Source organism: Dipteris shenzhenensis, chromosome 29, assembly GCF_047967505.1.
Source record: "Dipteris shenzhenensis isolate YYH24624 ecotype China chromosome 29, Dip_SZ_1.0, whole genome shotgun sequence".
Taxonomy (NCBI): Eukaryota; Viridiplantae; Streptophyta; class Polypodiopsida; order Gleicheniales; family Dipteridaceae; genus Dipteris; species Dipteris shenzhenensis.
In genome coordinates, this window is record NC_141624.1 from 49191519 (window position 1) to 49335697 (window position 144179).

General features: G+C 42.1%; 3 protein-coding genes and 2 pseudogenes across 4 annotated transcripts; 2 read left to right on the plus strand and 3 right to left on the minus strand.

The window, feature by feature from the left end:
* The first annotated feature begins 7706 nt into the window (after positions 1-7706).
* LOC147882962 (protein IN2-1 homolog B-like) lies at positions 7707-8843 on the plus strand (annotated as a pseudogene).
* Positions 8844-9042: 199 nt separating this feature from the next.
* LOC147882963 (amino-acid permease BAT1-like) lies at positions 9043-79082 on the plus strand. 2 transcript variants are annotated; one of them, XM_087400589.1, is made up of 7 exons: positions 9043-9445; positions 9586-9768; positions 52880-52999; positions 53488-53679; positions 72699-73004; positions 77961-78143; positions 78268-79082. In XM_087400589.1, the coding sequence occupies exons 1-7, from the start codon at positions 9188-9190 to the stop codon at positions 78754-78756; spliced, it is 1731 nt and encodes a 576-aa protein (XP_087256715.1). In that variant the 5' UTR covers positions 9043-9187; the 3' UTR covers positions 78757-79082. The 2 variants fall into 2 exon arrangements, with proteins under 2 accessions (XP_087256715.1, XP_087256716.1); XM_087400590.1 differs by lacking the exon at positions 53488-53679.
* On the minus strand, positions 45707-46936 carry LOC147882964 (uncharacterized). Its single transcript, XM_087400282.1, has one exon. It carries the CDS (start codon positions 46934-46936, stop codon positions 45707-45709), a length of 1230 nt encoding a protein of 409 aa, XP_087256408.1.
* Positions 79083-82392: 3310 nt separating the features above from the next.
* Positions 82393-84393, minus strand: LOC147882965 (uncharacterized). The gene is made up of 2 exons (XM_087401027.1): positions 83312-84393; positions 82393-83227 (listed from the first exon to the last, which is right to left on the minus strand). Exons 1-2 carry the CDS (start codon positions 84261-84263, stop codon positions 82893-82895), a joined length of 1287 nt encoding a protein of 428 aa, XP_087257153.1. The 5' UTR covers positions 84264-84393; the 3' UTR covers positions 82393-82892.
* Positions 84394-99852: 15459 nt separating this feature from the next.
* On the minus strand, positions 99853-101631 carry LOC147882966 (protein ELC-like pseudogene; annotated as a pseudogene).
* Positions 101632-144179: the final 42548 nt, after the last annotated feature.

Below are 144179 nucleotides of genomic sequence, written 5' to 3' on the forward strand. Positions count from 1 at the left end.
TCGAACCTCATTTGCGAGGCCAGAGTGTTGGGTTCTGTATCAAATGTGGCAATCCACCAAAGATTGTCAACTGAGCAGAAACAATGGCTAGACGCCCATAGGAAGAAGGTAGCTACGAAAGTGCATTGGTATAAAAACCCTCTTCCAGTCATCGCATAGGTGATGTGGAAGGTAAGGATCAATAATGAAACACTTTTCCCTTTCCTTCTCTAGTTTTCGTAATATGCTTGATGACAAGGCAACGAATGCATGTGTAGGACACGTATGACAAACACTTGCATCCATTCATGCATAGCCGAAGTGAGTTGTTGGATGTTGACTTTTGAAAGAAATGGAGCGAGGCGTACTACAGTGTGAACGACAAGCTCTTGAAGCGTACATGTTGACTCCTAAAGTTGATTGACCCTGCACTAGGGGCAAGATGGTACAAGTAAGTGAATCGTCAAGATTCGATGTAGAATGACAATGATTAGATGACAAGCTTGTGTACGAAGCGATTGTTTATTGAAACCACTTTCGGTTTGCAAGACTATCACCACTCTGGACTGGGGATGAAGCTTCTGAGGGTGATCAACGAGGAGAGGCTATATAGCCTCGCAACATCGGGGTTGACCAAGGATGATAAAGTAAGGTCTATGGAAGCATTTGCAAGCGACGACAAGGGCATTCTCGAGCGTATGCTTCAACACACCCTAAACCCACGATGAATAGGCTACTTTGCTTTTGAATCATGTTGTCATTGCTCAATTGATGAACAGTTGTTTTGGGTGCTTTTCTACATATGGAAGTGTGGTTTTCAGGACCCGGCTGAGATAGGAGACACTGTGGTCCAAAATGCATGAAGCTGGACTCCACATTTTTACGATGCTGGAGAGATTTCTACTCAATTGAGTGTGATGAAAATAAGTTCTTCAGACACACGTAGGAAACCAAGTGCAAACACAGGGAACACCTCTTCATGCACGTCCACAAAATTTTCAAGCCCGGAACTACCTTAACATCCCAGGAAGGTGCAAAGCTCGCAAGTTGGAGGCATGTGTATCGGTATGCATTCATGACACGTTTTTTTGTGAGATGTATTTGTGTTTCATAGTGGAGAGACTAACCTGGCAGGCTTGGCCTTTTGGATGTGCCAGTTTCATGTTTGCAGAAGTGGCGAACCGGGCTGTGAGCCATTTGTCAGGCGAGTGCGAGGATTGGGCCACAATACTGGTAGGCTTGGCCTTTTGGATGTGCCAATTTCATGTCTGCAGAAGTGGCAAACCGGCGGGCTACGAGCCATTTGTCAGGTGAGTGCGAGGATTGGGCCACGATACATGATCCGGATGCATCAATGTATGAGGAGTTCTAGTTGGATCAAAAGTGGCCGCAGGAAGTGTACAAGAAGTGCCCACTATTCTTGGATTACCCGGAAGAGGAGCATCCATGAGAGGAGACAGAAATGTACATGACGTACAACAAACTGGACTCCGAACTTTGAACTTCAAAGATCTATTTGCCAATAGGTGCGGCAATCAAAGCTTTGGTCTAGACTCTAGAGTCCACTCCAAGCAAATAGACCATACTACCGTAGATGGTAGAACCAAGCAGCAAGCTGCTGCTACTCTTACACATACTAGACTGGCACGAAATAGATCCCAAAATGGCATGAAACCAAACTCCATAGAACTACGGGGATGACAACCAAAAGAGGAGATAGCGCACTTGATCTATGGCTCTGCCTCTGGAGTGCTCTCGAGTCCCTTCAATTTACCTCACCCTTCAAACTAAGCTTTCTACACTGAGCACTCCAAACTAAGCTTTGTCCATGTTAATCTTCCGCAGATTTGGCAGCATCTTCAAGACACACTTATTTGGGTACCCATCAATCGTTGTGGTGTAGTAAGATACTAGGCAAGTTACTTTCGCCAATGCAGGTTGCAGCTTCATTGCAATCACGTCCCTTATCCCCTCCCAAAATTGAGGCGAAAATAATTATAAGCATCATTATACCATGTGTATGTTGTAGATAGAAATATAGTAAGCAAAAAGTGTGGAATAAGCAAAGACACCGTAAAAGGCAGCAACAACAATTACTAGCAAAGAAACAATGCACAAGCTAGCCCATCGACATCTACGACAAGTACACAACAAGCTACTAGCAATAAGCATAGTGAAATGAGACATATGCACAATCGAGACACAGAGAGGATAGATTGTTAGGTGCCAACAAGTAGGTTAAGAGGAGAATTATATATATATATATATATATATATATGCCTTATGGGAAGAGCTAGGGAGTATCTAGAATGTTGATTCTCAAGGGGCAAAGAAAAAGATTCACTAGCACAGTGCATGCACTGATGAAATTATGGGGGGTTTAGTCTCATGGGCTTTAAGTGGCAAGTAAAAGGCTTCATTATAATGAATCACACTTGGCACACAACATCAGCAAAGGCACCACCAAGCTACAGATTACAACTCAACCAATGATAATGGCATAGACTGGGGTAAAGGATGGGACTACATGGAAATCACAAAATAACATGCAATGATTGCAATGAGACATATGCACAACCAAGACACAAAGGAGGATAGATTGTCTGGTGCCAACAAGTAGGTCAAGAGGGAGAATTATATATATATGTATATATATGCCTTATGGGAAGAGCTAGGGAGTAGCTAGAATATTGATTCTCAAGGGGCAAAGAAAAAGATTCACTGGCACAGTGCATGCACTGATGCAAGCATGGGGGGTAGGTCTCATGGGCATTAAAGTGGCAAGTAAAAGGCTGCATTATAATGAATCATAAGGTGTCTGAAACTTTGGTGATGGATCTAATGGATATTATCAAATTTCAAAAAGGGGATAGAGTGCTAGAAGTAATTAAGAAATCCAAGTAGCAAAAACTTTATCTAATTCTCTACAATGGTCTACTCAGATCAAGTATTGCAAAGCCTTCTATTTATCAAAGTCATTGGGCATTGCCTATAAATTTGTTGGTTGACAAGGAAATTCATGCAAGACTATTCAACATGTTGAGCTAAAATGGGATGTTACTAGAGAGATGATGCATGGGTAGATCAATATGTTATTGAGCTAAATAACTAGCCAAGGCAAATGATACATGACCCATTAAATAATTATTTCTATCAAGAGCAAGCCACCACACATTGTTCATCATACCAAGATCCTATTAAATCGCTTTGGAGAGTTGATTCAAGTTGAGATAAGGCTGTCTTGGGTCCAAGAAATTTCATAGGGCCATAGAAATATCCTAGAGCCATTCGGATCCATTAAGCTTGGGTGGGAGGTTGTATAAAAGAGTTTGCATCATACATCATACCTTCTACTAAAACATAGCAAGAATCCACTCACTTAGAGAGAGACAGAGATTCCACACATGTACATGCATTAGGACTCACAATCTATTGTTACCATCGAGTCAATTGCTATGTGTGTGTACATACCTACTACAAACTTTATATAAAAATACCACATAACACACATGTGAATATAACACACACACACAAATCTAGGGGTAAGGGGCATGAACAACCAAATAGGTACAATAGACACACTGCTTGAGGGGGATCCATAAGGAAGGGAAGCACAACGCTAGAAAGAGAAAGGGGGGGGGGGCACACAAACAAATACACATGAAGGGGATTTAGGAGGAAGGGACACATAAGGTTAGGAAGAGAGAGGGGCCCATGCACACACACATACACACAAGGGGGGGGATAGGAGGGAGGGAAGACACACGAAATCTCACTACATATGAGGAAGAGAGCTCGGCAAAAGAGGAGGGGAGGGAGGGACACACATGCACTCACGCTACCCGAGGGGGAAGAGAATTGGGTGGGCAAAAGGGGATATGGATGAGAGAGCTCCAAAAATGACATATGTTTTTCTTTTGTTATTGTTCTATTAGTTAATATTGTGCACACAGACAAAGATACAAAGCCATAAAGTAGGGGGACAAGAGCAAGACACACACATGCACATACAAGTGCACACACTACCCTGGGGGGAAGAGAGGTGTGCTTTGTAGTATAGGGTTTTGGGGGAAATCTAGGAGAGAGAGAAGCATAAGGTCTTTTGTAGGTTAAGGGTTTGGGGGGGGATCTAGGAGAGAGGGAAGCATAAGGTTGGGAAGAGAATGGGGAAGGGGAGGTACATAGAAAACACACACGCGCATGTGCGCACGCACGCACACACAGAGAGTTGCTCGGCCTATAGTACGTATTCTACAAATTTCGCATTTTAGGGCACTTCCGGTTGGTGATCCATTAGTTAGCAAAAGATTGGATGTTATACTGGTTCGTATTCCCTCTCGTGAGCACATTTTATAAGCCAGGTAGCCAACAAGTCATAAACATATTTTGTTATACAATCGATCATATTTCAATATATACGAGTTGCTATCAATTGACTCATTAAATCAATGAAGTTGTGGCCATTGATAACTGAAATTGAATAGAGTTTCTCTATATTTCAACTGGATAATGGAAAGAGATAATCCACACACACACACATTTATGTATGTGTGTGTGTGTGTGTGTGTGTAGAGAGAGAGAGAGAGAGAGAGAGATGCATGCAATCCTATGAAAAAACCTTTTTTACAACTGAAAGCAATGACAAAGCTTAACATAGAACTAGCTTTAAAAATCTCTAGGAAGCATTTAGATATTAAGATCTATAACTTTCATTGGAATGAAAGGGAGCCTATAATCCCAGGCTAGAGACCCGACGGAGCGGGTCTCTAGCCCGTCGTAGACGCGTCATGCTACTCGTTGTTATAATTGTACCATACAAACATGACAGATGATGCCATTGAATATTTTACAATGTGCCTGAAATTCTTGAAGGGAAAAAAATGAAGTTCACATTTTTCCATACAACAAAGATCCTTAAAATTTTAGGACATACTTTCACTTTAAATAATCTCTTATTAAATTATCCTTCAAAATAAGCATTTGTTGATACACATGCACTTCTCAATAGCAAAAAAATCTTGCATAAAAGCAATTGTATATAGTGCCAATTAATAGAAGACTCTTCATATTTATAAAGTTGTGCTATTGAAATACGTAGTAGATAATGCTATTAATTGTATTGCAATATGATTGAAATTTCATAAGGGAAAAATGTTCAAGTTTGAATTTTGGAATAAAATAGAGATTCTAAATAATGACTCTTGATAGTATTAAAAGCTTGCTACTGAGATACATAGTAGATAATGCTATTGACTATATTACAATATGTTTGAAATTCTAGAATGGAAAAATGTTCGAGTTTGAATTTTTTGAATAGATTAAAGACTCTAAATAAACGTTCAATTATGAGCATGAAAATATATAAAATTTCTAGCATACATATTTTCCAAATAAACACTTCTAAATAGTAATAAAATTGCAATCAAATCAAATATGTAAATTGTCACTCAGCAAATAATTCTCCATATTTGTAGATTGTTCAATTCTACACATTTCTCTATCAAATTATGCTTGGAAAAAAACATCTCCTACAGAATACAAGCACATATTTTCTCCAGTAGATATATTTTCTAAGTTAACACGTCTCCATACCAATGAAACTAGCATAAAACCCAATCTATAAATTACCAATCACAACAAATGACTCCACATTTATAGAGATGGTATTGCATAGATTGTTCAATTATAAATATTCCAAGGGAAAAAGTAAAACAAACTATATTTGAGAAGCCATCAATATAATATGACATTTTTCACACTTCAAGATGAAATGAATCTTGAGGCAGCTTCTCAAAGTTCAAAACAAAATAGTAATTCCTAAAATTTAGCACACAATTAGGATGTGAGTTTTTTCTACAAAACTACAATTTAAAATTAAGATTCTTGTTACACATGAAAACATGCAAGTTTCTAGTTTGAGGGTATTCGACAATCTTCCATTGGATAGAAAATACTTCAAAGTCAAAGGTTGAATGTTACAACCCGTTATCCCCCCATTATACATATTACATTTTGTGCATTGGAAAAGTATATTGATGTGCCTATTCTCTCATACCCAATATTCACATTAGTGGAGTTGCATACATACAACCTACCGATATAAAGCAATCTACTTCAAACATCATGCTTTTAAAAATAAAAAAAAAAACTCCCCCAAAAAAAAAACGATCAACATGCTTGAATAACTCCTTATCAATGTATGGCTTAATGGAGTTTTATTTTCTACATTCCAAAAGTAATTCAATCGTATTTTTTTACAATAGAGTCTTGACATTTGTAAAGTGAAAATCCACAGGATGTATCAAATACTCTTCCAGTACCTACAATTTATGGTCTTAGAAATTGTGCGAATGTATCGTTATAACAAAACTATTATACGTGATACTTTAGGTTCAACATCGTACAAAACCATATATATATATATATATATATATATATATATCACGTACATGTTACTTTAAGTTCAACGTGATTGATGTCTAAACATTGTACTTTAGAAGAGGTTAACTGATTATGGCATTTTTGGGATTCTTTTAACTCCTCGCAAAATGTAGATTCTTATGTACTTACAAGTACTGGATGACAGTAGTGGAGAATGCTATTAATTTATTGTATTGCAATATGCTTGAAATTTCATAAGGGAAAAATGTTCAAGTTTGAATTTTGCAATAAAATATAGATTTCGAATAATGACTCTTCGTAGTTATAAAAGCTTGCTACCGAGATACATAGTAGATAATGCTATTGATTGTATTATAATATGTTTGAAATTCTAGAATGGAAAAATGTTTGAGTTTGAATTTTTGAAATAAAATAGAGATTCTTAATAAACATTCGCTTGGGAACATGCAAATATATAAAATTTATAGCCAACACATTTTTGAAATTAACAATTCTAAATAGTAATACAACTACAATCAAAGCAAATCCGTAAATTATCACTCAGCAAATAATTCTCCATATTTGTAAATTGTTCAATTGTAAACAATTCTCTATCAAATTATGCTTGGGAAAAAACATCTCCTACTGAATACAGGCACATATTATCTCTAGCAAATTTATTTTCCAAGTTAACACGTCTCCATACCAATGAAACTAGCATCAAACCAATGTATGTAATTAAGATTCTTTTCCATTGGATAGAAAATACTTCAAAGTCAAAGGTTGAATGTTACAACCCATTACATATACTACATTTCATGCATTGGAAAAATAGATTGATGTGCCTATTCTCTCATATCCAGTATTCACATTAATAGACTTGCATACATACAACCTACCAATATAAAGCAATCTACTTCAAACTTTATGCTTTAAAAATTTTCAATAAAATCTCAAAAAAATACATATGAATCAACATACTTGAATAATTCCTTATCAATGTAATGCTTGATGGAGTTTTATTTGCTACATGCCGATAGGTGCCCACAATGTTGGAAAATAGGTATTAGTATTTGTGGTGGGGTGCGTGAGACATGGTTAAGGTAAGTGAAAGAGCCAAAAATTAACTTAAAGGCTAAAGGCGGTGCAAAATTCGAAAAGCAGGAGTGAATTCTCGAAACCTCCAGAAGGTTCTTTCATTGCCTCTGGCTCCTCCACCTCACTTATATCTGTGCCTCTCTTGTAGCCACTCTCACAGACTCTCTCTCTCTCTCTCTCACACACACACACACACACACACACACACACATTTCTTTTCCAAGGAAACTAATAATTTTTCTGCGGTCTTCTTCATTGTTCTTTTCCATTCCTATATAGCGTTCCTTAGTGATCTTGTTCCTTAGTGGCCTCATGCTCATTTCTTATCCACCTTCTCATAGATCATTCTCCATCGACTCATCAGATCTCCCTCTTTGCCATGGGATCTTGCGTCGTAAAGCCTCAAACCTCTAGTCGAGTTGCATCCTTTGTTGCCCCTTATTCCACTTCTCTACACTCCAAGCGCCCTCGCTTGCCCTTGTATGGAGCCGAATTGTGCCCATTCACTTCTAGGCTCAGGATCGCTCTCTAGTTTAAAGGCTTGCAAGTGAAGAGTGTGTGGGCAATGCGGATGAAGTGAAAGGGAAAAAGTTGCAACTTGTCAAGTTCATGGTATCGGATGGAAAATTTCCTATCTTACAACATGACGATCGCAATGTGTGGCTCATCAAATGAGATTTTAGAGTACATTGAAGCGATGTTTCCTAAGCCGAGTCTGCTTCACGGGGGCTCTTTCATAAAGGATGTGCAAGAATGGGTTGTATACGTCCGAGACACATTCAGCCCGCTCATCGTTCAAGTGTTATAAGACGGAGACTCGTTTTCTCACAAAGAACAAGCAGCTCGGTTGCATGTCGCTTTTGCAGAGGTCGATGGTGCAATTGCTAAGCATAGCGCCAAGGGTCACTTCTTCTTTGGTGATAGATTTAGTCTCATAGATGTGTATCTCATACCCTCCCTTCTGTTGGCTCGCCCCTTGCTTATTTCTACGGTGTTGACATAAATCCTTCAATTTCACACCTACTTAATAACTACATTAGGAAAATGACGACGTTTCCCAGCTATTCACCTGTTAGTATGGATCTCGGCTTGATTCAAATGTCGGCCCTTGCTGAAACTGCATCCCCCCCATTGATAGCACTTACCATGTTACAACATGACAGTATGCTGGCTCACTTGGACAAGCTCGTTCATTCAGTTGACGAGCTGATGGTGGCTACGATGCAGACTGCAAGGTCATTGATCTTGTAAAAGGAAGTCTTATCAAGAAGCTAGAATGTAAGGCATGCCTTGCCATGCATTTTCAGAGTTATTATTTTTTTGTTCGGCACCATCATAAGTGCCAAATTTCCCAAGTTAGGAGGAGCCCAATTGAGTCTAAGTAGACTCGCTAAGCAAAGGGGGAAACAAAGGAACTCATGGATGTCTTCTAGTGCATATTTGGGCTTCTTTATTTGTGGGCCCTACTTTCCTTGTTGAAAGCTTGGGTCTTGTTTGTGTTGCGATATTTAAAGTGGGAAGTGTCATCAAATCAAATTCAAATCTGAGAGAGAGTGTGTGCGCTGTCTCATGATCAAAGGTCGGCACTCGACTCGTCGTCTCGAGTGGTGTGTGTGAATGCTGAGCCTGATTGTCGTTGAGCGGCTGCACGCAATTGGCTTGGTCCTCCGCTTTTCGCGGCTTGCGTTTGCCTTACGCACGTGCCGGAGAGTACAGCACGTCTTTCCGAATGCAACATTGCCAGTCGCCCGACCCCTGCACTCGCACGCCCTTGCTTCCCTCGGGAGCCTCGGCAGATTGCAAGGCGGAAGACACACAGTTCTCCCTCGAAGATCGCCTGTTGTACTTCACCACCAAAGCAGCAATGTCCCCCTCAATGGCTGATCAAGAGCCGTCCATGGGCAACGATGTGCCAGTAAGGGTGCTAGACTCTGGCGAGCAGAGGCTGAATGAACTGGGCTACAAGCAAGAGCTGCGTAGAGAGATGGTAATTCAACTTTACGGGACATTCAATTTCTGTAGCAACTAGTTCCTAAATTTCCTTTTCCGAATCGCCCAATGTTCATCAGGAAGTTAGCAAAGATTTCTGCACTAATTGAAATTGTTTTTTGGTGATCTTGGATGCAGACGCTGTTCAAAACTTTGGCTATTAGTTTCTCTACGATGACCCTGTTTACCGGAATTACTCCCCTTTATGGTTCCAGCTTTGCATATGCAGGTCCTGTGGGCGTTGTTTGGGGCTGGGTTATCGTCACCTTTTTCACTTGGTTTGTAGGCGTTGCTATGGCGGAAATCTGCTCTTCATTTCCGGTAACATGATCAAGTTATGCCGCCAATAAAATAAACGAATGGAATTACGAGTATATGATCATTTGCGATCGCGAGAGAGAGTGAATAGAGCGGAAGCGATCATTGAGAGAAGGTCATAAGAGCTTCATCGTCATTGGCGTATGCAGGTTATAATTATAATGTACGCGACTTCTCAGCTGTCTGAATCTCTGCCTTGCCGATAATTCTTGGGTGGCTCTCTTATAATTATTTCCTTTTCCTTTGAGACTTGGTTGTCCTCTTATTCTTAAACCAGCATTCTTTATTATCATGGCCGGGCTTTAGGTAGATGTTGCAGAATTGTGATCGCTACTTGCTTTCTGTATGCCCAGGCACAGAGCGCCTGTTACCACTCTCAGATGTACCTCGAATACCCAGTTCTTAGAACATCGTTGGCTTTATGGTGGGCGCCTCCTCCTGCATCTTCCATGGAACCCGGGAGAGTGGGAGTGGACTGATGGGACCACTCCCTACAAGACATTCCCTTTCTGCAACTACACAGTTTGGAATGCCAAAGGAGGCTGCTCCACCATGTCATCCACTCGGAGAGCATGCTGGAAGTCAGTTGGTGTCGCTTTGCTTCTAAAGACCCACTTTCGGAGACGACTTTGGATTTTCTACAGAGAGAGGCAGATTTCCATGTTCTTTTGGCTCGGTGCAAACACCTGGAGACAGACTTTTGGAGTATGCTTGAATGCTCGAGATGCCATTCAGCCTTGGAGTCCATTCAGCACTGTATTTGGGGATGTAGAGAGGCCCAGAGGATTTGAAAGGGCATTGCACGCTTAGCATTATGAGAAGAGGCACCCTTTACATCACTTGGGGATCTATGGTGTGGCTCAAACCCTTCGGTCCACAGATCTTCTATGAGGGAACAGACTTGTCTCATGGCCAAGGGGACCTCCTAGTTTATCAGTCTAGAGCCCCTCTCCCCATAGACTCGTCATTTGTGAGTGATCTAGATGCACAGAGGTCTTGCAGGGGACCCGGACCTTTGCCTTCCAGTTTAACATAGTGATGTAGTGGAAAATCATATCCTCATGGCCACTTGGAGTTGAGTTCAGGGCTCCCCACGTGCAGCAGTAGCTGGAGAGTGGCCTTTACCAGAGATTGGGACTATAGTTTATTCTTCACAATCACAACCATAGGGCCTACATGGAAATTCCACGCTCCGGATTGGTTCCGCTAGCCTCACCTCATGTCTACATGATGGGATTGGAGGATTGTCAAAAGATTTTATGTATTTTGGTCCTTCTTAATAGACGTTCATTTTCTTGCCAAACAAAAAAAACAAGCAGAATTTGTTGTAGCTTCTTTGAACTTAGCATTGCTTGACCTTCTTTAGTTTTAGAAGTTGATATCTATGATAACTGCAGCAACCTCTTCATATTATAAGAATGCCTCACCATACATGAATTGGCTAAATATGGAGCATCTGTTTTGTGTTTAGCTTTGTTTCATGCCTCCTTTAAACCCGTTCTCCTCATTGCCTCTTTCTCTCTTGCTGTCCTCCTCTTTCTTATGAAGGTGTGTGTACACACTGTTTTTTTTAGGGGGGTTTCATTTAGAAGTATGTACATTCGTAGCTGTCCCAAAGTGGAACAACTACTACTCAAAAAACTAAAAGCAGCAATAAAACACTTCTAACTGGGCCAAAGGTCGGTCTCCAAGATCCTGGAGAGACTGATGCAAAGAGGAATGGAAGAAATGATAAATACCAACCAAGGAGTGCTCGTATAGTCGAATGTTACAAGCAGGATATAGTGACCATAGAGCCCAATAGCAACACCAGCAAAAGAACTAAGCATAGTTAGGCGCAGAGGCATATCTGCCAAAGAAACAGAATGGCTGGCCAAAAAAAATGAGCATGAAGACTAGTCCTCAGCCTGGGAACATAATCACCAGCAGTAGGACAGGTTGAAAAAAGGTGCAGCACAATCTCCCTTGGACGTGAGCAAGTAGGGCATGCCGAAGAAGTTATACACCTAGAGATCACACTGGTAAAGGCCCTACCAAATAGTGCCACAAGAAAACCTGCTGCTTGAGAGGAAGGTTACTACCCTAGATGCGCCGAAGACAAACCTTCCACCAACTGAGAGACTTGTTTAGATGCCAGAAATGATTGCCATACTCTTGGATCCATGGCTGTGGAACTAATATATGATAGACTTTCTTGGCAGAAAGATTTGCAAATGAAAAAGGGGTGTAACCTGGAAGAGCTCTATCGAACTTCCAATCGGATAAAGGAAGAGTACCAATCAGATAAAGGAAGAGTAGTAAACAGATGGTGTAAAGGCTGAAAAGTTGCAGCATAGTAGAGAGAATGCGCCAAATAGGACTGTTATGGAAACCTAAACAATACTGTCTCCTGGCCCGAGGAAAGAAAGAGTGCAGCCTTGATCCACATCATCCACTGTAGGAACACCCAAGCAATGCAAAAAGTATGCCTTCTAGGCTGAAGATGGGCTAAAGGGGGAGCAAACACGTGGCTCCAATATAGGCTCTGCAAATGGAGGGTGTTGCAGGTTCTGGAGGTCAATCTGACCAATGCAAATAAGCTAGAAGTGGCTGCCAATCATGAATTAGGCGCGTGGAAAAGCGACAGCTAGGAATACGACCATGGAAGTGGCCAAAAGTAACATCAGAGGTAGGTGGAATTCAATGGCCAAAAGCATCTGTACTGAAAGAGGCAATTATACAAGAAAGCATATGAGCCCATGGCTGATGCTGCTCCAAAAAGGGGATCAAGAGTGTGGGCTTGTGAGCTAACATATGAGTGTGAATATTGAGAATGTTTAGACCCCCATGCATCCTTGGCGAACAAACATAATTGCATTTGAGAAGACAGAGCGCCCTACGATCATGTCTGGTGTAGCAAAGGCATTCCATAACCTTAGAGACCAATTTTTTAATGTCCAGAGAAGATTAGGGAACAAGCGGCAAATAAATATGCACATATGCACAATCGGAAGGCGAACATGCAGTGGCCAAGTTCAGCTTTTGACAAGGCTTTTGTAGCACCCTCTCTTGTGGCAAAGAGATATGCCATCCAATAGGTTAACTTAAATGGCCCACGACCTGATTAGGAGGGAGCAAGTTGCCAAGCCACAAAAAGCGATGCCAATCACACCCACATAGAGGTAGAAGTTTTGATTTACTGAAATTCACTTTCAACCCAGCTGTAAGACCAAACAAATCGAGTGCTTGCATAAGAGGCCTAACATTTGCTTCCAAGTTCGTAGAAAGAAAAAAGAATCATCTGCGTAAGCCTGGCTTACAAAAGGTGTGCCTCAAGGAAACTCAGTGCCGAATGCTTTTTCAATGTCCACCGGCATAATCAACACCTCCTGATGGGTGTATTTGGCATATTTAATGCCCACGTAAGCATTTCGCAATATTGTCCATGATCTGCCTACGGGGCACAAAGCCATACTGAGCAGGGTGCAAGCTCATATATAAGAAATGCGATATGCGCAAGACCGACATTTTGGAAATTAGTTTATACACTACAGGCATCAATGTGATTGGCTGCCAATCTGATAAATATTGGCATATGGGCTTATTTGGAACCTAAGCAACAGTCCCTTTTTCTGCGAGGAAGGCATAGTCCCAGACAGCCAAGCAATATTAATCATGTGCAACAGAACAGGGCTCAACTGACCTCAAAATCCAACAAAGAACTCAACTGAGAGGCCACCCAACCCGGGGATTTGGAGCTCCCCAAGTTAGATGATGCGGCATTCAATTGTTAATCAGTAGAAGGTAGCTCCAGCTTATGTACATCTTCCAGAGAGAGAATCGATCGAACATTTCAAAGAAAAACATTCTGGGCATCAACCTCTACAGGTAATGCCTATCAGGAATGCACTAGCTTGCCACAACCTAGCCCTGCAGGAATAGCCTTGATATTGTAAATATGTACATAATGATCGAATGCTTCATGTATATTGTTTAGGGCCTCTATAATCTATATAAATGGAGGTTGCTTTGGGATTACATTACTGCTCACAAGCTATACATTGTATGTTTGTAAGAACATAATCAGGACTCTTTTCCGGGCCGTGAAGGTTTCTTTGCGGGATTTCACATCTATTATGGTCCTTTTCAAGGGTTGCTATGCTGATTCATCATGATTTACAGCCACAAATGGTATATACTGACCGGCATGGTCGTTACCTTATTGTCAGCTGCTTCATATATGGGGATATTTATGAATTTGCTTCAGTTTATGCCTCCTTTACTTCTGCGGCTCGGGCTGAAATGTGAAATCATTTGGCAGATTATCCTTGGAGGGTAATGCTTTCATATGTGGAGATTTTAACAATTTTCCTGCCACCAAAGAATTTTAGTACTTGTTGATCTCACATGACGCGAAGAGAAAGGGATGCCTGGACCCTTATATTTGATACTTTACATAATTGTGATCGCAGCATCTTATGCCTGCTACTATTTGGTACAATTTTCATCAAATGGATGCACTTACTATTGGGCTCGATTGGATCGATGGTACATCCTCCATGCGGCACAATTTGATGACCTTTGGTCTGCCAGTGCTTGACGTCCGGCTGCCTTGCAAAAGATTTTTATTGGTAAATAATTCTTATTTGAAGCACCTTGCCTTTCAGGTTATGGTCAATGCTCTCATTCGTAGACTTGTATTCTTGGGCATGGGATCGTTCCTCTTTGGACATGCAGGATTTGATCAAAGCTTATGGCAAATGCTACCTAGGGGACCTGCGTCAGAAAGTAGTAGATGCAAAGGCCCTGATTTGGCATCTTACTTCCATGGCGCAGCAGCGCCAATTGTCCATGGATGATTAATCTCTCTCTCTCTCACACACACTATTTTTTTTAAATAGTGAAAGCCATGATTGTCTATATTACAAGAAAAACCACCTCAAAGTGAGGAGCTAGAAACTACATCAGCTGAAAACCTCTGTATATACTAAACACTAAACACTCGCGCACACTTTTTTTTTTGTAATATCCAATGCAGTATATTTATATGCTCATAAATTTACATGATGGGAGGTCTCAGAAATGGAGAGTATCCCAAAGATCAGAAACATAAAAAGAAAAGCTCTATGCAAGAAGCATCCATATCACCCTCATAGCAGGCATCATATAAGGATTGCCGCAATGAGGCTCGGAAATATTCATATGACTTGTGAATCTGCCGACCCAAGTATGCCAAATTATGCTCACTCCAGATTGTCCAAAGAGCCCAATATCTCACTTAAGAGAGAAATAGTGAGTATTGAGACAAAGACCTCATAAATCTGCCAAAGAGTTAGAAATGTTTCCCAAATCTGTGACTCGGGAAACGGAGCCGAAGATAATCTGAAATTCTCCTGAGGAGGATCCTAGAACACGGGCAGTGCCAAAGCAAATGAAGAACAGTCTCTGAAGGAGCCTGACATCTTAAACATGTGGATGGTGCAATGCGATGTTTAGCAAGTGTGACCCCCACTGATAATGTGCTTGTCATACATCTCCAAAGAAAAAGTCTTTGTTTCAATGGCATTTTACACTTCCATAACATCCCGAGATTCTTCCGCCACCATGAGAGGGGCTTCCTTATATGCCACAGAGAATTAGCATATTGCTGAATCCATGGAGCAAGCTGAAGAAGCCTGTAGGCTTTGATGGAGGTTAAGGCAGGAAGAGGAATAGGATGAGTGCATGTAGCAGAGGGTTGCAATCGTGCGCGCGTGCGCACACACACACATTTTTTGTGAGAAGAAATATTTTATTGCTGTAAAATAATTACATTCATAGTTACTTCAAAAGCGGAGTAACTACTAGTCTGAAAGCAATCATAAAACGATTGCCGCATAGATCGTTCAAAAAAAACAAAAGATGGAAAAGTAGAATCACCAAAGACTCTATGATTTCTCTCCATCCATAGAGTCCACAGTGCCCAGTAGCGCATCCAAACAAAAAATAAATCAAAACCCTGTCTAGCTAGATGAAAATCAAATAGCCAGAAGAACCTGCCAAAAGTAACAGTAGGAAATCTTGCTCGAAGCCTCTGTTGAATGAGAGCGAGGAAATCACAAGTGTGTGGACAGTGCCAAAAGATGTGAAGCACAGATTCAACAGAATGTAGACATCTGTGGCAAATAGCCGGAGCAATATGTCTATGTGCGAGTAACTGCCCAGATGGAAAAATGCCAAGTAGGACTCGCCAAAGGAAAAGCTGTAGCCGAAGAGGGACTTTATAATGCCAAAGGAGACGCAGCCGCTTTCTCCACCACTTTAGTGGGCGATGCATATGCCAAACAGAATTTGCTCTGTCAGAAATCCAAGGCGGAAGTAATAACACTTTATACAGAGAAGGCACTGTGATATGTGAGAGCTTCAAAGGACGGGCTGAAGAGGAAGAAGAATGTAGAGTCCAATCCTCAAGCCTAGCCTGAAGTTCCAAACGAGGTACCGGCAAGAAAGGTTGAAGCATTTCGGAAATTTTATGCCATAAAGGACGATAATGAGCTCCCAAACCATATTTGCTAGCAGTCATAGAAAAAGATAAAAGAGTGCCATCATCCTGAAGTAAATTCGCCACAGAAGGAATGCCTTTGAAAGATATAAAATAAGAACGCCTGGGTTCTTGTATAGCCAAAGGAGGGTGGAATACTTTGGACCAATAAATATTCTCAGCCCTCAAGGAATTAAGAATCCCTGCCATGCCATTCCAAGTGGGATAAAATATGCTTCCAATCAAGAAGCAAACGAGAGACAAAAGGGCAGCCTCTGATCATGCCTTGAATAGAGCCAAATAGAAAATCCCACTGTGTAGGCTGCCAATGCCCAAAAGCAGAAGTATCAATATGCAACAAAAGAGAGCGGATCATGAAAGCCCAAGGCTGATCCCCTTGCATAAACTGCAACATCATTTTTCCCCTGTGAGCAAGTATATGCATTTGAATATTGAGTATGTTCAGATCCCTGTGCATCTTTGGAGAGCAGAGACGATGCATAGAGAGTAATCTGAGACTTTTCTTGCCATTTTTTGAACACCAGAAAATCTCCATGATAGCAAACATAAAGGAAACCAGATCTGCCTGAGTGAACATGATGAGAGACAGATAGAATTGTATGTATGCTATCAAAATGGATTGCGTTATTCGCAATCGAACATGTAATGGCCAAGTTGCAAGCTTCCAATATTCAATTTTTGCCCTCAACTTTGTGAGCACCCAATCAGTTTGTTGAGAACAAGTGAGCCCCCCCTAACCTGGAGGATAGCCAAGATGTCGAATCAATTGAGAAGCTGGTACAATTTCCCCAGGCCACAAAAGACTATGCCAGTCTTTAGCATGCAACGGCAGTAGCTTTGATTTCTGAAAATTGACATGAAGACCAGTAGCCAAACCATAGATAGAAAGAGCCTACATAATCATGGAGAGATCGCTCTGAGTATTTTTCGGGGTAAAGAAAGAATCATCAGCATATGCTTGAGCGATCATGCTATGGCTGCCAGGAATTTCCAATCCGTGCAACATGCCAGTGTCCAAAAGGTGGTCCATATATTGAAGCATTGGATGAGTGGCTATGGCAAATAGTAAAGCACTGAGGGGACATCCTTGCCGAACAGAACAACCAAGAGTCCAGGTTGTAGAAATATCCCTTGAAAGTATGCATGCAGCTTTACTATCTTGATATAGCCAATTGATAACTTGCTGCATTTTTGTGCCAAATCCCAAGGCCTGCATAGTTGAGGAAATAAAGTCCCACTTAACAGTATCAAAAGCTTTGGCAATATCAACTTGCAATAGCAAAACATCCTGCTGCATATATTTGGCATATTCGATTCCAACACAAGCATTAGTAATGTTATCTGTGATATGCCTACGAGGAACAAAACCATATTGCGCAGGATGCAACCCATCATGTAAATACCCTTTTAGCCAATCAACAATCATTTTGGTAGTAAATTTGTAAATGATTGGCATAAGCGTGATAGGTCTCCAATTAGCCAAAGATTCACAAATTTGCTTTTTTGGAAGGAGTTTAACAAGACCTCTCTTCCATGTGTCTGGCATTTTCTGATTTTGCCAAGCAGAGTTCACCATATGCAGCAATGTATGCTTCAAAAGAGGCCAATATTCTAGAAAAAACTCAACTATAAGACCATCCCATCCTGGAGATTTCCATCTACCATAGGATTTGATTGCATCTAACAATTCTCTCGCAGTAAAAGGTTCCTCCAATTCCAAAGCTTGAGTAGTGGAAATAATAGAAGAAACATGCTGCAAAAGTAAATTTCTTGCAGACAGAACCTGCTGCGAGGGAGGATCTGTAGAACCAAACTGCTGAGAAAAATGATGTACACAAACAGAAGCAAGCTGTGACCGTGATGTAGTCCATGAACCATCAGGTAGAAGTACTCTGCAAATGTTTGTTTTTAATCTCTTCTGATGCAAGCTTTTAAAAAATTGTTTGGAAGAGCAGCCTTTATTTGTAAAAGCATTTTGTCTTGCTCTAGTCTCCCATTTAGCCACTTTCCTGTGATCATTGATTTGAAGACAATTTTTAGCTTGGCATAGTGTTGTTTGCTCATGCAAGGACAAGGGACGAAGATGATTGAGTTCAGTGAGGTCTTGACAAGTCAATTTGGCCTGAGCAACAGTTTCCCTCAGAGTCTTCATGTAAGACTTGCCATAACCTCTAATTACAACTTGCATTTTGGAAACAAAAGAATCCCATGCATTATCAATATCAAAGTGGCTCTGAGAAGACAGAGATTGATATGCTTCAGTAACCATTGCCTTGAAAACAACATGCTGCAAATAGCTATTGTTGACAATCAGATGTCGCCTTTGAGGGAGGTAGTCTATCATCTGGCATATCATAAAAAGATAACCTCAACCATAACGGTGAATGATCTGAATGCACAAAGGCATAGTCAATCCACATTTTGCATGTAAAATCATCATTTTGTTGTGGAGCTACATCATACCAACGATCCAGACGTGCCTGATAAGAAGAAAGGGCATTATGTTGGAAAGTGTATCCTGGTGACAAAGGCTGCAATTCCTTCCAAAGATGAACCAAATCAAGATGCATCAATAATTGAAACCATGCATGCCTTTCAGGGGTTAACATATGAGTATTTCTTGATGTATTGTCACCTTGTTGTGGAGCATTATTGAAATCCCCACATATAAAAGCATGATATCTCCATGGATATCGTTGCATGGCGTCCCAAATTGCACTTCTATCCCGAGAAGATTGAGGTGCATAGACAGAAGCAAATTCAAACACCTCGGCTTGAAAGATGCATTGAAGAATAATCCATTTGCCTTGATTGTCATTTAAAGCAATAATTGGCTGAAGCTCATGCTTAATCAGAAAGACTACACCTGAGAAAGAGTGCTCCCCAGCATAGAAGATATCATAGCCACAGTAATGACGTGTCTTTCCTGCATAGACATGTTGATTGTGTTCTTGTAATGCCACTATATCAGGCTGAAATCTATTGATATACAGTCACACAGATTTCCATTTCCTACTGTCACACATCCCCTGAACATTAAGTGTAAAGCATTTGATATGAGCAGTCATATTTACAGATATTTATAGGAGAGAAACAACTATATACAGCAGCAACCTTCAGGATGTCAACCCTGCATTTCTACCTCAGGGTCAGGGCCTCTTCCTTGAGAAGAAACATCTGCCTGAGGAGTAGACAGCAAAGTAGCAACCTCTTCTTCGGGGAAGAGGGTTCTGCTAGCGGTCACTGCAGCCCATGTGATCCCAATTCCTAAATTGACCTCTGGAGAGTTTCCACTAGAACATGCACCATTCCAAGTGCGAGGGGGTGGAGGTCGTCGAACAGAAAGAACTTTTCTTGGACTTTGCCATCCATCAATTGGAGTTTTTGGTCCTTTTGCTGAGGGTTGAATAGCAGGAAGCGAAGGGGAAGAAGCAGTCTCATTTGAAACCACTGGAGCTTTGCCTTTATCTTAATTCGCAAAAAACTGTCCATTACCTTTATTTTTATTCCCAATAGAGGCAGGAGCATCCTATTGGGCATCTGAAGAGGCAAAGTGGCAGGAGGCATTTTATGCTGACTCATTGGACACTGCGAAGCCAATGTGCCCAAATTTTTTACATTCAAAGCAAGTCCCTGCAAATAATCCCCATTTCAATTTATAAAATGCACTTCCCATGTCAACATTGTTCACCGTGACTGAATAAGACTCTGGTGTGGGATTATTAGTATTCCAGAGAATGCAAAATCGATTAGAGTTGCCGTTAGGCCGCGGTGGGCAAACCACTTTGCCTAAAGTTGCTGCAATTTTAGGCAAGAGTGAAGCCATGCATTGCGGGAAGTCTACAACTTCAGGCCGCGGTGGGCAAACCACTTTGCCTAAAGTTGCTGCAATTTTAGGCAAGAGTGAAGCCATGCATTGCGGGAAGTCTACAACTTCAACCCAGACCGGACATCTGTGTCGGATCAAAGCCTGAAAATCCCTTGTGGGAGACCATGGCAAAACGTGCACCATTTGCTGCCCAAAAAAGAGTGGTGAATGTTCCAAAAGCATTTACGTGTGAATCCCATCTACATAATGACCTCAAAAAAACCTCTGGCTGCATAGTGTACCTTCCGAACAAACGAGCCAGCTAGTGTGTGGGTCAACTAGTTGCCTACCTCTGCAGCAGGTGGCATCCGACCTGGGAAAAATAAAATAACTGCATTTGAGACCAACCGATGGAACCGAGTCTTTCCACTCTTTCCTTGTGTCTGCAAATCCTTCATGCATGACATCATAAACCAGTTGTGCTTTAACAGAATCATGCACTGGGTCATGCTGACCCTCAGCCTGCTTGTGTTTTTTGCATTGAGCCGATCGATCCTTTTGAAAAGTTTTTTCATAAGAGTATTCAGCCATGTCTTCTGAAGAAGATGGAACCCAAAAAGGGGGGTATCTGTAAAGTGATAATAGAGAAAAAACAGTCCTAAAAAAAAGCCCACAAAGAAGAAGAAAATAGTGTATTTGCAAGGAGAAGAAGGGGAAAGAGAGATTTAGGGATTTAGAGAGAAGAAAATACAAGTTCTGTAGAAGAAAAAGAGAAAAAAACCAGTAAAAGTTCCTATATTTCAAAAAAAGAAGGGAGATTCTGGCGATGGAAAGAGTACACAGGGCCCAGAAACCAAATAGGAGAGAAAGGGGAAGAGAGAGCCCTTAGAACCAGCGTATAAATGCAGTCCGTGAGCAAAACCCTGCACAAAAGCGACCCAGGAGCAGGGAATCAACTGGCAGCAGCAGCCCGAGCAGGGCGGGACAGGCCGTACAGGTCCGTACACCTGTATGGAAACTGTACGAAGCTATGGCGGGCTGTATGGCAGGTAATTAATGCCCCAAAACACCGTTTTTTGTACTCTGATATGGCGCAGCAGGTAGCTGAAGCAAACGGGCTGGTCTGAAGACGCTAGGGAGCTGATGGGAAGGCTGGAGCAAGGGCTGCAGGTCCTCTCTCTCTCTCTCTCACACACACACACACACTTTTTTTGGTAAAATCCATTATATTTATATTCTCATAAATTTACAATATGGGAAGTCTCCCACACACTAGCAAAGAACTCCGAAAGAGAGCCCGATAGAAGAACTCAAAAACAAGTAGAGAACACTTCAAGGCTAGTAGCATCCAAATCCCTTGCAGCAAGACTGTCATGTAAGGATTGCTTGAGGGACATTCTGAAGAAAATATATGCCTGAGGAAACTGTTGACCCATCCTAGAATGCAGTCTCTGTGTCCAGATGGTCCATAATACCCAAAAGCGAGTCCAATGAAAGAAAAGGAGTAATGGAGACATCTGAGATGAGAGGCATCCAAACATCCAGAAAAGTTTCCCAAATCTGATAGAAGGGAACCGAAGCCGCAGTAAATGAGAAACATGAGTGATCAATGTGCGAGAGTGCGGGCAAAACCATAATAAGTGAGGAACTGTCTCGCGGGGATGAGAGCAACGGGGGCAGAAAGGAGAAGCAATGCGGCGTGCTGCCAATTTCACCCCAATGGAAAAGGCTCCCACTATACATCTCCAAAGGAAAAGCCTCTGTTTCAATGGCAATTTGGCTTTCCAGATTTTCATGAGTCGGGATTGCCACCAAGATAAAGGCCTATCCAAATTCCAAAGAGTGTTGGCATGCTTGTCAATCCATGGCTGTGGAAGAAGAAATCTGTAAACCTTCGAGGAGGTCAGATTGTGTATTGAGAGCGTATGGGTAGCAGGAGGTATGGAAGTCAAATTCCAGTCCATTAATCTGTCCTGTGCAAACAGTGGAGGAACCGGAACAAATGGCTGCAACATAGTTGAAAGTGTTCTCCAAATGGATCTATGATGCAGACCCAAGGAAAATGTCCTGCAAGCTTGTGGAAATGAAAGTGTATAGCCTTGTTGATCCACAACATCACCAACAAATCTTATGCCCAATTTCATGAGATTATATGCTTTGATAGGTGCCTGTAAAGCGAGAGGCGATGCAAACACCTTGCTCCAATGGATGCTTTCCAATCGAAAAGAATTACCATGATGAGAGGAAGCACCTGTCCATTTTGCATATGAAAGAATTCTCTTCCAATCATGAAGAAAAGCAGTAGAAACAGGGCAACCAGGAATTTTTCCCTGAAAGGAAGATAAAACTGCTTCCCAGTGATCTGTAATCCAATGCCCATATGCATGGGAAGCCATGTTTCCACACATAGCTGCTAACATAATAGCCCATGGTTGTTTTTGCTGAAAAAAATCAGCAATCATAGTGCTCTTTCTTGCCAACATATGAACCTGGAGATTGAGAATATTCAGCCCCCCATGAGTCTTGGGTGAACAAATAGACTGCATAGGTAGTAGTCGCAAAGCTTTTTTATGAGATTTGCTTTTCCAAAATATCTCCATAGCTTGGGACATATAGGAAGCCAAATGCTTGAAAGACCAAGGAAGAAGAGGCAAATAAAATTGCACATATGCCATAATGATGGACTGTACTATCCGGAGTCGAACATGTAGAGGCCAAGTGGACAAATGCCAGTATTCCAGCTTCTTGTTGATCTTTTGAAGCACCCATTTGAGCTGTTGTTGCGGAGTAATATTCCAGCCAATGGGGTATCCGAGATGTCTGACAATAGTAAGGGAAGAGATAATGTGGCCTGGCCAAAAAAGTGCATGCCAATCAGCTTCTTTCAAAGCTAGAAGTTTTGATTTCTGAAAATTGATATGCAGTCCAGCAGCTATGCCAAAATCATTCAGTGTATGCATCAAACGAGAAAGATCACTTTGAGAATTCCTTGGCATGAAGTATGAATCATCAGCATAGGCCTGTGCAAGAAAAGACTGTGCCCCTGGAATTTGCAAGCCATGAAGCTGTCCTGTATCTGCCAGATAGTCCATATGCAAGAGTAACGGATGGGTAGCAATGGCATACAGTAAGGAACTAAGAGGGCAACCCTGTCTCACTGAGCGAGTCATAGTCCAGGTTCTTGACAACCCACCACCAAGCAAGCACTGTGCCGTGGCGTGAGAATAAAGCCAGTAAATGATGTGGACGAGTCGAGGGCCAAATCCCAATTTTTGCATAGTTTGAGAGATGAAATCCCAATGGACAGTATCAAAAGCTTTCGCAATGTCTACTTGCAGAATGAGAACATCTTGTTTAGAATATTTGGCATACTCAATCGCAAGCAAGGCATTGGAGATATTGTCAGTGATCTGCCTTCTGGGGACAAACCCATACTGCCTAGGATGAAGTCCTGCTTGCAAGAGGAAGCGAACCCTGAGGACAATCATTTTAGCAATGAGTTTGTAAATGACAGGCATGAGGGATATAGGCCGCCAATCAGCCATCGTCTCACACAACCTTTTTTTGGGAATCAATTTAACTAGGCCATGTTTCCAGGATGGAGGAAGAGATTGTTCTGCCCAAGCATGATTGATCATTAGAAGGAGAGTGTTCTTGAGATCACCCCAAAATGCACGGAAGAATTCAACAGTCAGTCCATCCCAACCAGGGGAGCTGCTTTTGCGTAGATGACTCAAAGCATCTTCCAGTTCACTAAGCATAAAAGGCTGCTCCAATGCATGGGCCTGTTCCCGAGATACTATGGGCTGAACATGCATAAGGAATTGAGACCTGGCTGCATTTACTTGCATCAAATGATCAGGTTGAGAAGAAAGGAGATGCTGAAAATGACTAGAACATTGCAATTCCAAGTCTGATTTGGAAGTGGTCCAGGTGCCATCAGCTTTCTTGATCCTGCAAATATCCTCCTTTCGCCTATCCGCATGGAGACTTTTAAAAAAGGCTTTGGAGGAGCAGCCCTTATCCAAAAGGGGTTTCATACGAGCTCGGATTTGCCACTTCTTTAATTTGCGAAGATCATTTTGATGGATGATATGGACCGCATAAGCACAAGAATCCTGTTCAGAAGAAGTAAGCTGCCTATGAGAACTGATTGCATCCATTTGCTGCTTGTGGGATTGAGCCCATTTTATCTTGAGCCGAAGGTTTTCCATGTAACTCCGTCCGTAGTCTTGAATAACAGCCTGTAAGCGATGAGCAAGAGTGATCCAAGCAAAATCCATATCCTCCTGAGCATGTAAGAGGAGGGGACGGACAGCCACTCTCACCATGTTCTGAAATTGTTGATGAAGCAAGTAGGCACTATTAACATGGAGCAAGCGATGACCAAAAAAAGGCATATCATCTGTCAGACGTGCTATTGATAATGTCAAGCATACTGGAAAATGATCAGATAGCAGGAGGGAGTGATCAATCCGCAATGTACATGTAAAATCAGCATACTGCTGAGCATGCAGCAAATACCATCTGTCAAGTCGAGCCCAGTAATGAGTAAAAGCATTGTGATGATATGTATAACCCATATCTGTGTCCCTTGTTGAGAGCCATAGATCTTCTGCATGCAGAGATGAGAGCATATCTTCCCAATGTCGGAACTCAGTGGGGATCATGTGAGAGCGATGAGTAGTATTGTCTTGGGAGGCAGGCGAATTGTTAAAGTCTCCACACAAAAAAGCATTGGAAAGCCATGGGTATTGTTTGAGGGAGGCCCACATTTGAGCTCTAGTCGCAGAAGTTTGTGAGGCATAAACAGATGCTATTTCATAGAGAGTATCCTGCCAGGTGCACCTGATCACCATCCATCGACCCTGAGGATCATTGTGGGCCACCGTGGGCTGTATATCATGTTTTACCAGCATGCAAACCCCCGAAAAGTGCATTGTACCAGCATAAAAAATATCATAACCAGCATAGTGGCCTTGCTGGCCAGCCAAGAAGTGTTGGTTGTGTTCTTGTAAGGAGATCACATCGGGATGCATTCTATGTACATAATGCCAGAAAAGTCTCCACTTATTGACATTGCAAAGACCCTGAACATTGTATGTAATGCAAGTAATTGAAGTAGACATAAAAGATATGTACAGTCAAACCAAAAGGCAGAATAGAGTGTAAACTGTCAGGCCTCAGCCATGACATCAACATCCACCTGGGCTCCTGGATCATTAGCTCTATGATCCTCATCATTATCACATACAGGGATGCCTCTTTTTAGCACATCAACCCACAGTTGAGAAGCAAGGCTGTCAGCAGGGGAAGAGGTCTGACCAGGGGTAGAAATTGAAGCATCCCAATGGCGAGATTGTAGTGGACGTGGTTTGAGAGCAAAAACCTTTTTGGGTTGCTGCCAGGCACCCTGGGGAGAGACATGAGATTCTGAAATTTTGCCCTTACCCTTATCTTTTTGCTTAGCTGAAACCTGAAGTACATTTTCTTTGGGAGGGACAGATTTGAGAGCCACATCACCCAGTTTGGTAGGCATTGCCTTAGACCCCGAGGCATAAGTCGGAGGGGGAGTATTTTCTGGAGCAATAGCTGTGGGTGGAAGCTGATGCAGAACTGCAGGACACTGTGAGGCTAAGTGGCCAAACTTATGGCATGTGAAACAAGCACCTGCAAAAACTCCCCATTTCAAGTCAAAATATTTTTCACCAAGGGGAACATCCTCCACTTCTACCGCAATGGAAGGAGGGGTTGGGTGATCTGTATCCCAAAGAATACAAAAGCGATTGCGATTACCCGAAGGGCGGGGTGGGCATACAACTTGCCCCAAAGTGGCTGCCAAACTTGGTAACTCAGCCCTCATATAGTCTGGAAAATCCACTACCTCAACCCATACGGGGCAGTGATGTCGAATGAGGCTGTGGTAATCTTTGTTTGGCGACCATGGCATGACATGCACCATTTGTCTGCCATAGAAAAGGGGCGACATCTCCAAAATCTGCTGGCGATATGAGGCATCCGAAAAGTGCACCTCATAAAAACCCCTAGAAGCAAAATATACCCCTTCAACAAAGCAGCCTCCCAACAATGCCTGAACCCACTGAGCCACATCATTTGCTGAAGGTAACTTTCCTGGAAAGAAGATGATAACTGCTTGCTGAGAGAATTTTCGAAGAGGAGCAACCAATGATGGAAGCTTCAACTTGTATTTGATGGCCGGGGGAGGTTTGGCCCACTCCTTCCGGCTGTACTGAAATTCATCTTTAAGCATATCAAAGACATAGTGAGCGTCGACCGAATCTGTAGTAGAAAAATCAACCTGTTGTCTTTTGGAGTCCCGGGTCGACTCCTTACGAGAGTAGCTTTTGAACTGATCTTCCATGAAGAGAAACAGGGCAGGATTGAAGGAAGGGCGGAACAAAGAAGGGCTGTACGGACGAAGAATAGGCTAGAGATGCGAACTGTACGGAATGAAGGAGGAGGCAGGGAGAGTAAAGACTGTACGGATTTCAGAAGTGGAAAGGGCGGCTGACGCAGCAGGCAAGACTATATGTACGGAAAAGGGCAAGTGGTACGGCGGTGCAACGGGGAAGATGGCGTAGGGCAAGCAGACGCGACGGAGCAACGCAGGGAAAGAGAAGTGTGGCTGTACGGCGTCCGTACAAAAGTACGGCGTCCGTACAGTTGTACGGGCAGAGCAGGAGCGAGCGGAAGAACGCAGGGATGAACAGAAACGCGACGCGGACGTGTACGGAGAGCGCAGGGATGAGCAGAGACCTCGAGTCGTGTTCGTTACTCTCGCACACTTCGTCTCCCTCGCCGTCGTCACTCCTCCTCGACTCGTCGCCTCACCTCCTCTCAGCTATTCACACACACACACCACCACACACACACACACACACACACACACACACACTGTACACACATTTGTTGGGGGTGAAAACACTGAATTTATGATAAAAAAACTTTTTACAATGAGAATAGCCTGGAAAACAGACTATTCTGAAAAATCAAAAGCAGTGGGAAAACACCTCTAAAGTAGATACATCTAAGTCATTCTCATGACAAGCATCATACAGAGATTGCCGTAATAATGTTGTAAAAAACTCATATGGTTGAAGCAATGGATTGCCTAAGAAAACCTGATTCCTCTACTTCCAAGTAGTCCAAAACGCTCAAAATCTGACCCAATGAAAAATGAGAGAATATTGGGCCTGTGCCGGAGTCAATCTGCCAAATAACTAGAAAAACTTCCCAAATCGATGACCTAGGAATCTCAAGCGAAGACGGTGGGAAATGCTGTCCAAGAGTGCTTTAGAGTGAGGACAAAACCAAAGAAGATGTGGAATTGTCTCTGCAGAAGTAGAACACCTCAAACACTGAGGATCTGCAATCCCACAGTTGCCCAAAGTGACTCCCACTGGAAAAACACCCACCAAACATCTCCAAAGAAACAATCTTTGCTTTTTATGGGACAGTGACAAGCCTACACCTTCTTCAATTGCAGATGAGGTGGAGGAGGTTCAGATGGGAGAGAAATATTTTGAGTTGAAGTGGGGGGTCTTTGCAGGAGCTTGCTTTGCATGTCACAAGTTTAGTCACTTGGCATCAGAGTGTCCTCCTGTTCTTCATAGACCTCCTCCAACAGCTATGCCTCAAAATAATGCTCAGCCTTTGCCTCACAATGGAGGGCAGCTTCCCAACATTTCAACCAATACTACTCTGGATAAGGCATCTAAATCAGCAAATGAGCATTGATAAAGGTAAACACTCCTACAAAGGCAAAGGACAAAGGTAAAGAGAAGCTAAAGGATAAGGATACTCCAGAGAATGAAGGCTAGCAGCAACCTAAAAAGGTTATTTCTTTAAGGCAGAGACCTTTGCAATCCAGACACTGGGGTGCCTCTTCTCCCACTCCTGGTCAGGCTTTCAGTTCTCAGGTCTCCCTTGCCACTAGATTATGGACATATGTCCTAAAAAAAGGTATTCCAATCTTTGATTTAGCTGATGCTCCTCCTTATGAGCATGGGTCTCAACAGGAGGCATAGGACATGGCAGTGACTTGATGCTTTCTCACATTTCTTGTACATATGCATACAGCTTTGAAATGTCTTTCTTACAATGTTCAAGGCCTCTGCAATGTAAATAAATGGAGGCTACTTTGGCATTATGTACATACTATGCATCTAGATGTGGTTTGTTTGCAAGAACATAATCAGCATGATATGGCTGGACAGCAAGGACACTTTGCAGGATATGACATTTTTTATGCAGGCACTTTTTGAGTTTTTCAGGAGTATGCATCTTAGTCAAGCATGACTTGCATCCTTTGCTGGCTTTTAATGATCAGCATGGCAGATGGATGGTATTACAATGCATGGTTGAAGAGGATATCTATGAGATTGCTTCTATGTATGCCTCTGCTTTGCGTGGACAGATGTGGGATGCCATCGGTCATTATCCTTGGAAGTCTAATGCCTTCATATGTGGAGATTTCAATAAGTCCCCTCATCCATAGGATAATACTACTCACAAATCTCATATGATACCTTCTAAATTTCAGAAATGGGAGGAGATGCAGAGTGCTGTGCAGAAGATTTGTGAAAAATCTCTCAGCCTCAAACACTGGGATTCACATATCATCAAACTGGGCAAGATTGGACAGATGGAACCTATTGAATGTGCAGCAGTTTAATGCTTTCACATGAAATTTGTGGGTTGACTACTCTCTTCAACTGTCGGACCATGCGCCCTTGTGGTTGGACTTATGTTTTGCTCAAACAGTAAATGATTTACAGCCTTCAAGTGCTAGAATGCTTCATGTGAATAATGCCTACCTTTCACACAAGCAATTGCAGGAAGCCATCTTACTTGCCATCCGGCCTCTTCGGTTGCGTGCTTATGAGGATTTGAATTTTGCTTGGGAGAGTTTTGTATGCTGCATTCAAATGATTATTAAGGATTATGGCAGGTGGCATGTGGCTGATTTACGACATCAGATCCAATGGGCTACACAGCAATGTCAAAGCCTCACTCAAATTAGCCATGAAAGCCAGCTTACTCCTCATGAGATAGATATTCTTTCATCTGCCTGGAATATCTTGTCTCAAAATGATCAAAGAAAGCTTCGTAAATGGCAAGTTAGAGCCAGGGTTAAGCCCTTGTTGGACAAAGGCTGTTCTTCAAAATCCTTTTTGAAGAGTTTGCATGCAGGAAAACAAAGACAATCAATTCAAAGGATCAAAAAACAGGATGGTTGCTGGACACAATCTCAATCCCAACTGGAGGCTGAATGTGTACATCATTTCAAAAACATTTTCTCGGAGCCTTTGCCTTGCTTTGATCAGTTCCAAGCTTAGCGCAGATTTTTGAATCGTGTCAGCCCAATTATTGATTCAAAGGTTGTTGCAGATCTTGAAAAGCATTTCTCAGACACTGAACTTGATGATGGGCTTTTTGGGCTGATCTGAAAGATATCATTCTTAAAATGATTAATTTGGCAAGAAAGGCAGCTGCCTAGTTCTTGGAAGCATGGCATAGGAAAATTGGTTCCTAAAAAACGGTTGTGTGAAACTTTTGCTGACTGGAGGCCAATTACTCTCATGCTTGTCATTTATAAGCTCCTTGCTAAGATGATTGTGCAGAGAGTTGAAGGGATATTGCATCATGGATTGCCTCTGAGGCAATATGGTTTTGTTCCGAGGAGATAGATAAATGACAACATTTCCAATACACTTGTTGCCATTGAATATGCTAAATATACTTCACAGGATGTTTTGATTATGCAAGTCGATATTGCTAAAGCTTTTGATATCGCTCACTGGGATTTTATCTCTAACACCATGTCCAAGATGGGCTTTGGACCTAAATTAATCCATGTGATCTATCTGTTATATTCAGCTTCCACTTCTCAATGCATACCTGTAAAGCACTCGTCCAGGACATGGACTTTGTTCAGATCTGTGCGGCAAGGTTGCCCCTTTAATGCTCTGTTGTATGCAATTGCTACCCATCCGCGTTGTTGTTATATATGGATTATTTGACTAACTTGGGATAGTTGCATGGTCTTCAGTTACCTGGAGCACAATCTTTTTTGGCACATGTGTATGCTGATGATTCTCTTTTCATGCCTCAAATATTCTTGCTGAAATCAGGCTTCTCATGAGCACTCTTTCTGACTTTGGATTGGCAGCTGGTATGAATATCAATTTTGATAAATCTAAGCTTTTACCATTGAAAGCTTGTGATTGGCACTCGCTTATTTGGCCTGGTCAAATTTTCGGATTGTCAGACATCTAGGGTATCTTGTGGGCTGGAATATTACCATCAAACAGGAAATGGCATGGGTTGTTGAGAGATCACGCTCAACATCATGTGATCATATGTGCATAGCACTAACCTAATAGAGTGCTATAAAGAAAAGGGTTAGATGCCCTAACCCTAACCCTAAATGGGTTTGTATATATTCTACATTTTCAACTAAATCTAGTGTATAGTTAGTCATTTGTGGTGTGCTCTCTAGTTATGCCCCTTCTCCTCATCTCCTCTTCTCCTCTCCCCTCTTCATATTTTATCATGGTATCAGGGCTCCCTTGCCTTCCGCTGAGGCATTGAGATCCTTGTGAGAGAGTGCGAGAGAGATTGTGAGATTGAGAGTTCTCTTGAGTGTTCTCCGTAAAAGTCCCCGATGAGAGATCTTTATTCATCCTTTTATAGAAAATTTCCATCCATTTTGAGAGAAACTTTCGTCCATAGGATTTTCGTTCATCTCTTTCGAGGGTTCGTGAGAGATCTATTGTCAGAGAGAGATTTTTGTTCGATCTTTATGAGAGAATCCGCAGCTCCCACAGAATCTCCAAAGATCCCGAAGCATCTTTTAAAGATTCCGGCTTCCCACGAGCTGACACGTGGCATACCCTGGTTACCTTATCCATAGGACCTTCACCCCTCGGTCAAAGACTTGACATGTGGCACCTTATCCTGCCACATCAGCAACCACCATCGACTGACACGTGGCATTTGATCTTCCACGTCACACCCTATTTGCCACCTCATACATGCCACGTCAGCACAAAGGGTCAGCTGCCTGGTCGGATGTCTGACCGTAGTTCCAATATCATAGAGACTTGGTTACACAAATGGAATGAAGCTTTCACCATTTGTGAAATCATGAATGATATGAAGAAAATCTGCGAGGCCATCCATATGTTTAATGAGGCAGCAGATAGGTGGTGGATAAAACGGCAGAAAGATGGAGTGGCATCCACTACTTGGGAGGGATTTAAAAAAGAATTTAGAAAACACTTCTTACCTCCTGACGAAGCATCCCGAGCTTGGGATCAGTATCGAAACCTTCGTCAAAGAAATTTATCAATGGCGGAATACACTGATAAGTTTAGAGAAAGTGTAATGAAAGTTTATGAACCTCTACCTCAATTAATCTAGGTAAAAGATTTTATCTTTGGATTGAATAATCGGATCAAGATGGAAGTTCCGGCTAAGTATGCGAACACGTTAGATGAAGCAATTGCCATAGCCCTGAACTATGAAGATGCCAAAGGGAACAGACCAAGTGGGTTTGTGCAGGTTGGGACTCGGTATGAGTACCGGAAGAAAATTGGGTTTAAGAAGAAGTGGATTAGCAAAGGGAGTGCCTCACAGCCTAGTGGTCAAGCGAAGTAGGCGAAGCCAATCGAGACTCCTAAACCAAGTACCACCATTGGAACGAAAAGAAAAGTAACACCAATGGCAGCCCGGGCTTGGTCGAAGTCTTTTTTGAACCCAGAGCAAAGAGAAAAAGCGAGGAGAGAAGACTTGTGTTTTAGATGCCTTCAACCTCATCAGTGGAAAGATTGTCCACGAAACAAGGATCGTCGGATGGCTAAGATGGTGATCTCAGAATGCGACGTGGAAATGGAGGGAAGTCCCAGAGCAGAACAAATGCAGATTCTGTTGAAAATGGGGAGAGGGTGAGAGACACTCATCACATGATTGGAGACAGGAGTTGAGGCACAATAGCTGATGTTGATAGATGGATAAATTGTAGCGAGTACATGGCCTCATTTATAGGCTGGGCAAGCCTTATCTTCCCACACTGACACCTCATAGATGAGGTCACACACAAGAGAATCTAGATCCTATAATCTAGGGGAGGAATCACACCTACCACATGAGGTGGCACAAGTGGCCTCAAGACTCTTCACTCACACAACTGTAGGACACTCCTAGGACTAGGAGTGTCAAAAACTAGGAGTCCTAGGACCCTTCGGAGCTAGGGTCAAAAACTAGTTTTTGACACTCCTAGGACTCCTAGTTTTTGACCCTTCGGAGCTAGGGTCAAAAACTATAACATCATCCAGACTATGCATCCCAGGCAATAATTCAGAGGTTGAACCAAGCACTCTCATGGCTTAGGTGTCAACGTGATCAGAGACTCAAATCTGAGCATGGATGCATGACCAACTCATAGGTCTAGAGAGTACACCAACATCTTGGAACTCAGCCAGGCCTGATAAAGGAAAGACATAACAACCCCCCTGCCTTCTAACTGGATACATGGAAATAATTGGAGCCTTTTATAGGACAAGGCACACAAAATGACAAATTATTACATCATTTTAGGGGGACTACCCAAGGCAGAGTACCTAACACACACATGACTCTAGAAAGCCCACTCTTCATCTATCACCTCATGGAGGAATAGACCAGAAACAGCAATAGTGCAGGCTTGTTCCTCAGGTCCAGAAGGTGTAGCTTCATCGTCTTCGTCCTCGCTCTGCTCCGCAACCAGATTGGCATGTTCTTTGGCTTGTACCTTTGCCATCTTCTTGAAGCAACGATCCTCTGTATGGCCAAGCTTCTGACAGTAATTACATTTAAGAGGTTTTCCTTTCTTCTTGGGCTTATTCTTGAGAAAGAATGCTTTGTCAGGTTCAAAGGAAGATTCTACTTTCTCTGTAAGCCTACGGTCCTCATCAATGAGATGAGCTACCATATCCTTAAAGCTCATATTGCGGCTGATTCTTAGGACAGCAAGGATCTCACTGTACTTGGAAATGTCTTCAATACTTGAGAGAAGTACAGCAACTTGATCATCATCTTCAACAATGGCTCGGATGGCAAATAATTGTTGGAGAATTGACCCAAGATTGCTCAAGTGTTCATTGAGGGTTTCAGTTTCCTTCATCTTGAGCTTGAAGAGTTTTTGTTTGAGAAAGACTTTGGAATTATTGATCTTATTTCCAAACAAATTCTCTAATTTTTCCCAAACGTCATTTGCACTCTTATCAAAATCCACATGGTGGATATGGTTGTCAGCTAAAGCTAGGCCAATGATAGCCATTGCTTTGTCATTTTGGTTTTCCCACCAACTGATTCTAGCATCATCACTTTGGGGTTTTGGCTCCTTGCCATTGGTGATATTCCATATGCCTTCTCACATAAGAAGAAGCCAGGGTTTCGTCTGCCAAGTTGGGAAATTGCTTCCTGAGAATTTATCGATGAACGAGGAGATTTTTATGCTATCCATTGGTGGGAAGGTCTTAGCTATTATTACAACCAGTGTCTAAATCCCTTATAATGTTTACTAAAAAAAAAATAGGCACAGAGGAGACCTCAGATTATCAAGAAAGAATGCTGATTTCAGCCTTCAGAAGCATAACTTCAGGAATGGATTTGAAAGACATGGAGCTATACTAGATACATGCTTCGTCAGTAGCTAAACAAACAGCACCTTCTTCAGTTCACGGTCAGCACTTCAGTGGTCGATTCAGCAGAAGCGGCATTAAGAGGAGAAGATGCCTGTGTAGGTGATGCTGTAGCTGGGCTAATTGTGGCTGAAAAAATGCAGACTTGGATAGCGTCTTCAGAAAGCATGGCATGGCGTAGGTATATAGCAACGTGAGAGAGTCGCCCGTCGTAAGAGCTTCAGCGTGGCGCAAACATCATAGTAGAGAATCGGGTCAACAAGTAAATTCAGAGGTGGAACCTTGTGAAAGTCAATACCTCGTGCAGGAAATGAGCAGCAACCAATGAAGCGGGGAGCCACAAACTAAATCCACGGGCAGCCATGAATTGAAGCAAGATAATTTGTGAACTGATCAAGAGACCAGCGGCAGATTGCTGGAGCAAATCGTGGGCATGAAGCTGGAGCAGACATTTGAGCATGAACAACTGCAGCAGTAAAACGGCCTGACTTCAGTTCGAGGAGTCAGGGCAGCAAATCGTAGCAAAGAACGGCGCGCTGTTTGCAGGGCATTGGGGCAGAATGCTGCTGCTGGAGATTGCGCAGGAGGAGAGCTGAGAGGCGACAGCAGCAATGGGCAAAACTGAAGCGGCCATCAGGAATCTTGGGATAGAGACTGCGGGCAGAACTGGAACGGCCTGCTTGACAGCAACGTGGAGATGGCGGGCAGAATTCCTGGCTGAGATGGATGCGTGAGCAGATTGCGAGGGAGGCCGACTGCTTCAATGTGGCTTCATCTCCACAAGACGCAGTTGCAGAAGCAGGCGACAAACTGAGCGGGGGAGCGTGTAGAAATGTGCAGGGACTTTCTCCATGGCAAAAGAAGAAATCGTGACAGCGTGTTGCTCTTCCAGAATCGTGGTGCAGGATACTCTCAAGGGCTGAGCGATGGCGGGCAGAAATAGTACGTGGAGCTACCCGAGCTCTGATATCATTTGTTGAAAATGGGGAGAGGGTGAGAGACACTCATCACATGATTGGAGACGAGCTAAGGCACAATAGCTGATGTTGATAGATGGATAAATCGTAGCGAGTACATGGCCTCATTTATAGGCTGGGCAAGCCTTATCTTCCCACACTGACACCTCATAGATGAGGTCACACACAAGAGAATCTAGATCCTATAATCTAGGGAGGAATCACACCTACCACATGAGGTGGCACAAGTGGCCTCAAGACTCTTCACACTCACACAACTGTAGGACACTCCTAGGACTCTAGGACCACACACACTAGGACTCCGATAGTTCCAACAGATTCAGCTAGCGGGATCTTCTCAAAGGTCAGTACCTGTTTTGTTATGTGTGTCTGTTGCTAGCTAGTAACTAGTGCACCTAATAATGTCCTGTTAAAGCCCGTAGCAACGGGGTTTACAGCCTTTAACGATACAGAGTTAATTAAGATGAAAGGGCAAGTAGCCAATCATGATGTCATTGTGTTATTTGACTCAACGTCAAGGCACAATGTAATTAACTCCAAGCTTATAAAGAGGCAGAAATTAAAGACTAGCCCATCTGACTATGCATGTACAATCAGAATGGTAGACGAAAGTTCAACTGAAGGATGGGACCAAAGGGTTACCTAGTTGGAACTTCGAATTCAAGACTATACTGAGAAGCTTGATTTTGAAATGACAAAGCTTGCTCACGCTGACATAGCCCTGGGTAAGGCTTGGCATTCTAGGAAGAATCCAGCCATAGATTGAAAAAAGCACATTTATTAATTCAAGATGAATGATGTGATGTATGTCTTACGAGCTGAAAAAGATATACCTCAAGGACCGTTGGTTTTTGTAATGGAAGTTCTAAAAGCTCAAGAAGAGTTTATGTTTCTTTGTACAGCATCAGTAGAGCCAATTGATGGTCCTTCGGCTAGTACTGATGTTACCCAAAATGGAGAGATGGCCAAGTTGGCTGATCAAATAGTAGAGGAGTTCTCTGATTGTTTTAGGTATCTTATGGGTTACCTCCAGAGTGGAATGTTTAGCATAAGATTGAACTGATCCCGGGGGCAGAACCTGTAAATAGACCTCCCTATAGGTTAAGTTTACCGAAGAAACGGAGGTGCGAAGACAACTGGAAGAATACCTCAAGCTAAGGCAGATTCAACCCAGTTTCTCACCTTTTGCTTCGCAAGTGATTTAAAGAAAAGAAAGACGATACTTTTCGCCTCTGTATAGATTACAGAGCATTGAATAATATCACTATTAAGCACAGGTATCCCAAGGCTCGGATCGAAGATTTGCTAGATGCGTTACATGGGGTCGTAATTTTCAGCAAGATAGATCTTAAATATGGCTACCATCAAATCCGTATTAGAGTCGAGGATGTGCATAAAACCGCTTTTAGAAGCAGGTTTGGACATTATGAGTTATTGGTAATGCCGTTTGGACTTACCAATGCTCCAGCTACATTCATCATGCTTATGAACGATTTACTACGTCCGTATATCGAGAAGTTTGTACTACATTTTATAGATAATATTCTTGTGTTCAGCAAAAGTATTGCTGAGCATCACGAACACTTAAGAATAGTGTTCAATACTTTCAGGAAAGCCAGTCTTTTGTAAATAAAAAGAAAACTGTACTGTGTATGATAAGACTTGAATATTTAGGATTCATTATTACTCCTGAGGGGATAGAAATGGATCCAAAGAAAGTGGCTACGATATTGACTTGGCCTATCCCTCAGAGTTTGACCGCTTTGCGATCATTCTTGGGATTTTTCCAATTTTATCGAAGGCTTATCAAAGGATATTCCGAAATAGTATCGTCATTGACTGATCTGACCTCAGATAAAGTACCTTTTATATGGGGACCGAAACAACAGGAAAGTTTTAACACCATAAAACAAGTTGTGGTCTCAGAACCGGTGTTAAAAATAGTTGATCCCCTGAAACCGTTTTTCCTTGAAACCGATGCAAGTGGCATTGCGGTAGGAGCAGTTCTTCTCCATGAGGAAAGGCCAGTAGCCTTTAAAAGCAAGAAGCTTTCTCCCTCTCAACGAAATTGGCCAACTCTGAAACATTTTTGTAAACAACCTGACTTGAGAGGCCGCCAAGCTAGGTGGGCAGAACTCATTCAAGAGTTTAACTTGACGATTTGGTACCGAAGAGGAAAGGATAATAAAGTAGCTGATGCGTTGTCATGCATTATGCATAATATGAGTTTCACGGTATTAGAAAGTGGTCTAATGACCGAGATTAGAGAAACTCAAAAGATGGACGAGTTCATCCAGAGCTTTTAGCCTAATGCTCATGTATTTAAACCCAGAGCTTTTAGCCTAATGCTCATGTATTTAAACCTGGAGAAAAGGGTGACCTGGCATCCTGAAAAGACCAAACTTATGCAAGATATACCATAAGAGATGGTGTGTTGAAAAGAAATGGCAAGGTAATAGTATCTAATCAGAATGATCTCAAGCAGAGAGTCATTCAACAATGCCATGATAGCCCATGTGCGAGACATCCAGGAGTCGAGAAAATGCATGATCTCGTGAAGCGAGATTTCTTTTGGCCGAAAATAAAAAAACATATTCATGAATATGTGACACGTTGTTTTTCGTGTCAGGTAAGTAAGGCAGAGCGGGTGAAGCCACCTGGACTTTTACAACCTTTGGAAATACCACTAGGTAGGTGGGAGAGCATTTCCATGGACTTTATTGTAGGTCTGCCTATGACACAAGGTGGATATGATTCTATCCTTATGGTACTTGATCGTCTTACCAAGATGGCTCACTTCATTCGAACTAGAGAGTCTGTTAGTACCCCGCAAGTGGTGGATTTATTTATTTAACATATATTTTGTTTGCATGGATTACCCAAATCCATAGTGTCAAACAGGGATGTCAAATTTACCAATCATTTTTGGACTACAGTGTTTGAGACACTAAGAACTAAGTTGGGAATGAGTAGTGGGGATCATCCAGAAACGGATGGTCAGACAGAAAGAATCAACCAAATTTTAGACGATATGCTTAGAGCATATGCGTCATTGAGGCAACATACATGGGACAAGTGGTTGCCATTGCTAGAATTTGCCTACAATGATAGAAAACATTCCTCTACAAGGTTTAGTCCGTTTGAGCTGAACTATGGTTATAGACCAGCGAATCCAACTACAGTTGGAGTACCTCAAAAAGTGCCTAGTGCCGCAAACTTTGTGGTTCAGATGCGGGAGATGCTAGCACTTTTGAGAGCTAACATCCGCCAAGCTATGGATAGAGCTAAGGCGTATGCGGATGAAAATAGATCCGTTAGAGAATTTAAGGAAGGAGAAAAAGTTTTTCTCAGAGTTCCTTCGCACTCTTAAGTTTTTGACTGCAAGAGAGTGTACTAAGTTATCATCTCGATATTGTGGGCCGTGATTAATTCTAAAAAGAATCGGCAAAGTAGCCTATAAATTAGAATTACCACAGGGTTGTAAGGTGCACCCAGTGTTTCATGTTTCTCGCTTAAAGAAATTTTTGCATACATGTGACTCACTAATCGAGGGTGTTGTTTTGTTTCAGGAGATAGAGGATAATGCAGGACACAAACCAACTAGAATCTTGGACCAAGGAACGATGCAAGTACGCAATCAGAAGATACCCACGGTGTTGGTTGCATGGCATGGTTTACCTCTATCAGAAGCTACCTGGGAATCCGTATACCAATTACGGAGAGTGTTCCCAGACTTTATCATGGAGGACGCTGATGCCTGAAGAGGGAAGGAATATTACGCTCAAGTTGAGGCAAAAGGGTTAGTTGACATTTTTCTTTAAAGAATCAATGTTTGTATTATATTTGTTTGGGCTTCACGTAATTGATCAAGAAAGGAATCAAGGTCAAGGTCCTTGGTGAGGGTGACATGGCGCAAGACTAGGTGGATCTAAGGCTAAGGGGTCTAAAATGTGCCAAGGGGCAAATGATTTCATTGTTATGCCAAGAGAGGGGTAAATGATGCATTGAGGATATGCCCTCAAATGTAGACATGTGACATACTAGATCCATCTAGGAAATTGGGGCTTGGTGGAATCTGCATGCTGGAGCCTTCACGTATGTGGGCTATTCTAAGAGTTTGCTACCACCGAGGTTGGGTGGAAGGAAATTTACGTGTGCCTGCCCCGTGATTGACTGTTGAGCTGACAAATTGAAGAGAGTGATCGTCATATTGCGGTTGAGCTAACACATGCTTTTCTGGTACTGTAGCTAGCATTCTGTATAAGCGTCCTTCCATGACACCTTTACCTACTAGCTGAAATCTTCCTGTGTCGGAATTTGTCGTTGGATGGTAATACTCTGGACTAGATTCTCGTATCCCTCAATTAGTCCATTCAAGATGACTTAAACCATTTCTGCGGGGTTCATAGTCTCTCCTGCTGCTGCGAGTTGATTGTTGTAGTCTTTGATCCGGAGTATATAAGCATGACCAGTTTTACTACTCTTGCGAAAACTCTGGTTGATTTGGTTTCTCAGTGTGAGAATCCTAGAAGTGTTCTTGGACTCATAGAGAGCTGCAAACATATCCCATGCTTCTTTGGATGTCTTGATGGTGTTGAGCTATCCTAGTATGACATCTTGCACATTCTGCTTGATCATATGATATGCATACTTATCTTTCTTATCCCATTCTGCCTGCGCTCAAACAATGGCAAGATCTGCTACAGGTACGAAAACTGTTTGTGTAGTTGGAGATCCCGCTGCTGGTGCTGCGACAACAGGTGGAGTAGAGCGACTATTCCTGGATCGTTCAATGATCTAGGTGTAGATCCATCGACATACTCCCATTTGTCCTGAAGTACAAGAATGGTCTCCATTCGGTATTTCCATGTGCCGTGATTGGAGTTATCTAGCTTAGCAGATGCCTCTAGATTGAGGTTGCTAGTCGTAGACATGGTGCAAGAAATGTACTCAAAGTGTCGTGAAAATCACTGTCTGAATCAACTACAAAACACTGACTGTAGCAAGTGAAATTTGAACTGTCGATGAAGGTTGAACTGCAATATATAATTACAAGGCTTGTGGCAAATGATGCTAGAAATAGCCAAGAGGCTTTACAAGGCTAAAATGATGTACACAATGGGGTGAAATAGCCAAATAGGCTTTACAATGATAACATATATGTGTGAAATCAAATCATGTGCTATCTGCCCACTAACCAATCGGCAATGCCTCTGAACACTCTGAAGTCTGCTCAGTGAACCGTGAATGTCAGGTTTCAAGTAATGTGATGATGTGAAACCGTATGTAAGCGTAGGGACTGACTCCGAGTAAGAACTACTCAGGAATTTTAGGCATGGCTTAGATTGGCAACTTGGGAAAATTTAACGCGTCCCCTCTATGGCGATCTAGTCTACTTTGATCTAAATCTATACCAACCGTCGATCGATGAAAGAACAACAAATAATTTATTTTCTTTGGTTCTTTTTACGTGTTGGGTCAGATGCGTCGATGTAGAGGCTAATGTATGTGTAGGAAGTGGATTTGGCGACGAGGCTCAAAAGTGAGTGATACTTGCGCCGAAATGTGCGCATGATGTGACGAGCGCGTAGAGCACGAAAAATTGAACGATTTTCCTTTTTGAAGCGCTCTCAAATTCTTTTTGAATCAAGAGATACTACTTGATCTAGGTGGAGGGGCAAAAGCAGTGCAAATGTGCTCGATGATGATGTGGCAGTCAGGGGGTCACATGTAGTGACTGTGCTTGTGGAGCAGCCCTGTGCTGAGGTGGCAGGAATAGTCACATGCAAAATGCCAAGCAGGAGGTCAGAGTGCCACTGTTGAGGTGGCAAGATGATGTGACAGCTGAAGTTAATACTTTTGTGGCCTATAACTGGCAATATTAGGCACCTTAGTCCTCCTAGGATCGACTGTATGAACACTGGTTTCAGTTTCCATTGAAGATTTACCTTTCTCTTCACGAGATGGTCTAGTAGGCATACTATGAACCATTTTCCTGAGCTCGGATTGCCCTACATTTGCTTGTAACTATTGCGCTAAAATCTATTGCAAGGCATCGTCCAATAATGCAATTCTATCAAATAGTGTATGGCCTGCTGAGTGCGACACCTGCGGGGTCGGTCGGACTCCTGATTCTACGGGATCCACCCTAGAAGCTTCTTCTTCTACTTCCATTTAGGTCGATAGGGTTGTTTTTTAAAAAATAAAAATAAATAAAACACCACCTAAAACTGTATTTACAAATTGCTTTTCAATCTCATAACCACAAAAGGTGTCTAAACGGGCGTAACCATCAACTGAAAATAGCTGAGAACCAAGATGAATATCTTTTCCCTATACTAGGGAAATATTTGCAATCTCAAATAACTCAAACACCGAGGGCAAATAACTAGCATATACCACAACAAAATTTAACAGGTATAGAAAGCTCCTTGGTCATATTTTTGCTGCATGAAGAGATGAACTTGTCCGTGCAAGCCACTCCATCTCTTAGTCGAACTCCTTGAACGAATTCATACATATGAGTAGATCCACGAGACCAGCCTCTTCTCTAGTTTAAATATGTGATGTCGATTTGAATTTTGGCTAGTGCTGACCAGACAGGTCTTCGTGAGCATAGGCGTTTATCTTTTGATATGACTAAATGTAACCAAGCTTCCCCAATAGCGGTTCACAGCAACGTACGTAGCTCTACTAGCTACCGAGCCCACAACTTGCAAAATCAACAGTACTATCGTATCCAACACCCTCTCACATCATACGACGTTGTGGCTCCAACTTTTGTCGTTAACCAAAATACCACTTGATTCATCTCGAGAAGTGAACCTCCTATGCAATAGCTGAACGAAGGTTTTTTTCACACCCAGCTCCTGCGATGCCTAGGAGCCCTGAAGGCAGCAATCCATGTCCCTTCACGTGCGCCACTCAATCCAAACAACAAGCAATCAATTGCGCCGACCTTGTTCGAGACTCTGTGAGCCACCGTAAATCCTATATGGCCTTACTACGACACCTCAGGAATCAGCCCCAAGAATCACGATTCAAGTTCCTTGTATACATGCAGTTCTTCAGCACAACAGACCAAGGAAAGCCCGACACACCCAACGCTGACAAGCAGCGACGATGATGCCAATGAGAACCACTCCCTCGACACCTCCTCCATACGATTCTTGATATCACTAGCGACACTCAGCAGATGGAATGTGTATCAACTCGATGTCAAGAATGCATTTCTCAATGGTTACCTAGATGAGGAAGTCTACATGCAATAACCAGCAGATTATGTTGAACCAGGAAAGGAGAATAAGGTTTGCCATCTCAAAAAGAGTCTCTACGGCTTAAAGAAAGCACCTAGAAGTTGATACAACAGAATCGACAAGTATTTTGCTAATCTAGGATACATGAAATCCAATGCAGATCATACTTTCTACTACAAAGTTCAAGGGGAAGACATTACTATTGCACTTTTATACGTAGATGATCTGATTGTGACCGGAAGCAAGGATAGCTTCATCCAAAAGCTATAACAAGACTTATCTGTAGAGTTTGACATGAAAGATCTTGGACTTATGCACTATTGTCTTGAAATTGAGTTCTGGAGAGATTCAGACAGCACCTTCATGAGTCAGCTCAAATATGTTGATAAGTCTTTTGAAGAAGTTCATATGGCAGATTGCAAGATTGCAGCCACTCCCATGGAACAGAGTTTGAAACTTACTAAAGATTCAAAAAAGCCTACAGTCAATGACAGGTACTACAGGCAGCTCATTGGATCTCTTATATATTTGACTATCACACAGTCAGATATTTGTTATGAAGTAAGTTCACTAGCATAGTTTATGGCAAATCCAAAATAGTCTCATTGGAATGTAGCCAAAAGAGTCTTGATATACATCATAGGTACAAGACAGTTTGGGATAGAATACAGAGAAAGTCATCCAAGGTTGCATGGATACTGTGATAGTGACTATGCCGTAGATCATGAGACCAAGAGATCCACATAGGAATATGCATTTTTTCTTGGTCAAGGTGCTATATCATGGTTTTCGAACAAACAACCAACTGTTTCTTTGTCTTCGACTGAAGTAGAATACAGGGCACTCACTACAAGTGCATGTGAGGCTATATGGCTCAGAAGACTAATGTCAGAAATAGATTACTTTGATGAGTCAAAGCCAACAACAATATACTGTGATAATCAATTGGTTCAAGAATTGGCCAAGAATCCAATATATAACTCCAAGACAAAGCACACTGATGTCAGAGAGCACTTCATCAGAGAAAGAGTATTACTTGGTGACATCACACTGCAACATTGTGATAGCAAACAGAATGTTGCAGACATCTTTACCAAACCACTCGGTAAAGAGCTTTTCGAGAAACACCGACTAGCTCTTGGTTTGACGTAGAGGAAGGACATTCCCATTAAAGGGGTGTGATGCAATGTAATGTTTAGTCCTTCTTCGATTCCCCAGAATCATCATCTTGAGGGAAGGCCTACTTCATGATGTTGATCTTGAGGGAAGGTGTTGAGAGATCATGCTCAACATCATGTGATCATATGTGCATAGCACTAACCCAATAGAGTGCTATAAAGGAAAGGGTTAGATGCCCAAACCTTAACCCTATATGGGTTTGTATATATTCTACATTTTCAACTAAATCTAGTGTACAGTTAGTCATTTGTGGTGTGCTCTCTAGCTGTGCCCTCTCTCCTCATCTCCTCATCTCCTCTTCCCTCTTCATATTTTGTCATGGGTATTTGAGAAGCTTTATCAGAAGTTGGATTATTAGAAATTATCCACATGGCCACTACATGTTCGCCTCAGAATTGTTCAGTCCATTATTATGGCTCATGTTCAGTTTTATTTGCCCCTTTTACACTTGATTACTAAAGATCTCAATACTTTTACGTATCAGGCAATGGAGCTCTTTTGGAAGACAAAAACTCACAGGAAAGGTTTGAGGCTGCTGAAAGTGCACTTTATATGTTCTCCAAAGATGCATGGGGGTCTTAACATTCTCGACATCAGGTATCATATATTAGCGAGAAAGATTACCATGCTTCCTACCTTTTTTCAGCAAAATCAGCCATGGGCTATCATGTTGGCAGCCATGTGTATGAACATGAGGACAAAGGCATATGGGGATTGGATTACTGATCATTGGGAAGTGGTCATTGGCAAATTTCATGGCATTATCCCTGGCTGTCCTTACTCCTCTTCTCTATTACAGGATTGGAAGCGAGTGCTTTCTAAAGTTAAATGGTGTCCTGTCAATTCAGCTCAGGCCAATTCTCTTTGCCATGAAAGTATACATTGGAGCTCAAGTTTTTATCTTCCCCTTGCCTTACAAGAACCGGTTAAGGCATACAATCTCATGAAACTTGGGATTCATTACATTAATGATGTGGTGGATGTTCAGGGGAATATTTTATCATTTCCAGATGCTTATCGTCGATTTTCCCTTGGTATGCATCATAGACCAATATGGAGGAAAATAAGCAGTTTGTTGCAGTACCTACTCCCAATTCCACCTTATGATGGCTCCCTCTGACTTCAAAATTGGTAGCTCATGCCCTGTAATCATGGATTACACCCCATTTCTTTGCAAGCCATTTCTTCTATAAAAACTTATAGGCTGATTTTGCCTCCTCCATGGATTGCGCAGCATGGGAATAGCCTCTGGCATCTGCACAAATCTCTTTCATGGTGGAAGTCAAATCTCAAAGTAGTATGGAGAAGTAAGCTACCAGTGGGTCTAGGAGGACATATCACTTGCCCCAAAGATGTAACCAATCCAGGCAAGTCCTCATGCATATAGTCTATAAAATCAACCAATTCCACCCATACTAGGTAATGGTGCTTGATCCAGTTCTGATAATCTTTATTGGGAGATCAAGGTAAAACATGTACCATTTGTCTGCCATAAAACAAAGGGGAGAATTACAATATCTTTTGCTTGTAAGTGACATGAGAAAGATGTACTTCATAAAAGCCCTGGAGGCAAAATATACTCCCTCAACAAAACATCCACCCAACAAGGCCTTTATCCACTATGCTACATCATTAGCAGCAGTAGGGATTCTTCCTGGAAAAAACAAAATTACAGCAGTCTGTGATAGCTTTTTCAAAGGATTTACCAACGAGGGAAGCTTCAATTTGTACTTGACTTCTGGAACAGGTTTGTTCCATGCCGGTCTACTTTGAAAAAATTCCTCATGAAGCGTGTCAAAGACATAGCGTGCACCCAGATTATCCTCTGCAAGAGCTTCTGTAAGTCTTCGTTTGGGATCAAGAGAGCGATCCCTATGCAAATAATGCTTGAGTTGAGGGTCAGAATCCATCACAGAAGAGGTGAAGGAGGAGAACTGAAGCGTAGAAGAGGATATGGACAGCGTAAGGGATATCCACACACCCATGTAAGCCAGTACTGAAAAAAAACACAACAAAAGTTCGAGTATTAAGAAGGGAAAGGAGAAGAGGGTTAAACAAAGACAAATCTAAGGAACTTTTGGTGGTGATGCAATGATGAACAGCAAAAGACGAGCAAGAAACGGCGAGAAGGCAAGAAGAGCAGTGTGGCAGGCTGATTTCGGGATCTGCGTCAGGGTTTCGGGGCTGCAAGGACAGACGAAAACTGTCCGTACAGTCTGTACGGACAGTACGGATTATGTATAGAGGGCTGAAGATGCTGAAGAAGATCAGCTGGGCTCAAAGCAGGGCTCACTGAATCCAGGTTGACATGGGAGCTCTCTCTCTCTCTCTCTCACACACACACACACACACAATTTTTTTTGGTAAAATCCAGTGCATTGTCACACACACACACACACTTTTTTTTTTTTTGGGCAAAATCCAGTGTAGTGTATTTATATTGTCATAACTTTACAAGAGGGAAAGTCTCCAAAAAATGGAGAGTATCCCACAGATCAGAAGCATAAAAAGAAAAGCTCGATGCAAGATGCATGCAGATTACCCTCATGGCAGGCATCATATAAAGATTGCCGCAATGAGGCTCTAAAATATTCATATGACTTTTGAAACTGGCGGCCCAAGTATGCCAAATTGTGCTCTTCCCAGATTGTCCAAAGCGCCCAATATCTCACCCATGAGAGAAAGAGGGAGTATTGAGATAAAGGCCTTCTAAATCTGCCAAATAGCCAAAAATGTTTCCCAAATATGTGACTCGGGAAACGGAGGCGAAGAAGATCTGAAATTTTCCCAAGGAGATTGCGAGTAGACGAGCAATGCCAAAGCAAATGAGGGACAGTCTCCGAAGGAGCGTGACACCGTAAACAGGTGGGTGGTGCAATGTGACGTTTGGCAAGTGTGATTCCCACTGACAATGTGCCAGTCATGCATCTCCAAAGTAAGAGTCTTTGTTTCAAAGGCATTTTACACCTCCATAATAGTCGGAGATTCTTTCGCCACCATGAAAGGGGCTGCCTGATATGCCATAGAGTATTAGCATATTGATGAATCCAAGGGGCAGGTTGAAGAAGCTTGTAGACTTTGATGGAGGTCAAAACAGGCAGAGGTATAGGACGAGAGCATGTAGCAACGGGGAACAATTGCCAATCCATTAGCCTGTATGTGTCAGCCACAGGGGGAATAGGTAGAAATGGATGCAAGAGATCAGCAATTTTCTTCCATATCAATCCATGATGCATTCCCAAAGCACAAAGGGCAGTGGCCTGAGGAAAAGATAAGACATGGCCGTGATCATCTACCACATCATTGATGTATCTAATTCCCAATTTCATGAGATTATATGCCCGAACCGGTTCCTGTAAAGCAAGTGGAATGTCAAAAATGGCACTCCAATGAATACTTTCTTTCCTCATTGAGTTTGTCCCCAAATGATTATCAGGAGCCCATTTGACTTTAGAAAGCACTTGTTTCCAGTCCAATATGAGAGCAGTAGAAAAAGGGCATCCAGGAATCTTCCCGACAAATCTCCCAATGACAACCTCCCAATGATCAGTAGTCCAATGGCCATAAGCAGTTGTCCTCGTGTTGACACACATGGATGCTATCATACAAGTCCATGGCTGCTTTTGACAGAAAAAGGTATGGAGCATAGTCGCCTTCCTTGCAAGTACATGATATCTGATATTTAATACATTAAGTCCTCCATGCATCCTAGGGGAACATACCATTTCCATCTTCAGCAGTCTCAATGCTTTCACTGCAGTTTTTGTCAAAATGATTGTGTATAGGCTTCATGGGATACTGAATGCGGGCCTTCATCCTCATCAGTATGGGTTTGTGCCGCGAAGACAAATCTATGACAATATCTCCAATGCATTGACTGCAATTGAATATGCCAAGTACTCGAATCAAGATGTACTCATATTGCAGGCAGATATTACTAAGGCATTTGACACTGTACAATGGGATTTTATCTCTCAAACCATGACAAAGCTGGGGTTTGGTCCCAAGATAGCAAATGCAATCTATTGGCTTTATTTTGGATCTACTTCCTAGTGCATTCTCGGAAGTCATCTATCTCGGTCATGGATATTGGGTAGATCAGTCCGACAGGGCTGCCTCCTTAGTGCTCTTTTCTATGCCATTGCGACTCATCCCCTATTGATGTATCTTGATCATCTTACAAACACAGGACAGATGACTGGTCTAAAATCCCTGGGGCTGCATCTTTTTTGGCACAGGCATACGCTGATGATTCCTTCTTTATGCCACAGAATTCTCCTCGGGAAGTCAGCATGCTTATGACCACATTATCTTTGTATGGATTAGCAGCGGGATTGCATGCCAACTTTGACAAATCCAAATTGCTTCCCCTGAAACAATGTGACTGGCATTCTATTCTCTGGCCTGGTCAGATAGTGCATTCCAAAGATGTAGTCAGGCATTTGGGATATCCTATAGGATGGCATATCACCAGAAAACAGCAGCTAAAATGGATATTCCAAAGACTTCAACACAAATTGCAATATTGGAAAATTTCTACTTGGCCACTTCATGTCAGGCTCAGAATCCGTGTCAGTAAAAGGTCTCTCAAATAAAAGAGCATCATCCATTTCCACTATCCCAGAAACATATTGAAGAAATTCAATCCGCGCATCAGTCATTTGATTTGATGGGGGGCCAGGGGCAGAGAACAGTGTGTGGAAGTAATTTTGGCATTCATCTTGGAGATCAGAGAAGGAGTGCGTCCAAGAGCCATCTAGCTTCCTTACCCTTAGACATGAGTTTTTCTTTCGAGAGGCATGCAGTCCCTTGAAAAAGGCTTTGGATGAACAGCCCTTATCCATAAGGGGCTTCATTCTTGCTCTAATCTGCCATTTGTGCAATTTCCGCTGATCATTATCAGTCAGTTTGATCCGGGCTTGTGAGAGGGAATCATTTTCCGATTCAGAAAGAGGCCTTTACTGTGAAAATTCAGTCAACTATTGTGCTGTCCTTTTTGCCCATTTGACCTCGTTCCTCCATGTAGCCATGTGCCAGTTTCCATACTCCCTAATGACATTCTGTATACGAGAGACAAAGCTGTCCCAAGCATAATTCATGTCCTCCTGAGCATGCAAAAGCAAGGGATGAATTGCAAATCTAATCATTTGCTGGAAATGTTGATGTCGAAGGTAAGCCTGATTAACATGCAATAATCTGCTGGAGAAAGTCGGCAAATCATCCAGTGGCATACCAAATTGCAGATTTAACCATAATGGGGCATGATCTGACAAGCCCAAAGAGAAATCAATGTGGAGATGAAGGCTAAAATCTGCATATTGTTGTGGATAGAACAAATACCATCTGTCAAGCCTAGCCCAGTATGTAGTATATGCATTATGATGAAAAGTATATCCAGGCGCTGACCCTTGTAGAAGCAGCCATAGATCTTCAGCCTGCACAGAAAAAAGCATGCTATCCCATTTCTGTCTTTCCGATGAAAGCATATGAGATCTTGAAGTGGTGTTATCTCTCAGCAGAGGAGAATTGTTAAAATCTCCACAGATAAATGCATTGGATCTCCATGGATATTTGCTTAAAGAATCCCATAGAGAAGCCCTCATGGCAGAGGTCTGGGGGGCATAAACTGATGCAAGCTCAAAAATGTCACCATTGACATTACATTGTATGACTATCCATCGGCCACTGCTGTCGTTGAATGCTAGCTGGGGCTCCAGTTCATGTCTGACCATCATGCATACCCCTGAGTAGGTAGTGGTACCAGCATAATATATATCATAGCCGCCAAAGTGATCATTATGACCAGCCTTAGAGTGTTCATTATGCTCTTGCAAACAAATAATATCTGGCTGCATTTTATGTACATAATTCCAGAAAAGCCTCCACTTTGAGACATTGCAGAGGCTCTGTACATTGTATGTAAAGCACTTAAGTGTTTGATGCATGAAAGAGATATATACAGGAGAGTATAAGTATAAAACAAGATATCAGAGAGGCAAAGCCTCTGCCTGCATGGGTTGCAGGCTTTCATGATCCATAAAGGATATGGCATTCTCCCCTTCTTCAGAGTCACATATCGGAATACCCTTCTTCAAAACCCCTACCCAATTTTGAAGGACTGGAGCTGAAGTGGAAGCCTGTCCTGGTAAGGGAGAGGAAGCATCCCATTGCCAAGATTGAAAGGGGCGTCGCTTCAATACAACCACCTTCTTAGGCTGTTGAAAACCATCCCGATCTGTCCCCACAGGTTCCTTCATCTTCTCTTTTTCTTTTTCTTTCCCTTTTCCAACAAGTGATTGCACCTGATTAAGTGGCTTAGCATTCTTTGCCCCATTTCGATTTGCTACCTTGGCTTGCAAATTCTCATTCTTTTCCCTTGTCTGAGGCGGCAAGGCATTAGGAGGGGGTTGATGCAGTACCATTGGGCATTCAGAGGCTAGATGCCCAAACTTGTGGCAGGCAAAGCAAGCGCCTGCAAATACACCCCATTTCAAGTCAAAGAACTTTTTGCCCAATTGCACACCCTCAACTTCCACTGCAATAGAAGGAGGGGTAGGTGTGTCAGTGTCCCAAAGGATGCAAAATCTGTTACGATTTCCCATGGGGCGTGGAGGACAAATGACCTGTCCCAATGAAGCAGCTAGGCCAGGCAATTCTTCATGCATATAGTCTGGGAAGTTAACAACTTCAACCCATACAGGACAATGATGACGTATCAGACTTTGGTAGTCCTTGTTTGGGGACCAAGGCATGGCATGTACCATCTGCTTCCCGTAAAAAAGGGGAGAAAGCTCAAGGAGCCTCTGCTTGCACAAAGCATCTGATAAATGCACCTCATAAAATCCTCTGGAGGCAAAGTAGACACCCTCAACAAAGCATCCTCCAAGGATAGACTTGATCCATTGCGATCACTGGCGGCTGGAATTCTTCCTGGAAAGAAAATAATTACCGCAGTTTGAGATAGCTTTCTGAGAGGATTCACAAGGGAGGGCAATTTCAATTTGTATGTGATCTCCGGAACTGGTTTGCCCCATTCCTGTCGTGACTGCTGAAAGTCATCCTTAAGTGTATCAAACACATATTGAGCCTCCATGGTAAGCTCATCATCCTGTGAAGCAGGCTGAGAAGGACGATGCTTAGCATCTGTAGTTCTTTCTTTTCTAGCATATGTACAGACATCGGGACCTGAAGCCATGATTGAGGTATGGCAAGGCAGGAGAGAAAAAGAGTGAAAGACAAAGCAAACAGAGATAACGAACGGAGAGGCACTGGGAGAGAATGCAGATCAGTACGGCAGAAGCTGAACAGAGGGGCTGTACGGAAGGGATAAGCTGTACGGAAGGACCTGTACGGAAAAGCCTGTACGGAAGGACCTGTACGGATAGCCTGTAGGAAAAAACGGGAGGAAATATACGGAAGTGACTGTACGGACGAAGATTGACTGTACGGGAAAAGCTATACGGAGGAACCTGTACGGAAAGTGGGAAGAGAAATACAGGGATTCTGTACGGACAGTTGGTGCTCACAAAAAAGTACGGAATTGTACGGGAAAGAGTAGGGTGGTACGGGGAGGCTGGGTGTACAGAAGATGGCGACGTCGTACAACAGGGCTGACAAGGACGTACAGAATGTACGAACAGACAACGGGGTGTACGGGCCTGCACGCCAGGGGAGTCCGTACGATCGTCGTACGGACGTACGGACGGAGGGGGAGAATCCTAGCGGGTACCTTCGTCTCACCGTCGCTCACCGTCTCTCTAGACACACACACCACACACACACACACACAGGCACACATCACACACACACACACACACACACACACACACACACACGTGTGTATAAAATGGGGAACTTGCAAGGGAGGGGAGGGCTAGGAGCAAGTGCAAGCTATTTTCTGTTTTATTAATTCTTTTGATAGTGTCCCTCTCCAAGATGCTCTTCCTTAGTTTCTTATGCTCTCTTAATGTAGGTTTCCAAGCCTTCTTTTACTTCTTTAAATATTATAATATTTCTTCATGCACGTACTTTCATAGAGCACATCTTTTTCAACTCTACATTTGTCTTCATGAAGGCACGCTATTACCATGATTATAGTTCCAATGTTCTACATCATAGAGCACGTGCCATTATTGCAATAGATTTAACCTTTTGAAGCAGTCATTGTTGTAGGATTGCGAGTACATTGCTTCAGGCTTCCTTCACCATTGTACCTCAATGGCTCATTTTTTTTCTCTTATGACAAATGGTTTGCCTCCACTCTTCTTGGATTAGGCAATCATATATTTGGAAGCTAAGGTTGATGGCTCTTGCACTAGTCACTTATGAGACCTATTTGGTGACAAAGTATATTTGTGCAATGTTTTGGAACTCCTTATCTCCATATTTAATGAGTGATAGAAAGAAAGTTTATTAAAGTCTTCGGAAGACCGAGGGTCTATGAGACTGTGAAAAACTTGATACAATGAGCTGTGGTAGTGGAGCTACTAAACGAGCATCCACACCACTAGAGTACATTGGTAGACTTATGCCATGGAAAGGTAATTAACATGCATAATTGGGTTTGTGGCTGTTTGCTCTATTGATCTCAGGATCTAGTCTCCTACTGTGTGAAAGCACGATATCAATGTCATGTAAAGCTTTTTCATAGGACCACACATGTAGGATTGACATTACTCACATGATCATCTATTAGGCCAACCCCTATCAGTATAGAGCTAGTGAACTTCTATTAAGCTACAAGAAACTAGATAAGATCCTGTAAGAGCCTTATATAAGATCATGTGTAAAAGAAATGAGGTTGTCATAACCAATCTGAAAGTGGAAGTGCCATGAATTTATTAGGTGTAAAGCGTGGTTCCAGTATCTCATGATGGAATCAGCTCTCATTTTATTGAGAAATTAGATCGAGCGAGGACATGAACTATCATCAATGGAAGCCACAGGGAACTCTCTCTTTGTACAAGTATCTGGCTTGAAATTCAATGGCAACCATGTGTTTGGACACACGCTGGGAGGGATTCTTGAAAGGGCAGAAGGTTCTCTTTACAGAACTTGGAATCTTTTCCTTGCATAGTTCTGCTTGCTTTGCTTGGATGTACAAACAGGTAGACAAAGGAACATAGTTGAAAAGTGAGGGTTTATGAACTTTGCAATAGGATAATTGATGAAAACCACTGTACAAAAGAAATTTACATTTAGGAGGAAACTAAGAGAAGACATGATTTAGAAAACAGAGAATCAGTTTATATGGTTATTTTTGGTTTGCAACCATGGTACGATGGATCATATTTTGGAGCTGCAGCAAGGATTCAATGCTATCATGCTTTGCTTGCCCCAGAACCCATTATGGCTGTGACAAGAATATTAGTGCAGTTTTTGTATGTCATTTTCATTTCTGTACAACTTCAAAAGGAGTTAGGGTAATTGAATTAAAACATTTGAAATGAAATACTTTTCTTGAGTTCTGCAAAAGTAGCTGCAAGGTTGGCACTGAGCTTTACAATTACTGTTGAAAGCTAATTCAGGGTAAAGTGCGAAGTGGCTGCAGCATTCTCATGTCTACAACTTTTTTCTTGAATCCTGAAGATAGAGTGCGAGGGTTTTGCTTGATCTTCAACTAAAATTTGACTTATCAATGAAGTTTAATTCCATCTTTGCTTTTGCAGACTACTGGATCACTTTATTTTTGGGCTGCTCACCTTGCTGGACCAAAGTGGGGACCTTTTGCTTCATGGTGCTGTGCATGGCTTGAAATAATTGGTCTTGTCGCAGGGATTGGAACTCAGGTGTGTGCTTTTCCTCTGGGTTAAGCCTTGAGTGAGTTCCTTGTCTTAGACCTTGGCATTCTCTTTATACACTTATAGAACCGACCTTACAGTCCTTTTCATTTTGCCCCCTTGCAGAACTGTCCATACTGCAGTATAGAGGGCTCACATAGCTTTCCTTTTTCTTCCTTTAATTCTCATCATGAAATTCTGTTCAGTCTGGCCCTTTAGCATAGTGTGAAACGTATGTAGAGAAGGTATTGTCTAGTGATGGCTTCAGGCAAACTGCTACGACTTGCGTATATCAACGAAACAGTGTATGAATGGCTGCTTATGTGCATCATTTGTTTGTATCTCGTTGTTTGGTAGACATTCTGTGGTCTTTTTGCAGTTGAGTTCCAGCTATCACCATTGCTATGTGCTTGTACTCTTATAGTCTAGTTTACTAAGCTCGCACTTGATGTTGATCCAGACCTATATTCCATCTAATCATTTTTGCATTTATGAAGGCTTATGCAGGATCACAAACTCTGCAAAACATAATTCTTCTAAGTACAGGAACTAATAAGAATGGCGGTTACTTTGCACCTCGAGGTGTCTTCTTGGCAATGTACATTGGATTGACATTGTTGTGGGCCACATTAAACACTTTTGCTTTGGATGTCATCGCATACATCGACATTGTTTCCATTTGGTGGCAGGTGCATTTGCATGCCTAGTTTGTAAATATTTGCACCAATGGGCAGTTTCGGAATGTGCTTTTAGGATTTTGTTATGCTTTGATTAGTTTCCCCCCTGAGCGCCAGTCTTCATCATGGCCTGTCTTGCTCTCGTCTCTTGGAATTCTTTAAACAGACCTTTCTTTAAGTTTATGATCAGATGTGTATTGGTATGTGGATGGGTTCATCTGTGATGACAACATACGTGTATAGATTGATCTACACTGACATTTTTGTGCTGCTGAAGTTTGGGGAGATTTTGGAGTAGCTAGTTTTTGCCATGCAGGGTGGACTTGATAGTTGGTAACCTTATGAAATTCAGGACGTTTAAAAGTTCACTTTTGCTTTGCTTTACATGAGAAGTTTGGGCATGTCCTTGTATTCATGCCAATATATATTTATGAATATTCTTGCCATAGCTTTCTGAAAACAGGCTACATGTGTCCTGAATTTGCTATGAGGGATACATTCCTAGTTGCATGACAAGTAACTTGCATAAAGAATCAGACAATGTTTTGTAATCTAGATTTGATCATTGAGGTATGTTCTCACCAATGCACGTGGATTATTCAGTTGTTCTTTGGGGTCATGTCGTGAAAAAGAGGTCACCACGACATTGAAGAGAAGGAGCTCCAAAGGCTTCTTTGGTCCATTTTGTCAAAGAGACCTCGAGGCTGAAGAAAAGGAGCTCTAAAGCTCATTCAAACATAGGAACTCTGTTAGTAGGACTAGGAAAGTGGAAACATAGGAAATCTCCCTCCCTAGCAAAGGTTTGATACCTATGACAGGTGCTCTCCTATCAAATGCCAGAAGCAGTAGTCTCTTAGTCAATTGCACAGGTTTGGGGAAAAAAAGAACCTTTACTGAATAGAAAATGGAGAGACTACAATGCCTACAAAGGCATTGGTGATATTATGACTAGGGACACATAAGAAAAGGGATTACTTAGCTATAAGCGTAAGAAGTTAACATCAATGTAACCAACAGTTGCGAAGCGTTGTCTGAGGGCTGAAAAGAAAAGCATTGATAGAACTATAAAAATCTACCTCCACTCACTTGTACTCATGTAAGATGTCCCTTAATCTACCTTGAGCTTCTCACTTGCTTACCTGCCTCACTAGACTTTTTACTCTCTCTCTCTCTCTCTCTCTCCACCCTCACTTTTTACTTTCTCCTTGTAAGAGAGAGAAAGTTTATTAACTCTACATAAGACCAAAGGGTCTATGAGACTGAAAAGAAACCCCTGTGACGAGAAATAAAAGTAGTACATTGCGCTGTCACCTGCGAGAGAAACGGATAAAGGGGGAGCAAACACTGAGGAGAATACCCTGGTCATCTTTCAATTGGTCACCCGCCCCTAAGTGGTTGGACCTGTGTATGCTGTCTGTGGGACCAACATGACTAGACGACTGAGGAAAGACAAGAAGAGCTCGTCTAATAGTGGCTCAGGATCTAGCGAGGGCTGGCGTCAAGAGCGAAAATCAGTGATAGAATGTTGCTGTTGCTCGGCTTGTCTAGGTAAGGCTGGTGTTAACCAACGCTCCACCAACTAGTCACGACACCATCTAATAGACTATGTGCTTTGTCTGATAGCGGACCACAGCAACGTACGTAGCTCTACTGGCTACCGAATCCACTACTTGCAAAATCCACAATACTACGCTTTTTTTCACACCCAGCTCCTGCTTGCGGCACTACCCAACAAGACACTCATCTTTGAAGTACCAGTATCAATAATGTTAAAGGATCTCCACGTAACGCAGATATCAAAACACAAACTTCTTTTAAGTAGTTTATTGTGGATATCTAGATCAGTTTCCCTGGCCCTAGGCTAGTTGCAGATTGACGAACGGAATCACAATAATTATTAAACTAGCCCGTACTCACAAGCTCCTGCAATCCCGTCTTCCACACCTTCAATCAACGACGAAAGATACCAAAATATTATAGTCAGCTAGTCTTGAAGGTAACCACCCGTAAACCAGCGTGTGCGCCACTCTTTGCCTTTTTCTCTGATCCCGTAAGACAAGATCCCCGCTCCTCTATTGGCTTCCCAGTGGTAGCATGCTAAGGCTTAACGAAGAATCGGATCAACAGCCTGACATTCCGCCACGCTCTGCCTGCTGAATACCAAAGCCCAAGACCTCTCTCGATCCCCCTTTTCCCAATCGCCTGCTGCTCTGATACGAAATATCACGAATAAACATTCAAAGGCCTAACTCTCTTTTCCCAATCACGGGCATAGGCACATATTTTCCTCCCAGCCAACCTCGATGGTACCAAGCTCACATAATCTCTTACGTGAAAGTTCCTACTTGTCAAATTCCAACGAGACCCAATTCCCTAGATGGATCTAGTATGCCACATGTCTATATTTTAGGGTACCTCCTAAATGCATCATTTACCCCTCTCTTGGGATATCATTGAAATCATTTGCCCCTTGGCACATTTAATGCATTTATACCCCTTAGCCTTAGATCCACCTAGTCTAGTGCCATATCACCCTCACCGAGGACCTTGACTTTGATTCCTTTCTGATCCTTTACGTAAAGCTCAAACAAATATAATACAAACATTGATCCTTCAAAAGAAAAGGTCTACTGACCCTTCCGAGGTCATGTCACCTCAACTTGAGCGTAACAATTGGCTTCGGTCACTACAGAAAAAATCCATGATCGTGCTCTAGCTGGGCTCGTCTGATCCCTTGTGTGCTCTCCTTTGTGCATTTATGAGCTGATCTCTGTGTCTCTGGGCCTCAAGAAGGAAAATAGCCACCTTCTATTGATCTGGATGTGCTAGGAACTCTCTGAATGGGCCAAAACCGGTACTGAAAGAGACAGTGGTGCCGTCCACGGATCTCATAGTATATGGGGTATCTGAAAGCATAGTGATCCTCTGTCTTGGTCTCCTGCATATCAGATAAAGTGCAAATCCGTCTCTCGCGTGGGATTCCCTCTGCTCGTCTTGTCTCAACTCATAGCCTGTGTGAAGATACTCCAAAATGACCCATCGAGATCCTCAATGTATGTGGGAGATGATACTGGGTGTACTGCCCAGTCCCCCACGCTGATATCCTGCTGATTTCTTCTGCTACTTGCCATGCAAAAAGCCACGCAGACAGCGTGGCTGTTCCAGCATCAGATCTGCTCACCTGCTCGAACCACGCAGGCAGCGTGGCTGCTCCAGCATCAGATCTGCTCACCTGCTCCAGACAGAAGCTGCCACGTGGACCTGCGGCAGTTCCAGCCTTTGCAAACTTGCTGTCAACTCCACGCAATCCTCATGTCCAGGTATGCTGTCCAGGTATGCATCGTATCTACAGTGCGCTGACTCCTTGTTTTGGGGACTCACAGGTTGGTCAGTGACACTCCGACACAGACAATGGAGCTCGCAGTTGAAGCTCCTTTATATTCTTGCTGTCTTTGGTCTTTTGATTGTGGTACAGGTATGGGGCGGTGGCATATTGAAGAGAAAATCCATGACAGAGTCTAGAATGGAAGAGAGAAATCCATGTGTGATGATTTCAATAGGCCAACTGTCGGAAATCGCTTCTCATAGTACCAAAATCGACCCTTGGGCAAGCAACCATGGTAGAAACACTGATTGTATCCTTCAGGCTGAACATGCCTCGTGCCCTTGGGGCTGCATGTATATGATAGCTTTGAAGCATGTGGACCTCCTTGTCGTGCACTTGCTCTCTACTTAATGTACAAAGGATCTTGCTACCCCAAAGATAGCTCTATTTATTTCCTTAAGCAAGTGAGCAACAAAGCCATTGATACCATTTTTTGATGGTCGTCAAATATTAATTGGATCAAGAGGGAATGGATCCCCTCTTTGTGTTTTAAGAGTATAATACTTAAGAACACATCATGCATGTCAAGCGTGTACTTGAGTTCAGGTTATATCAGGCTTATGCTCCTAACAATCTATGACCAAAGAAGTTGCCTATGACCTTGATAGGGAGGTTTCTATCAAGAAGATCTTTGGAGGGATGTGGTTAGATATTCTAGACCCGAGTCAGCAAAACAAAATATGTAGTAAGTTTTTGCTGGTTATTGTAGGGCCTTGGACACCGTTTATTGTGGCTTTTATCATATGGTTGTCTTTGACAGCATGTAAGTGGTGGCTGTTGGAGGTGAGCATCTCTAGGAGAGGACCAAGTATATGAAGGCTAGTCTATAGGGCTCAGTTAGAATGAAGCAAATAACCAAGCAACATGGCCACCACTCTAGGCATCTCAACATGCATTTATTTGCCAATTCCGATTTGCCATCGTCCTCCTATCCTGATTGGCCCCACCATTACCTCCCTTAGGATATCAACCCCTCCCTAGGTCATCCGCGAGGATCTCTTACAGCTACACACATTTCGGACCTGGTTGAGACCAAGCAAGCTTCCAGTGAAGCTCAGCTTTTATAGGAATCACTGCTTGCATATCACAGAGGAGGGATTCATTGACCCACCAGGATACATGCAGATCCACTTACCCCACTCACTGAGGATCTCTATTGGGCAGTTGCGGGTCTCTTCACATAGACTTCGTATTGAGAGCGGCAGCACAGAGGGCATACTCAAGGAGAGGTGCATATGCACATTGTGTGACGGAGGTTGAGATGGAGGAGCATTTCATCTTTAGGTGTCTTGTTTACTATGAGATCCGATGGTGTTTCTACTGCCTCTTCAGAGATAGCTTTAGGGTTTTGTCCCGGTTCCTCTCCTATCCAGACCAGAGATGCTTGGCGGCTTTCATTCATGAGGCAGTCAGGCACCACGAGAGGCTACTTCCATCATGGAGACAGGAGCAGACTTCCCACTTGGCAGATACCTCTCAAAGTTGCATCATGGAGTTCTTCTTGCCATATCACATGGATCACATGGACCCCCATAGGACTAGACCTAGACATGATCGTGACCCAGAGCCAGTGACTCGACAGCTCAGACAGAGGGTTGATTGCGGATTACACTTGGAGATATCCCCTCCTTGTTCAGAGTCGGAGCCCCACGACAGGGGTTACTGTAGCCCTTGTTAGGCGCAGAGTTATGACCAAGAGACGTCACAGGGTCACAACTGTGAGCAGTCAACAACTCTCTATTGCTGCGTTCATGCTTCCATTCCCTCATCCATCCTGATGCACTGGACGATGTTGGTGATGACGATGATGATGAGATTGATATGTAGTTGACCATTGACATGACTATGTTGTACTTAGTACTACCATTTTGCATTTTTTTGCATTCTGCATTGGTGTGGATGCTCGTTTTAGTAGCTCCACCCTCACACAGTTCATTTGTACTAGGATTTTCACAGTCTCATAGACCCATTGGTATTCCGAAGACTTTAATAAACTTTCTCTCTCTCTCTCTCACACACACACACACACACACACACACACACACACATTTTTTTTTTTTGTGGGTAAATCCATGAGAGGTATATTATCAGCACTAAGACCTTCATATGCAAAATTTCCATGTTGCTTCGCCTTCGTTTCCCTAACTCTCCTTTTGGGAAACATTTTTGGCTTTTTGGCAGAGTTCCTACAACCTTGGTCCATTACTCTTTATTTTTGTACTGGGTCAGATATTGGGCTTTTTGGACCATATGGCAGGATCACAACATGAGATATTTTGGGAATCCGTTCTTGCAATCTTATGAATATTTCAAACTCTCCCTATGGCAATCTATCTATGATGCTTGCCATCAAGGAGATCTTCCTCAGTCATGCCTGGAAATAGTTTCTCTTTGCTTTTGATTTCCTGTTGAGGCTCTTTGTTTTTTGACACACACACACACACACACACACACACACGCCTACAGACATTGGGATTTGATCAGGAGATTGTCTGGGCAGTCATGGCACTGTATGAGAGAGTCTCAGGCTGAGTTCGGACAGGTGCAGGTTGGACAGATGAGATCCTGAGTACCATAGGGGTCAAACAGGGTTGTCCCTTATCACCGACCCTGTTTGGCCTCTACATCGATGAGCTTGAGACTTTCATGGGGGCGTTCGGTGGGACCGGTTGCTCACTTGCCAGGATCATCATCAGGATTCTTCTTTACGCATATGAGGTGGCACTCTTGTCGTCCACACTCAAGGGGCTCCAGCGACACCTGGATGCACTGCAGGATTTTTGTTTATCCCATGATTTGGAGGTCAACCTTGGCAAGACCAAGGTCATGATCTTAAACACCTCTTGAGTAAACATGCAACGGAAGCAGGTTACTTTTACTTTCGATGGGTCACCAGTTAAGATCGTATCCTCATACACTTACATAGGGGTCATCTTCTCCGGTCCGATCTTCACGATGAGACCAGCGATGCAAGCCAGGCTGAGCATGGGATACGCCTCACTGGCTCGGCTAGAGAGACAATGCTTTCACTCCCACTTCCAGGACCCTCGAACCAAGGCTCTTCTCTTCGACTCCTTGGTCTGACCAGCCGGTATGTATGGCAGCCCTTGTTGGGGGCCTGACATGTTAGGGATAGAGTGGACACGGGTGGAGTGCTTGCAGATCCTCATGCTCGCACGGATGATCCGGGGGAAACCGTCTGTACCACATCACATCATTCAGGCCGAGTTTGGTGCTTCTCCACTCTAGCTAGATGCAGCCTTTCAGACCATCACATATCTACACCGAGTTAGATCATATGGGGACTACACATCAGGGAGACAGAGGTTGTCATGGTTGGCTCTCGATTCCTCCATGAGGTTGGCAGCAGAGGGAGATGAGCGACGTTGGTATGCACAGACTCACAGATGGTTTGTGAGACTAGGGTTCCACATCGATGCTAGTCTCTAGCCGCAGACGTGACAGAGACCCCGACTCAACGACCGTAGCACAACACACGAGACATCGAGGGGAGACACAGATCACTCCGGGGGACCTCCCGTCACATTGTTTAGACTCGGGATACGTCCCATGGGAGTCATGGTGGCTCTGGTCTTCTGTCGAGCCTCGTCTAGGAGACCGAGATGCACGGCACTCCTTGACAGACGCCAGCGTCCCATCATCAACTATGCACCAGCCAAGGCGACATGACATACGGAGGATTCCGCTCCGCTTCAGTCCTTTTCTTTTCTTTTCATTGTTACATTCAGATGCATTTGATTATGTACGATCAGACTTAGGGTTCAACACGGGTGATGATGCTCGTTTCAGTAGCTCCACCCTTACTGTGATTTGTATCAGGTTTTCTTTCAGTCTCATAGACCCATCGGTCTTCCGAAGACTCTAATAAAATTTCTTTTCTTTCTTTTCTTCTTTCTCACACACTTTTTTTTAGTAAAATTCAGTGCAGTATATTTATATTCTCATAAATTTACAAGATGAGAAGTCTCCAAAATGGAGAGTATCCCAAAGATCATAAACATAAAAAGAAAAGCTCTATGCAAGAAGCATGTATATCCCCCTCATGGCAGGCATCATATAAGGATTGCCGCAATTAGGCTCGGAAAGATTCATATGACTTGTGAATCTGCCGACCCAAGTATGCCAAATTATGTTCACTCTAGATTGTCCAAAGAGCCCAATATCTCACCCATGAAAAAACTAGTGAGTATAGAGACAGAGACCTCATAAATCTGCCAAATAATAAAAAATGTTTCCCAAATATGTGACTCGGGAAACGGAGCCGAAGATGATCTGAAATTCTCCCGAGGAGGTTCGTAGAACACGGGCAGTGCCAAAGCAAATGAGGGACAGTCTCTGAAGGAGCCTGACATTGTAAACATGTGGATGGTGCAATGCGACGTTTGGCAAGTGTTATTCCCACTGACAATGTGCCTGTCATGCATCTCCAAAGAAAAAGTCTTTGTTTCAAAGGCATCTTACACTTTCATAATATCTTGAGATTCTTCCGCCACCATGAGAGGGGCTTCCTGATATGCCACAGAGTATTAGCATATTGCTGAATCCATGGGGCAGGCTGAAGAAGCCTGTAGGCTTTGATGGAGGTCAAGGCAGGCAGAGGAACAGGATGAGAGCATGTAGCAGAGGGTTGCAATTGCCAATCCATAAGCCTGTCTGTTTCAGCCACAGGAGGAACAGGTAGAAAAGGATGTAACAAATCAGCAATTTTCTTCCATATCAACCTATGATGCATTCCCAATGCATAGGAAGCAGTGGCCTGAGGAAAAGATAAGACAGAGCCCTGATCATCTACCACATCATTTATGTATCTAATTTCCAATTTCATGAGATTGTATGCCCGAACAGGTTCTTGTAAGGCAAGTGGAATGTCAAAGATGGCACTCCAATGAATACTTTCTTTCCTCATTGAGTTTGTCCCCGAGCAATTATCGGGAGCCCATTTGACCTTAGAAAGTACTTGTTTCTAGTCAAGTATCAGAGCAGTAGAGAAAGAACAGCCAGGTATCTTTCCTACAAATCTCCCAATGACAACCTCCCAATGATCAGTAGTCCAATGACCATAAGCAGATGTCCTCATGTTGACACACATGGATGCTATCATACAAGTCCATGGTTGTTGTTGACGGAAAAAAGTATGGAGCATAGTCGCCTTCCTTGCAAGTACATGATATCTTATATTGAGGACATTAAGTCCACCATGCATCCTAGGAGAGCACACCATTTCCATCTTCATCAGTCTCAATGCTTTCACAACAGTTTTTGTCCTCCATAACAGCTCCATAGCTTGAGACATAAAGGCTGAAATATCTCTGGAAGACCAATGTAGCAAAGGCAAAAAGAACTGGACATAGGACATTACAATAGACTGTACTATTCTGAGCCTGACATGAAGTGGCCAAGTAGAAATTTTCCAATATTCCAGTTTATGTTGAAGTCTTTGGAAGATCCATTTTAACTTCTTGGTGATATGCCATCCTATAGGATATCCCAAATGCCTGACTACATCTTTGGAATGCACCACCTGACCTGGCCAAAGAATAGAATGCGAGTCACATTGTTTGAGGGGAAGCAAGGTAGATTTATCAAAATTGACATGCAATCCCGCTGCCAATCCATACAATGATAGTGTGGTCATAAGCATGTGAACTTCCCGAGGAGAATTCTGTGGCATAAAGAAGGAATCATCAACATATGCTTGTGCCAAAAAAGATGCAGCCCCAGGGATTTTAAGACCAGTCATCTGTCCTGTGTTTGTAAGATGATCAAGATACATTAGGAGGGGATGGGTCGCAATGGCATAGAAGAGAGCACTAAGAGGGCAGCTTTGTCTAAGTGATCTACCCAATGTCCATGACCGAGATAGATGACCCCCAAGAATGCACTGAGAAGTAGAGCCAGAATAAAGCCAATAAACTGCATTTGCTATCTTGGGACCAAAGCCCAGCTTTGTCATGATTTGAGAGAGAAAATCCCATTGAACAGTGTCAAATGCCTTAGCAATATCTACCTGTAATATGAGCACATCTTGATGAGAGTACTTAGTATATTCAATTGTAGTCAATGCATTGGAGATAATATCATGGATTTGTCTTCACGGCACAAACCCATACTGATGAGGATGAAGGCCCGCATTCAGTATCCCATGAAGCCTATACTCAATCATTTTGGCAATGAGTTTGTAAACTACAAGCATCAAAGTAATAGGCCTCCAATCTGACATATGGTCACACAGATGTTTTTTGGGCACAAGTTTGACTATGCCATGCTTCCAAGGGTGCGGCAATTGCCAGGCAACATTGATCATTTGCAAAAGGACATCTTTCAAATCATCCCAAAAAGAAATATAAAATTCCATTGTAAGGCCATTCCAGGCAGGGGACTTGTGTTTGCTGAGATGGGACAATGCATTATCAAGTTCTGTGTCAGTAAAAGGTCTCTCCTATGTAAGAGCATCATCCATTTCTACTATCTCAGTCATTGCATCAGTCCTTTGATTTGATGGGGAACCAGGAGCAGAGAACAATTTCTGGAAATAATTTTGGCATTTAAGCCCTCAAAGAGTTTTCCGACAGATAATCCCTGCCATGCCATTCCAAGTAAGATAAGATATGTTTCCAATCAAGAAGCAGACGAGAGACAAAAGGGCAACCTCTGATCTTGCCTTGGATAGAGCCAAATAAAAAATCCCACTGAGTAGGCTGCCAATGCCCAAAGGCAGAGGTATGAATATGTAATAAGAGAGAGTGGATCATGAAAGCCCAAGGCTGATCTCCTTGCATAAACTGTATCATCATTTTCCCTCTGTGAGCAAGTAAATGCATTTGAATATTGAGATTGTTCAGACTCCCGTGCATCTTTGGAGAACATAAACGATGCATAGAGAGTAATCTCAGACTTTTCTTGCCATTTTTTGAACACCAAAAAATTTCCATGATAGCTGACATAAAGGAAACTAGATCTGCCTTAGTGAACATAGTGAGAGGTAAATAAAATTGTAGGTATGCTATCAAAATGGATTGTGTAATTCGCAAGCGAACATGTAATGGACAAGTTGCAAGCTTCCAATATTCAAGTTTTGCCCTTAACTTTGTTAGCACCCAATCAGTTTGTTGGGAACGGGTGAGTCCTCAACCTAGAGGCTAACCGAGATGCCAAATGAATTGAGAAGCGGGGACAATTTCCCTAGGTCACAGAAGGTTGTGCCATTCCTGTGTATGCAACGGCAACAATTTTGATTTCTGAAAATTTACCCAAAGACCAGCAGCCAATCCATATGTAGAAAGAGCTTGCATAATCATGGACAGATCAGCCCGAGTATTTTTTGGAGTAAAGAATGAATCATCAGCATATGCCTGAGCAATCATGCTATGACTGCCAAGAATCTCCAAACCGTGCAACTGGTCAGTGTCCAAGAGGTGGTCTAGATATTGAAGCAGTGGATGAGTGGCTATGGCAAAAAGTAAAGCACTTAGGGGACATCCTTGCCTGACAGAACAACCAAGAGTCCAGTATGGAGAAATATCCCCTGAAAGTATGCAGGCAGCTTTGCTATCTTGATATAGCCAAGTGATGAGTTGCTGCATTTTTGTGCCAAATCCCAATGCCTGCATAGTCGATGAAATAAAATCCCACTGAACAGTATCAAAGGCTTTGGCAATATCAACTTGCAATAACAAAACATCCTGCTGCGTGTATTTGGCATATTCAATTCCAACTTAGGCATTAGCAATGTTATATGTGATATGCCCACGCAGGACAAAGCCATATTGAGCAGGATGCAACACATCATGTAAAAACCCTTTTAGCCGATCAACAATCATTTTGGTAGTAACTTTGTAAATGACGGGCATAAGAGTGATAGGTCTCCAGTTTGCAAAAGACTCACAAATTTGTTTTTTTGGAAGGAGTTTAACAAGACCTCTCTTCCATGTGTCCGGCATTTTCTGATTTTGCCATGCAGCATTCACCATATATAGCAATGTATGCTTCAAAATAGGCCAATATTCTAGAAAAAACTCGACTGTTAAACCATCCCATCCTGGAGATTTCCATCTGCCACATGATTTGATTGCATTTGACAGTTCCCTCTCAGTAAAGGGTTCCTCCAATTCCAAAGCTTGAGTAGGCAAAATGATAGGAGAAACATGTTGCAACAGTAAATTTCGTGCAAGCAAAACCTGTTGTGAGGGAGGAACTACAGAGCCAAATTGCTGAGAGAAATGATGCACACAAACAGAAGCAAGCTGTGACCGTGAAGTGGTCCATGATCCATCAGGCATAAGCACTCTGCAAATTTCTGTTTTGAGTCTCCTCTGATGTAAACTTTTGAAAATTTATTTGGAAGAGCAACCTTTATCTGTAAAAGCTCTTTGTCTTGCTCTAGTCTCCCATTTGGCCAGTTTCCTGTGATCATTTAGTTTAAGACAATGTCTGGCCTGGCATAGTGTTGTTTGCTCATGCATGGACAACGAACGATGATGGCTGAGTTCAGTGAGGTATTGACAAGTGGATTTGGCCTGAGCAATGGTTTCCCTCAGAGTCTTCATGTAAGACTTGCCATAAGCTCTAATCACAGCTTGCATTTTGGAAATAAAAGAATCCCAGGCATCATCAATATGAATATGACTGCTAGTGGACAGACAATGAGATGCTTCAGTAACCATTGCCTTGAAATCAGCATGTTGCAAATAGCTATTGTTTATGATTAGATGTCTCCTTTGTGGCAATCTATCATCTGGCATATCATGAAAGGATAACCGCAACCATAGAGGTTCATGGTTTGAATGCACAAAGGCATAGTCAATCCACATTTTGCATGTAAAATCCCCAATTTGTTGTGGAGCTACACTATACCATCGATCTAGACGTGCCTGATAAGAGAAAAAAGCATTATGTTGAAATGTGTAGCCCGGTGACAAAGGCTGCAATTCCTTCCAAAGGTCAACCAAATCCAAATGCAATAGTAATTGAGACCATGCATGCCTTTTAGGAGTTAACATATGGTCATGTCTGGAGGTGTTGTCACCCTGTTGTGGAGCATTATTGAAATCCCCACATATGTAGGCATGATATCTCCACGGATATTGTTGCATGTCATCCCAAATTGCAGTTCTTTCTCTAGAGGACTGAGGTGCATAAACAGAAGCAAATTCAAACACCTCTCCTCGAATAATGCATTGGAGAACAAGCCATTTGCCTTTGTTGTCATTTAGAGCAATAACTGGTTGAAGCTCATGTTTGATCGGAAGGACTACCTCTGAGAAAGAGTGCTCCCAGCATAGAAAATATCATATCCACAGTAGTGTCCTGTCTTTCCTGCATAGACATGTTGGTTGTGTTCTTGTAATGCCACTATGTCAGGCTGAAATCTATTGATGTACAGCCACACAGATTTCCATTTCCTACTGTCACACATCCCCTGGACATTGAGTGTAAAACATTTGATATGAGCAATCATATTTATAGATATTTATAGTAATATAACAACCATAGTTACCAGCCGAAACGGAAACGGAAGAAACGGAGTTTCCGGGCCCCGCCGAAACGGAAACGGAAGAAACGGCAATATGATACAATTTATGTATAGAATTTTATTTTTTATACATAATATAATTATCAATAGAGTGCAATTTGCAAATCATACATAATACAATTATCTAGACTTGAAGCTTCAGTCTTCAAGCATCAATGCATCATTCATACTTCTTGGAGCCAGTGCCTCCTTTATAACTATCTAGGAGGGAGACATGGACCCAATAAGCATCTCTCGGCATTGAGGAGGATGGAGAGGTGAGAAGGAGGATGGAGAGGTCACAAGTGAGAAAGGATGGAGAGGTAGAAGGAGGATGGAGAGCTCAGAGGTAAAAGAGGATGGAGAGGTGGAAGGAGCCTGGAGGATCAGAGCCTAGAGGTAGAAGTGAAGGAGGATGGAGAGGTTACAGGTAAGATTAAAGAGAGGATGGAGAGAAGAAGGATGGAGGGATGGAGAGCAGGCTGCCAAGCTGCAGCTTTTGCAGGATGGAGAAGATGGAGCAAAGGATGAAGAGGATGGAGAGAGAAGGATGGAGGTCCGAGGAAAACGGGATGGAGAGTCCAAGAGCAAAGGATGGAGGGATGGAGAGAGCTTAGAGAAGGTGGAGAGAGCAGCAAGGATGCACAGGAGGAGTGCGATCGGCGGGAGGCGGCGAAAAATGGAGCCAGGCGGCGAAATCACGACTTTTGGGATTTAGGGCAAAAACAGGTTTTACGAAACGGCGTTTCTTCAAGAAACGCCGTTTCCGTTTCGCCGTTTCCGTTTCCAGCCAAGAAACGGCCGTTTCGTGCAACTATGATAACAACTATGTACAGTAGCAAAAATTATGAGGTCAGCCTTGCATTTCTATCTCAGGGTCAGGCCTCACCCCTGAGAAGAAGTAGCCACCTGAGAAGTAGACAGCAAAGCAGCAACCTCTTCTTCGGGGAAGAGTGTTCTGCTGGCTGTTACTGCAGCCCATGTAATCCCAATTCCTGCATTTATCTCTGGGGTATTTCCACTAGAAGATGCACCATTCCAAGTTGGTGGGTGGAATTCTTCGAGCAGAAATAACCTTTCTTGGACTTTGCCATCCATCAGTTGGAGGTTTCTGTCCTTGGTCAAAGATTGAATAGCAGGGGGTGAATGTGAAGAGATATTCCCATTGGGAGCCACTAGAGCTTTGCCTTGATCCTGACTTCCAGAAGGCTGTCTACTGCCTTTGTTTTTATTTGCAACTGGAGTAGAAGCATCCTTGGTAGGCATTTGAACCGGCAAAGTGGTATGAGGTATTTTATGCTGATTCATTGGACATTGTGAAGCCATGTGCCCTGCAAATAATCCCCATTTGAGTTTATAAAAAGCACTTCCCATGTTCACATTATTCACCGTGACTGAATAAGAGTCTGATGTGGGATTATTAGTATCCCAGAGAATGCAAAATCTGTTCGAGTTGCCATTTGGCCGTGGTGGGCAGACCACTTTACCTAAAGATGCTGCAATTTCAGGCAAGAGTGAGGCCATACATTGTGGGAAATCGACAACTTCAATCCAAACCGGGCATCTGTGTCGGATTAAAGCCTGAAAATCCCTTGTGGGAGACCATGGCAATACATGCACCATTTGCTGCCCAAAAAGGAGAGGCGAATGTTCCAAAAGCATTTGTCTGTGTATCTCATCCACCATGATAACCTCAAAAAAACCCCTGGCTGCATAGTGTACTTTACGAACAAACGAGCCAGCCAGTGTGCGTGTCAACCAGTTGCCTATCTTTGCAGTAGGTGGCATCTGGCCTGGAAAAAATAATATGAGTGCATTCTTAGCATATTCTCTGACTGGATCCACAATTTCATCTATTTCAACCATGAGGCCAATTGAAGGAACCGAGTCTTTCCACTCTTTCCTCGTATTTGCAAATTCTTCATGCATGACATCATATACCAGTTGAGCCTCAAGAGTATCATGTATCGGGTCATGCTGACCCTCAACCTGCTTTTGCTTCTTGCAGGGAACTGAACGCTCCTTTTGAAATGTTTTTTCATATGAATATTCTGCCATAGCTTTGTAAGAAAGGGAACTCAGGAATGAAGTACCTGTAAAAGGGTAGTGGAAGCAAAAAAACCCAGTCCCAAAGAAATATCCACAGGAAGCCCACAGAGAGGAGAAAAAGGGTATATTCGGTAAGGAGATATCAGAGGGAAAGGTAAGATTTTGGCGGAAACACAGGACTGTACGGGAAAGCACCAGAGCAAGAACTCGGGACTTGTACGGTAAGAAGTACGGGACTGTACAGACAACGCTAAACTGTACTGATTGTACGGAAAGAAGTCTGACTACACGGTGGTACGGACAAGGCACAGGAAGACCGGTTTGTACGGAAAGACAGACAGATGTGCGGACGTACGGAAAGACCTGCAGGAAAAGGTAGGACAACGCAAAAGGTACGGGGCTATATACGGAGCTTTGCAGAGGAGAACCAGGGCGAACGCAGATTTTCGTACTGACGTACAGAATCGTACTGACGTACGGACGTCGTACGGCGACCATACAGATGTACGGACGGGGCTGCGCAGAGTTCTTGGCGAGGGCGAACAGCAGAGCGGCATACTTCCTCACCTCTCACACACACACTTTTTTTGTGAAACCAGTAACTATATTATTAACATGAGATCAATGTACATGAGATTAGACTTCAAAAAAGAGCCTAATGGAAGAACTCAAAAACAGTCAGAAAACACTTCAAGGCTAGTAGCATCCAGGTCCTTCGCAGCATAATTATCATATAGAGATTGGTTGAGGGACATTCTGAAGAAAGCATATGCCTGAGGAAACTGTTGTCCCATCCTAGAATGCAATCTCTGTGTCCAAATAGTCCATAGTACCTCTCACACACACACACCTCTACACACACACACACACACACTCACACACTCCACACTGTGTGGCACACACACACACAGAGGCATGCATGCAAAGATTCACACACACACACACACACACACACACATACAAGCACACGCACAGCTCCTCCGATCTGCTTAGCTCCTCTCTCCTGCCTGGCTCCCCTTTCCCACCTAGCTCCTCTCGCCTAGCTCCTCCCTTCTTCCGGCTAGCTCCTCCTGCCTTTGCCTAGCCCCTTCTGCCTCAACCTAGCCCCTGCCACCAGCAGCAGCGGGGAGCAACAGTACTACCACCTCTCAAAAAATCGACCAATAACCTAGTTTTTCTACCATGATACTTGCAAGTTTCATTGATTTGTCAGATTTTGCAAATGCATCCATATGCAAAAGTGAGTGCTAGATGGTGGTTGCGATGTTTGGCTTCCATCCAAGCCTAGGAGCCAAGTTGTGATCCGAAAACATTATCAATAGAGTCGCCATCGTGAGGTCACTTGTCTTGGATTGCTCAAGAAAACTCACTAAAATCGTGATTGACTTCACTAAACAGAGACCAGGAACCTAACTACATGAATCACCACTTGGAACTCACCACCCACCCATAGAGGGCTTCCAGCTCACTATAGATCACATAGAGGGCATGGATAAGGTCTAGGATCTAATCCTAATCAAATAGAGATTCCGCGTCCAATACCACAAAAATCCCCTCCACAAGGGAGGCATCGAACTAGCTTGCCATGCCTATGGCCAAGATCCACATTCCATATTGATTAGTGACTACTCCATGGCGTAAGCCCACATGCCAATATACAGCATGGGCCCATGGCTTAATATATCATGAATGCTTTTCACCTCATAGGCCTCTAATTCATCAATAGATACCTTTCCACACTTCCATCACTCTTCATTCTACTCTGGTAGTCCCATCTGTTACCGATGGGAGTCTTTCTTGGTTATAAATCTTCTAACTCCCTAAGTTTTTTCTTGTATGATACCATCATAGTCCTCTTTCATGGCTTTCTGCCACTTGGGATTGTCCTTGGCATCCTAATATCTCTCAGGTTTGGCTATATCTTTCATAGTCGTCATTAATGCATGACTTAAATTGAGCCTATCAGGTATGTTCTTTGATGGTTTCATAAAATCATCTCTGGTACATTCCTCGACTCAGATTCAATATCACCATATCTGATGAAGGGTTGTCCAGCAACATTAGGTGATTCAATCTCTCTTTCTATCACGTGCTCATTGATAGGATAGAGAGGTATCTTGTTGTGAAGTATAAACAGCTCCTCCTTCATCAAAGATTACATCCTTGGTAGTGATGATATTACATGGTTTAGGATTGTAAGTCCTTTAGTCGTCGTGATCATCACTATAGCCAACAAATATACCTTTAATTGATTTATTATCCAATTTTCTTGTGTTGGCATCAAGGATACGAGCATAAGCTATGCGACCAAATATCCTTAGGTGATCTATTCTAGGCCTTACACTTGTAAAGGCCTCTTGAGAGTTTTGTTTAGTACGGCTTTTGTAGCACTCTGGTAATGAAAATACTAGCTATTACTTCAGCCCACAAGTAATTTGGTTTATGGGCTTTCTTCATGCTCTTGGTTTTCTCTCCTAGAGTACAGTTCATGTGCTCAGCAACGCCATTTTGTTGGGGAGTATCAGAAGTAGAGTGCTGTCTTTCAATGCCTTTCTCTTTACAGAATTGAATGAATTCAACACCATTTTGTTGGGGAGTATGAGAAATAGAGTGTTGTCTTTCAATGCCTTTCTCTTTACAGAATTGTTGATTTTCTCACCTAGAGTACAGTTCATGCACTCAACAACACCATTTTGTTGGAATATGAGAAGTAGAGTGCCGCCTTTCAATGCCCTTCTCTTTACAGAATTCAAGAAATTCTGTTGACTTATATTCTATCCCTTATATCTGATCCAAGAGCCTTAAAGTGCTTGCTAGCTTGGTTTTCAACCATGGCAACGTATTTCTTTAAGTACTTAAGGGTCTTAGACTTGTCCTTGAAGAGGTTAATTGTCTCGCACTAATCCAACATTGGTTTCACTTTATAATAAGTGGGAAAATGAAATTTGTATGACGATAGTGATGTGGTAATATAATTGTAGAAAAGTGTTCCATTCAGCTAGGCAGAGTTGTGGCTTATCTTCATAGCTTCTGAATAGACAGCTCTTTATTCACTAGTCTTGCTGTCCCATTGAGACATGGTTGATGAGTTTGTATCCCACCATAGGATGTAAAGCCTTGTAGCAACAGAAATGTGTTTTGCTCTCTTGCCCATGAAATAAGAACACGCAAGAGATACATTTCTTGAGGGCTTGACATCTAGTCTTGTCGTTTTTTGGTTGGGCTTAACTGTCGCACTATATGATTGTATGTAAGAGGAATCGCTTCCAAATTTGAGCTCTTGCTGTAGTCCCATGGCTTTGTTGCATAGTCATGGAGTTTTCGAAGGTTTTGGAGGTGTGTCAAATGTTCCTGGGTCTCTGCAGCTCTCTCGCAGTCCCTAAGATGCATGTTTCTGAATTTCCTTGGAAATGAGTGATAAATCTTAGCACTGAAATTAAACCCCGTCTGTTATATCTCTTTTCCCTATGGTGTAAGGTGCACAACTACAGGCTTGCATGAGCACGGTGCATGTGTACCATTTTGGACATACTTTTGCTGATGTGGCATTCCCACACTCTATTGTGCCAGCTTAGATTTCAACCAGTCAAACGAGTTTCCATTTTTCAAGGCCTTGTACCCTCACTCTTCATCCTTGCACTTTTCTCTGCTATAAGGGGACCAACTGTTCACACACTAATGTCGACAGAAGCTACAGATGGGTTATTAGCAACTGTCTCGGCATACTCTGTAACTATTTATAGAGGTTCATGGTTTGCATCAACTTGCTCTGCTGCAGAGCAAGCTTGTCACCGTGCTGTGCATGCACAGTAACAACGTTTGATGTACCAATGCAAGGATGGAAGAAGCTACCTAGTACAGTCCATTAGGGTAGAATCTTCAAAGAAAACATATGTCTCTGTTTTCCTTAGTCTGTTTTGTTTTACTATCAAGGCATCATACAGGGTATTATAGAATACAAGAAGAAACAGGCACAAAATGGTTCAATATTAACTTCTGATTTTTCTATAATGCTGAAACAAAAAAAAGGGTCACATCTGATGTACGGAATTTCTTTTTTTGCAGGTGATAGGAGGGGCAGTCATTGTTATTTTACTTCCATTGGTTGCACCTACGACGCAACCAGCATCATATGTCTTTTCAAAATTTCAGTTATCACCTAGTACAACAGGGATACATAGCAAGCCATATGCAGTGGTTCTTTCTTTCCTTGTCAGTCAATACTCACTTTACGGGTATGATGCTGCTGCACATTTAACGGAAGAAACTAAAGGAGCAGATAAGAATGGCCCTATTGCAATTCTTTCCAGCATTGGCATAATTTCTGTCTTCGGATGGGCTTACATTTTGGCTCTCACTTTCAGCATTCAGGTGAATCTGTCAGGTTTACAATACAAGGGAATAGTTGTGCTTCAATGTGTCTTTTATTATTGTGCTTGTTATATATTTAGAAGTTCTGCGTAGTAAGTTAAAGTGATGGATCTTATTTTAAATCACTTTTTTGGATGTTGAGAGTTTAAGCTTTCAATAGGTGTAACGGGCAAGAGGCCTGGCAATCCTGTTGAACGATGCAGCAAGTTCGAAGCATCTCATAGTACACAGGGCATCTGAAAGCAAAAGGGCCGAGAAAGTGGTCCCGTCCTATCCGTCCTGGAAAAGGCAGCGATATTGTCCACGAATCTCATAGTAACCCGGCATGTACATACAAAGTGTTCCTCTATCTTCACCTCCTACAGTGTGCATAGCCTATAGTTCTAGGTCAGTCTATGGCTCTCACTGTCTCAATCCTCAGTTAGTGGGACGAGACCTGCAGCTGTCCAATGGCAATCCTCAAGAGTCAATGCATGTGAGATAGAGAGAAAAAACGAAAATTGTTCATTAAATTCTTCGAAAGACTGAAGTGTCTATGAGACTAAAAAACCCAGATACAATGAATTGAATGGGTGGGGCCTCTAAGTGAGCATTTGCACCCAATACAAATTCAACATAAACATAAACACTAGCACAAAGTATCTGAGCCCATGGACAAGATGGGAATGGCTATGTGGCATCGTTCTGGTGGGCCTTTGATGCTGTCTGAGGAACCATGTCCACATGGTGGCTAAGAATGGATAAGAGCGTCTTGGTAGAGAGAGGCCGCGGTAATGTATGGGGGCTGTGGCTGCATAAAACACATGATAGAGAGTCGACATCGATCGGTATGGGTGAGTTTGTTGTGGTTTCCTAGCCATGGCCCTATGTCGGACAAGTGCCAGTGTCACACCTATTGGCCGTTCCTCTGGTCTGGTCAGCATCGAGGGAAGATCCTTAGATGTGATCTGTGCATCAACACGCTAAGGGGTCTGTCATATCTCTCACTCTGAGCCTTCGCTATGCCATCTCCCTTGGGCTTGCTGATCCGTGCAATCCAATTGGGAGAACTTAGTGATCATACTCTGGGTGGGATTCAACTGAGCAACTTGATCTCGTCTATGTGCCTTGAGCAGTTGGTCTTTGTGTCGTATGGCCTCTGAATGAAAACCGCCAAATGTCTCTAGTCTAGGTGACACGAGGTTGCAGAGGGGTCTGAATCCATCCTTTAAAAAAAAAATATATATATATATATATATTCCGAATCCATCCTTGAAAAGACAATTGTGACGACCTCAGAACTCATAACATATAGGGCATCTGAAAGCAAAAGTGTGCCTCTGACTCAATCTCCACAAATGTGGCCCTCTCTAGGTATGCCCTCAAGCTATCCAGTCTCATTGCATAGTAGGTGTTAGGGAAACACATAACTACTCAATCGAAGAATGTTGCATCAAGCTATAGTGGGGTACCCTCAAACTCATGAAAACTGATCTAGTGTGGGATTCATGGCTTATTGCGGATCATGCATGACAATAAGAGAACTTCGAGTCTTTCCACTCGAGCCTACCTCAGATGGATGAGGCTTCCAGCAAGAACTTCCGTAGATGCCTGTTGGGCGGACCAATGAGAAGAGATATTGGTTCGGGGAACCTGGAAATGAGAGTGAATGCATTGTTGCCTAAGCCTAGCAAGTGCAGTGTGTGCCTTGCTCAGTCAAGCCTGCATCGCTGGTCGCATCGTGAAAATCGAGCTTGAGAAAAGAACTCCCAAATGTGTATAGGATGTGATGACTCCATTGGGTAATCTGTCCAAGGTAAACTATTTTTGTTCATGGCTGCCCGAGATGTGTTGAATATCATCACCTTGGTTTTACTGAGGTTGACCTTTAGATCACGTATCTTGCAGAAGGTATCGAGAAGGCACTCAACTTCTAAAGAGAAGAGTAAGACCACATCATCTACATAGAGGAGAATCTAGATAAAGGAGCCTGTGAGAAAGGAGCTTGCTCCTCCTAGTGTCTTGATGAAGGCCCCAAGCTTATCGATGTAGAGGCCAAATAGAGTTGGTGATAGTGGATGACCCTGTTTGACCCCCTTGTGCTATTGATCTTCTCTGTCCACCCTGTAGCCATCCAAACTCTGCTTGAGACCCTCTTATAGAGTGCAGTCATTGCCCAAATGATCTTCTGATTGTACAGTAGAACGTGCAAGTGTCTAATGAGGCAAGCTCTTGGTACTGTATCACAGCCTTACGGAAATCCACAAAGCAGCAATAAACCCTTTGTCTCCATGCTCTAGCCTCCTCAATGACACCTCAAAGTGTGAGGATGTGATCTAGAGTCGCATGATCAAGACGGAAGCTTGCATGTCCGTTAGCGGAGTCCTTGGAGCTTTGCTAGTTTATTGACCTATGTGTCGAGCACTGATGCATAGAACTTGGACATGACATGCTCAATCATAATGATCATGTGGTTTCCAAGGCTTGTGGGACCCCCTGCCTTTTGAATGGGAGTGATAGTGTCTAGGTGTGGGCAAAACCAGTGCAAACTGCTTCAAAAACTTTGCCAAGATCAAGGCCATAGAACTCAATCCATATGTGATGTATTAAGTACGTAGTCCGAAGCTGCCCATCTCAAACCATTGTCCACTTCCCTTGCGGGCAACATCTAGGTACTTTAGGAGGGTGTGCCTCTCCTCTACTTGTAAAGGTGTGAGGTCCTCATCCAAATGGATCTAGGGGTGGTTCCGAAGAACTATCTACATGCATAGTGCTACAAGGGTAGCTTGAGTGTCTTGTGCCCTCATCCCATGCTTCGAGACTCAAAGGGTGGAAGCCATGAAGGTGGTCACATTATCGATGGCAATGATGGGGCTACGGGGGATCCCCCAGATTATAATGTTAAGAGCACTACTTAAAGGCCAAAAAAGATAGCACAATGTATACGTAGTTTGAATCTTTGAGCATTGTGTCAAATATTTGTGAATTTATATGAAATTACAATGAAGGTTTAAAACTATTGTATCTTCTCCTTCTAGTTGAGAATGGGAGAGAGATTGATGCGGGGTTGGGAGGAGGAGGGAGAATCCTATGGCATGGAGGTAGATTGGAAGGGGGGGAGGGAAGGGGGCGAGGTTACCATAAAGAGTTCATGCTTGCTAACTCGAGGTCAAAGAAGGAGCTTGGGTTGGCTCAAGGAGAGGAATTTGATTCTATTTTATTTCTAGTAGAAGCACGTTGCATATTAAATTTACAATGTCACTAAATCATGAGGAGGGAGTAGGGACTTAGAAATGGGGAGTCACATTACTTGACATAGGTTTTACCTTGTATGAACCATGTGCTCTTGGCCTCCAGCGAAGCCATCGATTCACATGCGCATAATAACCAGTCTCTTGAGTGATATAGTTGAAAGTCTATTTTGTTTCTTGGAGTGAATCATGGAGGGCACACTTCATTTTTGCTCATCTTGCGAGAGGATTCTCATAGCAACCGTGCTCAAAGTAGGTGCTCCTATCCCATACTTTTCCAATCAAGCCACGGGCTTCAATTATGCCTCTCTTAGGGTTGCTTGTGGTGTGCTAAACTCTCCAATGGACTCTAGAAGTATGAGAAAATCATCCTCAAAGTTGGGGTCCTTGTGAGCCAGCTCAAGATATGCAGTCCACCTGGCATCAAACTCAACATCATCTCTCTAATCCTTGCTCCTCTAAAGTGGGTGGAGGTTATGCAATTGAAACCATGTCCATCCCCTACCAAATTGCTAAAATCATGAGTCCATACATGTAGCTATTCCACCATTCCAGTGTGCCCAGTTGATATGTGTCTAAGCTTGAGACCCTATTGATCCTAGGCCTCTAGGTACCTAATAAGAGACTAATGCTCTGTCTCCTCTTGTACCGAGTGCTGGTGCAAATGAGCCCATTGACAAGGGTTGCCAAACCCTTATCAGACTCCTCATCAAGGAAGAACTCCTACCAAGTAATGGAACATCGGTGAAAATCCAGCTTTGTGATGGCTGCCAATGTCCTCTTGTCTATGGGGTCTTTCTGAGAAACCCTTGTTGAAACAAGAACTTTCAGGGCTCTAAGCTTGGCATGAGACCTTGAACAATCAGGGTCTCTCAATGCTAGTGGTGTAACATAAGTAGAGCATCCGCCTTGTCTGTTCTAATTGCCATACCTAGGATGACTAAAATCACTCTCATGGATCCTACTACAACTATCTGAAGGGGCAGCCTCCTAGAGCCCCTACTAGTGTACTCCTTCCTCACTGGTTAGGGTCGCCTCTCTCTTCTCTAGCCATTTCACAACTATAATCCTTTTCCACTTAAGGCGCCACAGAAGTCACACTCTCTAGGACCAGGGCCATTTGTTTCTCTACTCAAATATCAATGCCAACCTGGCTCCCAAGGTATCTCCTGGTTTCACCCTTTGGTATTTAAAGGAAGCCAGGGATCCCAACAGAGACCCTTAAAAGTAACATATGCATGTTTGAAGATAGTCTCTATATGCTGATGCTTGTTTGATTAAGGAATAATTCATGATTTTTCAGGAATTTAGGGTTGCAGGATTGTTCTAGGTCAGATATTTTACCCTTTTTTCTAGGGATAAACAAGCACCAATCTTAGTGCCCCTCATTTTCTAGTGAGCATGATTGCAAATTATATTCTTTCCAGAAATATCGACATAAAGCAAGTGCTGGTTAGTGTAGAAAACCCTGTTGAACAATTATATGATAAAATTCTCTTCAAATATAGTTGTTCTGAAGTCTTATGTATCAAACCTGTTAGTAGAGAAAGTTCTGAAGTCTTTCAATGTATCATACCTGTTAAAACCATTAGAGGTTTGATATGGCACCAACTGTCTAGCCCAGCTTGATAACTTGGCTTCTTATGTTTATGGTTTACCCTGCTTTTGCCCAGAATAATATTGGAGGAAGAACTGATGTGAAGCTTGGTTGTTCTACGTCATTCAGGATCCATCTTATCTATACGATACAAGCAATGAGACTGCTGGAAACTTTGTACCGGCTCAAATCCTTTATGATGCATTTAATGGACGCTACCATAGTTCCACAGGCGCAATCATTCTACTTTTTGTCATTTGGGGATCGTTTTTCTTTGGTGGTCTCTCCATCATGACAAGTGCTGCACGTGTTGTAAGTCTCAAAGTTCTTTCGTTAAACAATTATGTTCAGTACAAAGTTTGGAAGACTTATGTTATGCTCAAATGTTCCTTTCCCTTTTCTTTAATAAGGCTAAGTCTGCGCATGGATTTTGCAGGTTTATGCTCTGTCCCGTGATGGCGGGATCCCAGGCTCAAGGTTTTGGAGAAAGATACATCCTAAACGTAAGATACCTGCAAATGCGGTGTGGCTCTGTGCAGTCATTTGTTGTCTTTTAGGCCTTCCTATCCTTGGAGTGAATGTGGTGTTCACTGCGATCACCTCCATTTGCACCATAGGGTGGGTGGGTGGATATGCTGTACCTATCTTTGCACGCATGGTCATGCCACAGAGAAAATTTAAACCAGGTCCTTTTTACCTTGGCAGTTACAGCCGTTTTATCTGCCTGGTTGCATTTCTGTGGATTTGTTATACCTGTGTAGTATTCCTTCTTCCTACACAGTATCCACTTCAGATGAATACTTTCAACTATGCACCTATTGCATTGGGGTTGGTCCTCTCACTGATTATGCTATGGTGGGTTATTGATGCTAGAAACTGGTTCAAGGGACCCGTGAGAAACATTGATAGCCCATCTAAATTGTAATTTCCATTGCCTTTGTTACTCCAAGGCTTTCTGAATAATTATATTTGTGAACATCTGTTGTTTGTCCAATGATTGCTGCTGATTTGGGCACGCACCTGCCAAATTGAGGGCAATCACTTCCTTTCTTTACAGTCATGACCATACTGGTCTGCCTGGTTTCACTGATTTCACATTCCTGTACTCGTGTGCACTATCCTTTTCACCTGGATACAAGTATCAAACAGAAAGATGCAAACCCTGCAATTTCGGATTGGTGTCTGGAAAATGCATTTCCAAGCTTGCCTAGAGGGACACTTCAGAAAAAGAAAGGTCCATGTTATGTATCGTCACACACATTCTTTGTCATTCTAATTTCAAGTGATGCGAATCTTCCTTGAAGCCTGGCATGCACTGTTGTGTGCTTATAAGCTATAATAATTAATGCTTGCTCTCCAAAATCCTACAATATATGCTATTTTTATTTTTAAAATGCTACAGAATGCAAAGTAGATTTCAAGATTGCTACAGTGTAATTTCAAATAGAGAAATCATTCATTATTTTTTTTAACAAAAAAGAAAACAATGGCACGGCTTAAGATACTCTATTCGTTCAAGATGAAATACTGAAATATGGCATTTCTTTTAAAGAGAACATAGGCAACATACATACGATAATCATATCATTGTATGTGTCCTTTATTGATCTTGAAGGGGTAATTTTCACTGCTTTTCATATTACTGATAATGTACTTTATATTCGTACTTTTCCTACCATAAGTATGCTGAATGTAGATTGTGTAGTGACCTAGCTTTGAATGCTAGGCATATGAGGCATGAGGACCAAATTTTTTCCCCATATCATATGAACCCAAATGGTAGGCTAATCTTATCATCATTATTCATGCAATCTTATACTCATAAATAATGAAAAAAAATGTTTCTTTGTATAAACGGCAGCCTTTATTTAGTCTCCATACAACTCCTAAGCAAGTTGAATCTTACATTCATAGCTCTCTTGAAGTCAAATGACTCTAGGTGCAATCTTGTCCTTGTTACCATTCTCCCCTCCTTCCCATGTTCTTTCTTACCATTTTTCGTTCTGTGTGTGTTCCTCATCCTCTGTTCCCTTGTTCGCTTATTTGCATCATTTTTCTTTGGCCTAAAGGCTTGAGAACTAGAATGCTTGCCTCATTGAGATGTGATAGAAACCCATATTATGTGAACAAAGCTAAAACTTGGGCTATCTCTCTTAAAATTTGTAATGCTTCTTAGCCACACATATTGTGTTACATGTAGCATGATGCGGCATTCACATATTATTTGGAAACCTTGTGCCTAATAGCAACATCTATCATCTCCCCTCCTTCCCATGTTCTTTCTTACCATTGTTCGTTTTGTGTGTGTTCCCCATCCTCTGTTCCCTTATTTGCATCATTTTTCTTTGGCCTAAAGGCGCGAGAACTAGAATGCCTTGCCTCATTGAGATGTGATAGAAACCCAATTATGTGAACAAAGCTAAAACTTGGGCTATGTCTCTTAAAATTTGTAATGCTTCTTAGCCACACTTATTGTGTTACATGTCAGCATTCACATATTATTTGGAAACCTTGTGCCTAATAGCAACATCTATAAAAAGTTTTTTGCTTTGATCAAATTATAAGGACCAAAATAAGGAAGCCTCCTCCAGGGAAATGGACAGGAAGAATCCACCATCAAAGCTCTATGCCATGTTCTCACAAAGGTAGTGGAACCCAAAATGCTTCACATGCATATTATAATAGTTCTATATTCTTCTTTTGCAATAAACACTCTATAGGCATACCTAAGGAGTTGCTTCGTGTCTTTAAGGAAAAATACATGCCTTTTTTTTTGTGGAGAAAGAGTATATTACCTAAAAGCAAAAGGAAATATAAGACTGCCTCACTTTTGAGTGAGGCATTACAACAAATTTTGATAGCTCTCCAATTTCAGACACTTGCCCATAACAATTGTTTTTTCCACTCAAACTTTGAAAGACCAATCTTATTGAGCCTTCAAGATCCCTATACCAAAACCATACTCTGCTATTCTTCTTTTAGATCAAACTCTCAACACTTGTTGAACTCTTACGTATTTTTGTTCAATCATTCTATTTGTGTTATTTACCACCACTTCAATGTGTGATTGCTTCGGTTTTAACATGTATTGGATCCCTAAACTAACATCATATAACATAGTTTTCTTAAAAGACTTTAGATATGCTAATCATTTGAATTTAACTTTTATAATGCTGTCAATGGTAGGTGGCTTGTCTCCCTTTGCCAAATTCAGATTCTCAAGCACTTGATTTGTTAGCTCATAATCTTATGCGTGGATATCCACATATTTGTGGACTTATGATTGTGCTTTGCATCTCCCTAGAATGCTATGTATGTCCCTAATGCAAACACATCTTTTTTGTGATGCTATCATATAAAATTGATAGTAAAGTGGATTTCATTGAAAAAATATCTTCTTTTTTGCCAATTCCAACTTCTATCTACTTTAAACCATGCAAGCTTTTATGTAATCCTATTAACTTTATTCTCTTTACTTTTCACAATATATTATTTTCTTATCAAACCATGTAAGCTTTTATGTAATCCTATTAACTTTATTCTCTTTACTTTTCACAATATATTATTTTCTTATAGTTGTTTCCTTTTGGATGATGCATATAACCCCAATGGAGAAATTTTGTTATTGAGAATCACACAACACTTCAATAAGCAACGCTCAAGAATATGGCCATTTGTTCATCTAACTAGCTCATTAGAATACTAGCTCTTGGGACATACTAGCTCAAAAGTCTCACCTTCAAATGGACATTTAAGTTTACTAGTATCATTTCTTGAGGTCTCACCTTCACATGGACATTCAAGTATTCAGAAGAATACTACTCGCGTAGAAGCCGGGTGGACATTCAAATTTACTAGTATCATTTCTTGAACTGTTGTTTACTCGACAAATGCTATAATCCAATCCACAAACTTAGCTGATCTGCAATAATCGATTGCAGTTAAGGGCCTTTGGGATAGATGGATGCAAAATATAGATAGACAAACTAATGGAAGTACTAGATGAGAGCCATTACAAAGAGTCTGACTTCGATAACGTTGTATACCATAGAACTCGAAACTAGATACACTACAGTTACAGCAAAATGGTAGAAGGGTGACTTAGCAAAGAGAGTCCAACAACATCAAAAACGCAAACCATGAAAAAATCTAAAGCTTAGTACTTGGGTCTTCTTTTGTCCTCCCTGTCGATCTGCTTTCATGCTCTAACAAGCACACAGCTCAGAGGAGCAGCATTCTAAGGCCATGGTCAACAAAATTCTGCACGTTACGTTACAACGCTTAAAAAGAATCGTACTAACTTCGTATCCACAGAAACAAAGGAATCACATAGCGGCCTGTACCTTCCCTTCAGACAATTTTAAGGTATACAATGAGAAAACTCAAAAAACTTGTAACCTGTACCTTCCTTTCAGACAATTTTAATGTATACAATGAGAAAGCTTTTCGGTGGAGTGCTTCCATGCTTTGACGAGACTAGCAAGCCTTAAAGTAATTATCCTTGCTAAATGTAATTTCAAGGCGTGGATTGCATAGGTTCTAAAAGTTTTCATTCCTCTTTACATACAATTCTGACCAGGAAGGCTGGAGCATAGTACAACTAATAAACTGTCCTAATAGACATTCCGGTCAGTTTCTTTGGTCCAACCAAGGATGCACTCCTTCACGCGTCCTTCGACCTTAGAGAATTGAAAACACCTTACATGAGAAGATGTGACAAACAAAATTCGAAGGTCCAGGCAGACCCCAGACCACATCGCATGCAGAAATACACAACACTTTGCTGCTCCGTATATTTCAGGGGGCGATCATGTTACAAATAATGGAGCCGTAGAAAGCGTGAGAATAAAGCATCGGCACCAGCCTCCGTTGCTGATAAATTTCTTGAGCATACGAATTAGAAGTCTCGATTTCCAGCTAGAAAACAATATCTACGCTCGAATTTGAAAGCATCCGAGCTGCAAGCAACAGCCTACAGGGGCTGTTTACAAGGCATGAAACCGAGAGTTGAGGCGAGGTGGAGGAACAAGTAACAGCAGGCAAAACCATCCACGTTTGAGCTCAGATCCTACAAATCTCTGGAGCATTTATCCATGTCAAAGCCTCTGAGTCCAACTCGAAATTAATGTCAGGAAAGGTATCATCTTCGAGCAGGTCAAAAGAGTCCCAAGAGAAAGCTCTTGTAATCTCACAGCTTTCAGGATCTAGGAGCTGTCCGAACTCCGAGGAAAACAGAGGAAAATCGTCTGTAACAGTCGTAGAGCCCCCTCCACAGCAATTACTAGCTGTTTGGAAGGATCCCTGAAGAGCAGAAGAAGTGGAGGCCGTGACTTCCCCATCCGCATCCACATTTTGCAATGCCTGAGAGAAGTTTGAAGTGCTCTCGTCGCAGTTGACTGCAAGGGCGCTTACAAATTTAGCAACGCCTTGCTTATGTTATAAAGGATTAGCATTTATTCTGGACTGAATGTGGAGATTACCTGATGTGGGCAGAATGGGAGAATCGCAAGAGTCCGGTAGACCGATCTCCAGAACCGAGGAAGGAGAATCAACATCGAAGCATGAAAAGAATGACCAATTTCGGAGTCCATTCACAATCGAGTCCTCATTAGCTGAACCGACTTCTTCGTCAGTCTCACGGTGAGCACACTTAGCATCGAGGCTGCAAACTTCAGACAAGCCCGACGACTCCCGAACGGGCTTGCTATCCCCTTCTCCAGCTGCTGATGATGACCGATGAAACGTCGAGGGCTTCGTTTCGCCACTTTCAAATCGGGTGCTGCAAGAATTCTTATGTGCGCGTCGTCGAGCCCTGTGATTCTGCTTGTGTGTGTCCTTGCTAAGCCAAACTGTCCTGCCATTGATTGAATCACAAATCTCTGCCGCCCATTCATTACTTCGTCGCTCGCGAACACCGCTGCAGTGACGAGACATGCTTTTCGTCATACGGGACTTCTTGCAGAGGTTCGAACTCGTCTTGCAACCGAGTCCCCGATCCATAACCCACCTGTCAGCAGGAGCGAGCTGTGGGCTCTTCTTCCTTCCTGTGATTCTCCTAAGACGACTTGAGACAGGACTCAGAATGGTTGACACCGAGGGAACTACTTGTCCGAGAATTGTGGTCGGGATAGCACCGAGATAACTGGGATCTTCCCTACTCTCTTCGCTTTCAGACCCCCCACATGATGATTCTGCAGTAGGCAGACATATCTCATGCACAAGTCTTTTCCGAGCAAGTCTTTCCTCATCGTCACTGGAAGACTCAGTTGCATCAGGATCGGTGCAAATCACGCGCACTTTTCTGTGGAAGACCTCTGGAGGCTTGACGTACTGAGATACGGGAAGAGGAGCTAGACATATGGACTTCTTAAGTTTCCTGGAAACCTTGAGGAGCATTTTGGAAGGTGCAAGGATAGTTCGAGGGCCTGGCATTCTTCAAATGAAGGAAAGCCGGCTAAACGCGTGAGGAATGGACAGAGGGGAAGGCAAGGAGAAAAGAGGAGCGAAGAAACGGCGAAGGCAATGCGATTGAGCTGGAACAAAACTCAGAAGTTGAGAGATGAGAAGAAGCACAAAAAGAAGAAGAAGAAGAAGAAACAGAGAGAGTGTGTGTGTCTCTGTATTTCTTTTACGCGCCAAAATAGTTCCCGCCAAAAACTCTCAATCCCATGGGGCCTGTTTCCGCACAGCCCAGATTGCGCGCATTGGTGCCTCAAGAGCCCAGCCCAGCCCACATGCGCGCCTCGGTGCCTGACCCAGTTGCCCGCATCGGTGCCTGACCGAGATGAGTCCATGCGCCCGCATCATCGGTGCCTCACAGAGATGAGTCCATGTAGCCCAGATGCCCTCTCCATGCAGCCCACATGCCCACATCAGTGCCTTTCAATCCATATCCGTTTGGCCACCAGGGTGCTCCATGCACTCATCCTCCCTCCCTCCCTCCTTGCATGTGGGTCGTATGGGCGATCACCATCAAGCCACTGTTTGAGGGGGTGGGAGGACCCATTCGAGCCACACACAAGCTAAGTGCCCCATCCATCTACACATGAGGCACTCCTTTGGGAAACCTTCCTCTATCTAAACTCACCACTGCCCAAGGTCTCTAGAACCACCACCTGAGAAGACCACCTCCTTCGTATCAGCATACCGCATGGCCAGTGTGCCCCTCATAGTTGGTCCTGAGTGTGTGGAGAAAGAAAAGAGTTACATATGAATCAATACCTATTTGCATAGTCTGCATTAACACCTAAAGTCAATAAGAAATGCAACTCTTGATTGCAAGAAACCTACAGACTCCATTGTGCTTCTTTCAAACATTCAAGGCAAGTTCCAAGTTCCAAGACTCAAATTAGTTGCGGTATTTGCATAGTCTACATTAACACCTAAACTCAATAAGAAATGCAAATCTTGATTGCAAGAAACCTACAGACTCCATTGTGCTTCTTTCAAACATTAAAGGCAAGTTCTAAGTTCCAAGACTCAAATTAGTTGCGGCAATTTTAGTGTTATTGAATGTGTTCATCTTCTAGAAGCAATTGAAGTATGTTTACAACCATGACACACCACTATGAAAAGTTGAAAATGAGGATGGTTAATAGGGACATGTGAGATGATTGCCTACTTGTGAAACCATGGGCAATTCCATAACTATCTACACAAATAACACATGCACACCTCTTTGAATCAAATGATTGTGGGGCAATATCCATACACACTATCCTCACCACTAACATGTAGGACATTGAGCAGATACTGCCATGTCACTGTCCAAACTAGAAGGAGACTCTACATCCACAAAAATACCATGCTTGAAGAACCATCATGGTTTGTGTTCTCAAAATCTTTGCTGTCATCAACACTAATCTCTTCTTAGTAATTGGTCCCTGCTACTATCATCAATAGTCCCCACAACAACATAGTTCTCTATAAATGCCACAACAAAGGTTCATGTGTCCAAGTGGATGCCTTCTTGATGCACCCTTGCATATACTTTCAAAGCTAGGGTGGCCTTTTCTTCTTGGTTGAACCCAAAATCATAATGTTCCATGACACTTCATTGTGGTATGTTGTCAAATACATTGCAAACATCTGCCATGCTTCTGCTCTTGACATGCATATGCAACAAATTGTTTGTCCTGAACAATAGAAGATCCTTCATCTCACCCAACCAAGAAGATATTTTGTGGACTATATTTCTAGCTCTTCCTACATTGAAGGAATGAATGTAGCTAGGTAGCTTATGCTCTTATCTCCACAATGTCTATTGGAGAGAAAACAATGCAAATGCTATTTTGATGGGAGAAATGGATCTTGGAGGAGAGTGAGTATGCTTCCTAGTTAAGGATGATGGTGGGCTACAATGACAACTTTTAGCTGTAAGTTAAGATGCCCAAATGGAATTGGTTGAGATCTACGAAAAATGATAATAATATTGGTTCAGCTAGCTCAAGAGAATACTAAAGTGTTAGTTTTATGGAATACATCATTGATGAGTGGCCACTGCAAGAGCTTTAGCTAGGACAAAAACCAAGTTTCAATATTGCTCAAGAGCTTAAAACTTTGAGCAGTGGGAACATTCCCGTATAGTTTTCAGAATCCACAAACATTGGTTCTCATCTTGTGAAATCATAGTCATGACAGATTTAGAATAGGCTACCACTAGAGTATTAGAGGAGTTGCAGAAGAAGAATAACAAAGTAGATGAAGACTCGCCTCCTATTCAAGAAAAGGGCTTATTCCTTATGACTTAAGTCGATCATTGTTTTTAGTTTTTGGGATTTCATAAAATGTTAGAATAATGGAGGCTAGCTTCTTACAACCTATCCCCTATAGCAGAATGTTTCTAGAATTATACAACATTCAAGATCTCATTATGACACATGTGCTCACAAGTATTCCATTGGTCTTTAGAGAATGTAGCATGTAGATAGATAGCAACAATTCATACATATTTGATGCTCAAACATGGATAATTATCAGTAAAGAAAGTATCCTACATTTACCTCACACTTGTAGCCAAATGTTGCATAAGGGTACCAAAAGAAATCACATGTTGCCCTATATTTGCTACTAAGTCATCCTGCTATGTGCCTCTCTACTAGATTCTTTGCTAGTTTTAGCAACTAATTGTAGTCCTTCAATCATTACCAACTATAAGGCTAGGGCCCCTTATAGAGGAGCAGTCTGCTGTCACCCCCTTGTAACAGCTGACTGTGCCCCAAACAAGGGTTGACCTATTGGTTGGGGATTATACCACATTGTGTGCCTACCTATAGACTTTTGAGTACCATTATAGGCCCCTTAATCGACTCTTCTATAGGCATACATGGCCTTAACGTGATTTGATCCGAGCTAGCTACCTTCCATCCCCTAGTTGGCCTAATCTACACCCCCTTATAGGACCTATAGGACCCCACAACCCTACCTTAGCCCTTTATGATGGATCAGAGAGAAGCCACATTGCCGTATCAAAAAGTAAAGGAAGTCTTCCATGTATACAACATGCTTAGGTGCTACAATAGGACCTATAAACGATAACTAATTAGTATCGAACCTGTATGGTTACAAGGTATATAGTATTGGTCCAATCAAAGGTTTGTACCTCACAAAACAACATGGAAAGGTGGCTAGAATTGATATAGAGTTGTAGGAAGGGCAGTAGATAGATGGAGAAGGTGGGCCAATGGGGATTGCCACATGGCCAAATGAGTCTATAAAATAAGTTTAGGTTCCACTCAAACCACATAGTAATAATCAATTTGTACAACATGATGTCGTTGTAAGTGCATAATATTGTAGATGGTCATGTACAAGTCAAACAATTGGCAAATGGCCGCCGCGAGCAGGTCCTAGCAATAGGCTTCCAAACAAAGTCCATATATAGGCATCTATGCAAGTTGATTAACCATAGCATGATTGGAATAGGTAGACCTAATCATAGGTTGGCTAACAGATTGGTTAGCTAGTCTATGGCCTGTCAGCCAGCTCAAAGGGCTCCAAGCTTTATAAATAGGACCTTTTATGGGGTAGTAGACTATTCACTGTATGCCTCACAACAATCAATTGCAAATTTGATCAATAGGTAGGCTAGGGATCAAGGTTCGTAGTACTTGACATTGGTCACAGATAGGAGCAACAAGGAGGTCTAGGATTGATACAAGAATAGTACCCCACCATTGGCTACAATACAAAGTAATAAGGAGATCTAATGAAGTTGTATATGAGAATCCAATTGAAGCCCATAAGAACACATAGGCTGATAGATTTTTGGATATGCCAAGAGGAGGTAGAATATAGTTTTGAGGTGCCAAGGGTGTAAATCTAGGCAGTATCCTATCTGCTGCTAAATGGTGGCACACTAACCACACCTTTTGTGTGAGGTTTTTTCCATTTTTGGAGGAATATGCTATACTATTCTACTCTACTATGCATTTTTCAATATCTATTTCTATGCTATCTCTATGTGCACAAAGAAAAGAAGTGGGACTTGAACTTAGCAATAGCAATTTCTTGAGCTACATTTATATTGCCATTCAATGTAGCAATTAGCTCCCAAGTCTTGACCATCTCAAGAAACCTGGTCCAAGAAGTACATTGCTTCCACAATTGCATTCCCATTGCATTTTGCATTATGGACTAGGAGGCTGCATCAAAAATTACAAGCCCTCTACAATGTTAATACTAACATTGATATTCTATTTCTAGGAAAAACTCAAGCAAACCCAAGGAGGAATATCTTATGAAAGAATGTCACTGTCTTATGGTGATACCATCATCTTGGAGACTTTGTAGTAGTCTTGTATCTCTAAACTTTTCTTGAATACATGTAGTGATGGCACATGTGAATAGTTGTGGCACAATAACTTTTCTTAGCTTGCCCCTTCCAATATGAATTTAATGTATGTTCTAGCATCTTGACTTGGTAGAGGGAGCTTGGTTGACAACCTTTAGGGAATTTGCTTGGGTTTGGTGGAGGCTTCACATTGGGCCTCTCTTACTTTTGTTCAAAGTGCATCGACTATAAATATTATTCAAATGCCTTGTGCTAGAAACTTGTAGGCTAATTTCTTGAATACCAAAGTAGTATAGGATTGAATCCTATTCTAACCAAGTCCTCTTTCAACTCACATTGCTCTTATTTCTATCCGAGAGTTTGCAATCCAAATCTATTTTACTAAATGTTTACATAATAGTAATCATGCATCTCTTCCCAATTTCTCTTATGTCAATTCAATCATATCCAACCATCTATATTCACCATCCAATTTAAGAGAGAGAGAGAGAGAGAGAGAGAGAGGGAGAGGAAAGAAAGAAAGAAAAATTAACGTCCACCGGAGGCCTTGCGATCCTATGGGACAAAGTGCGGAACCAAAAGGGAAAGAATCATACAAGCCACAAAGGGCTAGAGCAAAGGGCACGCTAAGGCCCTTGCTGCATACTATACTGAAATAAAGGGCTCAATAGCTAAAGCAAAATCAAGTACAAAACATGTCATATCTTATCATGTACTATCGGAAGTAGGGTGAGAGATGGAACTGTAAATGGTACTCAGAATCCGAAACCCAGCATTGTTGTGGCTCGTCTATGAGCGACAAAAATGTGTCGGATCTACATCCTGTCTAGCTATCTCATGCTGTGGTGGTGGAGGGGAACCTGGTCTCCTTGATGAGGAACACGACGAGCTATGTTCAGAGTGACCCCTCATCTTGGGTGATCTCCTCTGAGGAAAGATGTGACAGGTTGAACCTCAAGTGTGATGTGGTCTCTCTCCATGTCACCGGTGGCCTCTATAATCCTCTCTCGACAATCCATACTGCCCGCACATCAGCTAGCTCCTCCTCCTCCACCCCATTATGTTCTAGAGCTAACTCAAATGCATAGAAATCTATGACATGCCGTTGTGTCTGGTCAGCCTTTGTGTCCTGAGGTCTAGTCACCTCCTACTGCTCTCTGATCTATCATAGCAGGGTCTCCCTATGTCGATGCTTCTCAAGAAGATAGAGCCCAATGCAGACTTGGTCATCATGGAAGCGAATCAATCGTGACAATGGGCCGAACCCACTCCCATCTTGATAGAGACAATGGTATCGTCCTCGGATCTCGTAGTAGGCTGGGCAGGTGGAGAGAAAGTGCTCCTCTATCTCAATCACTCCCAGTGTGCATAGTCCTTGTCTCAATCCTTAGCTGATGGGATGAAACCCGCATGCCCAAATGCGATCCTCAGTGCATGTGAGAATCGTCTTCATGTGTGTGTGTGTGTGTGTGTGTGCGTGCATGCATGTGAGAGAGAGAGAGAGAGAGAGAGAGAGAGAGAGAGAGAGAGAGAGAGAGAGAGAGGCCACATTCAAACATATCAAAATTTCATATTCAAATAGCCTAGTAAGTTATGGACATAGGTTGACAAATATAGTGTTTCAACAAATAGGGACCACTCCTTCACTTAGTTCTGGCCCCTTATACCCTTGTTCTTTCCCCTTCTCATGGGGGTGAGAAGCTCCTTTGTTTAAGCATCTACCAATGCCCTCTCCCTCTCTCAATCCGATGTAGATTCTTCCTCCTTTATTTAAGCATCTACCAATGACCTCTCAATCCCATGCACAGTCTTCCTACTTATTGCCCTTGTGTTCTTTTCCCCTCCCTCCTTAGCATTATGAACCTCTTGCAGAGCAAGTTTAGGCAAGCTTGGAAGATTGTAGCTCATCTATGGGAGATTTGGTTGTGATTGAAGGGTTTAAATGTATTTCCTATTCTATCTAATGGGTCTACTAATCTTCAAAATTCATGATCTACTCATTGAAGCATCAGATTTTGATGGGATTTGTTCCAAAGGGTTTGTAAATTTGTATTTCAATTGTCTATGCATTCAGACATTGCATTGCATCTACAAAACTTCTTGCATTTGCAAAATTCACTTTAAAAAATAACAGCTAATCTAATTAACACTTTAGCCTAAGTTTAATGCCCTAATCTAATTAATGTAATCTAACCTAATTTGATTAATTTAACTAACCTAACTAACCTTCCCTCCCCCTCCACCTATGCGCCCTCTGTTCACCCTCGCCACCCTGCTTCCTTCTCCTTGCCGCCTTCCACTCAGCCCCTACCCTACCCCCTTGTGCATTGTTGTCATTGCGTCTCCCCACATCCCCGTGCCTCTCTCCCTCTCGTGCATGTTCTGCACTCTCCACACCTCTCAGCCTCTCTCGCTTCTTCTCGCGCTCCTCTCCCTCCACTCAACTTTTTCACACCTCTCCTACCGCTCAGCGCCCCCCCCCCCCCAACCTCCCCTTCCTCCCTCCGTTGCTAATCCCTCCCCTTCTCTTGCCTCCCTTCAGCCATCCGTTGCTCTCCTCCCTTCAACCCTTCGTTCTCTCGCCTAACCCCTCCTCTCATCTCGCCCTCCCCTTATGCAGATGCAACAAAGCTTTTGCAGGAATTGCAACCAAAATTCACAGCAGAGTACCACTCCATGCCTTCTATTGAGCATATCCCTCTCCATGCTGTTTGCACAACCCAAAAGCCTCTCCCCCTCAGTCGCTACCTTTCAGAAACTTTGAGATCTGTGGTTGGGTCTGGGAGGTGGAGCGCAGGGCACGGATGGTGGAGGAGAAGCATAAACTAAAGCAAAGTTGGCACACCATCTCTTCATATCGATTGAACAGAGCGGTGTAGAGGATTACCAGAGAATTCCAAAAGTAGCCGAAGGAGGGACACATGGCAAATCATGCCTCCCCCTAATTTATCCCTCCCCTCCCCTCCTATCTGCCCCCAAGGGCTAATTGATTTTTTTCTCTCATAGCCCCCCTATTGATTTGAATTGATTTAATACATAAAGATTTAGGATCTAGTCTAGGGAGTGGTTCTTGGTCTTTGTCTTTACAATGCAAGCAGCTAAGAAGCACCACAACGTAGGATTCATGTATTTTAAATCTCTTTAAATATGACCTATGCATCGTTTATTCGGACATGCATGGTGTGATTCAATACATTTTTTAAACATACCCATTAATGTCTTGTGTGAGGCTAGTGTGCTCTTTTTGTGCATGTCTTGTATCATGATTACACATGCACTCTTTTTTTGAATGAAATGACTAATTTAATCAATGGAATGTATAGCTACTACCACCTAAAAGGGGTAGTTGAAAATAGTGGAAAAAGACTTCTAAGGGATGTAGAGAAATCTCACCTACATCATAGGCATCAAATAGGGATGTATGCAAGGAATGCTTGAAAAATGCATCTGTATCTTAGGGGGAAGGGGAGGAGATATGATGGTGTTTGTCATGTCAAATGGCCCAAAATGTAGTAAATCAAACCCACGAAACCAAGTGGGCATAGTCAACAAGAGAGGAGAGAGATATCCCAAATTGCTAGAAATGCTTGGAAAAATGATGCAAAGGGAAACAAATCTAGACACCAATGGCGGACAATGCATCAAGGAGATGCCGAGTAGGCAAGTAGTGCTATAAGAGATGGCTAATAGTATTTCTAGGACAAGAACAATGCAAACAATGAGCAAGTGCAAATCGCTTGGCCAATATTGTCCTCATTGGACACCTAGTAGCCACATGGAAACCTTTGCTTCAAAGGAAGACCATTCTTGTATATGTGACGTAGGCATTGAGTCCACCATCAAAGTGGTTTATCTAACCTTCACAGCTGATTGGTATGAAGTTGTACCCATGACGAGGGAATCAATATTCAATAAGCATTGGTGCCTATTAGTTTCATAATTAGAATCGCTTGGGAACCAATATTTAGTATGGAAAGTTTCCAATTCTCCAAGCAATTTTTGTATCTCAAGATGAGGGATGGGAAGGAAGGGTTGAATTAAATCACATAGCATATTCCAAATGGGCAAGAGTGCATACCCAAAGCATAATGTTGATGGTTATTGAAAAGGACACAAGAGTACATCTTCATCTTGCACATATTTGACTCCTTTGCAAGTGAGAAAGTATGCCTTTTGGGGTTCTACTCTAGCAAGGGGTGAGGGAAAGAGCTTGCTGCAGTGTGTACTTTTCAAAGCCATGTTGTTACTCACATCACATGTACATCCAACCAGCATAAATATCACAAAAGCACAAACAGCAACAATCAATCACTTAGAGAAAGGGTGCCATGAATGCTTCCTTGGAAATAACTTATGATAAAGTCCCACATAGTGGTCTCCCAATTCCCAAATGCATGTGTATCCCACCAACATTTGCATCCATGGTTCCTTTTGGGCTACAAAAGTAAGAAGCATGGTAGCTTTCTTGGCAATGAATATTGAGGCCTCCATGCATTTTTGGAGAACAAACATGCTCAAATTTTAAGCAGAGGAGAGATTTTTTATCTTTACGTGTTTTCCAAAGGCATTCCATTGCTTATGACATGAAGGCATCCAAGGTCTTTTTAGCCCATCCTAAAAGTGGCAAGTAGAACTGTATGTATGCCGTGATGATTGCTTATACAATTCCTAGACATACATGTAATGGTAGTGTAGGGAGCTTCTAGTAATCCAAATTTTGTTGTATGCATTGCACCATCCAATAGGTTTCCTCTAAGTAAATAGACCAACCAATAGGATATCCCAAGTGCCATATTATTTATGTTGGTTGCAAAACATGACCTTGCCACAAAAGCTTATGCCAATATTTAGCACTTAATGGCAAAAGATTAGACTTGTGAAAATTAATAAGTAGCCTAATAGCTAAGCCCTACAACTCTAATGCATCCATGATAGAGTGCATATTCTATTGAGTGTTCCATAATGGGAAGAAAAAGAGTCAGCTGCATAAGCTTGAGCCACAAAATTCTTATCATTGGTAATTGCAATCCATGCAAACTAAACTCATTCGTAAGTTTATCTATATACATTGACAATGGATGGGTGGCAATGGCATGAAATAAACCATTGAGGGGGCATCCTTGCCACACTAATCTACGAAGTGTCTAGGAGTGAGAGAGGTCACCTCCATTCGTAAGTTTATCTATATACATTGACAATGGATGGGTGGCAATGGCATGAAATAAACCATTGAGGGGGCATCCTTGCCACACTAATCTACGAAGTGTCTAGGAGCGAGTTGTATTGATTTAATATAGCCAAATTTTCCATACCCTAGGTTTTGCCATCACCTGAGCAATGTAATCCCAAAGCATTGTATCAAAAGCTTTAGAAACATCAACCTACATGAGGAGCACGTCTTGCTTTGTGTGCTTAGCATATTCAATGCCTATATGCTCATTGGCAATATAGTCATGCATCCTTAGGTAGCACTATAGGCATTACTCCATCTAAAAAACATTTTTTTCTAGAATCTCCCGTGATGTAGATGGCAAAGGCGCTACAACCAAATGGAAAAAATGAGATAGACACTCACTTTTAAGTTCAAATGTATCTATAGCCTAGGGTCCCATGTAAACTTTTAACTTGAGCAACCCTTATCTCAAAAGATTTTTGTCGTGCATGGATTTGTCATTTTGGAAGCGTTTGCCACTCATTTTGTTTTATGCAAGCCTGGCTATGATAAAATCAAGCAAAGCATTATGTAGCTGTTTGAGCTAATTTTATTGTGATAATCTTGTAGTTTTTGTTTTGCAATTGCCACATTGTATCCTTGTTGCCCTAAATAATGTCGGCCATACTATTTAATGACGTGCTAAATTCTTATGGAAAGTGAGTACCAAGACACATCATCTCCTCACTATCTTGAAGGAGCAAAGGATTGAGTGCATACTTGAGCATACTTGACTATTTTAGTGAATTGATGATGTTCCAAATACCTTTTATTAACAATAATAAATTTTTGCATAGGTAGCCTAGAAGCATCTATACTCTTGCCAAAAAGGAGTCCCATCAAAGGGGTGGATGATCAAAAAGTACAAGAGAATGGCCAACCTGCATATGACATGTGAAATCAACATGCAAGTTAGCACGTATGAAGTACCACCTAACCCCACTACTAAGATATGCATTGTGATAAAATGCATAGTCTTTGTCAGGAATTTTTAGTAGGACCCAAGCTCAAAAGCATGAATGTTAGGAAGCATATTAGCCCACGAGGTGCATTCCATAGATGGCACGCTAGAACAATGTGTTGTTTTGTTATAGTATTATTGAAATCTCCACAAAGGCAGGCATTGTTGAGCCATGGTTATGCTGCAATTTTTGACCACAAGCCTGCTCAATGAGCTAAGTCTTGTGAGGCATTAATTGATGCAAACTTATATATTTCTCCACACACCATGCATTGTATTACCATCCATCGACCACTCCCTTGGCATGATTTAAAGTAAGATAGGCATTGAGATCATGTTTACACATCAATAAAAGATGAGAATACATCGTATCTAGCATGAGTCTGCGAATGTTTGTGCTATCCAACAAGCATGTGTTGATTATGTTCTTGTATACACACCGTATGCATCTATTTTTTATATACATAATGCCAAAAAAGCCTCTATTTTTCGTGGTCACAAAGGCCCTTTGCACATTATAAGAAAAGAGGTGTACATGAAAAAAATGACTGAAGGCAAAAAATGCAATTAGCAAGTATTATGTGCCCCTATGTGCCATGACATCGATACTATCTACCATCATATCATTTACAAGCTAACTAGTGGAAGCCATACTTGTTTCCCTTTGACAAAGTCATTCCAAGGGGCACCAACTGTAGTGACATCATAGAGTGTAGTAGATTTTCACACTCATCCCATGCTCTTGATAAGAAAGACCTCATAGTGGCCGAGGCAGTATTTTGAGGTTGTGCCACCCATCTTGATGCATTTTTTATTTTCCCTCTGCTTTGCTGCTGTTTTTGACATTATTTGCTGGGGCTATGGCCAAGGGAAGATGCATTACACTACTTTTCCTTTGCCCTTCCCAACAGACACCTCAGAAGTCACTTATTTGGACATATGCAAATTAAGCTACAATAGTGCCACCACTAGGGGAGGTTGTTTCCACAAAAGAAGGAAATTTATAGAGACATGGCCAAACTTGTGACATCTCTAACATGCTCCTACAATTACACCCTATTTGAGTTCAAAGTATTTAACACCCATGTTTATATTGTCAACTTATATAGTAATATAAGGGATAGTAGGCTTATTTATGTCCCATAAAATGCAAATGTGTTTTGAATCCTTATCAAACGAGGAGGGAAAACCATTTTACCAAGAGAGTTATTAATGAAAGGAATATTTTTCCATATATATTTAGGGAGTTTAACCACCTCTACCCACATCGGACAACTATGTTATATATGACCCTAATAATACTTGGTAGGAGACCATGTAACACATGAGCTGTCTGCATGCCAAACATGAATGGTGATGTCTCAAGTAATACATTTTTGTTTAGGCTCAATAAGGAGCATTCATAAAGCCCCAGTGCAACAAAATATATGCCATCAACCATATGTCCCTGCAAGAGAGCTTTTATCCATCTTGCAACATTATCTGGCTGAAGGCATCTTCCTTGAGAAAAGTATGATAATTGCATTCTCTAAGTGCTTTGAACACATGCATGCTGCATTGACACATAAACAAATGCATGCATGTGCACACATGCACGTACAGGTGCATGCGCACGCATGCACACACACACACAATTGTGTTTTTATATAAAGCTAAATTTTTTTGGCATCTCAAATTTATGTACAATTTGTTAGACAAAGTTCAAGGAGCTAATTTTTGGAATGGTTCTTGTCCTTGTGCTCACAATGCAAGGGGGTAAGGAGCATCATGAATTAGGAATCATGCATCTCAAATCTCTCTAATGTGATCTATGCATTCTTATTTTTTGACATGCATGATGTGATACAATCTTTCTTTTTGAATGCAAGCACTCATGTTTTATGCAAAGCAATTGTATCTTTTGGTCAATGTCCTATATCGTGATTACAAACACACATACACACACAATTGTGTTTTGTTATTGTGTTTCTATTATGTATTTCAATATTTGAATTTTTTAACACAAAGTTTAAGGGCTTTGCCACCTAGGGAGTGGCCCTTGCTCCCTGTACTCACATGCAAGGGACATGTGCATGAGAATCAAACTATCTAGCTATACTCTTTTCCATTGTTTGAGCCTCAGGAAGACTCCAATCCTTGGACATCGTCTGCTATTCCCTTGATAAAATGCTCTTGAGAAGCATCTAATTGTAGTTTCAAGAGTACTTCAGTGCTTGGACTTGGTATGCAATTTCCTTGGTAAAATCTTCATGAGAAGCTTGGTATGCAATTTCCTTGGGAGAATGTTCATGAGAAGCAAATCGTTCAATTATTATCTCTTCAATCATTCTAGCCTCAAGAGCACTCTAGTCTTTTGGCATGGTCTACAATCCCCATGATAGAATGTGCATGAGAACCAAACTATCTAATTGTACTCTCTGGGAGTTTGTAGATCAAGCGTAATTGTGTTGGGATTAATTGGCGTGATGATTCACCAATCTAACACAATTGGCAAATGATGAGTTTGGAGGGGGCGGATCCCCAATGCTACATCGCTTCATTTCTCTTTTGAGTTTTCTTCCTTTCCGTCATTCATTATTTCCTGTTCAGAATTAAGATGGTGTTAAATTTTGTTTTGGCTTCAAACTCTAACCTCGTAATTAACAAAGTGGGTGCGTATATGGTTAGCGAGCTTAGATTGGCAGAAGGCATTCCCCACAGGATACGTGAAGTGGCAGCCACAATCTCACATGGTACAGCCTAATACCAAAGGCTCCCCTAATCATCATCAGATGGAAAAAGCTCCAAAATACAGGTCCTCCAGTGTAACATTACCATGATTGAGAAGCTGCATTTTTGTTTATCCCTGCTACTTCTGCTGATACAGCCGTTATAATTGGCAAGACTAGTGATTCTTTCAACAGCACCATAAAGCCACTTTCAGCCCAACTTGCCAAGTTCGCCTTAGGAGATGCATACACCTTGGTAAATTGCTATTCCATGGTGTGTGCAAAAAATTGATTGACTAAAGATCATAGACCTAGCTGGTATTGGTGAATTGCTGTAAGTATTTAATGCACATTTAAAACCAAAATTGAATAAAGGGAAGGTCCCTCTTGGAAGTAATACAATAAGTCAGCTTCGGGTTCAGAGGGGATCTACTTGGCCATCCTAGATTCTTTTAGGTAGCCATTAGCTTTCCATTTTATGGCTTATTTTCTAGATTTCAAGCATGGAGAATCAGCTTTCTTTTGAGTAGTTGAATCTTAGTTCATGCGTACCAAGCTCCCCATTTGATTGATAACTTTGTGAGCCTCACAATCATTCACAACTGCATGCATTTTGCACCTTGGCACTTGACAAGCCTTCCTCCCTGGACAATCTTTATCAGCAGCTGAAATTGATTGAGAGGTACTCAGCATAAGTCCCGGAGTACAGATGGGGATTACTTAAGGCCACAAACTTAAAAAGGCTAGTTTGAACAGATGTACCATGTATGTCTTTCCGTTTTATATAACAGCAAGTGATGTGACTAATTAGGGCGGAAGCAAGTGATTGTAAGTATGCTATTGGCTCTGGTTGTCCCATACATACATACATACATATATATGTGCTAAATACTCAGGATTGGTGAACTAAAGATGGATGGTACACTGAAGTAATAACACAAGAGACAATTTCAACACTCAATAAAAAGAGTGCATGACATTGAGATGTAAGAGATCAAGTACCAAAAAGAAAAATCCAAAAGAATTACAGATGGACGTTACAATGGAGAATGTAATATGACAGGAGAGACATTCAACTTCTGAGAAAGTAATATGACAGGAGATTTCAGGTAAAAACAACCGGACACTTGAGTGGGATTTTGACGATGTATATAGCACTGCACACCAGAAGGGATCTATCACATGCATAGTTCTATTTCAGAAGCAAGGCAGCTAAGATAGAGATACTGAGACAAACTCACAAACTCAAGGGTGAACCAACGGAAACAAAAAGATATGGTACGTACAAGATAGGAAGGAGGGCAAACGGCCAGTCTATAGAGAAGGGAGAGTACCTTATCTGAGCAAGAGTGTGCTTGTACATCTGTTAACTGAATTTGTACTTGGTTCTTCATATCAGTATATATTCTCTTGATTGGTAGAGCTTATCAGGGACTTCAACCCTAACCCTACAAGCTCTCTGTCTCAAACTGATGCAGCAAAGTTTTAATTTATGTTGTTTAGGCAACACTATGCCAGCAGCAGCACATTTTTAATGACTTTGGGGACTCCTCTCTTGAGGATTTGATGTATTGACTGTCTTGCTTTGGTCTCCTGAAAACATCCATACGACTCTCTCTCTCTCTCTCTCTCTCTCTCTCTGCTCTGTGGTAATGAATTAAAAAAAACGCTCCTCTAGCTACGCCAAAATATTAGATAGAACCAGTAAGACAGATTATCCCCGACACTTAAACCAAGTTCTCTGTCAGGCGCATCCTTGAGACTGAACCCATATATTGCAAACCCTCAATAGCACATCAAATAAGAGTGATGTGGCTATGAACGTGTAAATGGGCAAACTTCATTTTGTGAGCAGGTTGGGTACGTGCATGATTCATAGAAGTTTAAGTTGAGACCCCAGCCTATTTTTGCAAGTAAACTCGCACAGTTTGCAGGAAATTTATATACCTAGATGAATCCAGGAACATTCCCAAACTCATCCTCTAAAAACACAACATAGTGCAGTTTCAATCTCATGATAGTCACTCACAAGGTTGAAAACCATAAACTCCATCATGCATAGCAGGGACTAGCTACTATGACATCCCCACTGACGTCATCAGCACCCAACAGTGGAAATTTACTTGCAAAATGTCAATACCCTGGAATTTGCTATATATATCTAGATGAATCCACGAACATGCCTAGCTACTGAGACATCCCCATCGATGGCAGCCCAGCTAGAAAACATATGCTCTCACATATACAACTCACACACCCTGGAAATTGATATATCCAAAAAGGTTTATCATGGATTTGCCACCGTGAAAAAGAATGAAGATCATTAACAAACGCATGCTTTTGTCCCACTACCACAAAATAACCAGTACCAAAAGAAGTCACTACAAAAACCATACAATCTGGCGGTTTGATTTGCAAGCTTCGGATCTATGAAAAAGGATTGTGTGTCTGCTACATCCACAACAATAAGATATTACAAGATGCCAACTTCACCACGTAATAACCTTCAGCGTGAGAGTAACAATAACCCTTACTTTTATGACAGCAAAACTTTGCTGATCTTAATATGAGAAGGAAGTATTGCCTGCCACATACTTCCATGCTGAAACATTGTGATGAGAAAGTAGCCAACACCAGATATTAGGACGTGTAAGGACCGGCCCTGGCAGCCATATTGGCAATTTGGGATTGCACTTGAGCTGCCCTTACCTTCACAGTAATCGCTCTATAAAAAAATTGTTCTCTGGAAAGACTACGAACGTGTTTCAAATAGGCATCCACGGGTATGGCCCCTTCTTGCACAGATTTATCCAATGAGTACAATACATCCTCAATGGCAAGGTCGGCCGATGTACTTTCAAGCATTTGCTTCGAAAGAGCATCGCACGGCTCAAACACATCGTCAATGTCAAACTCTTTGTTACCCTTCATGTTGCTCTTCAACCATGTCTCTAAGACATCTGTGTTAGTGAGAATCGACTGAAGCTGCTGCTCGAGGGCTTCCTTCTCCTGTTGTATTTCTTGGAGTCCCTGCTCAAGCTGTTCTTGTCTTTGCCTGAGCAGTCCCTGGGTGTTCACAAGTCTGTCCGTGTCCGTCTCTCTGGCCTTTCGAACCTCAGCTATAGAATGTTGAAGTCGTTCTAACAGGGTATTAATAACATTCCTTCTGAACGCATCGGACGCAGAATCTGTCCAAGCTGTCGACTGAGGGGATGCCTGCAGATGCGAGTAGGGTGGGTAAGGGCGGGAGGACGGAGGTTGTGATAGGGCAGATGATGGCCTGAGTGGAGACGACGACGGTGGGTGAGCAACCATAACTGCTCCGGCATGCACTGGATGCATTCCTGGTATTGAACTGGAAGAAGGGGGTGAGCGAATAGGAGGTGGCTTTGAATATAGAGGCGGATCTTGTCCAAAAGCAAGACTGAGGTTTCGGACAAGCTCTACGAGATTGGAACGGGGAAATACCCAACTCTGCAAATAGGAGACACACACTAATCCAGATGCATCGACGTTCCTGTGAGGCCGCTTGATGATCATGTCCCGTGTGGGAGTGACGAAAACGCGAGGAGCAATCTTCGGATAGCTCTCTAAAAGCCATATCGTGACAGGAATATTATACATGACATCCTGATAGTACATGGGAATCGTTCCATCTGCTTGCAGAAGATTAACTGTCTTGCCATCATTGTGGGTGAAAACGGCAGTCTTGGGCTGCAGGCTGGGGAATTCCTCGAGCAAATTGACGAGATGCAAACGGATGGTGAGCTTGAGGCCTTCGTCGTAGGGGAGAGCATTAGGTCCTCTCTGAGAAAGCACAGTATTGAGGAAGTGCACAGAGGCATGAGAAGCATGGGTGCCCAGATTGGACGGCATTCGGAAGCGATCGATGATTCACCCAAACAACACAAACACAACAACAAAAGGAGATCGATCGGCCGAGCAAACACCCCTATTCCAAGTTCCCACCTCACCCTGATCTATCACACAACTACCTTTACATACCTACTACTACTACTACCACCACCACCACCACGATCACAACCACGACCACGACCGACGACCTTGCCTCATGCTCGTTTTCGCTCCTGCCTTCCACGCTCAACGAAGCCTGCCGCGCTTGCGTAATCAACCCGACTCCAATTTCTTCTTCTACAGCGAGTCCTTTAGGTTTTAGTGTATGTAATTCACCTTAATTGATTTTCCAATAAAATCTCCACCAAGCTTACAAAAGCGAATTTAGTTTCTTCTATTTTTTGGCGACGCGGCAAGCTGATTTTCCACGTGTCTCGCCATCCATCCACCCCATTGATGTCGTGGCCGCTCTCCGTTGCCCGACCCGTTGCACACTCGGCATGGTCCCATTGGTCCCTCTACGGTGGGTTGCGCCATCTACGCAGCCATGTTGCGTGTTGTCCTCCTGCATCCGGCTCGGGGGGCGAGCAACGGAGATTCAGCGGAGAAGGCAAGCAAGGCGAAGCCATGGGCTTTCCAGGCACTATCCAAATGCGATTGCGAGAGCATGCAGGGGGATGGGCGCACCAGGTAGTATCCAAATCGGTTGGGGTTCATTCGTTCTACAAAACCTGTTCTGCATCGATACTGGCTCTCCGGTTCTTTGGATGCAATCTTTGGTGCGTCTCCCTTCTGAACAACTTTTGCTTTCGTCAGAAGCTTTTGTTGAAGATGTCTGGACCGCATATTAACGTAGTATCTGAAGATGAGTCCGAAGTGTGCGCGGACTCCATGGACACTAGCAGCGGCGAGTTTGAGAAAGGTGTGGAGTATTTCGCGATTCATTTCAACATTTCATTTTGCAATTTCATTCCTACTCTTTGTTTTCACATGTTGTTCGCGTTTGAAGGCATGATGAGTTTAGTCGAATCCAAGAAACCGTGTACAGACGATGCTCAATCAAATCTTCGAGTGAGTCAAAGCTTTCTCTGGCTTTATGATCAATTCAAGCTTTCTTTGGTAAAGGTGACGACCTGCCGTGCTGAGTCCCGTGCATGCTTCACTCCATAGCTCTCCTAGCGTAACTCCTCCTTCAGGTATCAAGGAAGAGTTACCTCCTTTGGTGACTTTATACCACAATCTAGAACTTGTTGTTTCACTACCAGAAACCAATTCTCCTTCATGAATGGGTTCTACTTCTGCTGTACCATATCTTACAACTCTCGAAATGGCGGTTTGAGTATACGGAACTCCGAATTTCTGTAAGATAATTTCCTATACCGACCCTCCTGTTCCACTGCTAGAGGAACCACCTCTGTTCCCCCACCTTGACCCATCTCAGGATTGGAAGGAGTCGAAACGAGCTCCAGTCCTCACTTCCGTGCATGATTCACTCCATACCTGCCCTCCTGTGTTTCCTCTCGTTTCCGCTTCGCTCTTGCGTAACTCCTCCTTCCCGGTCATTTTCGGCTCTCCATTCGCCTTCTCTGCTGGCCTTCTTTTGCTATCCTTCCACTGCTGCGGAGGAGGATTCGGAAATGCGCCATTCATGTATTCTAAAAAGGCAAAATAGAGTGGCCGTATTTCATCGTGTCTGTTAGAAATATCCAAAGCACCTCTTTCATCGTCCACTTTGTATTTTGTGTACTGCACAGAAGTAGTGGAAGAATAAAAGTGTAAGAGTCCTACAATCGAGATACGTAAACAAAGTTCCCATGTACCAGAACTTCCGAAATCTGTTCAGGGAGGGACGGGTACGCATTGTTCATGTTGGACTTTGAGTTTTTGGCCTTGCATCGTTATGTTTGATCCATAAGCAGTGATTTCTTGTTTTTGGACCGATGTAGTAAACCCTCTGACTCCTTTTGCCATTTGAGTATCACGTCAGATTTGAATATCCACACTGGTAGTTCTGTCAGTTTTCGTGGAACTCCGAAAGAAATAAGTGAACCCTTCAATCCTATGCAGACAACAATTGCTGCTCCCCGTTGGGGATGGGCAAGAACTGAGTTTTTTGAGCGAGTTTTTTTTGGCAACCACCACATTTTGTTCCACCTATTCCACTTGTGAGACCTCTGCGCGCGCATAACCCCCTTGTGTGTGTGCATGTGTGTGTGCGCGTGCGCCTAACCCCTCTCTCTCTCTGTGCATAACACCTCTCTCTCTCTCTCTCAACATAACCCCTCTCTCTATGACGTCTCTCTCTCTATAAAGTCCATAGAAATCTGCTCCCATGGGCCATCAGGAATTGGTAAAGGCATAAGTAAACCTTGATATTTGCCCTTGTAGCTCTTGACTTTTTGACAAATAAGACATTGTGCAACAAAAGTTGCAACATCAACTTTAAGCTTAGGCCAGAAAAAATCTTGAATTACAGTCTGATACGTAGCAACGACGCCTCTATGTCCCATGCAGGGTGGCTGATGTACCTCTTCTAGTACCAAGCGTCGAAATGGTGCAGTGACACACAAGCGCTTTTCGTAGAATAGATAGTCATTATGAATGGAATACGAGGCCATAGGGGTGCTATTAGCTTGCTTAATCTTATGCCAAATTTCTGAAAAGTCTCGATCAGTAGGATAGTCCGCCTTCATAGGCTCGAAAGGGTCTCCCTCGATGACTGAGATATTATTTATGCTAGGTCGATGGCTCAGTGCATTGGCAACTACATTGTCTTTGCCTGCTTGATATTGGATCATTGGTTTAAAGCTGTCAATAATGGCAGCCCATTTAATGTGCCGATCCGAGATCATCGGCTGAGTAAGGATATGTCTAAGACTTTGGTGATCAGTCTTAATGAGTAACTCGGAACCCATAAGATAGTGTTTCCAGAGTTTAAGGGCATGCACCACAGCGGCTAATTCTTTATCATACGTGGAATAATTTAGAAAGTTCCATTTTTCTTCTTCACAAGAAGAACGGGTGCCCTAAATGGTGAGCTACTAGGTCGAATTAGGCCTTTAGCCAAAAGATCTTCTATTTGGGATTGAATCTCTTGCTGCTCAGTAGGATTGTGCCTATATGGTGATTTACATGGTGGTGTGCTACCTGGAATAAGGTCAATCTTATGATCCTTAGGTCTAGATTGAGGTAGGCCAGGGGGTAATTCTTCCATAAAGTAGTCATTATAAGTAGCTAGAAAAGGATCCAAAGGCTCTTGCTTAGTTTTCTTAGTCTCACGACTAGCCTCAATCTTATTGACCATAACCAGGTATGTCTTCTCACGTTTGCGCAAAGCTCTTTTAGCTTAGGTATGTGACAATATAGGCCAAGAGGGAAGATTCTTATCGCATTCTGGAGTCATGGTCTCAGTGCCTTAGCCCACAATAATGGTGCATTCAAGATAATCAGGTTTGGCATTATGATCGACGTGCCAGGGCATCCCTAGAATGAGATCTTGCTCACACAAAGGAGCGACTAAGAAATCACTGCTCTCAACTAGAAGGTTGGGGAAATCAACTCGCATAGGGCACTCCTTGTACAAGAATTTGTCAATGCTAAACTGCAGACTCCACGGGATGACCAACATTGTGGCTCCAAAAAAAATGAATGATCGACCAACCAATTCATTATTGAGTTCTTATGAGGCTAAATATAGAAGGAAAAAACCTTTGCCCAAGAACCTAGTTGTAAACCCCAAAGATGGGATATCACATCTCTTGTCACTGAGGATGATGCTATGGGAGTGCTTTTAAAGAGTACGCCTCAAGATTTTGACTATGTGGTTACTACTTTGAAGAATCTTCTGCAACCACATTAGAGGGCATCATCAGTGCCTTACAAGAAGAGGAAAGAAAGAACACTTCAAGAATGGGAAAAATGCACACAGAAGCACTTGCAGTGAAGTTTTCAAAGAGCAGGTACAAGGCATGCAAACACTGTGGGAAAAACATTCATATTGAGAAGGCTTGTTATAAAATCAACCCTTGCTCTTATTGTGCCAAGAATAATCACTTTGAGAAGTTTTGCAATGAGAAAAAGAGGACTATGACAAATCTGGTTGAAGAGAGAACTCCATCAACAAATGAAGCATCAAACTTTGTGGTAGAAAACAAGGACTTTGCCTTTTGAGCAATTTGTCTTTGAATTTTTATTTTTCATCACTTGGTCAAATTTTGAGGTTCTCTGCCTGGAGTAGTAATCCAAAAAGAATGCTATGTGTTTTTGTCTTTTGTAAATCACCTCTGGTCACCATATGATGTGGGCCATGTGATATGTGTGTTTGATCTATCCCATTTTTTTAAACCTTGACCCTTGGGCACCTTTGCTAGCATGAGATCCTAGCCATAAATTTATCCTTGACCACCATGAGATGGCCATGTGTGACCACCATGAGATGGCATGAGAAACTATGAGACTAGATATGTCCTTGACATTGCAAGAGGCAAACCCTTGAGGGGAGGTATGTTGGGATAAGTATGGTCAAGGTCTTGCTCTAAGGTGCATGCATGCATCTAGGGGAGTCACATGTGTGTGTGTTGTAGAAGCACACCTAGTGCTATGAGGTGTCTAGTATGTGACCTAAGTGATGATGTAAGCACAAAGGTCCCCACATGGGAGGTTCCTTTGATTTAGGCCAGTCCCACTGATGTAGGGGCTGATTGCCACTGATATAGGGGAGGTGCCTACACCATCCTCAGTCTATATAATGGAGGACATTCCTTCATTCTAATACAATGGATTTTGGCTCAATTGAGCTCTCTCTCTTTGTGCCTTAATGCATCTATTCTATCCCACATTCTTCTACAGGAATGCTTGTAGCTATCTTTCATTTGATTGTTGAAATCAATGTTAATATGGAATTAGTTTAACTAAAATAAATAATTTGAATCAATTGAGATTCAACCCTTGTGGATCACAAAGGCAGAAGACCACAACTCGAAATGATAGCTCCTTCAAAATTCAGAGCTTGCCAAAAGTTTGATCACCGGAGTTGCTTCCTTATTAGCTTGCTCTCAACCAAGTATTGAGAAGAGGTCTCCTAATCATAGGTCATTTGTAAAAGTATGCCTTGATTATGCAAACTTCAATACTAATAAGAAGGCGAAAGTAGTGATCCCAAAGGAAGAAATCTCTCCAACTTCTTCACCTTTAAGTTAATAAAAAAGGGTGAGGGAAACCAGGTCCCTCTATCTACACTAGTAGCTACCATTATAAAGTTGGTAAGCTCATTCAAACAAAGGGACGAACATATTTTTAGGGATGGTGAAGTAACCAACAACTTAATAACACGAAGGCTCAACCCTTGAATTTCTTAATAACAAGAAGGCTCAATCCTTGAATTTCTTAATAATCGGAAGGCTCAACCCTTGAATTTCTTATTTCATAAATCCATGTTTGCAAAAAACTTAACATCATGACAAATATTGCAGCTCACCTTCTTAAGGAACCATCAATCTAGTTATGTGAAGGTTTATGAAACATTCAAGTTTGATGGTTACTCCCACTTCATTCTAACAAATGTTGGTGGGAAAAAGAAAACAACCACCCCTTGTCTCAAGCAGGCTTAACCTGACCAATCTCATGCTAGTGAAAGTATGATCAACATCTTCGCACTTGTCTAGAGTGTTCCAAACATAGACTCAACAAAGAGGTTGTAGGAATGAAGTAAACTTTCTCCTTCTTATGAGTCTTTACTTCCTTATGGACAAAACTATCTTGAGGTATTGATAGATCGTCTTTATTTTTGGTAGATAAACAATGTGTTGACCATTATATGGATTATATGGATTCATTAAACATTGTATGGAGTTGTATGTTCCCTTTGCAAGGAGAATTAAATATCAATGCATGCTGACATGTTTCATTGTTTGGTTTGTGGAAAAAGCACCACATTGGATAATCCAAAAGTTGCAAGCACATATAATAACATTAGATGGTGCAAGTGTTTTAAAGATCCTTGGGTGGACAAAATACTAGAAATGCCCTATGGTTTTATTGGCAACACACATCTCTTGAAGTCACAACTCTTTCACTAGAAAATTGAAGGAAGGTTCTTGAACAATATGCAAGGAGTGATAGTAGGCAACATTCTTATTAACAATTAAGTTGTTTGAATACATATTGTATTTATTGCAAAGTGTAAATTCAATAAAAAAATGAAGATGTTTGAATATCCTTCATTCTTCTTTTGATTACAAAGTGAAAAATCTAAGGTGCTTGCACTTGTGGCTCATTGTTAGAGGCTTGTTATTACAAATCTGATATCTTAGTCCAAATTTTGTAAAGTCTCTCTCTCTCTCTCTCCCTCTCTCCCTCTCTCCCTCTCTCTCTCTCTCTCTCCCTCTCTCTCTCCCTCTCTCCCTCTCTCTCTCTCTCTCTCTCTCTCTCCCTCTCTCCCTCTCTCTCTCTCTCTCTCTCTCTCTCTCTCTCTGTGTGTGTGTCTCTCTCTCTCTCTCTCTCTCACACACACACACACACACACACACAGAGTCCTACCCTTTGGTAAGAGGAATAATAGACGAGAAGAAAAAGTTTAATTCTTGATCCATAAATGATATTGTATTATTTTATGGAAATCTATAATATATGAATCACAAAATCAATTAAAAGCAATATTGTGGTATTTTATATAAGTAAAACATATCACATGAGTCCACATAAAAAAGAAAACAACATCTCCACATCTGTTTAGATAAGGAAGCAAACATTGTGAACATTTAGAGTCTTAATGTTTGAAGAGAGGGATCATAGATAGGATATATTCCCCATAATTCAATCTCCAGAGAATTCTAAATGCTAACGATGATGATAGCATTGGATGAGACATAGTGCACTAAGATGGGAACGTTGTTACGTACTTAGACAAATCAAATGTAATAAGCCCCTACACTATCCATTGGATAACCATAGGCATAGAATTATATCTGCAGTTATTTGGAGGTCCCTTGGAACAAAAAGAGAAGGCAGAGCAAGAACTGAAAGCTCCACTATTCTGACTGGAAGATATAGTAAGGGATAGAGATGGTGTATTAAGTGGTAAGGAAGAACCCACTAAGGGTAACACACTCAGCCCGCAGATGTATTGATCATGGCAGTGGAGCAACGGCTCTCTTTAACTGGATGGTAATGACTGGCACATGTTTGGGAGGTACCAGACCTCCTCGAGACCCATGACTGGGTATCCAAAGGAGTCTCACTATAGTGAGAACCCAAAAACATCGACACTTTGCCCGAGGCCTTGAAGGAAAAGAGGAAGCATGAAAAACACACAACAGCTCCCGCATAGACCCAGTGAATAGAGCTAACACAATTGAACTCACACAATGAGGCACAATACAGCGAAGTACTCCAGATGGTGAATAGGCCATGGACCTCCCACAGGTCAGTGAATACGTGAAAATAAGTGGGAGGAAGATAAGTAGTACACCGTGGTTTTTCCTGCATATGAACAATACTTCGTTATATATAGCTCACAAAGGAATCGAGAAGCCTTTTTTAGATGCAAGGGCCTTCTTCTATTGTATATACTATTACGATAATAGCAACGAACTTAGCTTGTACGAATAGAGCAACGTTATTTTTTGTCGACATTGAGAGTTCTCGACGGTGGATTAATATTCGCCGATGAACATGATAAGCATGACCATATTATATTTTCATGTTAGTATCGTAGTAATAGCACTCGATGGCACGTTGGTGTATTACGAGTTTAGAACATCACTACTGAAGTGACTATTCATGAGAACTCTGAGACGGGATTTTGTCCAGGTAGACGGATCAGTTGGTAGTAATGACCAATAATGCTAAGATGTGATACTCTCAGTGATAATAGAGAGAAACAACAAAGCTACCGATTATAATGTAATCAACAGAACAAGGAGAGACAGAATCGTATCATCCCATGTTCCTTAAGTATATGTTAGATGTGACCGAAAATACACTACAGTTGGCTCACCTGTGGAAGTCTCAGTGATGGTCGAGGGTGACACTAGCCTGAGGATGACCTAGAGTAGAAAAGATTATTTTGGAGCCAGGTGTTCACGGTTATTAGAGAATGTTATTGAAGACGCCGATTAGAAGTGAAAGCATCTTCAACTGCAGACTAGAATAAACTAGCTGATGTAGCCCCATGCCCCCTACATTTCACGTAGACTATAGTGATTTCCCGGTCGTCTGTTCTACTCGCATGAACAAAAAGAGGTCACCGAGGAAGTACACTAACAACCCTTATCCTTTTAAGCCCCTGACGATCGACTTGAGACGAGATATGGGAATCCATAGAATAAGGAAGAAACAGTGTTAGGATACAAGTCCCCTCCGCCGTCAGAGCTATAATAGGGAATTGCCGAGTGGACCTGTTGTAATACAATCAAGCGCTTTATGAAGATTTTCCTCTCTAGTTCGTATGTAGAGTAAGAAAATGAAACATAAGTAGTTGATTTTGTACTACCATGAAGAAGTGGATTGACCATGTATAAGGATTATGACAACCTAAAATAGAGATGTCCTCTAATCGAATATACAGTTTAAAAGAGGCTTGATTTGTATTAGTTAAAAAATTGACCATCGATTGTTGGATTTGGTGCATAATACCACACAGTAACCACATGCACTTCTGGTTTGGTAAATAGAGAGATTTCTTAACACTTGATTAGGATGATGGATACCAGTTATTGATTATCATAATAAAAATAGACAGAGAGCAGTATGACCTTTTATTAGGAATATATATTGCTATTTGCATAAAATTGTTACTGTCATTTACAATACATTTTCACTACTAGCTAGGAATTGTGGAAAACTCTTTTTTGAGTTTATGTGCCTTGATGATAATTAATGCAAGTCAAGTTGGGTGACATGGATAACAATTGCGTGTCAGCATTGAGGCCTGCAGTCCCACGTAAAAAGGTCCTAGTCCTAACTTGCCCTTTTTGTGGATGGATGTAGGTGAGTTGATACGCTTCTCAACCAGATTTGCAGCTGAATGATTTTGATTAACACATTGGCACACTATTTCCCACTGGAAGATTGGAGGACCATCTTTAGACTCTACTAGAAACTTAGTGGTTTTCCTTTTTTTGACATAACTGTTGGATATAGCATTGAAAGTTTGATTATCAAACAATATTATGTGAGGATATTCCATACTCATTTCAATGTTGATGTAAATGCAGCTGATTTTAAGCAAAATGGTTAGAAGATAGGTTTATCCTTTGACCCAATTATCTAATCCAAGAACTAGTGACTTGAAAATTTTGATTATGAGAGATAGAACTCGCAAGATTGGGACAACATATATTCCAATATAAACTGATATATGGATACTTATTCTACTAATTTTTTGAATTTCACAGTGATATGATTGCCATGATTGGGATAGATACATCTAGAATGATCATTGTTGGGATGACTATGGAAAATGGAAGATGAAACTCAGAAAGGAATGACAAGAATTATAAGAGTAATTATTGGATATATAATGGGTGGATAAAAACGGATGAAATAACTTTGCATGAAATTATTTGAGGGCATTTAGAGATATATAGATAAGGGATTCTGAATTGTATAAAAGGATAAGTCTATAGTAATGATTAGAAGAGTAGTTGCAATATAGGTTGAACACATACTAGCCCAACCATTGTGAGATAAGAAAAATCTCATGACTAATGGTTATGCTTGATGTTGATTAACAAGCCTCTTTGTGGCACATAGATCTGATGACCCTCAAGTATATGGATCCACTGCCTGCTCCATCACTTGGATGCCAGGCCATAATGACAATGCTAAATAAGAGAGTCCATGATAGAATCATCGCCCTAGACATGCACGAAATTAAGGAACACCCTAAATCCAACAAGTTACTGGTTATGCAACTGTCCATCAATGATTGGTGTAGAATTCTAGTAATTGGCAAGGGAAATACAGAAAAAATTATGGAAGTTATCAATCAATTGCCTTTGTCTTTGGATCAGTTAATGGAGAAGGATAATGTGGCTCTAGTGGAATTTGCTGAGAAATCTCCTGATACTATGAGGAACCTCTTTATATATTCGAACCTCCCCCCATCGGCAGGACCATTGTCCCCAGGAAACGTGGGGTTAAAATGCTTCTCCCTACTGGAAGGATATTCCTCTAATACTGCTCACCATAGTTTCTGTGACCTCGAAGGGCTTTCAAAAGATGTCCAAGAAACAATCTTCTCAGATCAACCTATGTCAACAACAGTGACTCTAAAGAAGAGTTCTACACACATGTACACCAATCCCATTTTCCCACCACGAGTGTTGGAAGCAGAATTATTAGCATATGACAATAAGGTTTGGAAGCTCCATGATATGAATTTACTGGCATCTTTTGCACCAGATATGTGGCTGTTTTTAGCAGACTTAGTTGATTCATCGAAATCACTGAAAATAGAAGCAAAAAGGCAAGCACATTAATATTAGCATCACACATAACCACCCCCTCTCTAACTTTTGCCAAATGTCAGCCTTTGTGACAGGCAGATGCCCTTCCCTAGTGGGAGTATTTGGGAGATGTAAGAGCCGGATTTCAAAAATAGAAAAAAGGACTCCCAAGTACTTGAATGACATGTTCAATGTGGGCAGACCATATATAAAGTGCAGATGCTTAGAAGAAAAGATTGATTGCAGAGCACAGCCACTGTGGTTTGATCATGGCATTTGGTATATGCTACATGATCTACCGGCGTTCTTCCCCAACCAACCATTGAAAGTTGCTTTCAATTCCTTCCTGTTATTTCATGAAGGCAAGTTTTATTGAGAGTAAATTATATTTTCTTCTAATATTTTATTATGCTTAAGATAAGATCATCATGAGGATTGAAGAGACTAATGGATTTGACCTTTGTATGTATGAAGGCTAGTGACATGGCATATTTTGCAAGGCTTCCCTCACTTTTCATTATATGAGGGAATTGGTCCTATCTGCAGTCAAGATTTTGGAGAAAAATCCTCTTACTCCATTACTCCCCCAACCATCACCTAGAATAATGTCATATGGAGAACTCATGCTACGATCCCCCGAAATGTTACCTTCTAGGGCATTTGGATCTAGACCGAGAAGGAGAGCAGTGGGATGCATTGGATATACATGAGGACGAGGATGCACGTCCTACTATTCACCAAGAAACCATTATCCAAGTAAGATGATCGAATGGCAGCCACCTTCAGAGAGCTCAGTACACGTGGATTAGTCTAGAATTCTAGGTACGACCATCAAAAATCTTGAGAGGTGGAAAGACCATGTCATATACTAATCAAAAGGGCAAGAACCTACCAGTTCAACATCTTCTTTACGATGACAAAGATTGATTGATGATAGGTATGTAATGCCCACCTGAGAAAGATTACAATGTTATGACATAATAGAAAAACCTTGATACCCAAAAAGAAAAATATGAATCTCTTCATTCATGCACTCTTTGATAACCCATTACTTGAGATATTTTCAATTAAAAAATTATTCATGGACTTTCTTTGCAAATATGAAATGTTTGATTTGATTGATATTATTAAAGAGGTCAACATCGCATAGAAATTCTCTGAAAATCTAGCATCTACACTTTGTAAACCCGGCATGTTGTTCAGGGATGGATCAGGAATCGTATGTCAATGCAAAATGGATAATTTTAAAGAGTTTATAAAAGAGGATTGGGGACATGTATGCACTATTGATAATGATATTGTGATGGAGGATACACTAAAAGATTGTATGAAGAAAGGGTTAGGACACATACCTAGGAAGCACTTGAGCATTGAGGGAACCCTGAGAACTTTACGTAAACTATGGAGTGAATTACTGACATTAAGCCCCTTATTGTCAGAAAGACTTAACCCAGTGGAGAGAAGTTTTAAATCATATTGCAATGATCACCTGATTGATTTGATTAAAAAGAAGAAACTATGTGTGAAAGAAAAAGTAGAAACCATGAGAAGTCCACTTGTATTAAATGAGGTTAAGAGACTGACGTCAGCCCACCTTATTACTTCTATGAATAAGTCAACCTCGACACCAGCATATATTTGTAAGCAGTTCATTTTTGAACAAGCCATATAGAGGTTGTCCAACAAGGACTTCAAAAGGGTGGATAGCCCATACATTCTAAACAGACTGGTCGAAGATATATTGAACTTCAACTTAAAGATGACTTTGGACTCTATTTCATTACCATATCTCATGGCTACCTTCAAGCTCCACAAGAATACTTTCAAATGGATTACCAATGCACATTTGTGTGTGTTTTTAGAATTGGCTTCACTAATCACCTTTGCTCTACAAGCATGCTTAGACCCCATCATGGAGATATCCACCAGGGATCTACAAGACCTAATAAATTTAGAAGCCAACATTAAAATAAGTGCATTTTGGTTAATCAACTCCATTTACGAAGTGAAGTTAAATCTACCGACCAAAATCTATTCAGTTTTCACTGCAAATATTGGGAAATGTTATGAAAATATCCCTTTGGAAGGAGAATATGGCTTGAAAAAGATTATATCAAAAATCATAAACATGGCTTATAGACAAAAGAAGAAATGATTCCTGAATTTGAATGGGAATAAGAGAAAAGCCTCATGGAGTAATCAAAGAAGTAAAACATCATGGTCAGAACAGGAATGCATTATGATCAATATGTGGCTCCTCGAAAACATGCACTTGAGATTAGGAGACCAAATATTTAGACAAACGTCAGGGATACCTATGGGGTTCTCTTGCTCACCATTATGGTGCAACTTATACTTACATTGGTTTGAACTTAATTTTATTAAGAAACTATGGAATAATAAGGATTGGAGGAGATTACAAAAGTTTGAGCACCCCTTTAGATACATGGATGATATACTATTGATCAATGTGGACTCACCATACGAGTTCTTCCAAGTTTAAAGAAAGTGAAATAAACCCACTTTGGATCTACCCCCTCCAATTTTTAGAAATAAAGGATACGAAAGTGGATAGCTAGATTGGAGAGGATGGCCATAACATTGGTGTGAGAGCCAACTTCTTAAACATGTCCATTACTATTACCAATAAAGGTAATGGAATTGCAGTAACAAACAAATTTGATAAAATAGATTCCCTGGACTACATCTGGGTTTGTAGTAATAGACCTCTATCATTTTCAAAAAAAGTAATCCTTTCCCAAGTAATGCCCATACTATACACTGATGCAGAGAATTTCAATACCTTATCAAAATCAAAAAATTGATCAATAACTTTGAGAAAAAGGGGTTCAAAGGAGGAAAAAGTAGAAAGATGATAAGAAAATTTCTACACCAAGAATTCCCCGGATGTGACTTGGACCTACAAAAGATAAGAAAATGGTTAGGTAAACACTTATCCTATCACCAAAATTGTCATACTTTTATATGTGTGTTTTTATTGGGCAGTAGTTCGTAGTCCGACCCAATCCATAGTAATGGGTGGTCTATTGCTCCCACTTGGATTGTGTGTCGGACCTGCGGGAATGAGGTAGGTGGGTCACACACACACATGCGCACACACACACACACACACACACACACACACACACACACACACACAGAGTCCTACCCTCTGGTAAGAGAAATAATAGACGAGAAGAAAAAGTTTAATTCTTGATCCATAAGTGATATTGTATTATTTTATGGAAATCTACAATGTATGGATCACAAAATCAATTAAAAGAAATATTGTGGTATTTTATATAAGTAAAACATATCACGTGAGTCCACATAAAAAAGAAAACAGCATCTCCATATCTGTTTAGATAAGGAAGCGAACATTGTGAACATTTAGATTCTTAATATTTTAAGAGAGGGATCATAGGTAGGATATATTCCCCATAATTCAATCTCCAGAGAATTCTAAATGCTAAGGATGATGATAGCATTGGACGAGAGATAGTGCACTAAGATGGGAACGTTGTTACGTACTTAGACAAATCAAATGTAATAAGCCCCTACACTATCCATTGGATAACCGTAGACGTAGAAGTATATCCGCAGTTATTTAGAGGTCCCTTGGAACAAAAAGAGAAGGCAGAGCAAGAACTGAAAGCTCCACTATTTTGACTGGAAGATATAGTAAGGAATAGAGGTGGCGTATTAGGTGGTAAGGAAGAACCCACTAAGGGTAACGCACTCAGCCCGCAGATGTACTGATCATGGCAGCAGAGCAACGGCTCTCTTTAACTAGATGGTAATGATTGGCATGTGTTTGGGAGGTACCAGACCTCCTGGAGACCCATGACTGGGGTATCCAAAGGAGTCTCACTATAGTGAGAACCCAAAAACATAGACACTCTGCTCGAGGCCTTGAAGGAAAAGAGGAAGCATGAAAAAGCACACAACAGCTCCTGAGGAGACCCAATGAATAGAGCTGACACAATTGAACTCGCACAATGAGGCACAATACAGCGAAGTACTCTAGATGGTGAATAGGCCATGGACCTCCCACAGGTTAGTGAATACATGAAAATAAGCTGGAGGAAGATAAGTAGTACACCATGGTTTTACCTGCATAGGAGCAATACTTCATTATATATAGCTCACAAAGGAATCGAGAAGCATTCTTTAGATGCAAGGGCCTTCTTCTATTGCATATACTATTATGATAATAGTGACGAACTTAGCTCCTATGAATAGAGCAATGTTATTTTCTGTCGACGTTGAGAGTTCTCGACGACAGATCAATATTCGTCGATGAACACGATAAGCCCGACAATATTATACTTTCATGTTAGAATCGTAGTAATAGCACTCGATGGCATGTTGGTATATTACGAGTTTAGAACATCACTACTGAAGCGACTATTCATGAGAACTCTGAGATGGGATTCTGTCCAAATAGACAAATTAGTTGGCAGTAATGACCGATAACGCTAAGATGTGATACTCTCATTGATAATAGAGAGAAACAACAGAGCTACCGATTATAATGTAATCGACAGAACAAGGAGAGATGGAATAGTATTTATCTGCCATTCCTTAAGTATATGTTAGACGTCAATGAAAATACACTACAGTTGGCTCATCTGTGGAAGACTTAGTGATGGTTGAGGGTGACACTAGCCTGAGGATGACGGGAGGATGACCTAGAGTAGAAAAGATTACTTGGAGCCAAGTATTCATGGTTATTAGAGAATGTTAGTGAAGATGCATATTAGAAGGGAAAGCATCTTCGAATGCAGACTAAAATAAACTAGTCGATGTAGACCCTGTGCCTCCTACATTTCACGTAGACTATTTCACGTAGACTATAGTGATTTTGGTCATTTGTTCTACTCGCATGAACAGAAAGAGGTCACTGAGGAAGTACATTGACAACCCATATCCTTTTAAGACCTCGACGATCGACTTGAGACGAGATATGGGAAACCATACAATAAGGAAGAAACAGTGTTAGGATATGAGTCCCCTCCGTCGTCAGCTACAACAGGGAACCGCCGAGTGGACCTGTCATAATACAATCAAGCGCTTTATGAAGATTTTCCTCTCTATTTCGTATGTAGAGTAAGAATATGAAACATAAGTAGTTGATTTTGTACTACCATGAAGAAGTGGATTGACCATGTATAAGGATTGTGAGCACCTAAAATAAAGTGTCCTCCAATCGAATATACAGTTTTAAAAGAGGCTTGATTTGTATTAGTTAAAAAACTGACCATCGATTGTTGGATTTGGTGCATAATACCACATAGTAACCACATGCACTTCTGGTTTGGTAAATAGAGAGATTTCTTAACACTTGATTAGGATGACGCGGATACCAGTTATTGATTATCATAATAAAAATGGATAGAGAGCAGTATGACCTTTTACTAGGAATATATATTGCTATTTGCAGAAAATTGTTATTGTCATTTACAATACATTTTCACTACTAGTTAGGAATTGTGGAAAACTCTTTTTTGAGTTTATGTGCCTTGATGATAATTAATGCAAGTCAAGTTGGGTGACATGGATAACAATTGCGTGTCAGCATTGAGGCCTGCAGTCCCATGTAAAAAGGTCCTAGTCCTAACTTGCCCTTTTTGTGGATGGATGCAGGTGAGCTGATACGCTTCTCAACCAGATTTGCACCTGAATGATTTTGATTAACACATTGGCACACTATTTCCCACTGGAAGATTGGAGGACCATCTTTAGACTCTAGTGAAACTTGGTAGTTTTCTCGTAGTTTTCCTTTTTTTGACATAAGTGTTGGATATGGCATTGAAAGCTTGATTATCAAACAATATTATGTGAGGATATTCCATAGTTATTTCAATGTTGATGTAAATGTAGCTGATTTTAAGCAGAATGGTTAGAAGATAGGTATAACCTTTGACCCAATTATCTAATCCAAGAACTAGTGACTTGGAAATTTTGATTATGAGAGATAGAACTTGCAAGATTGGGACATCATATATTCCAATATAAACTGATGTATGGATACTTATTCTACTAATTTTTTGAATTTCACAGTGATATGATTGCCATGATTGGGATAGATACATTTAGAATGATCATTGTTGGGATGACTATGGAAAATGGAAGATGAAACTCAGAAAGGAATGACAAGAATTATAAGAGTAATTACTGGATATATAATGGGTGGATAAAAACTGATGAAATAACTTTGCATGAAATTATTTAAGGGCATTTAGAGATGAATAGATAAGGGATTCTGAATTGTATAAAAGGATAAGTCTATAGGAATGATTAGAAGAGGAGTTACTACAAATTGAGAGTTGCTAGGATAATTCGTCAGTTTGGATGATGCAATTGCAAGATGGAAGGCAAAAAATCCACACCATTTGAAGGGTTCATTTGTAGGTATGATGCCCAAGATAGTAGATCCCCTAAAAGGTGGTCATTTGGCCACTTATTTGAAAAGGATTAGTGAGAGTGGCCAAATGATCACTTTTTGGGGGTCTTGGATTGGGCATCTTACTTGCAAATATGCCTAACTTTAATGTAATTTTTGGAATCTCAACTGCCTATTTTCCCTATAAACTCTCAAATTTGTAGGAACTATCCAATTGATGACATGTCCCTAGAAACCCTCAATGTCCCTTAGATGAGACACACACAACCCTTATCAAATTCTACACTTATGTTCCCCTATGACTCATCATCTCCCATCACTACCTTTTTTTACAAACCCTCTCTCTCTTTTTAATGGTCCTTTTACATATATCAAGACTTGAGCTTATTCTTCAAACCTATACATCAATATGGACTTAATTATTTATTTAGAGGTCATAAGTTGATAATCAAATGGAATTTCTAGCTTTGTAGATCTTCCCATGCCTCCAAGGACCCTTTTTAGTAATGCCTATAGTACTCTTCCTCTCATTGAAGCAGGGCCATAATTGGTTTGCCACCTTATTGTATGCAGTGACTTTTGCATATCCTAGCTTTCTTAGGTTTCTTTTGTCTTTATTTTTGACTTTGAATCAATAAGATTAAGGGAAATTGATCTGGCTTATCGATTAGTTTTGGCTATTGTATAGGTCAATTTGTTTCTTTTTTCCTTTTGGATATTGAGGGGTACATAATGCTCATGCATTTGGTAGGGCCAATGGACTATAGGGTTTGAATGTGGCTTGGGTAAATGTGCCTTGGGAAATTTTAGTGTGGTAACCAAGTTGGAAGCTCTAGTGATATGTAGGATCCTTGTTTAGATTTCTAGTGCTCTGAGTTAGGCTATAGGATAGTGTGCTTTTTGGGCAATGTGCCCTCCCTTTGTGTTCTATGCTTTTGTATATTTGGTGTCTTTTAGCCAAGATTGACCACCCTCTAATACAAGCCAACATGTTTTCTTTATTAAAAAAAGGTTAATCTTCTTAGACTAGGGGATAGTCTTTTTGCCTTTTGATTTTGGTATTTTTAAAATTTGTTTTCCCAAAAAGGATAATATATTAAAGAGGAAAAATTTCCAAATTATATCTCATATCAAGGCATTAGTGTGACTCAAAAGTTGCAAGGATATAGTGAATCTCCAAGAGAACCTTCTTAGGATAACATGGAAAATATCAATGTATTTGATTTTCATGCATCCATTCAAGTCTCTAAAGTACTTAGCTACAAATGAAATGAATCATGGAACCTCCTAAGTAAGGCTAGATGATTTCTATATTAGATGATAATAAAATGTAGATGAGATGCCAGATTGATTGGCAAATCAAAGCATCTACTTTATTCTAGATAGGTCTCACTCCTGGGCATCCGAAAAAGGAAAACATAGTCCCTTCTTGAGGAGCAAAATGAGCGTCTACCTATCAATATTATCCTTCTATGTGACTAGCTTACTTATAACCATGATCCACTACCTCTCCACTATTGCATGACATGCTAGTTCGTGACATTGATCTTGACACAACAAGTCCCTTTCCCTACTCTTACCAGCCTTCTTTTCAAAGTTGTTGATAGTTGTGCAAAGGCCAAACAAATAATCCTACAAATTAAATCATCTTTACTTATCAAAAGCTAGTAAATGATAGTTGAGTTACTTTTGCAAAGACACCTTTCATGCAAAAGTTCTCAACATTTAGGCTATTGCTTTAAGTTGCCACTTTGGTTGGTAGGTTAACTTTTCCTTACCACCTCTAGCACTTTCTCTAAAGTGTGGCATCTTGTGGCCTTAGTTGAAATTTTCCAGCCATTTTTTAGATGGACAACCAACCATTTAAGCTATCCTTTTAAGAAGAAAGTCCCACCTTGTGCATGTTGCATGTTCTATGCAAGTGGTACATCTGAACGTTTTTACATCCCTAGCTAACTCAAGTCATGATTTGTCACTATATATTGACAAAAGGGCTGAGTGTTGGGGAGACCCATCAGGAACTAAACTATGATTCCTACTAGAGGCATGGCTATATTTCTATGATGAACTAGGTTGATACACCCCTAGTAGATGGTTTTAAAAACAGAGGCTAACTAGGCTTAAAATGAAACCAAAGGGAAACAACCTAGCTAGAGTGTGAAACAGTCGAATGGAGCCCCAAAATGAAGGACAATGAGAGTGAAAACTGAAGGACTCAACAAATAAAAAGTGGCTTAAGAGTAGTACAAAGATTGAATTGATCAAAGTTAAGCTACTTGATAGTGGAAGTGAGAGAGGGAGAGAGAGAGAGGAGTGCACACGATATAGCTACCTGTACACTAAGTGTATTGACAATGAACATGAAGATATACATGTGAACCCCTTAGGGTTAGGGTTAGGGTTAGGGTTCACCTCTATGCCCTATGTGGATACTGCAATTTACACTATCTTTAACACCCCCTCTTAAATTGCACTGGGTAAGTAGAGGGTGCATGTACAAGACCTTTTTGTGGATTTCATTTGGTGCATATGGTAGCATCCAAAATTGAAAAGAAAACTGAAAAGAAATCAAAGTAGTATGTGCGTATGTGAGCACATTGACTATGTAGCGGAGGCATGTAGAATGAGTACAACTTATGATCTTGTACATAAATGTGTGTTTCCTCCTCTTAAGTTGTGGGCCATCCTTCGCCTTTGGGACTAAAACCCAGAAGATAGGCTGAAAGGAAGAGGAAGGAAATATACAAAAAGTCAAGTCCACTTGGTTCGAAGACAAGTCGATCAAATGCTGACTACGTGAAGCTCGCATGAAGAACGATATGTATGGCTACATGCTGAACATGTCATAAGTCACCATGGACTATGCAACTACTCTGAAGAAGAGGCATTCGGATGTGAGGCTAGTCAATGGAGCGATGTAGATGTGATCTGGTAGGTTGTGACATACGAGGGTGTTGCCAACCCAAAAGAACTGGCAGCAATGGTAGAGGTACGCTACAGTAGAATAATCTCTATCGAATGATGTGGGGTCGAAGAAGACTGCATAGTCAATGTGGATAGAGTGATCTAGGGGCTAAAAATCTAGGGCCAAAGGTGCAAGTATGATACACTGCTCTACTGATGAAGAGGCCCATACAAATGACGAGGTATGGCAACCTGTCAAACCTATATGCTCAACTATCATGAGTTGGTCATTTGATTGTGCATAGCTAAACACCCATTGGCATGGGATGTAGCATCTGTCATAGGCTCATTGAGAAGAAGTTGATAGTATAAAAAGAAGCTTGGAATACAATTGAGAATGCATAAGATGTCCCTGAGGCATATGAGGTGCTGAATGCTGATGAAGGTACTGATCTATATTTGTGGATCCAACCGCTGATGTGCATCAAGTATGGACTATATACTACAGCCATAAGTGCATGCTGAAACACTGAGTCTCCCCATGTTGTGCCATGGCTGAACTGATAATGTCCACTGCACTGAGGTAGGACTGTAGTGATGCATAGGTATCCTCGTGCTGAGGAATGATCTGCTGATTGAAAGAGGTGGTGGTGGATCCAAGGGTGAAATGCGGCATGAGTGGGCCGATGTTGAAATGTCCTGAAGACTGATCTGCTGATTTGAAGTGCTAAAGGGAACTAAGCCCATGGTATGCTCTATGTCAAAGGTGAAGGCATTAGTGATGGATGCTGGAATGGAATCACCTGAAGAGCTGGATGCACTGGGGCATATATCTCTCCATGTGGCAGAAGATGTGAGTGCCTCGTACTGAGGACTTACCTGCTATAAATCTGCATGATCACTGAACTCCTACTGAGTATCTGCAATTGTGGTAAAGGATGGAGTCAGATCCATGCATGAATGTGACGGTTATACATCACTAGAATTAGTCAGTGTTGATGTAGATGGAACTGCCTCGTACTGAGGACTTATCATCAAATATGCCTCGTGTTGAGGGCTTACTGCCGAATGTGCCTCGTGCTGAGGGCTTACCGAGAAGTATGCCTCATGCTGAGGACTTACTGAGGAATGTGCATGATCAAAAACTACGGGATCCATGCTAACATGTGAAGCATCTGCATCTAATCTGTTAAGGCCAATGAGGCTTGAGTCTGCATCATACACTAGAACATACCCTGTGGCAATAATTGGTCAAAGTAGATTCTCTTTCCACTCACGGATCTCGTCTGGAGTCATGACTGGTGTATCATCAATTGTGTGATGCGGTGAATAACTCCATGCTAGAGGTGGTCTAGTGCTCTGTGCAAAAGGCTTACTCTGTACCGGTGAGAGTGTCTACCCATGAGAACACTATGCAAGAGCTGCCATTTGGGGGTTTATGCTAAATTGTAAGGAACCAAGTCTTGTGAGAACGTGTATGCCAAAGATCAAGCCTATAGTAGAATGATGACAATTGCATGTCGGGCATAGCCAAGAGGCTAGGGATGATGTATGTGTGCGGAAACCAATGCTGAAAATAGTCAACAAATGTGACTATACGTGGGTGGCATGTGCATGTAAGAAGAATGCAGCACTCTAGAATCTGAGGAGAAAGATCACTCTGCCAAGTGTCACATTGAGGTGTTAAAGTGCCAAATGCCAAAAGACTAAGCTGGTAAGATGTATGAGTGTGTACATCGATGATAGATCCATTGGGACTGACGCCGGTGGGAACTAATCACATAATGTGGCAATGGATTACTTGGCTTGGTGGAGTTGGATCTCCTCTATGGCAGTGCTAGTCTACAACTAGACTACATATTGAATCGCAAAATGTAGCAAATGAATTTTATCTTGATTCATTTTAAGTGCTGGGTGCTGCAAAGGATCTAGAGGTGGTTCCGATGATGAGGAATCAATGATGCTAACCTGTGTAATTGTCAAATGGAAGATATGAGGTGCTCAACACATAGAGCACAATGTGGCAAGCAATTTTTATTTTTGGATCACCTCCAAATTCCCCCTGGATAAAAAGTTATGGCTCCTGGAAGGATGGCCAAATTTTGATCCAAGGAGGGGGTCCAAAAGGATGAGGTGTCTGGAGGGTGATGTGGCAGAGTGGTGGTCATGTGCTACTTCCAATTGTGCCTATGTGGAGGCAAGTGTGCCTAGGTGGTACTGTGAGTCATATGCTCTTACAAAAAGGTGCTTATGAGGCACTATGTGCTAAGGAGGCACATGATGACATGGCACTGTGCTGCCACACGACATGGCCATTGTGACATGTCAAACCTATTGACGTGGTGGTGCCATGTGTCTTGCTGACATGGAAAGATCACTGCAAGGAGATGATGTGGTTGGGTGCTGTGCCTTGCTAATGTCGCAATGGCCCATGTTTGCTGACATGTCACTAGGGCTTACATGGCCTATGAGATGATGATGTGACAAGTTCCACTAGGTGTGGTGTGCCACTGATGTGGCAACATGCCATGTGTCATTTGGCTGACCACACCTCAGTGTGTGGTGAGGTTGAGGATAAGGGATATCCTCCCTCTCTGCCATATGGTGCTAGGAGGCAGACTAGAAGGTTTGAGAGATCTTGATAGAATCTGTTGATTCCCTCGATGGACTTGAATTCTGTCGCCTTGTCCCTATGCGCTAATCATGGAGCTCGTCCAAGGCTATGGGAGAGGAGTGACTTGTTGTAGCCATTTGGTTTGATGGTCGTTTCGTGGAGTTCTAGCGTCGTTTGCCATGGATGCATACGCACATGGAGGTCGCTCAGTCCGTTGTTGGGTCGCAGCTTGGCTTTGGAGAAGCTCGTTGGTGGTTGTAGTTGGAAAGAGTGGTGGTTGTGAAGCCGTCTGTGGAGGCTAGATATAGCCGTCACGCTATTGGAGGCCCGTAGGATGGCGAAACTATGTCTTGGCACCTAGGGTAGGCCGTTGAGAGTGGATTGAGACCAGCTTGCAGTGCAACCCATTTGGGCTTATACTGTCAAGTTTGATTGGGCCATCCCTCAATCGTCCATGAGCTATTGGAATGATATCCAAGAGTGCCCCTCCATGAGCTATTGGAGTCTTGGCTACCGGGTCGTCCCTCCTCAATTGATGATAGATGAAGGTTGGAGCTTGTTGAGATAGGAGCTCGTTGCAGGAGGCCGGATAGTTGAAAGTCTAGATCGTTAGGTGGAAGCTGAAGGAAGAGCATTTCTTCATCATATGGAGTCCTTAGTTTGTTTTGGTGGTGGAGGAGCTGAGAGGCTAGAGGCGCCTCTACTGATTGCATTGTTTGCAGGTTTGTCTTCATAGAATGGACTCCTTGATGGAGGAGACTATTGCAATAGGTCCTTCAATGGTACAGTCTATAAATCTATCTCTCAAGGAAATGAAACCTTACTGAGTCTCTTAGGCTCATAAATGAACCTTTCTCTCTCATAAAACCTTACAAGATCTCTCAAAGAAATCTACGGAGCTTTGGAACAGCACAACTTAGTCTCCATGAAGCAGAATGGAGAGATTTTTGATTCGAAATGGAGAGGAGAAGGGGCTCTACGATGAGAGCTAGTTGAGAGATGAAGATCCCTCATGAAAGAGGGCTTGTTGCCTCGACGAGCAAGGGATTGCATGCCTTAATGGAATAAGGGCTTACACTCTCTCTGACGGAAATCTCTCTCAATGGAAGATGCCTCATGCAAGGAGGGCTTGACATTCATGAAGAGAGTGGGAGCACCATTGCCTCTGATACCATGGTAGCAGAAGTGAGAGAGGGAGAGAGAGAGGAGTGCACACGATATAGCTACCTATACACTAAGTGTATTGACAATGAACATGAAGATATACATATGAACCCCTTAGGTTTAGGGTTAGGGGTTGCTTCTATGCCCTATGTGGATAGTGCAATTTACACTATCTTTAACACTACTCACACTATGCAATAAGAACAATAGCACTAGATGACAAAACCAATTAGGAGCATGTGGACAGCTCCAACACCAAAGCAAGCACATAATGCTAATAGTCCCTCATGTTAAACAAACTAGACAAAGGATGCCATCATGAAGGATTTGTTTGGCAAAACTTGTCAGAGAGTGATACAAAGTTAAGGCACTTGCTTGCCTGATGCAAGTGAGATGAGCCTCATAAATGCAATAAGTAGTACATGCGTGAATGTATGTAGCAAGCCTAGTATAAAAATATATATAGTCCTAGGTGCTAGGGTCTGTGAGTTGTGTGTGGATTACAGCTAGAATATTGTTGTGTTCTAGCTGTGAGGCTCAAGCATTAACAATACAACTAGAGAGGGATCCTACTCTTAAAAAATGATAGCTATCATTTCCAAGGTGAGTTTTGTGAAGCATTTTGCATTCCTCCCTTTCTCTTCCTCTCCTCCTCCATCTCTCCCTTTGCTCCTCTCCTTCTCTCACATTCTTGATCTCCCTCTCTTTGTCTTGCATGCATGGAAGTAGATATGTAGTGGGAATGAGTAGATGATGCCGAATTTAAGGGAAAGAATGTACCTCCTGCTTGTTCTTGGTTTAGTTTGTCTTGTTGTTCTTTTTTTCACTCTTTCCTTGGCTTTTCCTACAGTTTTCTTCAAGATGATGTGTTTTTTCTTTTGTGAACATTCAAAGCATCCACCTTGATACCTGGTCCCACCTAGAGACCTTAATCAAGTAAATATTCATCTCATCTCTCTTGAGGTTTGTTTTTTTTTTCAATGTCTGTTAGTTAATTGTTTATTAGTTTGTTACTTTATTGATTTCCCCTCTTTCTCTCTCATATCTACCATATTTCTTTTGCCCTTTTCCAAATTTCTCTTCTTTCTTTCTCCCCTTTCTAAAATTTCCATTTCCTCCTCTTTCTCCCCTCCTTTCCTCCCTGTTGCTCCTTCCTTCTTTCTCAGACCTTTCTCCCCTCCTCCTTTTGCCACCTTCTAGATTTCCCATGTTCCCCCATCCCCCTTTTATTCCTATTTTCTCCCATCCCTCTTCTAAATTTCCCAATTTTCCCATCCCCCTTCTTTCTTTCTCCCCCATTTCCCTCTCTTCCCTAACCCTTCCATTTCCCCTCTTTCTCTCCTTCTTCTTTATTGCCTTGCTCCCTTTTCTCCCATTGCTTATTTCTCCCCTCCTTTCTCATCCCTTTCTCAATCATTTTTTTCCTATTCTACCCTTATTTTTTGCCACTTTTCAACCATTTCTCCATGCCTCTCTCCCCCCCTCCATTTCATAAACTCATTATTCCATCCTTCAGCCTAAACACATCTCATATTTGGCCCCTCTCTCATTTATCTATCATTTATCTCCTCTCATGCATCCATCCTATCCAGCCTCTCTCCTTTATCTATCATTCTTATCCTTAATCATCTCCTTTCTCTATCATTTATCTCCTCACATGCATCCATCCTATCCATCTCTTGTCCTATTCCCCTTATACACCCAGCCCATCCTTCATACATAGCCCCTCCCATGCATCCATATCCCCTTTCCATATTTAGCCCCTCCCATGCATCCATATTCAACCTTTCCATATTTAGCCTCTCCCATAAACTCTACCCATACATCATATTTAGCCGCTCTCTTCGTTATTCAATGTTCATCTCCTCTCCTATATCCATCCTATCCATCTCATGTCTTATTCCCAACACTAGTGATGCCCATCCTTCATTTTCATCCCTTTCCATGCATCCATATCCCTGTCTCCATATTCAACCACTCTAATAAGCTCATCCCATCCTTCATATCTAGCCATAAACTCAACCCATCCTTCATATCTACCCCCTCTCGTCTTTCTCCCATGATTCATGTCCTCTCATGCATCCATCCTATCCATCTCATGCACCTCATTAGTGCATGCACATCCTTCATATTCAACCTCTCCCAATGCATCCATATCCCTTTCTTTCTTTGTTCCTTTTTTTCCCATTTCTCCCCTGGTTATTTCAAATTTTAGAGGTTTTAACTATTGGCAAATACATTTATTTTCCCATAATTGGTCTATCTTATGCTTTAGATTGATGGAGTGTCCAAACCTTGCTATTCTTCCTTGAAATTAGAGCCTATTTCCAATCTTTTGATAATATAGGACATGGATTCCTTACTATCTCATGTCCAAGAGAAACTCAAACATGAAAAACTTTGGATAGATACCAATGTGGCCATTGGGGGACATACCTAGACCCCACATAGAATATGATTTGAGAGAAACACTTGGCAAGGGGGAAAATATAACTTAAAGGACTACAACAGCCTCTGGAGAACATGAGAAAGCCATGATATGAACAAGTCAACCCTCATAGATTTTTTTTTTGGGAGAAAAAAGTGTTTATATTATATGATGTTCAGAAGATATACAATCATGTCCAAAAATACAGTCATAAAAGTAGTATTGCGGTCTGACATCATCAAGGTAAGTAGTAATAAGAAAAGAGATCATTCTGAGTCTGTCTTAAACTTCTAGTAGATGGTTCCTTGAAATGGCATTCTTCATTAAACGACTTGAGGTGCTCATGTTCATGATCGTGAATCTCTGAAAAGATCTGTTCCAGGTCATTGTCATAGATCTAGGAGGCCTACTATCCATTCAACAAAAAAATGTTCTGCATTAGTAACATTCACGTTAAATTAATAATCATTTCTCAAAATTCAAATGAACCACAAGGCATGTGCCCGAACAACTGCCCAAAGGAATGTTTGACTTTTGCTGCATCCCCAAAAAGTATGGCTTTCCAATTCACTGTCTCTCCTAGCTGCATCTACACCATTTTCCAGACTTTTCTGGCAAATGGGCATGCCACAAATAGATGGAAGACATCTTCTTGGGACCCTAGATAGCGTCGACATCCAATCCTCAGCCCCCTTACATTGATCCACACTACTTTCCGCATGATAAGCCAGAGCAGTGTTGACATCTTCTCGGGGATAGATTTTGACCAAATCTACAAAAATCTCTGCTTCCAACACTTTAGAGGTGTTCCATCTAGTGTTTAGGATTGGGATGATGTCTCCTATATCCTCAAACAGAGTGGACATAGGAAGCAAGTGATGGGAAAGGATCCAACTAAACTCGAAGGTGTAGTTAAGAACCACTCCACCCTTCCACTATATGTCTCCTTCCCAAAGAGCTAAGCTATTAGTTACAAACAATGCATCGTGATTCGTACATCTGAATTCCCTTTTGATTTCAAGCATAGCTTTCCATCTGAAGTTATCACTGTGCCACAGCTGTCCCCAAGATTGTAGACCCTTATTGGATAGTAAACAAGCTCTAAGGAAGTCTTTGTTGCTTAGGATAGTGCTTCTTGAATTGAAGAGGTCAAAATGGAGTCAAGGCGCATAAATGAGCCTTTCTAAAAAAACTTGAGCTATGGTTTGATTGACTCGAGAGCGGCGGTCCATAGAGATTTCCACAAGGAGCTTCCCTTTATAGAATAGGATTCCGTACAAAAAAATGCAGATAGGATTGGGTATCTTTTCCACCCCTTGTCTCTAGAGTCTGGGTCTGACGTATTTGAAGTTCCTTGGCTAGCACCATCACCTAATCAAGACCAAAACTTAGGAGAACTTTGATTATCCACATTGCAGCAAGCTTCGCCCCACCACCGTTGCTTGCTTGATGCCCACTATTCCTAGGCCTCCTTCACTCTTAGGTCTGGAATGGAAGCTCGATCTGACCTTTGCGATCCTGTTTGTGCCACCCCAAAGAAAGGATCTACACTTGGAGCGAGTCCTACTTGATGGGTGCCAATAAGATAATAAAAAATTAATAGGGTACAGGCAATGAACCATTCATCTCCCAACAAAGTTGGCCTAAAATCCTCTTCATTTCTCTAGTTTGGAGCAGAATCTATTTAACACCCAATCCTACCGCTCCTTTATGGACACATCGAAGCCCATGGGAATGCCTAACAATCTAAAAATAGTGCCTTTAGGAATCACCACCTAACATCTCAAGCATTCTAGGTCCTCTTAGCCTTCCACTAAGTGTGTAGCATTCGGTTTTGCTATGGTTGATAAGAGATATTTTGAATTTCGATGTATTTGTGCTCACATACACATCTACACATGATGTCTTCCTTGAAATGCCCTCCTGTGATTCCATAGTGGGCTTCTTTGAGCACCTCGATCTATTCGTGCTCACATACGCATCTACGCATGATGTCTTCCTTGACTGTGCAGTATAGTTGGCCTGCAATTAGCTAATATGGCAGTGCATCCTTGATGAGTTTGCGGGCTCTATCTTTCTTGAGAGATTGGTCCAAGGTTAAGCCATTGGCCACGTAGTGACCGATCTCAGAGGCCTATTCAGGGATGATGTCGATGAGGAAAAGGGAAGCATCAGGTCATCTTCGGTTGGAGCTTTGCCATTTGGTATCCTTGAGAGGTGGTCAGCTAGGACATGGGTCTTCCCTTTACACATAACGATTGTGAAGTCAACTCCAAGAGGATTAGCATCCACCTGGTGATGTGTCCCGTCATGCATGGCTTGTTGTGATTAATGATAGTAGTGCTTGGTGGTCCACAAAGAAGACGAACTTGTTGGCCAACAAGTAATGCATGAACTTCTTGACTACATAGACCATGGCCATACCTTCCCTCTCTATTGTTGTGTACTTCATTCAGTTGTCGACTCACAAAGTACACCGAGTAGTCCAGGTTATGCTCCCCTAGTTGGGCTAACACACACCCGATAGAAAAATTGGAGGCATCTATGTGGACGTCGAATATTATATTTCAATCTAGGGCTCTGAATTCCAGTGCGGTGACCAAGGCTATTTTGAGAGTTTTGAAGGATTTCTGGCATTCATCGATTCACTCAAAGAATACTAATAGTTTGTATAATGGGCAAGTTATGTTCACGTAGAACAAGATGAACCTCCTATAGTAGCCCATGTGGCCAATAAATCTCTGTACTCCCTTGGCATTGGTGGTGGTAATTCCAAGATGAGTTTCATTTTGTTGTGGTCCATGGAGATAACATTCCGGGACACTATGTGGTCGAGAATGATGCCATGTTTAACACAGAGTTGGCACTCAAGGGGGTTTAAGGATATATGGTACAACCAACACTTTTCCAAGAGTAGTCTCAAATATTTTAGGTGATCATCCCATGTTGAGCTCATGCATATTTCATCCAAGAAGACTTCCACGAAGTCCCTCAAGTACTCCTTGAAGTTAGTGGATCATCAACCGTTGGAAGTTGGTAGGCACATTGGTCAACCCAAATATCATTACTCTAGTCGCATATACACCCCACTCGATTGCGAAGGCTATTTTGTGTTGATGCCGTGGAGCGATAGACACTTGGTTGTATCCAGAGAATCCATTTGGGAAGCTATAGGCTTCCTTCCAGCTACCCTTTCCATGACATTTTTCATGAATGGCAAGGGGTAGTGGTTGCGCTTGGTGGTGGTGTTAACCTTTTTCAAGTCCATGCATACTTGAATCTTTGTGTTCTTCTTTAGGACTATCATGATGGGCGATACCCAGTCGGTATGCTTGATCTCATAGATGAATCCCCCATCTATGATTTTTTGGATTTCCTCATTCACTATGAGCATGTATTTGGGGTTCATAGGGTAGGGGTTGATGTACCGGCCTAGCATCATCAAGCATGGATATCGTGTACTGCACAACTTCTGTAGGCACCCCTTTCATACCTATGTATTCTAGGCCATATAGTCCTTGTATTCTCAGAGGAGAGATATTAGAGCTTTCTCCTCATTGGGGGAGAGATCATAGCTTGGGGGTCCTAACCTTCTGGAGCTAGGTTTACCTCCTTAAACGGGGCTGGGCCATCATATCCTTGGGAGCACCTGTTTTCTCGAGATCTCTTGGCCTGTTGGTATAAGATCTTATGATCCTCAATCATGTAGGCCTTGTAGTGGGCTGTTACCTGTCGTAGATCGTCCTTCTCTCCACTTTCCTCTTCTATTTCCTCAGGGGGAGTGGTCCTCTTGGCCTTAGCTGAGCATTTGGATAACGGGAGTTTTGGACCTGAAGGGGGCTCTTTCATGGCACTTATAGAGCCAACTGGGAGGTCACCTTGCTCACCCTCACTCCCCAATTAGAAGAGAACTCATGGTGGGTAGTAGTGGTGTCAACGTATGCTAGCTAGTGGAGGTTGTCTAAGTGTAGCTTGAAGCACTGTCCCAGGCATGGGCTCCTTGGACAAAATTCTTCTAGATTGCAAGTGCATGTATAAGAGCTCTAAAAGGGCACACTCTGGCTAAAACTTTAGTTCTGTATTTTAAACTACCCTAAAGGTATCCCGACGGGCATGGGGATAGGCCTATGGCAACGGTCGTAGGGATAGGCTTAACACACCAATCGACGGGATACGAGTATGATGACGAGCATGAGGATAGGCTAAGGTACTGGTCGATGGGATGGATAGTGCCACGTTTCAATGGGATAGGACACAAGTGGTATCCCCATGGTTGTGGGGATGAGCTAAGACTATGGTTGAATGTCTTCAGCATTCATGAACTTTTGCAAAAATCACGGCATATGAAGACAATTCACATGTGCAGATACTCCTCAGCAAAATGCAAGAGCTGAAAGGAAGAATGGGACTTTAGCAGATAGTGCTAGAGCAATGCTTAGTGAAAAGCATCTTCCTAATTAGTATTGGGCAGAAGCAATAGTTATAGCTAACTATTTGCTTAATCGGCTTCCTACCGAACCGATACAAGGTATGACTCCTTATGAAGCATTCATTGGACACAAGCCACACATTGGGCATCTCCGCATATTTGGTTGCATAGCATATGCCCACATACATGATGATCATCGCAGGAAATTGGATGCGAAGTCATGCAAATGCATCATGGTTGGCTACAGTGAAGAAAGCAAAGCATACAAATTATATGATCTCATCAACCGCAAAGTCATTATCTCCAGAGATGTAATCTTTGATGAGGAATCAGAATGGAAAATCTCACCTACATAGGAGATAGAAGCATCGACTTCACAGTCATCCACAGGACAGGTTGATGAAGAAGAGCAAGAATTGCCAGCAACACCCCAAGCAGAGCCACATCAGCTCAGATGGTCTACTAGGGAAAGCAGACCACCAGCCAGATTGACATATGCTCAAAAAGGCAAAGCAATTCAGGTGAAACCACCAACTATGCTCTTATGACTACCATCATGGCTAAAGAAGAGCCAGTGTACTTCGAAGACGCAGTAAACAAGCCAGAATGGCAAACTGCTATGAATGGAGAAATGGATGCTTTGTATAAAAATAACACTTGGGAATTATGCGACCTTCCACCAGGACCTCCTCCTCCCTCGTCGTCGTCGTCGTCCTCCTCCCTCCTCCCTCCTCCTCCTCCTTCCTCCTCCTTCCTCCTCCCTTCTTCTCTCTCTCCTTTCCCCCCATGCTTCCTCTCCCACTCCTATGCTCCCCCTCAACCCTTAATAGTTCCTCAACCCTTAACCTCCATGATCTATGAGGGAGATGAATTCTCCACCATGTACTCTACCCTGAACCATGGATCCTCCTAACCCTTGAACCTCTTCTAAACTCTGGAACCTCTCTCTGAACCTTGGAACCTCCTTCTAAACCTTGAACCTCTCTCTAACCCTTAAACTCATCCTAAACCCTATTATTTTGGTAGTACATTAGACTTGTGTCATCCATCACATTGAAAGATACCTATTTAAACACATAGGATTGCACGAATGCTACCCCCCAAGTGATAGTATTCTACACTTGTAACTGTGATTCACCATCCATTACACTTCGGATAATTCCTTCACTTGTCAACTTAATAATCTTGATCATGCAAAGTATATTGTGAGCATAGCCCATAAATGTGCCAAGGTTGACGGGATAATGGTATGGCCACGGGCAAGGAGATAGCAATATGGTGATAGCACTAAGGCCACGAGTCAACAACTGTTAGTCTGCTGGGATAATGATTTTGACACGCATTAATTAGGGCGATAGGTTAGACCGTGGTCAGAAGTTAGGTCGTGGGGATAAGCCCTAAGGCCATGGGTAAACAAAGTTTGACCGGTGGGATAGTACTATGGTGATGGCTGGTGGGATAGCGCTAAGACACCGATCCGTGGAGATAGGAATGCGCTATGTCACCGATTGATTTTTGGTGATTCTTGACAGATTTAGACTTCTTGTTCAAGGTTTTTTGTAATGGGGGGACGGTAAGCTATCTAGTCTACCTACTCAATGCAAAAAAAAAGAAAGAAAAACAACATTTGAGTGCAAAATGAGAGATTTCTTGAGGGGTTGACTGTCAATACACTTTGATTTTGAGCTTGATTCTTCATTCTTGGTTGTTTTTTGTGAGATTTGACGTCATATATGTGGGGGTTAAAGGTCACTGTGCCTTTACCCTAGTTATGTACAATACTCAAACACATATATAAATGAATGAAAAAGAAGATTAGGGTTGTTCTGCACCCACCAAAACTTGTGTGGCTCTCTGTTTCTCTCTATCCCTCTTCTGTTCTTGCTTCCATTGAGAGCACTCTCAACTAGTATCAGAGCCCGAGTGATCTAGCTGAGCGTGCATGAATGCCTAGAAGCTCAACAGCTCTATGGGAGGAAGGAGAAGCTCTGTGGGAAGCTTTGTGGGTGACTTTACTTGCATCCGAGTGTGCAGAGACCTTGGAGGAACCTTTGGAAAAGTCACTTTGATTTTGCAAAATGGTTTTGAGAGCCTATTAAGTGTTTTCAAAGAAAAAATCGTTTTTTGGGCTTTTCCCTGTTTCGTTCGATGTATTGACTTGTAGAGGCAACTATTGCTTGCTTCTGGTGTCCACTTCACTTCGGGAGCTTGGAAACACCTTCATTCTTGAATTTGGGATCATTTCATTGGATTTCTGACTCACTGTGTCAGTTTCTGCGTTTTTCTGCCTAGGTGTTGGAACTCAAGTTTGGAGCAACCATTTGCAAATCTGTCAGTTTCGATGGACTCAGGAGGTCCTAAAACTTCTATGTTGCTCATCGTTCGCACTCCGGTGGAGTTTACAAATAGCTCTGTTTCCAAAAACGTTTTTCAGTCTATGTGTTGGACCTAGTGATTGAGACCATGGTTTCCAAAACTGTTTGTCCCATTGCATTTCGGACGGCCAAAAATCTTTACCTGTCAGTTCTTGCATGATTCGATGGAGGATTTTCAGAGATATAGATCTCTATGTATTCGATTTCATCTCTCTGTTATGCATTTTTCATTCTAAGGTTTTGAAACCTTAGATTTATGCCACATGGCAGTGGATAAGTGTTGACTTCCATTTCTCACTCATCGGTTGGGATTTTGGAGTTCTAGTAGAAGAGAGATATTTGCATATTTTCTTATTGAGTCCGATTATGCAATGGCACCCATGTTTTGAGGCATCTCAGGTTCTATTTTCAGTAGCGGTCATTACCATGGGACCATGATTTCTTGAGCATACCTTATGCAGATCACTCTGGTTGCAGTGCGCTCATTCGTGGTGTGCATTGGGTTGCAGTGGATGATTTATAGGCCATTTGGATGCATTGCGGTCCTTATTGGATGTGCTGATAGGCCCAAATTGATTTGTGGGCTGCTATTTTTATGGACGCTTTGCACATGGATGCTATTTTATGCTGAGGGATAGCTTTGACACATTGCAGGTGATGCACTGGTAGTACTATGCTCTCTTGGATGAGATATTATCAATGCATATGCCAGTGGCTGGTGTTTATGCTTGAGTCATTTGGCACTTATTGGCATTTTGGATTGCCATTGCAGTTGGCATTTTCTTTTGGGTCAGATTTGCTCATATGGATGCATAGTATATGCACATGAGTCAGATGCTTTGAGACATGAGTTTTGGTGATATTTCACTCTTTTGTGGCATACACATTTGGGTGCACCTGGTATTTGGTGTGATTCTCTCTTGTAGGCACTAGCATTTGGGATTTTTGCTTCATTTATATCATGGCATCCTCTTCCATGTCTGAAAAGGAGTTTCTTAGCATTAAAAAGTTTGATGGAACAAACTTTTCTTTGTGGAAAGGACAAATAAGGGATGTGCTTATTCAAAAGAAGCAGATTAGACCCTTGGCAGGGATTGAAGCTAAGCCTGCAAATATGTCTGAGGATGATTGGAATGAGTTGGATGCATTAGCAAAATCTACTATTAGACTTCATCTTGCGGAGTCAGTTTATTTCACAATAGTAAATGAGCAGACTACGGAAGATTTGTGGAAGAAACTCTGTGCCACTTATGAAAAGGAAACTGCCTCTAATAAAGTTTACCTCATGAAGAGGTTGTTTGAGCTGCAGATGAAGGAAGGGGTCTCCATTGCTTCTTACTTGAATGAATTCAATATTATCTTCAGCCAGCTTCAGGTTCAGAAGATGAATTTTGATGCGGACACTAAGGCAATATTTCTCTTATGTTCATTGCCATCCTCATGGGATACCTTCCGTACAGCTGTCAGTAACTCTGCACCTGGTGGAGTACTGAAATTTGATGATGTTGTGGGTAGAATGTTGGCCGAGGAGATTAGACGAAAGTCTATGGATAGCAACAAGTAGGATGCAGCCTTAAATGTACAAAGGGGCAGATCACAATTCAGGGGAAGTCCCAAGAAAAAGGGAAGTCTCATAGCAAATCCAGGGCAAGGAACATTGAGTGTTACCACTGTGGTAAGAAGGGCCATATGAAAAAGGATTGCTACAAGCTGAAAAGAGAGCAAAAGGATAAGAAAAAGAATGCAAATTGGGGTGCAAATCAAAAGGAAGAGAGTCCAAGGGAGGACAAAGGAAAAGTGAAGATCGAGGAGATCAATGCAGTCACACATGATAGTGACAATGACATTATCTTCATGTCTAGTTTATCTGTAGAGTTGCTTACCACTTCAAATGATGCATATTCCCAAGATTGGATTTTGGATTCTGGTGCTTCATTCCATGTTACTCCCCATAGGGAATGGTTCTCCACTTATGACAGTGGAAAGACAGGTTGTGTGCATCTTAGAAATGACTATGCATGTGACATAGTGGGTGTAGGTGACATAAAGTTTTCTTTTGCAAATGGGTCTGCATTTATTTTGAAACATGTGAGACATGTGCCTAAGTTGACCAAGAGTCATATTTCAGTGGGTTAGCTAGATGATGCTGGTTTTCACACCACTTTTGGCTTTCAGAGTTGGAAAATTCAGAAGGGCTCTATGCTTTTGGCTAGGGGTGCCAAGTGTGGGACTTTGTATCCCTTACATGTATCAGGGGTATTTGATCATGTTGTTGCAATAACCGAGCAGCCAAGCACTTCTTTGTGGCATTGCTGGTTGGGGCACATGAGCCAAAATGGAATGAAACTCTTATGCCATTTGGGTTATGTACCGTATTTGAGTTTCTTTGATTTTGAATTTTGTGAGCACTGTCTCTATGGGAAGCAGACTAAATCAGCCCATAAAAGAAGGGGAAAGAAAGAGTTTGAAAAGCTTAATTTGGTGCATTCAGACGTATGTGGTCCCATGCCTACATGGTCATTAGGCGGGGCTGAATACTATGTGACATTCATTGATGATGCAACTAGGAAAGTGTGGGCTTATGCTATAGCTCGAAAGAGTGATGTATTCTAGGTATTTCAGAAATGGCTAGCCTTGGTTGAGAATCAGTCAGGTAGAATGCTTAAATGCCTACGGACTGACAATGGTGGAGAGTATCTCTCTCATGACTTTCAGCATTTCTGTGATACACGTGGGATTAAGAGGGAGCTCACATCCCCTCGTACTCCAAAGCAAAATCCAGTTGCAGAAAAGATGAACCGTACCATTCAAGAAAGGTTGCAATGCATGCTTTCCAATGCATGTCTTTCTGGTGGTTTTTGGGCTGAGGCAATGAAGACTGCAGTGCATGTGATTAATAGATCACCTAGCAAGAGTTTGGATGGTGGTATTCCTGAAGAGGCATGGAGTGGCAAGAAGCCCTCTTACTCTCATTTGTGTATATTTGGGTGTGAGGCATATGCACATGTGCCAAAAGAGCTTCGAAAGAAGCTAGATCCTAAGTCTAGGAAATGCATCTTTCTGGGATATGGTGAAAGTGGAGAGATGGGCTATCGTCTCTGGGATCCAAGAGCAAAGAAGATCATATGCAGCCATGATGTAGTCTTCAATGAGAAGAAGATACATAAGGCACCCATGAGGGATGTGGAAATGAGGAGAATCACTTTCTAGGATGTGAATCCACCTACATATGTTGATAGATAGCAAGTTGTCCATGCACCAAATGTGCAAGAAATGGTACCACCAAGTACTCCCACAGGTATACAATCAAGGGTAGATGATGGATCATCTATTGGTGGAAATGATGAACCAAATGTGGCTGATATGCAGGTGGGACAGCAAGCTGAAATGCCCTTGAGAAGATCATCTAGAGTGTCTAGACTACCTGATAGGTTTGTTCTAGGGGTAGACTATGTGATGCTTACTGATTGCGGCGAGCCTTCTTGCTACAGAGAGGCTATGATGCGTGAGGATCAACGCAAGTGGGAGTATGCTATGCAATCAGAGATGAGTTCACTTATGAAGAATAAGACTTGGGACTTGGTTTCTTTGCCACATGGAAAGAAAGCATTGCCATGTAAATGGGTCTATAAGATGAAGGTCACAGGTGATGATGTGCCAGGTACAAGTCTCGTTTGGTTGCTAAAGGGTTCAAGCAAGAGAAGGGTGTGCACTTTGATGAGATATTCTCTCCGAGAAATGCATCTAGTCATAGACTATATGAGAAAGTGAAGTGCCAGCTCCACATGAAGGGTCACGGTTGTAAGGGAGTAGCCTAGATTGAACGTAGAGGTGGGAAGGGGGGCATCTAGCTTAAAAAGTATTTAGGAGAGGGAGAGGAAGTTGTTTGGGCTGCGGATGGTGGTGGTGCTACTATTTAATCTAGAAAGGTAGTGGAGGGGATGATGTTGGAAGCAGTCTAGATTGAATGTAGAGGTGGGGAGGGGGACGTTTAGCTCAAGTGAATTATTTAGGAGAGGGAGAGAAAGTTGTTCGGCGAGCTGCAGATGGTGAGAAGTTGCTGTTTAAGCTGAGAAGGCAATGGAGGGGATGATGTTGGGAGCATCAGTAGAGCCACTACTAAGGGAAGAGGGGTTGAGGAGAGCAGCATTTGGATGGTGTTAAGGGATGATGTTGAGGAACACCACGAGCGTGAAGAGGGTGTTGCTACTTGCCTCATTTGTGGGCTCACTAATGGAGGCAACCCTGCTTGATCCCAATGTCACTAGAGAAGGTAAGCTTCCGCGAAGGCCTTGAGAGCGAGCTCTTTTGAGCTGCTTTCTTCATTGTGTCTTTGTGTTTACCATCGCTTTCTCCATGCTCTTGAAGAGATGCCACATCCATTGCACCACCGCTTGGTGCTTGTGCTTAAGCAGACAACTTGGTGCTGGGCTCATTGGAGATGATGGAGTCAGTGTTGAACAAAGGGGGATTGGAGATCAGATGAGCTCTAGCAATGGCCTCGGGGGGGTCACTATACATAAACCCTCTATATCACGTGCGTCCAAGGCCTATTTCTAAAATCCCTTATCCGTAAATTTTTCATTAATAAAATGTACCCCTTTTCTTTTACAACATTGCAACACCACATCGGGGGCCCAAGAGCATCCTGGATTGAAGAAAGAGGTGTTAACTGACAACATTGCATGTGACGTTGACCTAGAGATCTCCTTATTGAGTTTAGCTTGAGCAAAGACAAGGCTTGAAATCCAAAGTAGTGTTTAACAAGAGGGCACAATTTGTATGCACGACAGCACTGCCCCATTATCTATGATCTAAAATGAATGGTGGTGTAGGAAATTAAGCGATAGGATTTCACTAGATGTGGGCATGCCCAGGAGCAGAGAGCTTCTGTAGTTGATGTAATTGCTTGGCAAAGTCTTCCCCTTCGCAAGCCTGGCATCAAAGGAGTCCCCAGAGTCGCCTGCATGCAATTCATTTATGCCAAAATAATATGCATACCAGAGATTGACATGTTCGCTGCTTTTTGCACGACAATCTCCTCCTTCCTACATTGAGTTGCCTCAGCTGCCTCAAACTCGAGGTCTCAAATCTCACCCAGATTTCCCCAATGTACATCTCACTAACCAACATCATCATTTAATGCCCGCCACTGACTTTTAAGACATCTTAGAAAAGAAACCCAATGATTTGCTTGCCTGCGAGGACTAGGTATCTCTCCTCAACTTGCTAATCAAGGCCGTGCTAGATCCTATGGGCTGGCATCCATACTTTTCAAACCACCCTGTTCTGTAAAGTTGGAAACATGGATATAAGTATAAGATTGAGTGAGTTGATACTTCAAACACATACGTGAAATTTTTTTTCATGGGAAGTTTTTCCCACACAATTGACTTGAGGTCTCTTGTTAAGACAAGGCTCTCGTGCTCTCCTGCAATTTCATCCATCAAAGATGTCACCCATGTTCAATACAGTATAGCACAGTATTCAATACAAAGTGCATGAAACATATATCTATTAAGACTATTATTTGCTCCACTTGAGCATATATAACAACCTACTTACATTCGGAACTACAAATCAAAATTATCTTGAAAGACTCGAGTATCTAGCCTACAAGTCGTACATTAGATAATTCTAAGTCAATGAGGTGGCTGAAATTTCCCCACAGGTTGGGAATCTCACAATGGAAGGAATTATACCTTAACAGAAGAATTCACAACTTGCCCAAGTCGCCAAGAGAAGCCACAAACAACCCAAGAAGTTATTGCTACTAAAGTCTAGAAATGGCATTGCATGAAGCTCTGCATTAGCTGATAGTATGCAAGCCTTGTGCGAGATTGTAATTAGTGCAAATATAGATGTGCTCTTCAAACTTTGTATAAAGACGATTGCAGAGAGAAATGGTCGTAGCCCACGATCACAAAATAGCATCAACGTTATCAAATTAAGGGCCTTCTTGTAGTTTGTACATTAAGAAAGAAATCGTAACCCATGTTTCATAGTTGCATGCAGTGCATGCAGGACCGTGAATATATCAGCAGAGAAGGTAATCAACACGATGAAACAAGATGTTGCATCAACGTCAACCACAGATGCACCAAAAGAAGAAACATATTATTGTGGCACCAAGCAAAGAGGATGAAGGCACTGAGATGCAAAGATCGACGGAAGCGGAAGAGAGATAGGGAGGCTGGTGTCGCTGAAAGCTTGATTTTGAATGAGGTACCAAGGAAGACGAGGAACTTAGGAAGGTGCATGAGGAAAGGTTTCATGACATGATTTCCAATAAATTGGAGACTCATTGGCTGCCAAGTGTCACCTAACCCAAATTCAAAGGGAATTTGAAACGATGCTATAGCTTGTCCCTTTTAGGGGCAGTGCTAACAAATGTAATTACAACTCTTTATGTCATGGGATCATGTCATTACGGTGGGTTAGGTTGCTATTAAACACAATGTTGTATACGGGATAAATCCCAATGTGCCACATGAAAATGAATCCCAATGTGGCACCAAGGAAGGCGAGGATTCAGGAACTTAGAAGTTAGGAAGGTGCATGAGGAAGATTTCATGACACGACTTCCAATAAATTGGAGACTCGTCAGATACATGGCTGCCAAGTGTCACCCAACCCGAATTCAAAGGGAGTTTGAAACGATGCTATAGCCTGCCCTTTGAGGGCAGTGCTAACAAATGTAACTGCAACTCTCTATGTGGGATCATGTCATTACGATGGGTCAGGTTGCTATTAAACACAATGTTGTATATGGGATGAATCCCAATGTGCCACATGCCATACCCCTCGAGCTCGAAGCTCACTCATCAAGCCTGTCTAAAGGAATCAGACCATTCCAACTACAAGGTGGGCGCGCTGGAAAAATTTAGGAGGAATGCGCTGGAACCTGGATGGCGATCAGATCGAGATTTTACGGACAATTTTATATGTGAACACTGAACAGGTATGAGGCCATGAGCTACCCTGTAACTTGAAAGATCTGCCTTTTTGGAACGCATAAGCATGTACGTCCCGGTCCCCCGGATGACGCCCTTTGTAATTTATGTTGAGAAAAGCTTACCTTCTAGCAACTAATTCTACTAGCCTTTGTCACATAGAAGCTGAGATTATAGTCTACAGACTACGACTGTCCAACGCGCCTCCAGGCTCCGTCTACCGTGAGGTGAAATAGTGTGCTGAAGCGGCGGAGACGCAGGGGTGAAACAGACAAACGGATTGTCATTGAAGAAGCTGTCAGACAGAAGGATTACACCTCGCTAGGCGACACTTAGTGACCCCTAATACGCGGTGACCGCGTTATTCTGTGTTGAAATAATCGCTTTACGAACGGCAACATGTTGGTTTGATCGGGACTCGAGAGAGCAATAGCCATGCAAACGAAAACATGTTGGCTTGATCGAGCCTCGAGAGAGGAGTAGCCATTTAAAACCTCGAGAGAGGAGTAGCCATTTAAAAGTAGTCACTACTCACGAAGCTTCATACAATTGCCATAGATAGTCACTACTCACGAAGCTTCTAGAGATGGGGTATCAGCAAATTCCCCGTAGGCGCTCACAATTATCCTCAAAGGTGCAGTGTTTCTGATCTCGCTAGGAATGAGTATCTTTTCAAGACGCAATAGAGGGAGAACTGAGGACATATTTCATAGTTCTGAATCACCGCGGAAGAGTCGCACAGAGAAGGTCAAATTTTCAATTCCGGGTTTCAATTCTAGTTAACGGTTATGGAAAGTACATCTGAGGCTTAGAAATTAGGTTGTTTATGTGGGTTTTCGATTGTTTTAGAAGTTCCGTTCGTTCCTTTTGTGTCATCTACAGAGCGGAAAGTCTCAAACACGCACAATGGTTCCTGTCCAAATTAGGTAGCCATTGAGAGAGGACAAGCAAAATTGGGGGAATTAGAAAGCGACGTCGATGATCAGTATTAGTTGTGGTGAACGATTCAGTGGCTAAGATAAGGTTACAGAGGTTAATTGGTGGAAGCGATTTTATGAGAGCGCTTGCAGAGAAAATAGATGTAAATGTACGCTTTCTCTCAGCAGGATGAAAAAGGGCGTGGTGACATTTCTGAAACGCCAAGCGAAACAGATCGAAGTATCTATGAGAGCCAGGCGCTGACGGTACACTCCTGGCTAGCTGAGGGAACGCCACAAAATACTCAGCGAACAGATTCCCATACAACCGAGAATCGTACGCCGACGACTCGGGATTACGAAAAAGAAGCAAAGCTAGAAGCGCAGGTGGCAAGGGCACAGAGAAGCTCAAACTTCTCTGCGCAATCGGAGCAAGCATGTATACCGATCGACAAAGGTGATGCACGGAGCATGCGTCTGCCTCGAAAGCATGATCTTTATTCTGAGTCCTTCAGGACAAGTGGGTCAGACATCTTTCCTGAAGTAGAAATTAAAAAACGGGTTCCTACCCTACGTTCCGTCGAAAAATACGACCGCTTTTCTTCTTCAGCTAGACATCAAGAGATGAACTCCGACTCTTCACGTGTTGGTGACCTCAGACGAGCCACTGTGCAGAAATCATCGAGTCATTCCCACAACGATGCGCTTTTAGGAAGCGCGAGCTCTAGAATGTCCATTCTCGGCAAAACGTCGAGACTGGAGAAAAGTCGAAGGAACGATGAGAATATGACGACCATTCCGGAGATGCCAAGGCTAGGTCATACGGCCGCCTCTACGAGAGAGGACAGCGGCAAAGCCAACATTTACCCAAGCTCCTTTCAGCAATGGTTGTCGCAGTTGCTGCGGAGAGGGTCTGACGTGGTAGCGCAAGGGAAGACTAAAAGGGGAGCGGAAGCAAAGGTCGATTCTGAAGAGAGGAAGTTTAGAAAGCCTCCCATACTAAAGATTGTCCAAGCAGACTGCAAAGAGGAAAGACCGAATATCAAGTCCATGGTAGTAAGAAGCACTGATGGTGAACAGTTTCAGACAGACTCGGCAATGCGGAAAGACATTCTAAATACCCGCGGAATGCCAGCAGATACTGAGCTGCTCCATGTCTCCAACGTCCCGATGAAGCCCAGCAAGAATATTGTTGAAAGGAGCAACACTGCTGCAACCGTTCCTCCTCCGAATGCAGCAAAAGGCAGGCTCGTCTTGTCACCTCCAAAGAGTAGGCAGAGATCAGCGGCTACTCTTCAGCTATCCGGGAGACACTCTGCTGCTCTGGTACAGGAGGGCAGCAGCAACGTCGATAGCAGCAGCTGGCACAGGAGTAGCAGTAGCATACCATCAGCTCTTCACGTAAATCAGCCAGGAGGTGTAGCGGGAGACCTCAACTCCTTCCTTAAACGACAAAGGAGGAGTGTGTTTGCTTTCTCGGCGCTCCATTATAGTCGTGTGGGCTACGAATTCCTGTTATCTGGACACCACAATAGTAAGTAATGGGTGGCATGACAACGTGATTGTGTTGATTGTCTTGGACAAAAAAAGCAGCAGCAGGGCAGGAAGATGAATGTCAAACCATGGGCTCCAGCTAATTTACAACTTTGAAATGACGTTGGTGCGTAGGCTTGAGCTCCATAGTTGCCACGATTTGTTACTCTTGGCTGATGGAGGCGACTGCGGGAAATTCCCACATGTGGAAGGTCATTCCTGTGATCAACGATAGGCGGCAGAGCATGAGCAAGAGCAAGAACATGAGGGCGGCATTATGGTTAGTGGAGCAATGCGGCCTTGACACTGCAACTCTCATCTTCTCTGATGAGGTGTAGTTTTATTTCCTCTCGTACACCTTTTGGTTTACGGCCTTTCTTAAGGCCAACTAGCCGTCACCCTCTCTTGTTTATGATTGATTGTACTTCTTCATGCACAGATTGACGTGGAGAGAATAGTGCAATCGGGACACGGTCGACTGGCCATCGCAGGGCAAGACTTTCTTAGCACCCACGGGGAGGTCCGTAATCTTCAATGTGCATAATGCTTCAAACTTCTCAAGCTAACTCATCATTCGTTATACACTTTTATATATGTAATCCTATCCTCTCTCCAAAAAACTTAAGATAGTTTGGATGGCGATACCTAT

Bases quoted from the DNA above. Each gene is read 5' to 3' on its own strand.
- LOC147882964 (XM_087400282.1), bottom strand. From the start codon at position 46,936: ATGGTATGTTCCCCTAGGATGCATGGAGGACTTAATGTATTAAATATC.
- LOC147882963 (XM_087400589.1), top strand. From the start codon at position 9,188: ATGCAACATTGCCAGTCGCCCGACCCCTGCACTCGCACGCCCTTGCTT. The intron at 53,000-53,487 runs GTGTGTGCTTTT...GCATTTATGAAG, and splicing joins TCGCAGGGATTGGAACTCAG to GCTTATGCAGGATCACAAAC. The intron at 78,144-78,267 runs GTAAGTCTCAAA...TGGATTTTGCAG, and splicing joins TGACAAGTGCTGCACGTGTT to GTTTATGCTCTGTCCCGTGA.
- LOC147882965 (XM_087401027.1), bottom strand. From the start codon at position 84,263: ATGCCAGGCCCTCGAACTATCCTTGCACCTTCCAAAATGCTCCTCAAG. The intron at 83,228-83,311 runs GTAATCTCCACA...GCGCCCTTGCAG, and splicing joins TCCCATTCTGCCCACATCAG to TCAACTGCGACGAGAGCACT.